Consider the following 102,039-nt stretch of genomic DNA (forward strand, 5'->3'; position numbering starts at 1 on the left):
GTGTTTTAAATCGCCACGAGTTGCGAATTACCTATTCGCACGTGTATCGAACAACGTTTTACAGTACATATGGCACTTTAAAGTTTCGACATACGCACGAAAAGTGCTATTTTACGCACTAGTGCGGAAAAGTAGCCCCATATGTACTGTAAAATAAATTTTGTTTCATAATTAACTCTTGTTATTTGGTCATTTCTGTAATCAAAAAGTGCTAATTGTCATTAACCCTTAATTAAATTAAAATGAAATAATATTATACTGTATGAAAATTGATTTATTATGATGACAAATTCCTAACAATATTTCATTATATAACCTAGAGCGAAAAATTAAAAGTTGATTTATATAATATTATAATAAAACGTGCATATATTATAGGTAGGTACTAGTTCGATGTCGTAATAGAGGTAAGCTATATTATAATTTACAATGTAATTTACCTAATAGTTAGGTATAGATACGTAAGTGTGACAATAAATAACTATTTTATCGCACGTGTGCACTAGAAACAATGTATATTATTATTTAACGATTTTTAAAGTAATAAATTATACACATGTTTTTATTATGTATACGTTCTACGTGTTCAATAAGCACAATTTTTGTTCAATTTACATGTGCCTGCTCTTCTTGAGCCGACTGGCATTTTCAGAGACGATGGCAAGAGGCCCGATGGGGTGTCCTTAGTTCCTTGGAGCTTGGGACGGATGTTAGTGTGGGATGCTACCTGCGTAGACACACTGGCACCGTCCCACCTCCAACGGACTAATGTAAAAGCGGGCGGGGCGGCGGAAAGCGCCGAAATTTTAAAACGTAACAAATATAAGAGCCTCGGAGAGTACCATTTTGTACCATTTGGAGTTGAAACTCTAGGTCCATGGGGTCTAGGGTTGCCAGATCGAAAGGCGCTATTATCTGGAAAAAATATAAAATTTTCGGGATTTTGGGACTTAAGTCGGGAAAAAAAACATTCAAATTAAAGTAATTGTATTAAAAACAACGATATTTTACATTATTGGCACCACGTCAGCTGCTCTGCCCAATCTCGCCACGCGCGCGCGCTGACGGGCTCCACGAGGGTCGCTCGCTCGCTCGACGACAGTTCGGAACTTGAAATTATTGTTTTATAAGGTGAAGCTGTTTTTCGGGACAATTTTCACTTTGTCGGGAATCGGGAACACATGCTAAAAATCGGGAGAATCCCGCCAAATCCCGACCATCTGGCAACCCTAATGGGGTCCCAGCGCGCATAAGTTGTTCGCAGAAATCGCGAAGCGTCTGGTTGACGTAACTGGTGACCGAAGAGCTGGCGGCTATCTCGCACAACGTATCAGCATTGCGATACAGCGAGGAAATGTCGCCAGCATCCTTGGTACAATGCCTCAAGGGCCTATTTTAGATTTAAGCTAGTTTTTAATTTCTTTTAGTAATACACTGTATATATCTTGTTTGTAAATAAATGATCATATGATAATATAAGCATTACATATATTATAATATTTACCCACGGCCATTCTGTGAAAATCCGCCGTGTAACTTTCTTTTAATGATAGGCAAACGAGCATACGAAATATACGAATCGCCTGATGGTAAGCGATTACCGTCGCTCATGGACAACCGCAACACCACGCGCAACACGCAAGAAAAACTCAATGACATTACATGAAAAACTGTTACATGTAATGTCATTGAGTTTTTCTTTATTGATTTAAATGCCATCTAGTGAGTTTCGCTCTAACTGGTATTAAGATAACTCGAGTACTAACAGTGATGTGCTTAGGGGTTTCAAGTAATGCGATGAAATAACCAGAGATGCGATTTATTTGAAATACTTCTATTTAAAATGCAAATACAAAATGCAAAATACCTATTTTGTATTTTGCATTTAAATGCCTTTTAGTAAAAAACATTTTGTATTTTATTTGAAATACTTTTCGAGATGTATTTTGCATTTTTAATATTCATTTCAAAATGCAAAATACTTTGTGATTAAGTTTAGCCAACATTACCAGTCAAACAAAATGAAATGAACGAATGACGCTTGTATTGCCGAATTTGACCGATAGAGGGGCCTGCTAGCGGGAGGCGCCAGCGCCAGGTATTGTTAAAAAGCGTAATAAATAAAAATTGATGTTTATTTCTTTCACATACACACTGCCTGTAAATCTTAATTTAGTGCATGGTGCATGCTAATTGCTATTAGCAAACTTAATTTCGTATGCCCTTGGGTACGACATAGTGGAACAATTTTTCTTTTTTACCATCATATGCAATATCATGTTGTGTACACCTATGATCGACGAATAAAGCATTTGTATTTTGTATTTGTATTTTTTTTTTTCACTTTTTAAAAATACCAGTCCAGTTGTTATTAATAAAAGAAAAGTGTAATAATAATAAAATAAGAACTAGATGCACAATCAATCGAAATAAATGGCCACACAAGTCACAAAATGGAGCCATGGCTCTCTTTTCGTTAGTCTAGTTTTTTACATTATTTTAAGTGAGTATTATTCTCTTTATTCATTTTTCGTCTTAAGTTAGGTTTTATTACAATATGGATATAAAATTAAAATATAAAAACACTTACAAAAACAATATAAAAATATTATAAAAAAACCTAACCTAGGGTGCCGCCAGCAGCGGGGCAAGGCCCAAGCTGCCGGTGGTCAGGGCCACAGAGAGAGGAACCGGCGGACTATCCGTGCCGTGTCCAAGATCACCGCCTTCTGCATCTGGCCCTTGATCCAACCACCTAGCGAGAGTCTCTCAAGATGTTGGTCGAGACTCTTCGCTATTAGACGAAGTATTATTATTATTAATAACAGAATTTATTGATACGCGTACTGATAAATATGACCAAAATGTCATGCATAAGGTGCCATGTTATTAGACGTTTTTGTTCGGCTCGGCATTGTGTCTCTATTTCTCACGACAAATACCTAAAATAAATAAAAATATCTGAGATTTGGTCAAAAGGTATTTTATTTTGAAAAAGTATTTTGAAAATACCTATTTTGCATTTCGCATTTGAAATACATAACGCAAAACTATTTGGTATTTTGCATTTGAAATAGTAAATCTGAAAAGTATTTTGCATTTTGTATTTAAATGCTTTTTTTAAACCATTTTGTACATCTCTGGAAATAACGCTAGATGGCGTTAACCTCAATTATACATATAGTGCATTTTGCACTAGTCATTGAGTTTTCACTTCTGCCGGCACTCCCTGAGTGCAACCCGTTGTTTTTTTTTAACGATCTTTATAATTTGTCACGAGAATTGTCCAAGGCATATTGTTTGTATAAGTGGTGGCACGACCAGTGTTACCAGCTCTATTGGGTTATTCCCACTAGTTACCACCAAGTTGTTACCAGTGGTAACTACTGGGAATTTTTTTCCCACCTTTTACCACTGGTAACTACTGGGAAAATTTATTCCCAGTAGTTACCACTAACTCGGTTTGGTGGTAACTACTGGGAATTTTTATTCCCAGTAGTTACCACCAAAATTTTGTTAGAGTTAAATATTAATAAAAACAGTATAAAATAGTATAGTATAAATCTAGAGTGATTTTAAATTACCGAATAAAATCACTTAAAAATAATCTAAATTGATTATTAAATTTATCCTTGCATATGTTATAGTTTTTGTACTAGTACTAGATATGAGCGCCGATAGGCATTTAGCCGGCGGCGGCGCGCCGGTCAAAATTAGTCGGCGGCGGCGGCGAATCGGCGGCGTGGCCTTGAAACACCTTCGATTAAAGAAAAAAGAATTCAAACCAAAATTTAACCGGTAAAACATGTTTTTGCTGTAACAAAGTTATGAAATAAATGCAGTTTTTTATTTTCAAGAATAATTTATTGAATAATGGTACGAAAAAAGTTTTATATCGTATAAACTGTGGATAAGCGGTATCGCGCATCACGCGGCATCAGAGGCGGTCTTAATCTTGGCGAGGCTCTGGCCGGAAGATCTTAGCGAGGCCCTTATCTTTTGTGCTAAGTTAAAAACTGCGGATTGACTGTATCAGGGAATCGTCTTCTCGACGGTCCAAAGAAAATCGAGCTCCGTCATTAACCAATATCGACCCAACAAAACCGATTTATGTCAAAAAGTGAGGCCCAAGGCCGAGCTCCATATAACACCGAAGACTTGAATTCGACGCCTACCAATGCGAGGCCAGAGGATGAGCTGCGGTAAGCATACAGCTAAGAATCGAACGCCAAGTATGAGTTTGGCTGACGGCCGAACGCCTGGAGCGCCGATTGCGGCGCGCTTCTGTGCAAGGCTTCGGCCTTGCACAGAAGCGCGCCGCAATCGGTGCTTGGCCTTCGGGCCAAGCTGCAAGAGAGCAGAGCGAGGGCGAAGGCCGATAAAGACAGAAGCCATAGTGTTAAAGATCTGGAGCTTTCCTGCGGGCGCATTCGTGCGACGCCAAAGGCCGAGCTGCAATGGAGCTAAGATCGGACAAGGACCAATGCTCAAGCGTTTTAAAAGAGGCCGAAAGTTGAGCTCCAAACAGGGCCAAAAACTTGCAGGTACAGATAGGTACAGAGAGGCTTACTTTCATGCGAGCGATGCAAGGCCAAAGATTGAGCTATGAGAGAGCCAACGGCCGGACATTTGGACGTGGAAACGCTTAATATCTCAAAATAAACCCCCCCCCCTTTTTATACCTTTTAAAGACGTTTAACCATGCTTGCAATGGTTAAATTCGCGGTAAATGGCGGATGGTTAGCTGGCAAAATTAGTTATGCATTGGACCGGCCATCCAAAGATGTGGGTTCGAGTCTCACGTTAGGCAGAGTTGATCACAGTTGATTTTTTCATTGTGATTGACATATGTAGGTAGTGTATATACAACCTATAAATTGTAATGTAGAACGTTCCACAATAACAATGGAAGGAAATCAGTACGTTTATTACGAGCATATTGACGTTAAAATTGATATTAAATAATTTCGTTTCCTCAATACTAGTAGCGCGTAGGCCTAAAATACCCTTTGAATGCCTATAAACTATTCGAAGTGGCGCCGTTAATTATCTAAACTCTATTGAATATATATTATCTGATTATTAAAGTAGTAGTAACTACCAAGGTCACGCCGATGCCACGCCGATAGCGCAGCGTCGGCGGCGGCGGCGCGAAAAGTTTGTCGGCGGCGGCGGCGCGCCGGCGCGGCGCTCATATCTAACTAGTACCGGTTAAACTGTTTCAATATTTTTTCGTCACCTTTAAGGCAGTTTGCTAAAACACTAATCGACTTAATAATGATTTATTAAATCACTCTATATTATTTTTTTATTTTTTTTACACTGTTTTTATTAGTCTTTAACTCTAACAAAATTTTGGTGGTAACTACTGGGAATAAAAATTCCCACTAGTTACCACCAAACCGAGTTAGTGGTAACTACTGGGAATTATTTTACCAGTGGTAAAAGGTGGGAAAAAAATTCCCAGTAGTTACCACTGGTAAGAACTTGGTGGTAACTAGTGGGAATAACCCGCTCTCTTTGCACAGCTGGTGGTTAGTGGTCAGACCGCCACCAATCCAATCACCTCCATATGCGGCACGTGTTGTCCTTGGAGGCTGTGATGATGGCGTTTCCGGCGTACGAGTGCCTTGGGAGTTGTCATTTTTTTTACAAAACCCTTTAATTATCTTTATAATTTGTCACGAGAAGTGTCCAAGGAATATTGTTTGTATATAAGGTATAAGTGATGGCACAACCAGCTCTCCTGGTACTGCTGGTGGTTAGTGGTCTGACTGCCACCAATCCAATCACCTCCATATGCGGCACGTGTTGTCCTTGGAGGCTGTGATGATGGCGTCTCCGGCGTACGAGTACGCGCAGGAGAAGATTTCGCCCTCGTGGCCGGACAAAACCTGGGAACAAGTGGAACATTTAGGCCTTGATATACGCCTGTGACCGATGCGGCGTCGAAAAGACATGCAGAAATTAACCAATTGGTTATAAACTGAAATAGATGTCTGACGAATCCTCCAGTGCTGAAGTGGTTAGAGTTGGTCAAAGACGCCTAGTCTTAGTAAGAGATTGGGACGGGTTCCACCGTGGCGGGGTGGCTAAGGGGTTCAAGGCGTTAGCCCGGATTGCTAAAGACGCCGGTTTGAATCCGGCCTTCACCACTGGAGGGCTTCGTCACTTTTTCTTTAATATATGACATCTATTTCAGTTTATAATTTATATATAATGGTGTGACTATTTAAAAAACACAAATCAAAATAATTAGCGTACCCTTCCAGTTTTAAAAATACATTAAGAATCTAGAAATTATTGGTTCAAACAAAAACAACTGTCATTAAGTCAGGAACTTATCTCTCGGAAAGCATCATTTTTTCAAAATGCAGCAAGCAAAATTTACACGAGTATTTTATGCATGAGCAATCGAAAAGTACAAAAGAATATTATTTATGTCACCTAGTGACATCACTAACTGAGTCACAACACAAAGTGATCCAAAACTAGACCACTTTTCGCATCCAACCACTTGTGCTAATGTTAGGTACTAATGTTCATCGCATTGTTATGTTGTGAGTATGACGTGCTTTGGGTTCAATTTAGATGGTATACCTACAATAGTACAGTCACCTGCACTATTATTATGTTACATAACAATGGCCGCAAAAATATCTGACACGATCTTATTTGTAGAGCCATAAGAGCGTGTCAGATATTTTTGGGGCCTTCGAAGAGTAACATATTACTGTACAGGCAAAGAGTTGATTGTACAAGTGTACCTGTCTGCAGTTCCCAGTCGATGAGTTCCAGATACGGGCGCTGCGGTCAGCTGATGCCGTCAGCAGGCAACCTCCGGCGGGACTGAAGCATACCTGGCATGCAACACACTATATTAAGGTCCATTTAAACGCATATAAGAAATTAGTGCACTCTTCTGATAGAATGCAAGGTCGGACAAACAAAGTTTTTGCCAACGGCTGCTTGAGATAGCTATCACGCCAAATACGAGTACAACTTCTATTTTAAACACAACCACCAAAGATCTCAGATAACTCTAACATTCTTAATTGTCCATCACGAAAAAATCACGACAAATCACGTTGAGGGAGGGGGAGGGGGGGGGGTATAAGGAGACCTCACGGGGTAGCCAAAAACCTCACCAAATATCACCAAGAGGGGGGAGGGCTTGTGCACAACCCCTACCTTAAACTACACTGACTTATACCTTACGGCTTGGCCACAAAAATTAGAACTCAGAACTTGAATAAGAGAAGACATACCTCTTGTAAGTGTACTATCCATATGGTGTACAGAAGAGTAAAGTATGAACTAGCTCTGACCTTGGACACCTCATCACGATGGCCCTTCATGATCGCCAGCTCCTTAAAGTCTCCCTTGACGTCGTAGATCCTCGCTGAACAATCGCTGGAGGAGGTGGCCATTCGCTGTCCCGCCCAGTCGAAGCAGATGTCCAACACCTGGCAAATAGGTGAAGAGTGGTCAAACAAGAGACTTTCTAACACTAAACTCTCGCGTTTTGTACACATATTTAATGACACAAACGGGTCTACGGGTCGGGTTTTTATATCGCCGTTGACATTTGCTGGGACGTCAGTGTTTCCGCAGTAAAGAGTCACTGCTTCACTGCGTAGAAACGGACTCCCCAAGATTGCAGATCCAGCAAGTTTGTCCCAGTTACCACATCACTGTGCGTATTTCTGATCCTCGTAAATGACATCACGAGTGCTTGCCCTGGCTCCGAATATATCATGTTCGCTGATGATACTTGTGTGATTGTACATGCGGATGATTTTGAAACATTAAAAACGAAACTTAATTATGTAATACACCATCTCGTCAAATGGTTTAATGCTAATGGCATGTTATTAAACTTGGATAAAACGAATATTGTCCACTTCCAGTTAAGAAACACGATTAAAACAAAATTAAATATTGTACTTAACAACACCGCAATCCCTCAGGTAGATACAGTTAAATATCTTGGTTTCGAAATAGATGCTGGGCTGACTTGGGGTACCCATATCCAGTCGACCTGCGACAGACTTGCCTCAGCCTGCTATGCACTGCCTAGGTTAGCACCCAGTCTAACTGCTGACAATCTCAAAACAGCGTATTACGGATATTTCCATTTGATCCTTACACATGGTGTAGAGCTCTGGGCCACAGCCGCTGAACGTGACAGGGTGTTTAGGATGCAGAAACGTGCTGTCCACATAATCGACGGTAAACCCCCTGACCACCCAGCAAAAATGTTATTTATTAAGCATAAAATATTAACTTTACCTTGTATATTTGTCTTGTCGGCTTGTATGTACGTCAGAGCAAATATAAATACGTATAAAACGAATGCATCTATACGTACTTGTGACCGGCCGCCCCGCAGGTCTCCCCTACTGGTTGCTCCGAGTTGCCGACTCGCTAAGTCGTGATGGCCGCTTAGTGTAATCGGACCAAAGCTGTACAATTCACTCTCGATTTTCAAAAATACTCTTAAATTATTACTTATTAAACACGCATGCTACTCAGTTGAACCAAAGATCATTGACCCAACACTGCGAAACGAAAATTATGATTGTTTGTTATTGTTTGTTTTATATTGAACTATAATTATTTTATTACTTGTATAATTTGTATTTTATTTTGACGTGTAAAATATACTTTTTATTTTTACCAATAAAAATCTGTATCTGTATCTGTATCTGTGCGTAGAAATGGTAGCAAGGCAGGAGCTTTGGCGAGCGTCCCAGAGTCTGGCGCTGCCATCCAGTGATGAAGATCCTACGAGAGAACTGTTCCAATTGAACTGCACGTTGGAGATCTCGCCCTCGTGCCCGGAGAGGACTGATACCCGACTGAACAATCTATACGAGCCCATTAGAAAACTGTTCCAGAACAGCAAGTTTGTCCCAGTTACCTCATCACTGTGAGTTGAGATGGTAGCAAGGCAGGAGCTTTGACGAGCGTCCCAGAGCCTCGCGCTACCGTCCAGTGATGAAGATCCTACGAGAGAACTGTCCCAATTGAACTGCACGTTGGAGATCTCGCCCTCGTGCCCGGAGAGGACTGATACCCGACTGAACAATCCATACGAGCCCATTAGAAAACTGTTCCAGAACAGCAAGTTTGTCCCAGTTACCTCATCACTGTGAGTTGAGATGGTAGCAAGGCAGGAGCTTTGACGAGCGTCCCAGAGCCTCGCGCTGCCGTCCAGTGATGAAGATCCTACGAGAGAACTGTCCCAATTGAACTGCACGTTGGAGATCTCGCCCTCGTGCCCGGAGAGGACTGATACCCGACTGAACAATCCATACGAGCCCATTAGAAAACTGTTCCAGAACAGCAAGTTTGTTCCAGTTACCTCATCACTGTGAGTTGAGATGGTAGCAAGGCAGGAGCTTTGACGAGCGTCCCAGAGCCTCGCGCTGCCGTCCAGTGATGAAGATCCTACGAGAGAACTGTCCCAATTGAACTGCACGTTGGAGATCTCGCCCTCGTGCCCGGAGAGGACTGATACCCGACTGAACAATCCATACGAGCCCATTAGAAAACTGTTCCAGAACAGCAAGTTTGTCCCAGTTACCTCATCACTGTGAGTTGAGATGGTAGCAAGGCAGGAGCTTTGACGAGCGTCCCAGAGCCTCGCGCTGCCGTCCAGTGATGAAGATCCTACGAGAGAACTGTCCCAATTGAACTGCACGTTGGAGATCTCGCCCTCGTGCCCGGAGAGGACTGATACCCGACTGAACAATCCATACGAGCCCATTACAAAACTGTTCCAGAACAGCAAGTTTGTCCCAGTTACCTCATCACTGTGAGTTGAGATGGTAGCAAGGCAGGAGCTTTGACGAGCGTCCCAGAGCCTCGCGCTGCCGTCCAGTGATGAAGATCCTACGAGAGAACTGTCCCAATTGAACTGCACGTTGGAGATCTCGCCCTCGTGCCCGGAGAGGACTGATGCCCGACTGAACAATCCATACGAGCCCATTAGAAAACTGTTCCAGAACAGCAAGTTTGTCCCAGTTACCTCATCACTGTGAGTTGAGATGGTAGCAAGGCAGAAGCTTTGACGAGCGTCCCAGAGCCTCGCGCTGCCGTCCAGTGATGAAGATCCTACGAGAGAACTGTCCCAATTGAACTGCACGTTGGAGATCTCGCCCTCGTGCCCGGAGAGGACTGATACCCGACTGAACAATCCATACGAGCCCATTAGAAAACTGTTCCAGAACAGCAAGTTTGTCCCAGTTACCTCATCACTGTGAGTTGAGATGGTAGCAAGGCAGGAGCTTTGACGAGCGTCCCAGAGCCTCGCGCTGCCGTCCAGTGATGAAGATCCTACGAGAGAACTGTCCCAATTGAACTGCACGTTGGAGATCTCGCCCTCGTGCCCGGAGAGGACTGATACCCGACTGAACAATCCATACGAGCCCATTAGAAAACTGTTCCAGAACAGCAAGTTTGTCCCAGTTACCTCGATATCATCACTGTGAGTTGAGATGGTAGCAAGGCAGGAGCTTTGACGAGCGTCCCAGAGCCTCGCGCTGCCGTCCAGTGATGAAGATCCTACGAGAGAACTGATCCAATTGAACTGCACGTTGGAGATCTCGCCCTCGTGCCCGGAGAGGACTGATACCCGACTGAACAATCCATACGAGCCCATTAGAAAACTGTTCCAGAACAGCAAGTTTGTCCCAGTTACCTCATCACTGTGAGTTGAGATGGTAGCAAGGCAGGAGCTTTGACGAGCGTCCCAGAGCCTCGCGCTACCGTCCAGTGATGAAGATCCTACGAGAGAACTGTCCCAATTGAACTGCACGTTGGAGATCTCGCCCTCGTGCCCGGAGAGGACTGATACCCGACTGAACAATCCATACGAGCCCATTAGAAAACTGTTCCAGAACAGCAAGTTTGTCCCAGTTACCTCATCACTGTGAGTTGAGATGGTAGCAAGGCAGGAGCTTTGACGAGCGTCCCAGAGCCTCGCGCTGCCGTCCAGTGATGAAGATCCTACGAGAGAACTGTCCCAATTGAACTGCACGTTGGAGATCTCGCCCTCGTGCCCGGAGAGGACTGATACTCGGCTGTCAAGAAGAAGGATAGGTATAGGATTACAGATGTGCAGTCGACGCAGATATATCGGAGCGGCCAAGGTGCTCACAAATATCTGAACACGCCTCTATTATCAAGGCGCTAGAATTTGTGGAAAGTTTCAGGTCACTCTAACGATTTTATCAACTAGACGTAAGGAGATAAAATCTAGCCACACTAAGTTTTCATGCCAAGTACGCTAGATTAAGTATGGTTCTTGTACCTATGCATTATCTACTCACTGCCAAGTTAGTGCAAATGCAAACTTAGCATGGTCGGAGTTTTGTACAGTCGCCATCAGATATATCAGAGCGGCCAAGGCGCTCACAAATATTTGAACACGCCTCTATTGTCAGGGCGTTAGTTAGTGTGTGTTCAGATTTTTTTGAGCATGTCTGCCGCTCCGATATATCTGATGGCGATTGTACGACTCAGTATCAACATTCAAAATTATAAAAAAAAAATTGAAGAAAATATGCAACAAATCTGCTAAAACCTTTTAAATCGACCAGCAAACTTCATAACCGGGAAACAAACTAAAACTGAGTATGAGCCATACTTACTCCTTCATCCTAGTATCCCATATGGAGATGGTACCATCAAAGGACCCTGTGATGAGTCGTCGACCCTCGTTGGGGTCAAACTGCAGCGCGATGACCTCTGCCGTGTGCCCAGTGTACGTGTGGAGTTCGTCCCCTGTACACAATACGATACAAATAACTCTTTATTGCACACCTCAAAAAGTAAACAATTCAAAAGGAAACCAGAAACACAATAAGAGGTAAACAACAGGCGCACATACACATTAAATGTATGTATGGCAAACATTGGTACAGGCAGCAGAAGGGGCTAAGCCAGGCTACGTGACCAAGTCACACGCTATTATATTCTAAACCCTTTAATTCGCAATGCAGCAGAAGCTGCTAAGCGGGCGAGCGAAAATTACCTTGACACGCTCTTATTCTCTTAACAATAAAGTCGCGTTAAGATCATTTTGAACACTTCGCCCGCTTAGCAACTTCTGCTGCTGACTGTAGGTTATACATAAAATTACTTTTGACCCTCTTTTTGCATCCTAACCATTAGGACAATCGAGCGTCAAGGAGGCTTGAACCCACTACCTCGGCTATTTTTTGCGCTTAAAAGGGTCAAAACGAAACGTGTCTTCAGATCGGTTGGGACACCTTAGCTATTTCTATCGCTGTAACCGATCGTAAACAAATATTAACAAAAAAGCGGCCAAGTGCGAGTCGGACTCGCCCATGAAGGGTTCCGTATTTAGGCGATTTAAGACGTATAAAAAAAAAACTACTTACTAGATCTCGTTCAAACCAATTTTCGGTGGAAGTTTACATGGTAATGTACATCATATATTTTTTTTAGTTTTATCATTCTCTTATTTTAGAAGTTACAGGGGGGGGGGGTTACACACATTTTACCACTTTGGAAGTGTCTCTCGCGCAAACTATTCAGTTTAGAAAAAAATGATATTAGAAACCTCAATATCATTTTTGAAGACCTATCCATAGATATCCCACACGTATAGGTTTGATGAAAAAAAAAATTTTGAGTTTCAGTTCGAAGTATGGGGAACCCCAAAAATTTATTGTTTTTTTTCTATTTTTGTATGAAAATCTTAATGCGGTTCACAGAATACATCTACTTACCAAGTTTCAACAGTATAGTCTTATAGTTTCGGAGAAAAGTAGCTGTGACATACGGACGGACAGACAGACGGACAGACGGACAGACGGACAGACGGACAGACAGACAGACAGACAGACAGACAGACATGACGAATTTATAGGTTCCGTTTTTTGCCATTTGGCTACGGAACCCTAAAAATGAGCAAACATATCTATTTAAACGCCTGACAATATTCAATAGCAAAGATTCTAATGACAATATTGCTAAATAAAAGCGAGCAGGCTTTTATTAAAATTAAAATTTTGCAACGCTCATCTCTTGCCGACGCGTGTCATAAGCGACGTATGCTTTATCATGTCATACGCAATAAATACAAACGTGATAGAGTCTGTGCGGTAAGAGAAGAGTCGTGGAATGTATGGGACCCAATACACTCCAAGACTTCTCTTTCCGAACCAGGCGCGGCTGGCCTTAAGGAGCGCTTGTGCGGTGCACTCCCATAAATAATCAAAATGTAAGTATACCACCTATTTAATATATTACTATTTAAGATCTATCGTAAAAAACTCAATACCAATTAAATAATAACCTTTATTCATTATAAGTTTATAGACAGCTCACCACTACCTACTCGGCGTAATTTCATAGAAATCAAAGGTAACGCGCGAAGCGGAGCGCTTTGGATTGCGCTCCTATGGAAAAAGATTTAGTACATTCGATCAATAGGAAATTCAATAAGAGCGAAAGAGAAGTTTCGACACAGGTCCGCAGGTGAAACACAACATTTTCTATGAGGGAACAGGCAAAATCGGTGCGGCGCTCCGAGCCCGGTTGACCTTGCGCGCGCATCCAGCGCGCCATGTTCATGTTGTTGTTGTCACTTGTTTCTAAACAGACCTTAGTAAATTTTAAAGGCGGGAATGCAATTTTGGCTTTTTTTTTCATTATAAATAATGAAACAAGAGTTTAAACAGCGAAAGCACATAATTTGTTTGTTGTGAGGTGTTTAAAAATTAATGAATTTAACGTGAGAATGTGAAAAAGTTTACAAAATCGACTCGAGTTCAATTATGGACGACCTTGAACTTTCGTAACAATGTTAGTCAAAAACAAAAACTTATATATTTACTATTCAGATCAATATGCAAAAACACCGTGGTTGTGTTGTGTGAATGTGATAAAAGTAACTAGCTTATTTTGTTTTTCGTGTTACTTAAAGGTCTTAAAGTATATGTTTTGTGTTTGGCTCGGGCGCGGACGACGTGCGGTGAGTTTGTTTGGAGCGAAATAAGTAAGTAGGTGTTAACAATTTAGTACATCTTTCCATAAAATTTAAATAAAAACATTACATCCATTTGTAAAATGAACTGCAGTTGGCGTCTATCGGTCATCAAGATATTCGTAATACCGAAAATCTATGAGAGAGTTCAATGACCGGGTGGACGGAAACCGACATCTAGGTACTTTGCGACGGTTAATTGAATGTGTAGGTTTAGTTTTTGTTTTTTATTGTGAGTGAACACCCATAATACATAGCTACCAACCGCCGCTGTTCCGAACAGACTACGCCTGCTAGACTTAAGTATATTTGGCCTTTTAGTTTAAGTAACAACAAGAGTTTTTTAAAGCAAATTTACCGGTTCTGACGTCGTAAAGCTTGGCAGTATGGTCCATGGAGCCAGTGGCCGCATGGTCCCCTTTAGGGCTGAACTGAGCGGCCACCACCTCACCGTTGTGGCCCCAGAGTGTTGCCAGACACTCCCCGGTGGAAGGCTCCCAGATCTTGGCGGATTTGTCGAAGGAACCGGTTATGACCCGGTCACTAAAGGGAGGAAAATGCTTAACATTACATGTACATTCACCACACGGGATAGTTACGCCATTTAGGGTCCTAGCTAAATTGGTTGTTCCACACTTACGCTATGGAATGTCCAATTTAGCTAGAACCCTAAATGGCGTCACAATCACGGAGCTTGACTGTATCTAAGGATACTGTTTAGATAAAATGTGTCAACCCATATTCATTTTACGATAAGATGTCAACTTTAAACGTACATTTTTTGGGGTGACATTCTATTGCAAAATGAATGCGGGTTGACAACTTGACACATTTTTGCAAAATTACACCGACAGCCGATTATAATAGTCTGGCACCATTTTAAACGTCAAAAGGTGTGAATTTTGTATGTATTGGACAAAGAGCATTTTTGACCAGCCGATTCAGCAACGACAAACGTGCCGAAAATCTTCCTTTATTTGCCTAATGGTGTGATAACTTTCCAAGCCGGAAAGTTGTATGAGACGGAGTAGACGACATTCGGATGTCCAGTCAACGTTGCCAGCTCGCTCCCTTTACGTCCTACTTCTTACAGGAACAGTCATGGAGTCATAGTAGCCATAGTAGGTATGCTTGATGGTGTAGGATAATACTTACCAAGCAGGAAAGTTGAATGAGACGGAGTATACGACGTTCTGGTGTCCAGTAAGCGTAGCCAGCTCGCTGCCTGACTCCACGTCCCACACCTTACACGTGCGGTCGTAGCTTCCTGACAGACATCTGGAAATCAAGGTGATGTGACAATTAGCTGACAGGTCAGAACAGTAGCTGAGTTAAGCTGATACTTAGGGGGGACATTCACTGCAAATGCACTACAGCGTTGGCTTGGTCCGCCTCTATTTCTTACGTGCCACTTGAACGATTAAATGCCTTATAATATAAACCATGTTGGCATTGACACGTACAATCTAAATGTGTATGCTAAAGTGCATTGCATACCGGTATAGCATAGGTACCTACTAAATAATCATGGGAATGAATTAAATAAACTTGATATCTTTAGAGAATTAAGTAGGTACTTATTTATCTACCTATACTTACTATTAACTTTAATTAAAGTCTATTTTTTTATTCGGTAGACTAAAATGATATTTCATAGTATGAACATAAAATGTCATTTCATACTATGAAATGTCATTTTAGTCTACCGAATAAAAAAATAGACTTTAAATTTACCTATCTAGTAAGGCAATTAATATCCTTCACAAAAATATTTAAGTATAGATAATGGATAATTGCATTTCATAAATTTCATAATCCATTTTGGCATATGTCAAAAAAATACGTCTTACGCAAGCCAAAGTTACGCTTCTATTTAGTGTAGAAAATACCTATCAACATACAATACATCAACTACATAAAACTGACACAAAAATAGACAAAGCTATAAAATTAAGCGGCCTTATCGCCAAAGAGCCTTCTTCTTTGATATTCTATGGGTATTAAATAAAGAAAACAGCGAAAAGGTATAGACATAGAGTAAGTAAATAAATTATTTTGAAAAAAATACCTAGGTAGTGAGTTAGAAAACACTAAGACCACATAGCAGCGGCATGCACCCATACAGCATACATATAAGGTCTCAGATGTAAAAATAGACTAGAAGGCTATCTCAAAACCAATAGGCACTAACTATCAACAGCCTCCTTTGTAGATACTTCGCATCGGCAAGTTGGTGAACTAGAAATCGTAAGACAGACGGACGGGAAACGAAATCTAGGTTGCGATGCGACATCCATCTTCGTATCGATAGTTTTCTAGATAGCATTGCTATAGATTTAATAATTGTTATTATTGAGTTTCTCATAATTAAGCAAATAATGATTCATGATTTATCATGATCTTGGCGTCTGATCTTTTCCCTTACACTAGATTGTCTTATGGTCTTTTCTGTTCAAGAACGATGGTATAAAAATGGCTATAATTTTGATACAGCCCAAAACTACGATGTCAGTCGGTCACGATTATTTAGTACCTACATCTTGGTTCTCTACATCATTGACACGATTTATCGTCACGATAAATGACACGCTAGGGACTTAAATATGCACATTATGGAGTTTATTCGAAATTAATTAATTTTTTGTTTAATTTCATGTGAAATAAGATGTAGCGATTGCATTCGCTTTTAGATAAATGTCGTGGACGAAAAGCGACTGCTGACTTGCTTACACTCATACATCATCATATAATTCTATTTTCGAGGTTTGTTCCTGGTTCGTCGTATTCCTGTTTCGTCGTATTCCTGTTTCGTCGGATTCCTGATTCGTCGTATTCTTGTTTCGTGGGAATTATATACATATAATTAAATATGTCGATGTCGTGCAGTAAACCAGTATTTACTACCTAAATATGAAGATTTAATGTAATCACCAGGGATCGTACTTTTTCTAGCATTTTTAGCACATTTCGACGAATCAGGAATCCGACGAAAGAGGAATACGACGAAACAGGAATACGACGAACTAGGAACAAACCATTTTCGAGACTACTTCTTACCGTTCTCCAGTCTTGTCAAAAGCCACGTTAGTCAGCGGAAGCACGTGGGTCATCAACGTCTTGTATATGTAGAACCTAGAATAAAAACAATTAATAAACAACTTTGTTAAACAATAAATAAAAATACTTAAAAAGCGCTTTTTCAATTTTTTACTTCTTTGTGGTCGTATCCGCCATCCGATAATAATTATTATGTAATCCCAAGACCCAAAATGCACTAATAGGTCATCATACACCATAGTGTAATACCGGAGAAACACCGTTTTGGTGGCTGAATAGACCGATGCGAGACAGACAATGGTCTACCACAGGCCTGACAAGAGAGATTTGCGGAAAACGGTACTGAGACGCCTTGTCGTACTAATAGGTATGCCTACAATATTTAAAGAGTTCCTTCGATAGGCCTGATGACAACGGGACAAAACAAGAATGTTCCAAATCGGTCCAACCGTGAAGTCAAAGGTATAAACCTCTTCCCCGCCGGTCCCTCGTGTTCTATCCTCTTCTTCAGCGTGGTCAGGCATTGTTCCAGCTGGTCCCTCACGTCTTCAGTGAGGAGAACCTCTCGGACGTACAGCTCGTTGGCTACTGTGGTGATGTCGCTTCTGGAAGTTAAATCATCATCATCACCGTCGCTGGTGCGCTCTCAGTAGGTGACTGACGTAGCCAATCTTTGTAGCAAATGTGCGGCCACACTCGCTGCAGGTCAGCAACCCTCCGACGTAATTATATGTGATTTGGAAGTTAAATATACCAGCAGAGTATATGGTTAAAGTATTAGGTATATTTACTCGTACTTGCTATTTAAATCCAGAAGGTCAATTTCTTTGTTCTTTACAGTGCCTTTTTGAGAATACTCTAAAATAAGTCCCGGCGGGTGATACCGCAAATGTATTTTTAACAACTTCATAATTGGTTATAACTAGTCTAAAGTAACATTTCAATATTTGATATACGATTAAAGTTTTCTCTAAAACACTGTCAGGATTTTGTCAATAACCGTTGTCATGGCAACCATTTTGTTTTTAAACGCCAAGATATTGCCGTATCGCAAAGAGGTCAGGTATAGGTCGGCTAAAGAATAATGTAGTGCGACAATAGGGCGTATTACTGCAATGGTTTTCCGCCAGAGTGCAGCACTAGTGACTTAAGTATACCATAGATTAACTTATACATACTGTACCTTAAACTGTTTTTTGACAAGTTTTCACAGAAAATCAAATATGACATTGATACATCAAGGCGGTTTGTTTACAAAGGGCCTACCGGGAAACGCGAAATCGAAACTCAGCTATCTGCTTCTTTATCGCTCGAATATGCAAGAGCGATAGAGAGGTTAGATAACAAAATGTCGACTCTCTCGTTTGCGGTAGACCCTTAGATTGTTTACTTGTTGTTGATGTGGCGCCCCCTACGCAGACTTTCGCGTAATATTCCCTATAAAATTAGTAGAAATAGGGTATATTACGCGAAAGTCTGCGTTTCGATTTCGCGTTCCCCAGTAGGCCCTTTGTAAGCAAACCGCCTTGATGTATCAATGTCATATTTGATTGTCTGTGAAAACTTGTCAAAAAACAGTTTAAGGTACAGTATGTATAAGTTACTCTATGGTATACTTAAGTCACTAGTGGTGCACTCTGGCGGCAAAACATTGCAGTAATACTCCCTATTAAATAAAATGGGCCAAAAAATTATCCAGACTAAATGTTGCCATGTGTAAGCATTTTACGTCAAAAATGTGACAGTTACGTAGAAAAGGGCACCCTCTAAATTCGGATAGAGTTAGTTCCCTATTCTGTTCAATATTGAGCAATTTCACCGTATGTCCTAAAAATATTCCTCTGAGTTACGGACATTTTCGTTTTGTTTTAAAAGTTACATTTTATCCAAATCAAACAAAATAAAATTCTAATGTTGTTATTTCCAATCTTGCACTTCGCTATTGAAGTTACTATCGGTACTAAAAAGAAATAAAATTAGTAAGTAAGTAAGTTATATTTATTAGCACAAGAAATTAACAAATTAGCATAAAAATTAACAAAATATAATATCAAACATTCATTAGGACGAACAGAAAAAAAATACATTGTGTTAAAAGGTCCCCACTCAGCTTAATAAGTAATATATTTTTCACCTCAGCAGCTCGAACAAGGGTACTTTGCTACTTAAAAACAGTGAGCAAAATCGCATTTTGCTCACCGAGTGAGACAAAATGAGCAAAATGCGATTTTGCTCACTCAGTGAGCAAAATGCGATTTTGCTCACTGTTTTTAAGTAGCAAAGTACCCTTGTTCGAGCTGCTGAGGTGAAAATTTAATTGCTGGTATATCTTAAGAAAACATGAGTGAATAGAGGTAAGTGATGAAGAAGGAATACATTTTTCGGGTTCTCTAATATGTTCTCACTGCTGAGGTGAAAAATGTTGTGTACTACACGAGATCAAAGTTATTTACATCTCGTGCGCTTTTGAGTCCCTTACTACGCTCAAGATTCTAAATTAGATTCACTCGCTACGCTCGTGAATCTATTATAGAATCTTTCGCTTGCACGGGACTCAAAATAAGCACTCGAAGAAATATCAAACTTTGATCTCTTGTTACAGTACAAATAACTATTTTGCGTGACCTCAACTCAGGTGCCAATACCTAAGTCTGTCTATTGTTTCTCGTGTTATGCTGTTATGTTAATTAAAAACCTCACAGCAAAGTGTTACATGTAGGTAATTGTTTTGAAGAAAACCCGTTATGACTGTTAACATGGTTTTAATTCTTTCATGTCATGCCACAATATGTGTAAGAATTTTGTTACATTCTACATTCAAGTAAAATACAGAGTTATCTTGTAAAATACATTCATTGTACTAGATGTGTAAAATCTAAGACAAATTCGTACTTCGATTTTGACAGCTAACGTAGATGGCGCTTTACGCGGACGGCGTACGGCTTTGTGCATTATTTATATGTAAAAGTATGGCCAATAGGAGTGACAACTATTTTTTAAATCTGTGTACAAACCCTTAATTCGATTTTAACGTACCTAATTAATACCTATAATAAATAGACTTACCTACAGACGATTTTAGTGGTGTTTAAAATTAGAAAGATATTAAAAACAGACGACGTGTACTTAATAAGATTAACTCAGTATAAAACCAATACTTTTAGTGCTTAAAGTTACTTTTATTTCTATAATTTTACAATTCTTCAAACTGCTGTTAATTTACTATCCCTAATTCTGAATATCCCTGCAGCAAATCGTGAAACTAAGTAAGTACAGAAAACCAGGCAACCCAGGTACTTAACCAAAAGTCCACAAAAGGCTCAGAGGTAGCTCATCCCGCGGGTACACAGACAGATGAAAGAGACCCATTACTGTGCTTTGTACCAGATCTGGGACGGGGCATAGACATATGTTAACTAGACCACAGACCAATCGCCACGGGTACAGATACCTGTGAAGTACAGTCGCTATCAGATATATCGGGGTGGTAAGTGTTATCAAACATTTGGACAACACTTCTATTATACAGACTGAAAAGAAGTTCCGAAGTTCAGATAAATCGTGAAACTAAGTACGTACCTATATTAATCCAGGCAACCAAAAGGCGGTGCTGGCTCATCCCGTGGGTACACAGGCATCTAGATGAAAGTCATCGCATGCACCAAAATTTTTACCGGAGAGTACCGAAGTACACCTTTATTTAAAACTAAGCATGCTTATGTCCTTCCGAAGTAATAGCGTTCCGCTTACTAAAGCTGTCCACTAGGACAGACCCACGACAGACCATTATTTAAATTATTTTAAATATATGCTCTATAACATTTGAAGAAGATAAGTAATAGTTACTTAAATAGGTAAGTAAACAGTTCTTGTTCATTTACAGATCTTGAATACGCGTCGTACTTACTATATGTTGCGTGATCTACTGAAACATGTCTGTGTCCTGTCGCCCATGTCGAACCAAGCTGTTATATCTCAGATACGAGAAACATACGACACTAAGAAAACATGGGAATTTGCGACGTTTTAAAAGTAAAGCGGTTAGCGCTACTTAATAATGGCAGGGCTAAAGACGTCTTACAATTAGCTAAGGTTTTTCAAGATCTGGGCTAATAAAAGAGCTACCAAGGCGCCTGGCCAAGATGCCAAACGAAAAGAAAAAATGTATCGGGAATTCGGGATGAAGGATGCTACGACACGTGACTATTTCCATACATCATATATATTATTCAAGTTTCGCTTAGCATTTTCTATCGGCGATTGTTATCTTGGCTAGCCCTCCAGGAAGTTTCTTTATTGGCAATGTAGTTATAGTAACATGATCTTCCCTTTCCTATGCCCAAGTCCTTTTAGCTGAGTTCTAGTGATTAGTTGAAATTTCTAGAAAACCCTGACAGTCGCCAAGTCCCCCCGCAATCCTGACAAAGGACCAAAAATCCTGACATGTCCTGACGTATGGAAACCCTAGCTATACCTACAATAATATATGTCCTCTAAATCTTGCCATTACACCAAACCGGTTTGGCTATACCATTCATTCGCTATCTAAACCTAGGGCTGCTAAATGCCTACGTACGTTGTTCTGTTACGTATATTTAACACTCAGTTAACTATTTGACCAAAAACTCGCTATTCAAGTTATCTTAGTTTTTATAAATTATATACACCCATCAAACAATTTCAACAACACCTCTTTCCCCACCCAAACAAAATGTTGTTTATACTTCCAGTCACACTTCAATACACTTAAACAAACCAAGACTCGTTTTATTGACATTTTGCTACTAGTTTCCATGGCTACCCACAGTATTACAACACAGTTGCAAAATACTTTTATTTTTCTGTCATCTCTTGATTTTTCTCTCACAATCTGGACTCCAGAATTCGCCAATCCCTATAAACTATTTCTTGATCTAAAGCTCATGGCATGTTCTTCCGGCCAAACAGGTATTGCAGAACCACATTCATATACTCTCATCAACGCCTTTCTTACAAAAGTTAGAGGTTCAATATCGCTTGTTTGTTGAATTTTCTTAACTTTGTGAAGGTAGCGATTGACTAACCTATTCAAACACTCAGTAAAGCCTTTGTTTGAAGGTTAAAAGGTTGTTTTTTGCGTGTATTTCTGTATTATGGTGTTGTAGGTCCTTGACCGCAGTAAACTATAGGTGCGCGCGCAGTGTACCGCGCGACAGGTGCGCGGGAGCACGCACATTCCGCTTTGTTACGTTTCGTTTTACGTCAATAGTTTCGTTGTGTCAGTTTTGTTACGGGATAGTGGGGTTGTTTGGTTACGAGTATGTGATCCTGTGACAAGATTTTGTGTGTGTCTAGTTGAAGTTAGATTATTCATTAAAATCTTGAGAATAGTATGTGCGTAACTTATTTGATGTGTGTTGTTTCTTGTTGGATTTAAGTGACATGGGATTTTGGTAACATTACTTAATTTAAGTAAGTACATTCGATTTTAATTCGTTTTTGCGGGTTTAATTAGGACTACTAGTGTCTATACCTATTTGTGTTTTGTACAATAAAGAGTTTATACATACATACATACATACTAGTAAATAGTAATAGTTAAACATCTCCGGCATAAATTTAAAATCTTATCATAGCAAATACACACAGTTTCACTATCAAGAACGTTGCGTGCGCGCAATTATGTCAGTTACGCTGCTAATTGTTACACATTCGTAATTAATATCATACTTAGCTATTTGATAAAATGCAGTTTGTTAGTACACGTAATAAACTTGACGGACATAAACGTGTTGCTGTATTAAGAAATAAGTAAATTAGCCGTGAGCTATTAAACAGTGAGCGATAAGACAAGGCTGCCATACGTCAGGATTTCCTCTGACAAGTCAGGATTTTGGATCCTTTATCAGAATTGCAGGGGACTTGGGGGGTGTCATGTTTTTTTAGAAATAGGGGGTATTACTACAATGTTCTGCAGTTCTGCCGTCAGAGTGCAGCACTAGCACGTATCGTGAACATAGAGTAACTTATACTGAGGGGCTACCGCGAAAACCGTTTTTCGCAAATTGCGGGGATCTTGCTCTTTTACTCCAATGAACGCGTAATTAGAGTGACAGAGAAAAATGCCCGCAATTTGCGAACTTCGATTTTCGCGGTTATAGCCCTGTGCCTTAAAGTGTGTTTTGACAAGTTTTCACAGATAATAAATGGCTTTGTTGCATTAAGGCGGTTTGTTTCCAGAGGTTCTACCGGGAAAAACGAAAATCGAAATTAAGCTACCTGCCTCTTTATCGCCCGTATAATATTATGCAAGAGTGATAGTGGGTTACATGAAGAAATTTAGATTTTCTTGTTTCGTGGTAGACCCTCAGATTGTAATGGATTGTGTTAGTGGCGCCCTCTACGCAGAATTTCGCGTAATAGTCCCTATAACTATAAGCTAGTAAAAAGTTTAGAGTTAAGGGGCTAGCGGCCCTCCGGGTCATTTTTGGAGAAATACCCACAAAGGATAGGTATATGTCAGGATTTTTAGGGTGTTGTCCGGACTTTTGTATTGCATTTGGATAGGTATTGCATTGTTTCATATGACAACTCTTAACCAAAATGATCGTTTCCCCACCGTTGACCGTTTGTGCCGCTCGCTTAATGCGCTACAAATAAGATAGAGTCAGATATTTTTGCGTACTTCGCTATGTTACATATTATTGCAGGTGTACATTGACCATTAACTAGTACAAATTGAACCGTAAACCGTAACGGACGGTTACAGTTTACGGTTCAATTTATAACGGATAATGGTCAAAAATGGTCAATTGCATTAACGTTTCGGCCACCCTGGTACAGTGGGCCAAGAAAGTGGTCTACCAGTTTTGACAAAAGTTTCTGCGAGATCTAACGATCGCTAAGGTTGACTTTTAAATTAAATTAAATCGACCTTATTGTCTCATGACGTTCAAACGAACCTCAACCGTAGGGTGGTAGACCACATTTTTGGCCGACTGTATATGTTTGTTGTATTGATTGGACATGCGCGGGAGTGGATCGATCACCGTTCCGGTGCGCGGGCGCCCATAATGACAGGTTCGGCAGCTCCCTGCTACTGTTGCGTCTGTTGCAATCGGAAACGGGTTCTTTGTAAGAATCGATCATTTGTCGATTCACACACTTCCCCTCAGTATTTAGAAGTATATATAGAAGTGATAAAATAAACGTCACTTTTAAACAGTGCAATTCAGACGAAGGACCAAAAATCCTGACATGTCAGGGGAAAGCCTTCACTTACCTATTCATTTGCGGCAACCCGAACCCGAACCTTTCGCGTGCCCATCGTTTAATATCATAATAATATGCTAGCGAATTTATTAATTTATCATTTATTACGAGTAAGTTACACTCATAATATATATACCTATATCTTGGTTAGTCAAAATAATTCTTAATTATGTATTAGTACTTAAACCTAGGAATATCTACATCTATACCTATAAACTACATGTTTTTATTACTAGCTCAGTACGGCACATGTAGCTAGCAGTAGACTGCAGCGTAGCAAATAGGGGCAGTCCATGTCCCCTATCATCTTCATGATGATGTTGGGGCTGGCGCGAATCCGGTGCACCAGGGATGCGGCCCTCTTCCTCTTGCGAATAGTGGCATAGAAGCAATTTAGCGATCTTCTTCCCGTCGTGCCGTCTCCTGCCGGAGGTTGGCTATCATTAGGGCTATTTTCACTTGACGCTGCAGCTCGAAACAGCGATCTGGTGCTCATCTTGAACCAGAACCTGAGGTTTATGAGCCACGAGGTATGTACGTCTTCTTCCACGTTTTCGTTTGCCTTGGATTTTCCTCTGTATTATCAGCTGGAGGAGGTGGTTTTTGTCATTTCGTAATACACGACCAAAGTACTGCAGTTGCAGAACTTAGCGATGTTTTATAAAAATATAGGCGGTGCTTATCTGTGTAACTAGTTAACTACGCATTACTAACACTCCTAAATAAATAATAATGACGATGAGTCACAGCCTTCCTACATATCTTGTACATTGGTCATGCAGTGATACATCAACATCATGTTCTCTTCGTTCTGGCACGATTGGCACGAAACAAAATACAACGCGTAAGATAATACCTATTCAAAACTTTCGCGCTTTGAACACACATTAACTCGCATATGGGGCTATTCATAAATTGCATTATTTTTGGATGATTTTAGGGGGGTAGGGGGGGTCAAAAATCGTCAAAAATAGATGACGTAATTTATGAACAGCCCCTATCGCGAATTTATTTTATTACCTTTATTTACCGACGTTTCGACACAGGCTTCACTGGTCATGGTCGCAGCTAACTGATGTCCCAGCAAAATGTCAAAACAGAGATTTGTGCAACTACCCGACGAAAAGTGTATGAAAATATTTAGGGTAGACACATCACATTTTCAAACATTTTCACATTAACAAATAATGTTATTTATTGTCAATAGTATTAGTCCCGTCTATAAATGTGAAATGCGTAAGATGGTTGCTTGTAGGTACAGTCTGTCAAGTCATTTCCGTCAGTAGAAAAAAGCGGCAAATTTATAAATAGTAGGCGCGAAGGGTAATCGTCCCATAGAAAATTTGCACCTTTTGCTACTGACAAATTTGTTTGACCGGCTATAGGGTCATTGCGCTAGTTTTCGTCCACTTGACGAAATTTGAGTAAAAACCTATATTGCTGCACGAAATTTGGACTTATTGCAATCCTTAATGTCTAAACAATATATCTATCTAATACATAAAAATTAAAATTCAAAATGATTTTTATTTTATTTTATTTTATTAGAAGACCAACAGCTTTAACAAACTATATAGACTTATAACTAGGATACAATCATGAAGCCAATAACAGGTCTCCCTAACAGATACAATTGAAAATATTACGGATTTGCTTAGGTACTAGGTTATAGTAGGTATTACACAATTGTGTGTGCGTCGATGATACATTTTATTTGCTAATCCGTCTAGTGGACGTAAACTAGAGCATGGACGGAAACTAGCACAATGACCCTACCTACCTTCTGATCCTTTTGTTTGCAGGCCCGAAGATGTCTGCCGCGGGGGTGGTAAACAAGGCCTTCGACGCTGGCGACGATGGCTTTCACACCATCGACCTGCGACCACGCCGAGAGGACGCACAGGCTACAATGGTAAGCGGATGATGTATATCTATATAAGCTGAACTGTAAGCTGTACTTATGTAAGTCCGATCACGTTGTAAAGTTAGAAATCCCTTAATTAATCGACTCTATTTTACATAAGAAAGTATCTTCTAATTTAAAAACACTTCCTTTAAAAGAACCTTATTTTCAAAACACGAATACCTGGCCACTCTCGATTTCCTTTTAAAAGCCATAAATATGGCGCGAATTTAATTTCGTTCGAAATTCAAATTAAAGTCACGTTTGGCACGTTCGAGGCAGCTATTATCATCGCTGCGCGCGTTCAAGCGTTCAATCACGAACTAATCTTAAGTGACCTCTCATCACGCATACTTACTATGGATCTCGAGACGTTACTTTTTATGTTTTATTGAGCCGACTACTCGCTTGTATGTTGTAGGCGTTGGGAACATAGCAGTAGTACATGCCGAATACAGATTAAAAACGAGAGTAGCTTGATATCAATTAGTTACTTTCCAAACCTCCTATCGCGTTCCATTATATCAATACAAAAAGTACCTTGTAGACTAAATAATAAAGTTTATATTCGAGTGATAGAAAAAATATATATGATGTTTGGATAAGGATAGTATTATTGCGTGTAGTTTCGTAAGGAGAAAGCATTGTGATGTCATTTAGTAAACAATGAAATTGTGTTTGAACAAAATGCATTAGTTACGGGTGGATTTTTAAAATGAGTTTTTAATGCTCTGCACGAGTAAGCTATGTACCTAGGTACCAATAAGTAAATTTAATTACATATAAAAAAGGTGAGATAAAAAATAGGTACATACTTACAATAATTATCGGAGAGAAAATACATAGGTAGAGCCCGCCTAAACTACCTTAAAACTCATTTGAACAGGAGAAAGTGAAGCCATGTCATTATAAATGTCTTATTTTATAGAAATTGTATGTAAATGATGTAATTTCCACACTTTGTCATGCAGAGTTCGCTTGGGGCAATACGGGTGCACAAATCATCTCAAAAATATAGCCCCATAGCTCTTACGCCTAATATACACTTGTAAGTTTTACTTACGTAAGCCTTATGTCACCGAATTAAGAACTATAGGTTATAGGACATATTTTTGAGTAAGTTGTCTACACCCATATTTTTACACTTGACTGTACTGTACCTATTAGGTACAAGTTTTTAGTTTACCAGCGACTATCAGCCATATTTGAACTTTAAGATACGTCAAATACTAGAGATTGAAACGATACTTGTTTGACTACGAGAACTTGTTTGACACTGACATATCCATTCCATATCGTTTCAATCTCTAGTATTTGACGTATCTTAAAGTTCGAATATGGCCATAAAGTGCGAAAGTGGCATACCTACTTGTTAATCGTCATGTTTTCACAGGAATTTTGGACGGTGGCACTGCCTTCTTCTTTCATTGTGCCGATTAAAGAAGTAAATCATTATAATTATTGATACCACATAACAGTATTGATAAGTACTTGTGCAGGTGACTGTACCCACGTACCTTATATTTTTACAATTTACCATTATCATGAAATCGTGTGAACTTCATGCCTATTTGTATGTGAAAGATAATTTCAGCGACTGAACCAACATTTTCGGTAGTATAGTGGTAAGTATCCCCGCCTGTCACGCGGGAGACCGGGGTTCGATTCCCCGCCGGAGAGATTATTTTTTGCGCTAATGACTTATGTAGAAACCTTATTCAAAGAATAGAGTGTATAGAGAGTTTAGACTTTAGAAACCTTATTCAAAGTTTCAAAGTATAGAGAGTTATCGATACAGGGGGCTAATGACGCAGGGATCGGAACCGGTTTTTTGCAAAAACTTCGAAATAACCACACACCCACACCACCCACACCACCCACATTTTTCGAATTATTTTATACTCTAAATGTAGGACTCAGATGTGTGTTGAGGTAACGACTTCGTATATTAGATTGCCCAATTAAAAATGAAATAATTAGCAGAGAACGAAAAAATACCGTTTTCGTTCCCATAAAAAAATACTGGTATCCGATCCCTGTAATGACGTATAAGTCGTATGTGTAATACCTAACCTAGCTCGTAGGTTATCGAAATGATAACGACATCATGATAGAGCAAAAGTCAAAGATTGATACTTTATCCCGTAATTATCACACGATAACCGTGCCCAACATACTTCCTACTCGATACAACCTAGCGGCGGTAGCACGGTTGCATTTTTATCGCTTGTCACCATGCCTGTCACGTGTTACGTTCTAACAAGCAAGTAAGTGCGAAAGTGACGGGCATATGTAGTGACAGGCGATAAAAATGGAACCATGCTGCGCCCGCAGGTTTTAAGAGCCAACAGAAGTGGTCATTTCTCCATACAAACGTACTCGACTGTTTCCTCCGTCGGTTTTGAAGCTAGAGCAATGATTTTTTTCAACACAGATTAATATTGTGAATATCTGTGTCGGACCGTTTTGCTTTTTTTGATATTTTAGTTTTTTAAGGCGCTAGAGCCCTTCAAAAATGGCCAAAATGGCCTAATTGACTATGCCGCAATGAGAGGCGTGCTATTCAAAACTGACATCAATTAGTCAAAAAATCAAAACGGTCCGACACAGATAATGTCATAATCATTTAGATTTCCAAATTTGGTTACGATTGGTTAAGTTTTGGAGCAGGAAACAGTCGAGTACGAAACCTCGATTTTTGATATTTTTACGCAGGATTTTTCGCCTTGTCCTTATCGCACTAGTTTTAGGAGCCGCTTCCGTTAGCGAGACGGGTATATTTACCTAAAATATTTTAATCTTAGCTCCTGTTGGCTCTTAATGTAAGAGCCACTTACATTATTTCGGTACATAGTTCCAAAACGAACTGTGTATGAGACAAAATGTATGTAGGTGACAGTAAATCAGTTTTGTCACTAAAAAAAAACTGATGGCCAACCGCGAAAAAAAAAAACAAGTTTCGTTGCCTTTCTACCACTCTTGGATATTCGAGTGATAGAGAAGCAGATAGCTAGGTATATTTCAATTTTCATTTTCACTGATACGGATCTGCACATCGCTTCGGTGTGTGAGCGTGACAGGGTTATAGTTATATAGCGATGTCTCTTTCGCACACCGAAGCAGCGGCAGCTCTGTCAATCTCTCTGTCAATCTTCAACAACTCTTATTAACCATGCAGGAAACTGAACCAAGACAGACCAATTTCCGTAAGTACAGTCGCCATTAGATATATCAGATGTATGTTCAGATATTTGTGAGCACCTTGGCCGCTCCGATATATCTGATAGCGACTGTACTCACATTGGTCAATCGTGAAAGCCGACGTTGCACAAGCGGCCTTATAGAACTTCCTATTGCACATCCAAATGCATCGTCGCCTCCACTGCACTGTTGCACTACTGGCATTATACCTAGAGAACAGAACATCAGTTTTGGTATCAAAAAGACTTTCCGGTCGGTGCTACATCTATTGTCAAGTAGCAGTACTGATAGTTCCGCTACTCGATGCTAGATGTAGACACTAAGATTAATAGTCTTTTTGGTACCAAAACTGATGTGTGGAGTGAGCACTCTTGTCTTACTATATTTCTCTATGCTACTGGCTACTATTTAGGCCCAAGATCACTTGTAAGTTTTACTTACGTAAACTTAGGGACACCGCTATACTACAGAATGAGAAATTAATATCGTTAGCTCATTCTAACAAATAGCTTTGTCCCTACTTACGTAAGTAAAACTTTCAAGTGTAACGCAGGCCTTATACTAGCTTTGTGAGCCATAGACCTCGCAAAGCCCATGACTTCGCCATTTTGAAAAAAAAAAAAACGAAAAAAGAATCAACAGAAATCCATATGATTATTGAACTTGTTCGCCAAATCACGAGATCGGTCGAGAAATGGGAATCCAATGTGAAGATATGTAAATAAGAATTTTCCTGGTTTTTCCTGATGCAAAGGATGGAAAATAGCAATCCAACGCGGCAACGCAGCGAGCGTGACGGGCACCTTTGAGTCGGGGGCAGGCCGGAACGGGTTTTAGTAGGTAGTTATTTTTTATGTATTTAGTTTGTATTTATATACATATAAGGTTTCAAAAACAGTACCTACCTAAAATAAATAAGAATTAATTAAATGAAAAAATATTATACAGGATGTAACAAAAATAGTTTAAGGGCATATTATTCGTTAGCGAGGTTTCATTAGGAAAAGGTAAAAGAAAAATAGTTTTGACTTTTTTTTATGAGGCAGGTCGTCCAAGTCCTAGTCCAAGTCGGTCAAAAGTTCCTTTTATTTGGCCAGGTTCTTAAAACATTTTAAAATTACGACAAATAGGATCTACAATCTACATCACGAAAAACACCGATTCTGACGAATTCAAAACCTCCTCCTCACCGACATAGAAAAAAGTAACACCCAAGTCCTGACTTGACACACTTGTTGCCAGGGACAGCTAGTATCAATGTCCTTCGGCATTGATTAAATGAATGAATGACTGATAGTTCAATCTCAACAGTTTTAATTACAATGAGTCTTGGATACTCGCATTTTGGTACGAACACCGCTTATTCCCCAGAAAATCAGCTAGCATCCATATCATACTTGCAACAGCTTGCAACCCTTCATACAGTTGATATGACGGGTTCACCGCTCGGGTTCATTTCAGTATCCCTCGAGGGTTCGGCGTGGCCGCTCGCTCCGGACGCTCAGCGAGCTGAAACTTTTACGCGAACGTTTGTGTGTTCGAAATTTGTGGATGATATCGGAGATTTGAAAATGGTAATTGTATTTTTGTAGAATTTCGTTGTTATTAAGATACTTTTACGTATTTATTATTATAGAAAATGGTATTTTTTTTTATAAAAACGCGCTGAAAATTTCTAATTTTATAAATGCTACCGGAGACAAAATAAAATAACTTTAAATTATTAATTTGAAATTGTTAATGTGATTTTTTAGGGTAAGTATATTTTTATAATTCAAACAAAAATAAAACACAAAAATGGTATAATTATGCTCCCTAAAAACGGTCAACATTCTGAAACTTCTAAGTATACGAAAACTGTAGTATTTTGTTTTCATAGTTATTTCTATCTTGGGTAGGATCGGAGATTTTAAAATGACATTTAATTATCATGAAGTGTAAAAGAGTATTGAAGATTAGAGAAATCAATTTCTTTGCTTTTTTGTGCATTTCAAAAATTATAATGTTAGTTTTAAATGAACGCTTTATATTTTATTTTTCAGTTTTTCTGGAAGTAGGTAAATTTTAAATTTATTTTAAGAGCTCACTTAGCGGTTGCAGTCACAAATGGTTGACTGGTAGAGGATTGCCTTAAGGCGTTAAGTCCGCCATTTGTACTACTTTTATGTAAATTTGTGCAATAAAGTTTAAATAAATAAATAAATTCCTATTTAATAAAAATGTTTGTTTGAAAGTTTTTCATATTATTCTAATAAGAAATTAAAACATTTTGAAATTTTTTATAATGTGTAATTTTAAGTGAAATTGTATATTGTGAGATAAATAAATCATATCATATCAAAAGACATAGAATATAAAACTAAAACTAACTACAATTAAAATAACTAAAACTAAAAATTAAAAATACCTATCAAAATTTGGTGCCCTCGGGAGGGTGCCCAATATGCAGGCAGCGTTCCCGCGCTGGATTGCGATTGCAATTCTCTGCGCGAGAAAGCTGCCCGCGCGGGGGTCGCCCGTTGCCTCCCTCAGCCGTTTCCCGAGCGCCTTGTGGAGCAACTGTGCACCTCTGCCCCACGAACCAAGCGTCTCGACGCCAAATGCGACAAATTCGTATGGAGCGCCGAGACAGCTGTATTTGGCTACCTTTTGACGCTCCCGAGTGTCCGCCGCCGCGCCAGCACGCCTGCTGGTCGATGGGACGTAGGACGCCGCTAGCGTGTCAGCACAAGTGGCGTCCCATACCAACGCACGACCCATCTTCAATTCAATTCAATTCAATACTTTATTTCCAAGAATATGGTACATACAAAGTTGGTTAGTAAAAGGTGTTAGGTCAGCATATTCTGCCGGCATGCATCGGCGTAGAAATATTTACATAACTATGTACATGTGGAGTCAAATTAAATATTAAAATTATAATTCAGTCAGTTTAACATTAACAAAAAATTAATTAAGAATTCATAATAAATATCAATTAAAAAATTCATCTATAGAGTAAAAACATTTTTCAAGTAACCACTGAAACATTTTTTTTTCAAATTTACATGTCGGTAGAGTTTTGAGGTCATCTGGCACTCTATTAAATATCTTTACAGCCATATTATAGACATTTGACTGGGACACTTTCAGCTTCTGCGCAGGTTGATATAGCTGTAGTGGCTTCCTGCTGGGCCTTTGCTTATTTACCACTTCATCGTGAAGTGGAAAAAGCTGGGGCTGTTTTTTGACAAATTTAGTAATTTCTAAAATGTACTGACAAGGCAATGGTAGAATTTTAAGTTCTTGAAATATTGGTGTACAGTGGGCGAGATATTCGCTTCCGCTTACAGCTCTGATGCAAGCTTTTTGGGTCACGAATGCTCTTTGGATATCAGTACTATTACCCCAAATAATAAGTCCGTAACGCAAAATTGAGGCGACATAACCATGATAGGCGGACATTGCAGCTTCTCTTGATGCTATAGATCTAAGCCGCCGCAATGCAAAAACAAATCTATCCAATCTGGAACATACATTTTCAACGTGTGCTCTCCAATTTAAATGTTCATCTAGAGTAATACCAAGAAACGTGGTTGAATCAACAAGTTCTACATTAGAATTGTTACAATTAACATTTAGGTTAGTATTAGTAGAGTTACGAGTTTTAAACTTAATAATTTTAGTCTTAGCCAAGTTTAATTTAAGACAATTATTTTCCAACCATCTAGTCGTATTATGCAGTTCGTTAATTGCTTCATTTTCTAGGTCACTATTATTGCTAGACTTTATGATTAGGGTAGCATCATCAGCAAACAAAATGCATGTATGTTTTAGTATGTTCGGCAGGTCATTAATATATGCTAAAAATAACAGAGGACCGAGTATGCTTCCCTGTGGGACGCCACAATTACTTGTTTTTGATAGAGACTTGTAGGTGATTTTCTTTTTCTGGACTATTTTAGTAATTTCTGTGTATTGTTTTCGCTCAGACAGATAGCTCTTGAGCCAGTCATTAGCCTTTCCCCTAATGCCATATTTTTCTAGTTTTGTTAATAAAATTTTGTGGCAGACGCTATCAAAGGCTTTGCTCATATCTAGGAAAACTGCTAAGATAGGTTGGTTGTCATTAAGTGATTGGGTAATATGTCTAACTAAAGCAAAGCAAGCATGAGATGTAGAAGTACCCTTTCTAAAACCAAACTGATTTGGATGGATAACATTAGCACTGTCGAAGAAATTATTAATTTTATTGTACAAAGCTTTTTCGAAGACTTTAGATAGGACCGGTATTAGTGCGATTGGGCGATAGTTATTTATTAAACTCGGGTCACCCTTTTTGAAGAGGGGTTTGATAATGGTTAATTTTAAGCGATCAGGAAAGCAGCCTTGCTCAAAAGATAAGTTAATCAAGTAGCTGAGAGGTGATGCTATTTGGTCTGCACATTGTTTTAATAACTTAGTTGGAATTTCATCATAACCGGTTGAGTTAGTGTCATTTAAAGATTTTATTATTTTTATTACGTCATACTGATCTAAGGGAGAAAGAAAAATGCTATTATTAACAGTTTTTATGCCTGGAATTTCATTATAAGTATTTGCATTTACATAGGAGTTATTGATGTAAAAGTCGTTAAATATCTCACACAATTTCAAAGGGTCATCTAATACTTTGTCATCAATTTTAATGTTTATAATTTCAGATTTGTTAATATTTAAGTTAAGATTATCTTTTATTACATTCCATGCTGCTTTACCCTTATTTTTGGAATTATTTATATAAGAAGCATTATTAAGTTGCTGGGCCTTGTGAATGCACTTTTTTAGTAACTTCGAATATGCTAAATATTTGTGTTTGTTATACTTTTTGTTTGTGTGCTCTTTATGGTATTTAAAGTATAAATTTCTTTTTTTGACACATGATTGCTTTAGCCCTTTCGTAATCCATTTATTTTTTATAGGTTTATTTCTTACTAGTTTATTTATAATTGGAAAGCATAAGTTGAAAAACAAGATGATTAAGTCATGAAACTCTTCAAATGCAATATTTAGATCCAATGCCTCAAAAACTTGGTTGAAAGAAAGGCATGAAATGTACTCATAAAATTTGTCTACATTTTCTTGACTATAGTCTCTCCTTTGTTCAGTATATTCTACAGACTGTCTGGGTTTCGAGTGTTCAGATATCTGAAAGGATATAGATTGTCCAGTATCGTGGTCAGACAGCCTAAGTTATGTATGTTACATGATACATTCAACATATCCAAGTTAGAGGCTATTAAATCAATACAAGACTTTTTTCGGGTTGGCGACTTTACATGAATGTTCAATCCAAATTTCGTTAAGAGAGATATTAGTTCTTTTGTTTGGTTACTATTTTTTAAAACATCGATATTCCAATCTCCGCAAAGTATCATTTTTTTATTCTTTTTACGTACAAGACTATTTAACAATTGTTTAAACTTATGAATAAACAGCCCTATGTTATGACTAGGTATTCTATATATGCATACTATTATTAAATTAAAATCAGTTAACTCGACACCACAACATTCAAAATAGTATGGAGTACATAGTTTAGCAGTGATTTTTAGTGGTATATATTCTAGACCGTGCTTTAGTAATATACACGAACCACCTCGTCGTTGGTGTTTTCTTGAAAAATATGATGCTAAATTGTAGTTGTAGTAGTCTTCCAGGGAATCAGTGACATCCCGTCAGGGCGCTTACCGTCGTTCCGCACTATTTGGGGCTCCAGAGCGGCGGGAACGCCGGCACTGACGAGCGCCCTTCTCAGGATGTCATTGAGGGCGGAATGGCGAGACAGGCGGCCGGCACCCGAAGAACAGGCGAGCCCGTGGTGACCGAGGCTATCAACTTCAGATCCACATGAAGCGCAGTTGTGGTCGGCACAGACAGCAACTCCTAGCCGGAGACCAGCGGCTATGCGAAGCGTCTCTGGGTCTATAAAGGTGCCGGTGTTAGGCGAGGGATACGCGTGTAGCCACTGACCTGACTCTGGCTGAGATGATGCCAGAATCCTCGCTCGGTCCCTGCCTGTCGCTGTGTCCAGAAGTGAGTTTAGCGTAGAGACTGAAGCTATGTTATCCCAGGCCCTTTGTATCTTCGGTCGAGACGGAAAATTTTGACTTGGTCCAGCTAGCCATGCATTCGAGGCCTCAACCAGGCACGCGATCTCGCAGTTTGTAGCCGGAGAGGCTTTGAGAATATTACCTGCGAGATCGGAGGTGCTATGAATTGAGGCCAAGAATGCCGGCAAAGCAACACTTGAAATTTTACGGGTACCCAAACCACCATACCTTATCGGTAAGGTGGCTTGAGTCCATGCCTGCTCGCTAAATCGGATGTTCAAAATTGATTCAATTTGGGATTTTAAAAGTAGGTCAAGAGGTCGGAGTAGATGGGGGTATTTCCAGATAGGGCAACAGCGGAGCAGGTAGGTAAATTTTGGAATGAGTAGACAAAATTTTAGAATAAACAGTGCAGAATGACTGCTAATTTTGAGAAGGCGGTCCGAATAGTCACTAAATTTTGAAATAGATTTACTCAGAAGGGGAGGGATGGCTTCATCGAAGACGGGTGCTCCGAGAAGATGTAGACTGTCTTTAGATATATTTTTTTATTATCAATCTAGAAATCTAATTCTGCACATATCGTTTCAGTAAGTTTTTCGCCCTTTATTACCGCAAATTTAGTGTTATTATGTTTTACTATAGGTATAGTTTCCGTAGCTTTCAAGTTCCATCAGATTAAACAGCATGCAATCAAACTTTGCTCGTTTCGTGAGGCCATTCGGGTCATTACCATTAAGTTCAGAAACCAACAGTAGAAAAAATACCAATTACCTATAGGTACTTACTTACCTAGTTACTTATACATATAGGTTTTTTTTGCAACGAGTTTTTTATCGGTCGATAAAAAATGTCTAAGTATGTATTTATTTTGTTTTCTTACAATTAAGAAGTTTAAAAACTGTACCCCTTTCCAACCACATCCTGTATAATACGTAATTTTATATGACCACTTTTGTAACATTAATTTTTAAAGGGCATGGCATTTAAATGTATTCTATAAGTCTATAATTAATTAAAAACTAAAAATCAATCAAGAGTAAATTATAACGTATCTTTCTAAGCATTGTTTGTATTACCTACCTACGGGTTCGTGTACAAAAAAGCAATGCCACTGGCAAAATATCAATGCGATTGCGATCTGCCATCGATATGACCTTGACAATTTGTCACGCGACAAATCCATTTGAGTCATGAACCTGCAATGTTGTTACGTTATGCCGTTTGCAAGAATTCGTATTCCTAATATTATATTTTATACTTATAAACTTATAATATTATCTTTTCCAAATTTCCCATTCATCTTAAACAACCAAATTATATTAAAATAATCATACAGGGTGCTTCCTGTAACAGGAGCAATAAATTAAACTAAAGGCTGTACTCCTCAAACTGACCAACATTTGTTCAGCAACTTTTAAAAATTATGAATTCTTTAGACTTCCTCTTTTTCATACAAAATAAATATTGCCTTCAATGTACGCTGACATCAGTGTGTTTGACGTTGCTTGTCACGCTTTAATCATAACAAAATTTGCAATACATTGCGTCTTAGAATAAACTTTAAAGTGTAATAAAAATCAAAACACGAGTTATTTTCAAAAGTTGCTGAACAAATGTTGGTCAGTTTGAGGAGTACAGCCTACAGTTTAATTTATTGCTCCTGTTACAGGAAGCACCCTGTATAATTAGAGTAGAACATTTCATTCTAGCAAAAATTAGCACTTCCTGCGTTGCAACGCAGTTTTCTGAGCCAAGAAATGGTTTTCGAAGGCTCCTATTAATTTTAAAATTTTTAGGTATCCAAAGACATTATAAAGTTGAAGCGATAAACCCCTATTTTATTTACGTCAAGTGGAAGTACATAAATAGGTACATTTTATTAAAAAAAATAGTTTTCATGATTTTGTTTCATACCACTTTTATGGTATTCGGCTAGGCATTGTCTCACATGTGCTATATACTTACAGATGATCCAATTTCTAGGTACTTAGGTTGATTGCGGAACTCTAAAAACGTTCGATCATCCATTGATGTTTCTTGGAAGTTTTCAGTGAGTATCAGATTATGACTGGGCTTGGGACTTTTGGGTGTTTACCGTAGTTCTATTAGAATCCATGGAGTCGTCATATGCTAAACTAATTGTAATTCGAAGTCGAAGTCAAAGTCAAAGTCTAAAAATAAAACGTTATATTACATGTCATGGTTTATGTTGTTACATCATTATTAACGCATTATAATGGAGTTCAGACCAGCTATCATCGTCGCATTTTTATCACCTGTCATGCCATGCGTCACTTTCGCACTTACCTACATATTTGTTAGAACGTGACTAGGGTTACCAGATCCAAATTTGGAATTCCCTGACAAAATTCCTGATTTTCGTTTTTTTTTCCTGACGCTCGTATCGGCGAGCGACGGGGGGGTCTAGCCATATGCGATATCTATTTCTTAAAAAGTAAATTTGAATGATGTACCTTCTTATGCACATATTGTTAATTCACTAAAATTCCTGACGTTTTCGTATTCCGGCCGCATTCCTGACACACGGCCAAAATTCCTGACGTTTCAGGAAAATTCCTGACGTCTGGTAACCCTAAACGTGACAGCCATGGTGACAAATGATAACGAGCCGGCCATCTTAGCCCTACTGGATTAAAAACTATTGTTAAAAACCTATAGTCGAAATTTATGACTTCAATACTTATTACCTTCATGTTTTCTGAAGGATACAAGCAGTTATTACTTTCCTGTAGGTAAGGAATTGGATATGTAGTAATCTAATAATGCGTGTAAGTACTTACATGCGTGTTCTTAACACATAATGAAATTTAAAACACAATTAATACAAAAATATATATCTCTACTACCTACTAGGTAATTTGTCAGTACGAGCGAGATGCATAGAAAAATTAGAAAGTAATTATAAATTAAGTTACGTTTACGCTCGTTTAAGTCAGTGCCAAACTGATAGTATCTGTACAGGTGTTTTTAAAGTAAATAAAAGATGTGGAAAGCAGTGGTAGCACATAATATAAGTAACACTAGGTACTAATAGGTAATTAAGAGCTGTGCAATTTAAAATGAAAGAGTTATTTTCCGAAAAAAGTGATTAGACATGTTCTTTCTTTCCATGTAGTGTAAGCACAACCTACTCTTCATATATATTAAACCTGAGACCCTGTCTAAAATTAACACCGGTCAATACTCCTACACCCAATAAAAGCTAGTTCCACTAAACTATTCTAGGCTTACAAATAATGGACAATCAATACAATATCATACAGTTGGAATGTAACCAATCTATAGGCAATCTATAGGTCAAATCATATCAGAAACGTCCAAGGAATCATTCCAAGTGGACAATTTATCGAATTCGCAAGAGTGTGGAATAATGTGTTATAATACCACCAGAAACATTAACATTTCTATGAAAATAGGCACTCCCACACTTTTCGCTATAGTCGGTGCAGTTAATAAATCACTACATAGTAAAAAACAAAGTCGCTGCCCGCTGTCTGTCTGTCTGTATGTATGCTTAGGTCTTTAAAACTACGCACCGGATTTTAGTGATCCAAGAGGAAGGTTTATGTATAATTTGTTAACCCGTGCGAAGCCGGGGCGGGTCGCTATTATAGTAATAAATACTAGTCATTAAAAGATAAGTAGGTATCTCTTAATTACTAGTATAGTAATTAACTACTGATTTAAACTTACACGAATTTTACACCATCAAAAGATACCTACTTATCTTTTAATTACTAGTATAGTAATTAACTACTGATTTAAACTGTCACGAATTTAACACATTATTAAATTGTACAACGGAACTTAATCGCGTATTTCAGTTTTAAGATTTACCTCCGACGTTTCGACGTTCCGTAATTAACTAATTGTAGTTAACTAATTATTACAAATTTAAGTAAATTATCCATTTTCTGTTGTACAGTCGCCATCAGATATATCGGAGAAGTCAAGGTGCTCACAAATATCTGAGCACGCCTCTATTGTCAAAAGGCGTTAGAGTGCTTGTTCAGATATTGTGAACACCTTGGCCGCTCCAATATATCTGATGGCGACTGTACAACGGATCTTGTTTTATTGTGCTGTTTTGCGACTTGCGAGACTGCGACTGTATTCTTATTCGAGCGACAGAGAGGCCAATAGTTGAACGACCGTACTGATTAGCGCTAGGCCCTCAGCTTTTGAGGTCACACCTCACCTCACCGCCAAAATTGCAAACCTCATCCGGCTTTCGCGAAAGTGAGAGGATTGCATAACGTTCCGGTGTGTGACGCAATGACCTTACTATGACATTAACTTTTAGGGACCGAATTACGCCAGTATTGCAATTTTTTAAACTAAATTACATTTAGTAAAATATTAGCGACCCACCCCGGCTTCGCACGGGTTAAAAAATTATACGTTAACCTTCCTTTTGAATCACTCTATCTATTAAAAAAAACCGCACCAAAATCCGTTATGTAGTTTTAAAGATTTATGCATACATAGGGACAGACAGCGGGAAGTGACTGTTTTATATACTATGTAGATAGAGTGATTCAAGAGGAAGGTGTATGTAAAGGGTGTCCCAAAAAGGACGCAAGATTTGAAATTGATGAAAAACACATTTTTTTTCGTTATAATATATTTGTATATAAAATCTTGAAATACATAAAATAGGGTTATTTGTGGAACGGGTCACTGTTTGGTGCGGATTTTGGACTAGAGGCATTATTGGACCATATTTTTTTCAAAACGAGGCCGGTCAAGCAGTTACTGTTAATGGAGCTCGATATCGCGACATGATAACAAGGTTTTTTCTAGCCGAATTAGAGGATATCGATGTGGAAGCAACGTGGTTTCAACAAAACGGGGCCACTTGCCACACAGCCAGAGAAACGATGCAATTACTGCATGAAACATTTCCTAGTCGTGTGATCTCTCGATTCGGTGATCAAAATTGGCCCCCTAGATCTTGCGATTTAACGCCTTTAGAATTCTTTTTATGAGGTTATTTAAAGTCTAAAGTCTATGCCAATAAGCCCACAACCACTCATGCTTTAAAAGAGGAAATTCGACGCTGCATTGGAGAAATTCAGCCGCATCTCTGCCAAATGGTCATAGAAAATTTTGACAAAAGTGTACGGATTTGCCTGACGTATTATTCCACAAATAACCCTATTTTATGTATTTCAAGATTTTATATACAAATATATTATAATGAAAAAAAAGTGTTTTTCATCAATTTCAAATCTTGCGTCCTTTTTGGGATACCCTTTATAATTTGTTAACCCGTGCGAAGCGCTAGTTAAGTATATATCATTGTTACATTGTAGCTGTCTAATTTTTGCGTGCTTTCATGTGCATATATTATTGTTGGTCAATACTCACCAGCAACGTTGGTTGTTTAAATATACAATGAAATATGAGATGTAATGGAAAAGTCTCACTTTATGTAAAATTTCTATAAAAAATTGTCCCGTTTTTATTGCTTAAAAATAAGGTTCAAATAATTCCAAAAAGCTAGTTGCCAAAGTAGCTTTTTGTCGTAATAAATCGCATTTACATCAGCAAATAAACATAGTCGCAATACAACAAGACAGCCGCGAGGGCCCGATTATGGAACTAGGTTGAACGACAAGAGCACACGTGGCTTCTGAATAAAAACATTGTTGAGGGGAAGTTTTGTATGTAAAAAAGAAAAAGCTAAACTCGGGATTTGTATTGCATCTTGTAACTAAAGTGCGTCTAAGCTAACTTTGCACCGACTTAAAAGAACAAAATGAGGGGGTTTCATTATAAAACGTCATATTTTCATAGAAATTTGACATGAATGATGATATTGCCATACTTTGTCATTGCAAATGCCAAGCAGAGTTAGCTTTGTCCGGCTCTATTTTATGATATGACTACAATTAGTGAATATTTGCCTAAATCGTGTACTTAGTGTAGGTAAGAGCATATACGTCATCGAGAACGTAATTTACTTTCTATACATCTCGCTCGTACTCGCATATTTGTGCGAACGAGATGTATAGAAAGTGAATTATGTTTATGTCAGTGCCAAACTGATGGTAGCCGTAAAGTTCTAAATAGGTAGGTAAGAGATTTCTAGAATTAGTAAATTACAAACAAATAAGGAGTTTGTTAGTTAGAAAAGTCAAGGACCACTTGTTTCTTGCCAAGGGTGGATATAATAATGCCATTTGTACAATCAGGTGTTCAAAATTACCTTGACACGCTCTTATTCTCTTAACAATAAAGTCGCATAAAGGCAGCTGACTGTACCTACCTATAATAGAACACTTGCCATTGATCACGGACATGGTATCTATTTGACTTAATGGAAAAACTCGAGTAGCCTACGCGGCCATAATTCTACCAATAATAGAAGTTTGTCATAAAGGGCTAGTTACACTTAATAGTACAATAAAGGGCCGGAACAATTACCACCGATATTTGACGTTGGAGAATGATTTACTGGCGTTATTCCAATTATAGCAAGCATGCGAGTCGAGGGCTTAGCAAACTATATAGTATGCCTACGATATACTATAACTACCTAACTAACTAAAATAACTGAAATAGATGGCATATACTAAAGAAATAAATCAATATATTTGATAAAAATAATTTTATTTGTTGCCAAAAACCGGCCAAGTGCGAGTCGGACTCGTGTTCCAAGGGTTCCGTCATTAAGTCCGACTACTAGAACTATTTTGTGTATCTTTTTTTTTAATTTTAGACCCAGTAGTGTCGGAGATAAAAGGGGATGGGGGGACGGGGGGGGGGGGGACGGTCGGATAGACAGACAGACGCACGAGTGATCCTATAAGAGTTCCTAAAAGTGGTAGTATACCTACATATAATTTACGCGACTGCCTAAAAGACAACAGGGTCAAAAACATTTTTAGTACGACTTTAAACTCTCGCGTTTTGTACACATATTTAATTACACAAACGGGTCTACCGCGATATAATTTCATTGTTTTTACCTTTAATTCCGACGTTTTAGCTGAGTTGCACCAGCTGTGGTCACGGAAAGACTCACGGAAGGTAAAAATAATGAAATTATATCGCGGTAGACCCGTTTGTGTAATTAAATATATTTTTAGTACGATTTTAGTAGTATTTAAAGCTTAATAATATTTCTTCTTTAAATTGTGTATTGAAAGTCTTCGAAAAATGTATCTGAATCGTCAACTTTTGTAATCGTTACAGGAAAGACGCGTTTTTCCAAACGTTTTTGAACCAATATTACAGTGGAGTACTTTTTGAGTTCTTAAAAAACAGTCAAAATCCAAAAATATTATTTCACACCACAACACAGTAGTCTAACCAAAACGTCCATTTTGAATGGTTATTAATGGAATAACAATGTTAAATGCGCGTATTATGCATGTGCATACGCCTGGCTCAAATATGGAAGCCTCTTCTGGGGCCATGTTACTCTGGTTTTCTTAGCACTCGCCTCGCCGGCTCGCGTAGCAATACCACGTCTGCGCGGACGGTGTGGGAGTTTCCTCCTTCGGGATGAATCAGTGGCAGATTTTTTAATAGCATTCAATCTTCGAGGAATGCGTAGGTACAATCGCCAGATATATCGGAGCGGACGAGGTGTTCAAAAATATCAGAATATTATTGAGCACACTGTAGCGCTGAGCGCTATCTCTTGTTGTATATTACTAGCTAATCAAAATTTTGAATTTATAGGTACTTCTTTTACATAATATGTATTTTACTGATGTCTGTTGTCACTTTCGTAAATAAAGTCAACGAACAACATCTGTTTTAGAATGGATAATTATAATGCGTATGATTTTAAGGGATCAGCAATAAGGTCGTTTGCGTCTGTACCCTGTACCGTGGCCGCACAAGAGGATGCCATGATTGAACCATGCATATGCATAAGCATAATAAGCGCAAGTTTTTACACATTTTTAATCGGGGACTAAATAGTACGCGATTAAGTCCCGTTTTCATTATTAAAAATACATAACAAGCGCATTTAACATTGTTATTTCATTCATACTCTAGCTAAGCCCTTATCAGCGTCTTACTAATTTGTCTATGGCAATAGATACAAGCATAACATCAATCAAGAGAATGTGTTTATGTTCCCCTACCACGAGTGTATAGATAGATCAATTGTAGCAATTAATTAGATAAAGACGTATGCTGCGCTTATCTTGTTTACTCAGGGGTCTCAGGGTAACTGATTTGGGGATTGTTCATACTGGATTGTAGCAAGATTGTAGCATGTATTATTGTAATACTAGCTACCGCCCGCGACTTTCCTCGCGTGTCGTTAAAATGTTCATCGCCGTTCAAAAAGAAAGAAAAATGTTATGGAGAGATCTGGGGCCCGTTTCTCAAAAGCTTGTAGATTGTAATACAAGCGGATGTCACTTTTTGACAGCTTTTGTTAGAAAGGGACTTCCACTTGTATTACAAGTTACAAGCTTTTGAGGAATGGGCGCCTGATATTTTAAGATAGAGTCCGACTAAGCTCCGATTTGTATCGAGCAAAGTGAGGGAGTGTCATTATGAACGTCATATTTTCATAGTTTAACATCGCATTAATGATAACTCCTCACTTTGTCATTATAAATATTGCATTTGAGAGTTATATTGGTCAGAGTCTATAATAATGTAGATTGGAAAGACGAAAAATGATGAAAAACGAATCCCTATTTATATAGATAGGTACAAGAAACGAAACTAAGTATAAAGTTTCTCCGTCTCACTCTGTCTGATTGTGTTGAAAGAATATGATATTAAGAATTACTAAGAGCAATAACAAGTAATATTTATAAACATAAAATATATGAAAGCCTTAAGGTAAAAATTATAAGCTACATATAACTACAACAACCTAACTAAAACTATAAAATAAAAATGTTATGGACGAGAGATCTGAAATTTTTAGATAGAGTCCCTGTAGTCTAACAATGACCTACCTACTTATTTTATGATCTAAGTAAATCCTACACGCATGAGTGCCTGACCATCAATACCATATACGACTAAGTAGGCACTTCCCAGTCCATACACACAAAACTTACTACTTGACAAAATCTGGTTCCGTATTGAGCATGTCACGTACATTCGTACAATAGTCATACAAAGGGCCATGGGTATGTTTTCATTGGTAGCGCTATTTAGTGGTTGGGCTAGCCAGTATAATGTGATCTTGAAATATTTAATTACTATTGGAAATGGTTTGCATCGGCCTCTCGTATACTTCGACCTAGAAAATGCTCCCGGGACTGAATTTGTATCCCAAGAATCGGGAATTCCCGGTTCCGGGACAGGTTTTGTATAAAAAAACTAGTACCTTGAACATACTTCGACCTTATACCCTTGAAATAACGTTTATGAAGTGCCAATTGACAGTGTGGACGATGTTATATAACAACCAAAGAGAATAGAGTGTATAGAGAGTTACTGTCATGGTAAATTATGTAGCCACAGTAAATTTACTGCCATCTTTCGACAGTAGGCCAAAGGTGGCGCCATCGCTCGCAAAGATTGCACCATACCTTTGGCCTAGTGTCAAGTAGATGGCGTAAATTTTTGACATTTAACAAATTGACACATACTTATCGGTGAAATAATGAGGATCAAAGTCAAATGGCGTTCTAACACTTCTAACAGTTTAAGGGTCGGTTGCACGAAACTGTTGGTCTTCGTTAAAGAGTTCGCTAAATTTTATTGTATATGGAAAGTTTCACAGTAAACCGCCGCGGTGCGCCGGGTGTTGTTAATCTTCTGTCGAATGATGGCAGTAATTTACTAATTTAAATAATTTACTTTCACAATCCGCCTCTATTTCAAATTCTCTTTGATAAAAGCCAAGTGTATTGCAGCCTCGCCAATGCTCGGCAAGCGTTTAGATTGTCTCCTGTTCAACATTTTCAATGGTGGTCATACAAAGCCGCTCAACAGCTGATATCCTGCGCTTTGTGCGCGTGCGCGTGCATTCAAATCTAAGTTGATCTTGCATTCTACATATGTATATGTATATACATTTCATTCTATCAAGACGACGCGGCCTTATAGGTAGTTAAAGTTTTGTGCTTAAAATACTTAGTTATTACTCCTAGGGCAGTTAGGGCCGCAAAAACTAACTGAAACATAATACATGCAGTATTGGCATACACATTAAAATCGTAATACATATATATATATATATATCATCATCGAAACGCTAAGCCCGTGCCATGAGTCACTGACAGTGTCAAAACTGACATATAAGCTATCGAGAACGTAATTTACTTTCTATACATCTCGTTCGCACTAATATGCGAGTACGAGCGAGATGTATAGAAAGTAAATTACATTATCGATGGCGTTTAGGTCAGTGCCAAACTGATAGTAGCCGTACTGGAAATTATAGTACTAACTGGGATATAAACGCGAAAATCAAAGTTCGCAAATCGCTCTAAATTCTAATTACACCTTCAGTAAAAGAGAAAGACACCGCAATTTGCGAATTTCGGTTTTCGCGGTAGGCCCTCTGCACTTGGTTTATAATAAATAAAATAAATATTACAGGACATTATTACACAGATTGACTAAGTCCCACAGACAGTAAGCTCAAGAAGGCTTGTATTGTGGGTACTCAGACAACGATATAAATATAATAATAGGTATACAAATACATAAATACAAAGAAAACACCCAAGACTCGGGAACCAATGTCTTCAATATTCCAGTCATAGTTTATAGTCATGAGATCACTATTACCCTTTAACCCTAAATATAGCCCTATTTAAGTATCCTTTCGCCCCGAGTTTGTAATGGTCGTGTTCATAAAAGGCGCAGTGATCTGCACATTCTGCGATGCACATGCACTTGCCCATTCACACGAGAACTGCCGTAAAACAATACCTGCTGCAGGTACTGTTAGGTTAAACCTGCACTATGCCATTAGGTATATTTGCCTAGTTCCTTAGAATAGAACCACTTTCAGAAGGCCGATAATAAAGTTGATAAACTACTCTGAACTTTTTACCGTCTTATTCATAACTTAGCAACCTCTCTAAGATTTCTCTTAGAGAGGTTGCTAAGTTAAGTCTCTTTCTAACAAGTCATTAGACTTAAGTAATTACTAATTACTTAGTTGCTTAATCTTTTCTTAACATATTAGTGGCCTTAGTTATCTGTAAGGATTCAGTAGAAACTTCTCAACGTTTTTGTATTTTAAAACGCTTCTCCTTAACGGTTCACCAATTTTAGATAAACAAATAACCTATTGCAATAGAGACTATTTTCATTTTCAGACGTCTCAGTAGCTGTGTGTTAATGTTCCTATATCAGCATCGTTTTAAATTTGAATTTTTTCGTTTTAAAGTTGTGTCAGAGACGCGATGAATAGGTATCGTTGGAGACAGATCATAAAAACAGGTGTGGAGCATCCACATCCACCGATGACCATGATCCTCAGTCATGAGGGAGCGACCACAGAGAGACCACCATATTCTTAATACCCGTGCGTGATTTTGTTTAAGTATTTCTAATATCGCATAGGTAGGCCTTTCAACTCCTGTTGTTGATTTTCAGAGTTGGTACAATCAACTTACCTTTCTAAGTTGTATATCTTGTCCACAGCGTGAATCAGAACCGGAACCCGAACGGCAGACAGGATCCGGGCCCGAACTGCGGTGCGGTTGGGGCGCGCTGCGACCGTGCTGGCTGCAGCGGTTCCGGACCGCGAAATGGGCGCTTTTCTGGCTCTGCTGGGCCGGCGCTGTTCAGGGTAAGTGCTTACAGCCCCATTACTAGTAGTTACATAAGAGCCCGAACGGTAGACAGGATCCCAGCTCGAACTGCGGTGCGGTTGGGGCGCGCTGCGACCGTGCTGGCTGCAGCGGTTCAGGACCGCGAAATGGGCGCTTTTCTGGCTCTGCTGGGCCGGCGTAGTTCTGTTCAGGGTAGGTTGCGCAAAAGTTACTACCAATGGAAGGGCGCTAAATATACCAGCTAAGCAAGTTGGAGAAATTTAGTCCTCCAGTCAGTACCACATACCACAATACTGTATTTAGGAGACCGACACCGATTTAACAATCCGATATGGTTTTGGACTGCTTTGTTACGATCTTGAAGATCGCTGATTTAAATTTCGGTTGGGGTTTTCTATATATGGTCATTTCACTGAGTGAAATGCGTTTAACACAATGTATGACATTATTCTAATTTTTCATAATCATAGTCATGTATAGTGCGATGAAAGCAATAAATGATCCTGTCACGCGGGCTTATTGAGTCACGACAAAAACTCCTATTATGTTTAACTTTGAACTTTATTTCATAAACCATAAGGTATCATTTACAAATATAACTCAAATAGGAGGACCTCGAACGATTTTCATATCGTGCCGTGATACTTCACGTACTACGTATTTGAGATAATTGTTTTTACTAAAGAAGTGACTCTAATGAGTAGACGTTAAAGTTCACTTTCCTAATGAAAGCTCAAGATAAATACGAGTTTTAGGAAGTAGACTAGATTTGCGTTTCACAGACATCACACGCACTGCATAAAATCGAATAAATTATAATCGAAATAACTTTTGGCAAATCCCATATATTGAAGGTTTTTGACGCACGCAATGTGTCACTGTGTCAAACGGAAATGCTTCTAAATGGGACAAATCTTTACTATAACGAAGAATATATTTTAGCCAAATGCGTGCACATCAAAATACAAAATAAAAATACAAATAGGTACAAAAATAAAATTCTAAGCCATTGTAGGATTAACTAGGCCAATTAGCTAGGCTATGTGTGTCTTTTGCATTTTATTATCGATTACTAACTTTTAGGTAGGTACCTAACTTAACCTAACATGACTAGGGCGAGATAACCTTCTGTAGGTACTTAAATGTAATCGGATATTAAGTAATAATAATTCATAATTTATTATTACCTATTTATTCTGTGCAACCTCTATAATTATTTATTTGTCTTTTTTAAGTGTCCAATTCTAGTAATTATTACGTTTGACTTTGACTAGTAACTTTACGTATTCCAAAAGAGTCAATTATTCTTTTATATTTTTGATGTTTATTTTAAACTACCTAAATGAATAATTTCACTCTGAAAAAAATAATACAATAAGTACTATGTTTATTAAGAAATATTCAAGTGCAACTTAATAACACTAATTTACATGCATATAATTTATTTAAACTGAATTACTCGACAGGTTTAGGTTAATTTCTCAAATAAAACAATACTCTCACCAAACTACGAAACAACGCGAACATTCGTAACCGTTGAACAAACGTAGTAATTAAATGACGTTAATTTGTTCCTAAAAACACCGTAAGGTCTGTACGGTAACTGGATTTGGTAGGGCTCGATGTTTGAGTTAGGAGCGGTGCAAGTGAAAAGCGGAAAGCGAGTTAAGGATGACTCACGCTAGAACAGCCCGGGCCCGGATCGAGGGACTGACACTTCATATCATAATGGATCAATTCTAAAATGGCATTTCATTAAATGATCAAATTCTATGATCTGGCCACGATAGATACAAGAATGTCCGTCTACCATAACAAAAAGTAATTATTGACGCCAAAACCGTTTCTTTTTTATAGTGACGTTGCGTTGCAAGACCCAAGTCCTCTTTTTTAAATCTGTACGTATTGCGTGGATGAACAGGTTTTTTTATAATATTTTGGGAGCTGGCTTCGGCTGTTTTGTGATAAAATTCGGCTGGTTTGATTAGTGGTAAATAAATTATTTTTAGTCAAATCTTAGAAAAAAATTATAATCTCAATTGTTTTTTTTTCTTTAATGATTGGTAATTCATCTATAATTTTGGAGAAATTGTAAAGGGTGACTGAAGCTGAAAGCTCTTGCAGCTTTTTCAGCTTAAGCTGTTTCACCTGCTCCTTATTTTCGTATCTAAGTAATTAATGTATAAGTTTGGCGTATAACATACAAATAATTGTCGTATCGACCTAATTTTACTAAAAGCGTTTTTTGTGGCCTTCGGGTGGATCACCATAATACTTGACGCCAAACGCCCATCACTTGCGCCGTAACATAAAATTAGTATTCCGCAGTTTGCGAAAAGCATAACACAACGAAGAAAGAGGTTTACCCAGTTGCGCCGCACTGGGCGAGAAATATGTAACACATAATACAAATGACGTAACCGTATATGCTAAACCACATGTATTGAAGCTATTTTGATCATGAAGATCCTGTCTTGTTAATAGACTTCAAAATTCCGAAGAAGGGAGTTACATTCTCAATTCGCCCCGAGATAGGTATTTCTATTTTTTTTGCTGCTGCGCTGCTGGCCCATCTGTTTTTTTAGGGTTCCGTACCTCAAAATAAATAAATTGAAATTAAATTGAATTGAAAAGGAAAAAATGGAACCCATATAGGATCACTCGTGCGTCTGTCTGTCTGTCTGTCCGACAGGGTTAGTGGGATGGTGCAGGTGTTATAATAGCAGATTAGCCTTGAATTACCTTCTTAGTTTTGCTAATATTGTAAAAGCTGCTATTTAAGTTAAGACCTCAAGATTTGTAATTTATAATTTTGCCCCAGTTTTAATATAGGTACCTTTAATAATCTCAGGCATTGTGCGCAATAACATCTATTTATTCCCTCAATACGGGGCAAAATGCCGCCTGCCCCGTATTATATCGCAGTGCATTAACACCGTAATTTCCCCCGGGGCAGGACGACACCGGCGCCAGATTAACCTGGGAACCACTGTGCCCTATACACAACTTACCCTATAACATAAGTTGGAAGCCACTGTAGCTTTCCTATGAAGATATCAGTGCCAAGGATGTCTTTAATTGGGAGCTATTAAATTCTATATGGATAGGTGGACGGAAAAAGACCTGCAGGGGCCCGTTTCTAACAAAAGCTGTCAAAAAGTGACATCCGCTGGAATTACAGGAAGTCGCAGTCCAATGCGTTGGTCTGACCAGATCCACACCGCTCTTGACTCCACAGTTCCCATGGCTCTCCACATCGCCAAAGACAGAAACAGATGGAGAAAAATCGTAAGAGAGAAGATGATGCAAAAGATCACGGCCCTCAACATTGAGGAATACGACGCAAGGAGGAGGATTAAATTATCTGTATATTCTTAAAGCTTTGGAATGGGAGGAGGCCATTGCCCAGCAGTGGGACACTCTAGGCTCATATATAAATATAAATAAATAAACAAGATTTTATTTAACTTGTAATGTTAAATAAAAGCTTAGGTAGGTATGTAATATCACTAGACTTATATCGTCTGGGATATGAACCGTGATTACCTTTTGTATCGATACACCAAACCGTGATGAGTGGCGAAAGAAAGGGAAGGTTTTTGCCCAGCACATGAAATAGGCTGTCAAAAACGGCCTTCCTAGACTATGTTGTGTGGCGAAAATGTCATTATGTAATATTACACTTTTCTCATCATAATTATTTCACCACACCATACTATATATTAATTATAGTCTCACTTAGAGATGGGTCGTGGGTATTTACCCAATTTACCCACCCAGGTAAATATCCATCTACCCGGTATTTACCCGTATCTACCCAAATGGACGGGTAGATTCATTTCTTAAACCGATATAAACCGAGTTAATGGTTTTAATTAATGTGTGTCATTTAAAATGAAAAGGTTTAGTGAAACCTGCAGTTGTAACTAAGGACTTTTAGTACACTTTTGATAAATATTAAAAAAAGACCGTCATAAGAGTATTTTTTTTAGATTTTAGTAAATTATTATACTGATACGTTGATAATACACATTCGAACTTCAGTCGGCGGGGGGTGTGGTTGGGGGAAGGGGGGTAAAAGTGAACTTTTTCATATTTCTTGGAATCTGTCATTAATATCGAAAAGTGTTGTATGTACAAACTAAAGTACACAGAATTTCCTACAAAAAAGGTTATATACATTATGAGCTTCCCAAGTTGTGACACTGCACATTTTTTTTTTCTTATCATTCATAAGTAGTCTTTATTTTCATCTTTCTAATGTATATTAAAAGCGTTATAAAACATTTCCGGAAGCCAGGGAATGATTTTACACGATATTCATAATTTGACTTATATGTTAAAATCGAACTTCACCTCATAGCAACCTTTTCGTAATTAGTTTGAACATAAATTTTATGTAACATTATTAAAAATTACTTGCCGCCGCGCGATAAGCCGTTCCTATACAATACAATAGGGACCGTGCGCGTTGGCGCCATCTGGTGGCCTGAATCGGAAACATAAACATGACATTGCCAAAGCTAGTGCTGCCAATGCTGCCATCTACCGTTCTCGTACGTTTTCTTGTGCATAGTAGGTTCTGCCATCTTGTGGGCTACATCGGAAGCATAAACTTCACATTTACGCCTCGCGCCAAAAAACTGACGGGTTCTGTGCTGCCCCCTATAGTTCATGCACGCTACCTATAAAACGACAAGCTTAATTTACAAGAAACTTGGCATGAATTTGCGTGTAATATATTTGTGTCTGTTACTTTTCGTTAAGACTAAAAATGTTATACAAAGAAAATAGAGCGATTAGAAGTTTTGTAACCTACCTATTTTAAAACTAGAATAGATCAAAACCAAATAAAAACTACGTCAAAATCCACATTCAAGTCAAGTGTAACTTTAATTTTCATTGGATAAGGTGCAGATTATGTGGACATATAGGTACTTAGGTTAACATATAAGTACGTATAGTACCTAGTCGTTGAGAACATGCGTATTAACTATTTCGCGTAAAATTTTTATATTTATTTATACTCATTGTACATTAAACCTTAATTTACATTACATAAGGTGTTTAATTGAACGACATTTGAAACGGATGTAGGATATTTTAGAACTAATAAATTCAAACGTGCGTGTATCTCAGCCGTGAACACTGAATATTCATTTTATCGCGCAATTGATTCGTTTCGTAATTTCTTTTTAATTACATGCATACCTTTCGCATGTTACAATTTTGCATATTTTTTACTAGCGACCCGCCCCGGCTTCGCACGGGTTAACAAATCATACATAAACCTTCCTCTTAAATCACTCTATCTATTAAAAAACCCGGCCAAGTGCGAGTCGGACTCGCGCACGGAGGGTTCCGCACCATCAACAAAAAATAGAGCAAAACAAGCAAAAAAACGGTGACCCATCCAAGTACTGACCCCGCCCGACGTTGCTTAACTTCGGTCGAAAATCACGTTTGTTGTATGGGAGCCCCACTTAAATCTTTATTTTATTCTGTTTTTAGTATTTGTTGTTATAGCGGCAACAGAAATACATCATCTGTGAAAATTTCAACTGTCTAGCTAAGTAGCTATCACGGTTCGTGAGATACAGCCTGGTGACAGACGGACGGACGGACAGCGGAGTCTTCGTAATAGGGTCCCGTTTTTACTCTTTGGGTACGGAACCCTAAAAACCGCATCAAAATCCGTTGCGTAGTTTTAAAGATCTAAGCATACATAGGGACAGACAGCGGGAAGCGACTTTGTTTTATACTATGTAGTGATTAACTCAGGTGGTGCTGCGGTCGTTTAGGTTATGACTATTACTTACATTATTAGAAGTAAAGAGGACGACCGCTTCTATGGTTATTAACATTTCATTAACAACAACTAGGTATAAACTCCGTTAATGAGTAGGGCTACCGCGTTTAATTTCGCCGCTAGGGGCGCTAGTGTAGACGTCTTTGAAAATGTCAAATTTATGCATAGAAGTTTTGGGGGTTTTAAGCTTTTTTTATCGCTTTTTTCACTAATTATTCATAATTGTGGTAAATCTTTGTCGATCTTGATAATTATAATCATGGTAAACAACATACAGGGTGCTTCCTATAACAGGAGCAATAAATTAAACTGTAGGCTGTACTCCTCAAACTGACCAACATTTCTTCAGCAACTTTTGAAAATAACTCATGTTTTGATTTTTATTACACTTTAAAGTTTATTCTAAGACGCAATGTATTGCACATTTTGTTATGTTTAAAGCGTGAAATGAAACAACGTCAAATACACTGATGTCAGCGTACATTGAAGTCAATATTTATTTTGTATGAAAAAGAGGAAGTCTAAAATATTCATAATTTTTAAAAGTTGCTAAACAAATCTTGGTTAGTTTGAGGAATACAGCCTTTAGTTTAATTTATTGCTCCTGTTACAGGAAGCAGCCTGTATATAGCTCAATAAATGTTAGTGGTTTAAAAAAAGTACCAACTAAAATATATGCAACTAAAATTTTGACGACCGGTCTGGCCTAGCGGGTAGTGACCCTGCCTGTGAAGCCGCGGTCCTGGGTTCGAATCCCAGTAAGGGCATTTATTTGTGTGATGAGCACAGATATTTGTTCCTGAGTCATGGTTGTTTTCTATGTATTTAAGTATTTGTATATTATATCTATCGTTGTCTGAGTACCCACAACACAAGCCTTCTTGAGCTTACCGTGGAGCTTAGTCAATTTGTGTAAAAATGTCCTATAATATTTATTTATTTATTTATTTATTTATATGCAAAATTAAACATGTTGAAAAAACGGACAACGGACGGAGGTTGGAAAGACGTTAAAATACCTTTGTGTACATTAGAACTTATTGATTTTATAAAAATAAGGATAGAAGAATTTTGAGATCTGTTTTTCTGGACCCTACATCTACAGTGGCGCCAACTGGTGAGCACAAAAACTGTAGCCCTCATTTAAAAAAAACTTCTGGTTTTCCTGCTTTACTTGTCTATTGCTATACAATATTACATCATATGCGGCACTTTCTAATTTCATCTCCAAATGAACAAAATATCTGTCGTTCGTGCACCTCCGTAAACCCATGATTTGTGGCGCCCTCTTTGCTGAGTTTTATTTCGGGTCTGTGTCTACTAGACGGCTTCTAACATCAACTAGTCGGAGAAAGAAAAAAAAGTTCGCGCATTAAATCTTTTTTTCTAGTTTAAATTTAGTTTTTTTGCACCTCCTAATTAGTCATATATCTTATATCAGTTTCATTACTCCACTACCTAAAGGTTGTCTGGAAGAGATCGCTCTTGTTTACCTCTGTCTGCACGTATTATTTGTTTTTCCATGTACATTTATTCTGTGGTTGTGCGATAAAGAGGATTTGTATTGTAAATCGTAGAGTTTCGGAAGCTTTTTAGGGTTCCGTACCTAAGGGCTAAAAAACGGGACCCTATTACTAAGACTTCGCTGTCCGTCCGTCTGTCACCAGGCTGTATCTCGTGAACCGCGATAGTTAGACAGTTGAAATTTTCACAAATGATGTATCTCTGTTGCAGCTATAACAACAAATACTAAAAATAAAATAAAATAAATATATAAGGGGGCTCCCATACAACAAACACGATTATTTTGCTCTATTTTTTGTTGACGGTGCGGAACCTTTCGTGCGCGAGTCCGACTCGCACTTGGCCGGTTTTTTAATCAATATTTAGGGTTTTCAGCTTCCCACGATACTTTTATCCCGGGTGCTGTACTTACCTAAAAAAATATTATAAGCTTAAGAAAGTAAATATTATTTAATGCACCAATAATTATGCATTTTTCATACTCGTACATGTAAAACTAAAAGAAATTTTTAATAATGATTATAAAACCAATATCGTGACATTTTCACAAGACGGTGCGGTCGGTTCTTACCCGGCTAATAAAGATGCCGCATAATCATACAGGATGATTTATACACTTTTATATTAAGGCTAAAAATGCAATGAAGGCATTTATTCGGTACTTTATAGCGATTTATAAGCGGCTTTCGTACAGTTTGCATATTTTTGCGGTAAATGAGTATACGGTATACGTTAGATGTTTCAATTATGTGGGTAATATTTCTGAGTAGGGTAGGTGCGTTAGTTTTCGTCCACTTGACGAAATTTGAATATAAACCTACATTGCTCCACAAATTTGGACTTATTGCAATCCTTAATGTCTAAACAATATATATATCTACATATAAATTATATTTCGCAAGTAGCAAATTAAATATCAAATGTGTTATATATTATTTGCTAATCTGTAAAGTGGACGAAAATTAATGCATGGACGGAAACTAATGCATGGACGGAAACTAGGGCAATGACCCTATATCTCTTCTATTGTAGCTGCAAATTGATCTCACAATTTCGTAGTGACTTTAACATAAATACAAAATGGCATTACCCGTAGATAAATGTATTATCTCATATCGTAACTGAGCAAATAAGATAACCACACCTTGGTTTTGCTTTAATGTGGGATTTAAACAGTAAACTAATAAAATTATACTGTACTTAAGATTTAGCTAAGTGGAACACGCTCAAACCTTGTGATATTTTACCTCATTAAAGCCTAGAGCCCGTACCATGAGTCACTGACAGTGTCAAAACTGACATTAAATTTACGCTATCGAGAACGTAATTTACTTTCTATACATCTCGTTTGCACTAATATGCGAGTACGAGCGAGATGTATAGAAAGTAAATTAAGTACGTTCTCGACGGTGTTTATGTCAGTGCCAAACTGATGGTAGCCCTACAGTTCGGACTACGTTAGTACCTAATTAGTCGAGTGGCGAGTATTTTAGTGTAAGTATAGTATAAGTCTGTTTATTTAGTTCCGATCACAATGCTATCCTAAAACTATTGTCACAGTGGGAATTGTTTTAGGATGTATGCTATATCTGTCATTTTGTAATTTTGCCTGTAAATATTATTGGCCTGTAGGTATCTGTTTTTTTTTTCCAATAAAGAAAATAAATAAATAAACTAAAATCGGTCATATGACCAAAAATCGTTCGCACTACAGACGAGCGAGTTACAAGTGAGTAGAAAATGAAAGGCTTGTTCGGACTACGTTAATTTAGATATGCGAGTACGAGCGAGATGTATAGAAAGTAAATTACGTTCTCGATGACGTTTATGTCAGTGCCAAATTGATGGTAGCCGTACAGAAAAGTTCGGAAAAACCGGCGTTTTTTCTGTGGCCATTACGATATTTTTTTATTAACTTTATAGCTACTAAAAGTCACACTCCCAATTTCCCACTCACCTAGAGGTAATAAAGAATTCACGTATTTAATTAATCCCTACCTCCGTCACGACACGGGAACTTTTTAATTAATTCTAACGTGACGTAATTACCACGTAGAAGTTTGATTACCTCGCGTAGATTACCTTCGACTAGATCCCGTATTAATTACGAGAAGTCGGAGAGTGTATGCGGTATTAAATATGATAGTGATATTCGGATGATGACTGCGGCAGCGTTACAGTTGCAACGTTACTGAGGCAGGATTGACGCTGGCCATGACTTCTTTAATGATATGTGAGGCAAATGAGCAGATGGATCGCATGTTGTTAAGCAATATTATTACAATCGCCCATAGACACCTGTAACCAGAACACCCTCCGGTGTAACTGTAGGTAGGGGATACTGTTGTTGTTATCCTAAGGCACCCCAGAGGTGCAAAGGGTATAGAACCAAAAAAAAAAATTCGGCTAGAAAAGCCACAAATCGAGGAAGACCCATATAATTTGAATAAAAATGAAAACTTTAATTTTTCACATGCTATTTTTGTATGCCAATCAATTCCATTCCTATCTAGTATCAATAGTTTCTTTGGGGTCAACTTACGGTAATGTCGAAAAAGCCACAAATTAATAAAAACGTTTTCCATACATTTATGGAGAAATGTGAAATTTAATTCCCATCATTCCTACAGTAATGTCTTCATACAGTATTATGGTCCTTAAATGTAACAGGACTGATTGACCAGATAGAAAAATGTGAATTAAATTTCACGTTTTGTCCATAGTAAATGTATGGAAAAAGTTTTCTTTAATTTGTGGCTTTTTAGTACATTACCGTAAGTTGACCCCAAAGAAACTATTGATACTGGATAGGAATGGAATCGATTGGCATAAAAAAATAGCATGTGAAACTTAAAAGTTTTCATTTTCATACAAATTGTATGGGAAAAGTTTTCCTCGATTTGTAGCTTTTCTAGCCGGAAATTTTTTTTTGGTTCCATACAAGCTTTTGATCCTCAATAGGAATGGCATCAAAAAAAAGTTTGTCAAAAATTACCTTTTTCTCGCACCCTGTATGTTTTTTCCAAAATCTGTAAAAGCCAATCTTCATTAATTTGAAATCGAGCGAAGGTCTTCTAAGACCGTTTTCTCGTAGCAGCACGGGATCTGGTAGCTGCCCTCACTGACCCAAAAAGAAAATCCACCCTGTATATTTATCTTGCATAACGAAATACAAAAACATGAAAACTACGAGTATCTATAAACTGAACAAATGAAAACTAAACTAACATTAAAATAAAACTACTATGATTAATTTTAATATAAAATAGCTATACTTAGTTATCACAATATTCTGTTTCCTTCTAATTTCCTTGGCATCACACCTCCTCTAAATGCTCCGTCTAGTAGTGCTGATCACTACTCCCAGGTAACAAGCCAATGCCACGGATAGCAGATCTTATTATCTGTGTTTGTCTTGGCTTTATGCAAATATAAGTTACTCTTGCGGAAAATTCTGTTGCTAAACAACGACAAAGTTTTATGCATTTTATTATTAATCTAGAGTCTAGAATTTACATACTCAGTATTATAATAATCATTATTATCAGTGCCTGTACGTAGTCTTGATGTAGTAACGGCACCAATCATTGACATTACATACTTTGTCATTGCAAATGCCATGCTAAGTGAGCTTGGTCCAATTCTATATTTTTAAATAGGTACTTACTTATTTGCGTTAGTAAATGATTGTCATCCACACTCTCTGCAAGGTTGCTTAGATTTGGTAACCAATATTTTTGACGGTGTTCGTCTGTATGCTACTGCTGTTACATAGGTTACATAGGTAGGCAGAAAACATAGATCGACACATGAATAAAAAAGGCGGGCTTATACTAGTACCTGCTCTAGCTTTGCTCCATGTTATAAAGGTGCTATTATGAACATATTAATTTTACCTGACCAATAATGGCCTCCAACTTCCCCCAACAAAGTAAAACCGCGTATAAAACTTAAGCCCTCGGAAATTAATTATTCCCGTAAGTCCACAACTTTAAAATATGGCCGAAGTTAGACACTAGCGCCACCTGTTGTCCGGTAGCGGAACTTTTACGAAACGCAGTAAAAAGTATCACTTTCAGGCGGTTTTTAGACGTTTTTAGTTTGAGCAGGTTTGTTCAGACTTAAGTGCTAGGCTTTTTATGAGTGAAAGGGTTATTAGTTTTAGTTTGTTTTAGGGTTCCGTTATTTATTTTTTAAACTTGGGTGTTATTTTTCTGGTCTCCTTGCGAAAAGCGTCATCTTTAGCAGGCGTGTCTCACTCCGCGCTTTCGTCGCTTTGCTACAGGTAGCTAAAAGTACATCCGTTCGGCCCCACTTTTGGGGAAAGCCATAAGCCGCGCGTGGCGCTGTCGCCACCTAGCGGCCATATCTGTGCTGATCGTAACAGACGCGTTTTGTTAGAGAGTGAGTCTTCTGTACTTAGTAGGTACTATTATTTATTCTGTGTCTTTAGGCACGCTGCGCTAAACGATGTTGACGCTTTCCGGTTCCATATCGAGCAGATACCGCCATATTGTGATTGTCTCTGAATGTCAATTTACTAGTGACTATTGTTTACATAGTTAGCAAGTTCCATAGAATTACATTTTATTTATATGTAAACAAACCGGTCGCAATATTGAAATAGTCTCTAAATGATGAATTTACTAGTGACTTTTGTATACATAGTTAGCAAGTTCCATAGAATGACACTTTACACACCTCGCCTAACATGTCTTGCATGGAGTATAAGTCTTACATACAAAATATCTAGTCTATCTAGAATTCTAGAGCTTGCAGCTTGTTCGCGAGTGGCCCATCTATCACGCACCAGGTGCAGCAAGTTGGCCCACTCACATTTAAGTTTGTAAGTATAATAATTTGCCTGCTTAAGTTCCGAGATGCTTGTCTTTATGATGGGAAAACCCATAGTATAATTAAATATTTTTTTTACTAAAAACACAAATGTAGGTACGCACAGTCAGCAGCAGAAGTTGCTAAGCGGACGTGGTGTTCAAAATGTCCTTGACGCGACTTTATTATTATGTAAATAAGAGCGTGTCAAGGTAATTTTGAACACCTCGCCCGCTTAGCAACTTCTGCTGCTGACTGTACTTGTACACATGACATTTAATTAAATTATCATACAAGATATTTAATATTAAGTTTTACACGTGATTCACGAAAACTAAATATCAGGAAAAAACCTATCCTATATTTTTATTTTAATCTAATCACGCCTAAATCATCGTTAACTTAAAGCTCCGACCCAACAAACAGTCGCCAAACTTCGTTAACATGCAAATGAGTTAATTATTTGTACAACGGACAAGACAATACACAGATCTTCGTAGCAGGAGCCTAAACAATGGGAGGCCTATTGAACAAACTGATATTGGAGTTTGGATGTTAAAGTACCTACTTACTGATGGAATAGTGTTTTGAGTTAAGACTTGGGTGAGCCTATAATCAGGCCTATAGAACTCTTCCGCACGACCTCGCATTTACGTGTCGCGTACCGTAGACGGTGCAAAGTTGCAAACATCGGTAGGCGACAGCCCGCGCCCCGTGTGACAACACGCGCTCGTTTTAATTTAAAGATGAAAAGAATTCGCCTCGTAAAACCATTGGCTTATTTATGTCTGATTTATCTTTGAAATGCAACGGGCAAGACATAGCAGAAGCAGGGGCCGAAGAATAGCATGTCTATTCAACAGCTAACTGATAACTTAGGTGAGCCGTGAGCCTATAGGCTTAAATCCTTAGGACTATACACGTTGGGTAAAAAATAACTGCATTCCCGTTGTCAGGGAGGTTTTGGGATTATACTGAGCAACTTTTACTATAGTACATATATACCGACCCCGAAACCGCTACGCCTGCGCTACGCTGGCCCATAGCCGTAGCGTATTCTTGCTACAAAATCCCACATCATGAGGAAAAGGGGTTAAAATCACTTCTTAATTACGATTTACGTCGTTTGTAGCCAAAGTAAAGCTTATAAAAGTTTTTAAATGAGTTTAGCATTAAACATAAATACAAAATCAACAGAATATTTCTTACAACGAGGCAATTGTAGCTCTACCAAACAGCAAAGTGCTTACACACGTTTGAATTTAGAAAATTAGCTCCATTAATCAAAGCTTTGCTAACGAGATTGCGTTTTAGATCTCGAGTATTGCTAACTCGATTGCCTGCTTATGTGCCTGTACTCAGCCGGTTGCCAATTCAAAAGGTCTCAGAGACTGCTAAAAGTATATTGCAATAAGTTTTTTTTTAAATTACGTTCTTGCTTTTATTAAGCTTTTATTGTTGTCTGTAATCTTCTTGAAACCATCAGGACTATTTAGAAATCTTGTAAAAAAAAACTCTAGCGTGACCATAACCTCTATTAGACGCCCAGAGACCTATATAAAGATTATAGAGGTCTCCCTCCTGTTCCATTCTAAATAATTTGAATATTTGTTTTGACTTTGCATTTTTATTGGCAAGTTTCGACGTCTGGGCGGCTAAAGTGTCATTCTATGGAACTTGCTAACTATGTAAACAAACAGCCATATTAAAATTGTCTCTGGATGTCAATTTAGTAGTGACTTTTGTTTACATAGTTAGCAAGTCCCATAGAATTACACTATAAAGCAGCGGTCGGCAACCTTTTAGCAGCCAAGTTAGGGCTACATAGTAGTTAACGAAGTTGACGCGGGCCGCACTTTGTTAATATTTATGACTTTATCAAGACATTGTCGTTTGTCAATATAACATACAAACAAAATAGCCAGGGAGGCTCGCGGGCCGCAAGTGAGAGGTTCACGGGCTGCATGCGGCCCGCGGGCCGCGGGTTGCCGACCGCTGCTTTAGAGGATATCAACGCACCGCCACTAGAAAGATGATATCTACTTACACACCGAAAAAATAATTATAACCGAACACATTGAGTAATTAAAAAAAAACTGATCTTCAGTTCAGGGATTAAAAATGTTCGCCCAAACAAAACATTCGCCGAAACCACCGAACATGCACAATCGGTTAAGCTACGAAACTCAGTAAATCTCATCCGTGTTATTTTCAAACCGATAAACATTGTCCATAACACACACTCCGTTCCTATAATGTTACAACTCCACTTCTTAAACCACTTTAATTTCAACCTTAAAACTGAGAGTGACGCTTGCTTTTTCTATAACGATACGTTGTTATATTTTTCCAATCATAAATTTTTAAAATTCACTAGTAACATCTACACATTGTTGATATTTAAACCTACAGTAGAAGGTTTATGGTTGCTTTTCGTTTGGCGTTTATACCATGAGGTCTTGCTACATTTTTCCAATCATAATTTCCAAAAGGTCATATCCACAATTCTGCTATTGTTGAAAATTGGACTTAGTTTAAAAAGACTGAATGTTTGTTTTTGTTTGTTGGTAGTAGGAGGCTGCAAGTGACACTTTAAAATGGAGTACCTAATCAGCTATCGGGGGGTGCAGTGGAGTGAAACACGGCTTATTTTGTTTCAACTCCATTTTCACAATTTTTAATAGAAATAAGCTGCTGAAAACTAGAAAAACTAACTTCTTTAAAATAATTACCTGGCAAATTATTTAGATTAAGATATTCAAATCAAAATTAATTCTAAACTATTAAGATATAATCCAGTCATGAAAATGTGTTTGAATTCCAGTGTGTAGGTACAGTTTATATTTTATTTACTTAGTACATATAATAAATAAGGGCTATCTATGTAAGTACATGACCTCTGTTTTTTAAATTAAACGTAATATTGTTTAAATAATGTACCTAATACTAACAACTAAGTTCGTCACCGTCATATAAAGTTTTTATATAAATCAAAATAAATGTATTATTCTATGACCAAAAGTATTATAAAACACAATAATATTAAAAAAAGCAAATGTATATGATCGTACCTAAATTCAATTCTGAGCAGGAAATACTTGATATCAATATGATATTAATAAATAAATAAATAAAATGCATTTATTTCAGACTTATAAGTGTCCATAGTTTGTTAGTAACAACAAAAAACTAAAAAATACTTAAACAACTATATTAGTACCTAAACCTAAGTGAAGCGAGGACCAGTGCCTGATTAGGCCACTGTCCCACCTCTCCGCTACTACGCTCAGGAGGCTGTGGCGGCTGTCACGGACTCTGCGGAGCGTCGCGGCGCAGCGCTTGCGCAGCGTCGCATAAAAACTGTCAACGTGAGCGTCCGCGAACATGCCAGACGCGCTGCAATGCCGCGGCAGCCGCAACAGCACCCTGAACGCGTCATTATATTGCACCCGCAATTTATTGATCGAGCGTTGCGTATATCTAGCCCACGAGCTGCAGGTATACAGCGATGTACAGTACGCACGGAATAGTGTAATTTTAACTTGCGCTGTACACCGACTGAACCTGCGAGCTATCATGTTAGCTCTGATCGCCAGAGCTCTTCGCTCCCTCTCGATATCCGAATCGTCGCGCAAGTCGTCGGTTACCAAGTGCCCAAGGTATTTAAACGAATTAACCCTCGTAAGCTGCTCGCCATTCAAGCGAATGGGTGGGACATGGGATGGGCACTTGGTTCCCGCCTTGAAAACCATATACTCGCTTTTCGACACATTATACTTTAAATTATGTTTTAAAGCATATGACTCACAAATATTGATGAGGGTTCGCAGTCCGCCAACCGATGGGCTCAACAGCACCATGTCATCTGCATAGCTTATGTTGTTGAATGCTACCCTGTTCACGTGGCATCCGACATGCGTGCTGCTGAGCTCACCGATAAGCTCGTTAACATACAGATTAAATAATTTTGGCGAACTTAGTCCGCCTTGCCTGACGCCACAATCCAATCCGTACTCATCAGACAAAAAGTTTCCCCATCGGACACTATTTCTCTGGCTGGCGTACCAGTATCTAAATATGCGTGTTAGCTCTCTAGGAAAATTTGTCTCGTCAAGCTTTTGCCAAAGTAAATCGTAATTTACAAGGTCAAAAGCCTTCGAGAGATCTAGAAAACACGCATAAATAGGTGTATTACGCCGAGTATAGTACTCAACAGTGTTCTTTAGACAAATGATCGCACTCTCCGTCGACAGGCCGGCTCGGAAGCCGAACTGTGCGTCGTGTAATTGCAAGCATTTGTCCAATTCCACGTTAAGTAGGCTGTCAAGTACTCTGGCTACGATTGTTGCCAGAGAAATAGGTCTGTAATTTGTCAAATCAGATATATCGCCCGTTTTGTTTTTAACAATAGGTACCACTATGGTTTTCGTCATATGCTTAGGTAAATATGAGTGTCCGATGCACAGGTTAAAGAACATTGCTAATAAAATATTAGTTACTCATATTAGTTTTCTAAACCCAATTCTGGACAGGAAATACTTGATATCAATTGATACGAGTAATGACGCCTCGAATTCAAAGAAAAGTGCGCCTCTCAATAGATCACAGAATTTTATCCAACTAGATACTTCACAGTTCACACCACTCTATAACAAATTATACGGTCTGATCATATCAAGTAGGTACCATCATGCCCACTTTTAAGAGGGGACTAAGGAAATTTATTGTATAGTTTCTTGTTGTATTTTTTTTGTATCGAATATTTTACACGTTTTAATCAAGGCTGCTATTCACACGTGCCTAAACTAGAATATATTTCGCAAGAGCAAACTCTTACGAAAACCTTAAAAGGATTAAGTTGTATTGATAGAAAATATGTAAACACGAAAACATGCATAATTTTCAATTATTCTCAGTTGTATATTAATCACTACCCTGCATACCTACCTTATTATGTGCATGCATTATAAAAATAGCTTCACACAGCCGAGAGAATGACTAGCAAAATTTTATGTACCTACATGAAAGTATTTTTGTCAAAGTTATTGCGATAAAAGGCAAAAACCCACGCGACGGCCATATCTTCCGTCTCAAGTTTCGCGCGGCGCGCCATATTTTTTGTTCCCTTCTTATTTCCTGGCCCCCTCTTAAGAACGTTGCTATTAGTACCCCAATATCCCCTAAAATGTAACAAATCGAATTACCCCATATTGCTACTTGCTTTTACACTTGGGTACCCACGCCTTCGTCGTACTTGTCAATCGTACCTATTCCATAATCTCTTATCTTATCAAACAGCTGTTCAAAATACAACCTTAAATCTATGACGTAAAGTCGGATTTAAACTAGCGTAATGGTGAGATATGACAGTGCTAAAATTACCGGTCGTTATATTCGATTAGGATAGTTTTCGAAAGCTCGTATATACTTCTACGGCACTGTTCCAATCTCAACCTTAATCTGGGGTAGTAAGGTTCATATTTCCTTGAATTTTATAGTTATATAACGATGTTTTGGGGTAGTTATCGATAATTGTATAAGCTGGGGTACTTACACTTGGTAGGTAGCAAATTAAACGATACTGCGAATTAACTTGGCAATTGAGCCGGCGGAATGATGCGGTAAGTGCCCCTAAAAGTGATACATGGGTACTGTTAGGTATCTCATTATTATTTCCTACATTTAAAGCGACTGGTCAATTCAACGGCATTTACTAAACAGAACTTTTAACTAGAGAAATATAAGTTAAGAAAGAGTGATGATAACTCCATACATCAGTTTTTTTACCAAAACGCGAGTTATTTCGTAGTCGACATCTAGCGTCAAGTAGCGGACTTTATCAGTTCTGCTAGTTGACAATAGATGTCGCGGCAAAGGAAAACTTTAATGCTCAACAATTTTCAGCTAATTTTATAACCGGATGCACCGGAAGTCTATTTTCAACTTCTTCTGCTTATCTACGAAATAACTCGCGTTTTTGTAAGAAGACTGATGTATGGAGTTACCGCTCTTTCTTTAGGTACTTATATTTCTCTATGCTATCATATTTACAGAAGTTTTTAAACGGGGATTATAAGAGAAATACTAGAGTCACATTTTTTTTGAATTTCAGTCTGTTTGGTTTTATATCACAAATAAGTGTCATTTTAGAAAATGATTGCCCTATGAAACTTTTACAACGTGTGTGAAAAGTCCTGAAAACTTGAAAATTAGTTTGTAAATATCGATGTGTCCGTAATATAGGTAGATGCGACAGAGCAACTTTTATTAACTTCCAGTGTACCTACTTAAATGTTTAAAAAACATCGCAGTGAAGGGCAGTGTAACTTATTTTCTTGTGAAAAACTTGTTACGTGAGCAGGTCCAGTGCACGCTGTATACAGGGTGGTTTGGAGTACGACTAGTACGAGCAGCAAGGTCTGAGTTAGGGTGTCCAAATTAATTTGAAAACCAATATTTTTCCAATTTTGTTTCCAATTCCTTATAATACATGGAATATATAAAAAAATGGTCTTGTTACCACAGTTTCTTTGATGATTTAATTAATTTAACCATCAGAAATATTTATTTAATAAGGTATTTATGCCTTAAAAGTTATTTTACGAAAAATTATTGATAAGAGCTTCCTTTTATTTATTTCTTTAAATACATACCTATTGCATTTAGTTGATGTTTAAATACCTAAAGTACTATGCTAGGCTCTAAATATAATTCACTACCTATACTTACTTATTATCAAGTTTTGTGTACGTTTTCGCGAGACATCTTCTTGTATAATTTCCGGGCTTAAAAAACTCAGAAAATTTAAAGTTTATATCAATGAATCGGATTTGGACAGTAGCTAGGCGACGCCTCGTTATTTCTTACTTAATTCCTGTTTGAGTTATTTGTTAGTAAACTTTTACGGGGCACCGATGTTCGTTTATATTTCGTTTTCTTTTGTTGTTCATACATTAAAAATTCGTAACACATCATCGTAAAAATTGAATAAAAAAATTGGGACAATTTGAACGAGTTTGATATTTTGTAACGGAAATAGGTACCTACCTATGTCGTTTGTTGCATAAATGACAACAACAAAACAACAAAACTTTGGCAAAATAGGTACATACAAACCTTTTAAAAGGAATTCCTATGAAAACAAATTTCTCACTGTTCTTATATGCCCCAAGGTGCCAGAATGGCCGCCCAGAAAACGAAAAAACACCGTTTTTAATATAAATAACGAGAAAAGTCCCGTTATCCCGTAGAATCCAAACTAATGGGGTATTAGTGGACAAATTTGCCCCTCGTGCAGTAAAGGATCTAATGTATCTGTTTCGTAGTGTTGTATTTTTTGTGTACTTTAGTACGACGGTGCCCCGGCTTCGCACGGGATAACAAATTATACATAAACCTTCCTCTTGAATCACTCTAGCTATTTAAAAAAACCGCATCAAAATCCATTGCGTAGTTTTAAAGATCTCAGCATACATACAGACAGACAGACAGACAGACAGCGGGAAGCGACTTTGTTTTATACTATGTAGTGATGAAGCTTGCTATGTCCTCTTATGGCAAACGAAGCCATCTTTAAAAAAGCGGCCAAGTGCGAGTCGGACTCGCCCATGAAGGGTTCCGTATTTAGGCGATTTATGACGTATAAAAAAAACTACTTACTAGATCTCGTTCAAACCAATTTTCGGTGGAAGTTTACATGGTAATGTACATCATATATTTTTTTTAGTTTTATCATTCTCTTATTTTAGAAGTTACAGGGGGGGGGACACACATTTTACCACTTTGGAAGTGTCTCTCGCGCAAACTATTCAGTTTAGAAAAAAATGATATTAGAAACCTCAATATCATTTTTGAAGACCTATCCATAGATACCCCACACGTATGGGTTTGATGAAAAAAAAATTTTTGAGTTTCAGTTCGAAGTATGGGGAACCCCAAAAATTTATTGTTTTTTTTCTATTTTTGTGTGAAAATCCTAATGCGGTTCACAGAATACATCTACTTACCAAGTTTCAACAGTATAGTTCTTATAGTTTCGGAGAAAAGTGGCTGTGACATACGGACGGACAGACAGACGGACAGACGGACAGACAGACAGACATGACGAATCTATAAGGGTTCCGTTTTTTGCCATTTGGCTACGGAACCCTAAAAAGCCGTCCACACCGCAGTTTTTAAAAATAATTTAAATTAGTATTTCTACTTTGAATCGCGAGGTCTTTCGATCCTTATAACAAGTAAAATAAAATACTTGATTCTGATTCTGATAAAATGTCTCCCAACTTCTTTCCATTTCGTTACTGTACCACTTTTCATAGGCTTTGTAAGACGGTGATGGAATGGGTGGTACGAAAATTGTATGGAAATATTGGGACACTTTTTTCCTATTACCTATGGTCGATTTTTTTTAATGGACCATCGATTGAATTGAGTCTTAAAATTAAGAATACGAAGAATATAAAAGTCAAGTCCTCCAAACCAGAAATGTTTACCTACCGGTTTAATAGTTATTGTTTAGGTCTTATATCAAAATCGCTTTGATTCTTCTAAATTCTCCTAATGGTATTGGGCAAAGGATAACGATTTTTTATGTATAAAATACTATAATTAACGCAATTAAATGCTCGTTAATAAAATATTTAAAAAAAGTAGTTTCCTTGCCCACTTTTATTTTACTTCAACAATGACTAGTCAAAATCTCAATTATTTCCTACTCCTTTTGTTTCCAAAAGAAAAACAGCACTTTAGCCGTTAGGTTGTCCCGTTCTCTCCCCGGAATTCCAAGTCAGGGTGACAGAGCGCGATAGATTAATCACTGGTTATTGCGTTTAGTAAATCACTGCTCTTATTAATTTTGGTGTCTTATGGGTGCCGGGACACACAGGGTGACACAGGGCCTTATTTAATAATAGGTATAGGTATATTCACGGGTAAAATCCTGGCTCGTATCAATGAGTTTTTCGGAACTTTTGTACGAAATATCATTTGATATTTACCACTAACTTTTCGGTGAAGGAAAAACATTGTGAGGAAACCTGCATACATTTGCGAAGAAATTCAAAGGTGTATGTGACGTCCCCAATCCGCATTGGGCTAGTGTGGGGACTATAGCCCAAGCCCTCTCGCGCGCGAGAGGAGGCCTGTGCCCAGCAGTGGGACGTATATATAGGCTGATTTTTTTTTAAATTTTCTGTGACATACAAACAGCAACACTCTTAACTGTCCATCGGTGGACCTTATGCCTTTTGTAATAAGGTTTACGAACTGTCAGTTAACAGTGTGGGCGATGGTACATAACAAGAGGAATTAAAAAAAAACATTTTTAAGATCAAATTAGTACAATAATAAAATATAAGTTATATATTTCAATAGAAATTGCTTTACTGGAAACCTTAAAAAAATCTGTTGTGATTTAAAGGCAATTCAAATTAAGTAGGTATATTTCATAAATAATTGTCTTAATCTTATATTTAGGCTAGTATTATAATATTCCTTTAAATAATACATTTTAGAGGACAAAAATCTAATAAAATGTACTTGAGAGCAGGGATGTTGCGGATGCAGATTTTTAGATATCCGCGGATGCGGATGCGGATGCGGATATTTGAAGGCTCACATCCGCGGATGCGGATGCGGATGCGGATGTCAAGATTAGGTACTTATAAAACGTCAAATATTTCTTTTTTAGAATTTTTTTATTAAAAAAAACGAAACGTTTAGTGTTTGAGCAAGAATATAGGTGCGTTATATTTAATAAACAGTAACTTCGCCGACTTTTTCTATATCTAGACGATTTCGTTATAGGTAATGACGAAATTACCTAGCACTTACGCCGCCGCTAAGACGTTCCTGTACCGACTTGTTCGACATCCGCATCCGCATAAGCTCCGCATCGATTTTATGCGGATGCGGATGCAGATGCGGATGTTAAAAATAATGCGGAAGTTCCGCGGTTGCGGATGCGGATGCGGATGTTCGCAACATCCCTGCTTGAGAGGCGTAAAACTTTTAAAGTTTCCACAATACACATTGTATTTATGGGGGCTAAACTTTTCCAAAGCTCTCAGCTACTCAAACAAGAATATACCTAACCCACCTGGCAGCAGATACAATTTATTAACACTACTGCCTCGCTTGGGCGCTATAAATCTCACATCCCGTGGGCACGGTGCAGTAGGGTGGTGTGAACATTTCCTTTTAAACGCCATAGAAACATTATTAATATCAAACACAGATATTGTGAACTTTTTCATACTTAAGGAGGTAGATAAATATGGCCTTATCATAAGGCCCTTATGTAAGTTATATATACCAATTTTCGGCCTATATGGGACCAATTCCCCGAAATTACAAAATAATATAGCCATTACTATGACGATTTTCTATTGAACACGCAATATGTAAGATTTCAAGACCCCTGTTAAAAAAAACAAGTAATCATGTCTTTTTACAAGAACACAAGTGAGCGGCGCGCCATACGCAACTTACTTAGAAACACGTTTTAAATGAATGGGCTGCTGACAGACTTAGTTAAAAAGACGATTTTTCATACTATTTGTAACATCTGTTAAAAAAAAAGTGTATAGAAAGTTCACAACTAATGATATTATAACAAAACTCAAGAAAGGTTATACTTTACAGGTTTTGCGCTCCAAGTGTATGGCTCAAATAGTATGGAAATAGTGCCTGCAATACGGCCACATCTCAAAAATCATACATTTCATACCTATTAAAAATTTAAAACCTAATTTAAATTTAAATTTTTAAATTTAATTTAGCGCAGGATCGGGAAAAATGGTGTGCTCTCGTTTCGGAGGCCAAGATCCTCTTTGGGTCGCTGAGCCGTAATATTTAGTTAGTTAGTTACCTAAATATAAAAAAAAACCTAAACCTGTTATTACCTAAATAAAAAAAAAACAAGAAAATTATCCTTAAAAAAATCTGAGTTGGCCATATTTCCATACAAAATATTGTCTAATATGCCCCCAGTGTGCCCCTCACGCCCGTGACTCAGCATGCGGTCGGGGCATAACTGGAATTTGTGATCCGCTGTGCCCCACTCACAAATTGATATTGTTCCCGATGAATAGTCTGCTGGGAATAAATAAACATGCGGTATCAGCGTCGGATATTGATGCTCTTTTATTTCTGTAAGGGGCGGTAGTCTTTTGCAATAATAAAATAAGCTTTGGCACAAAATTAATTTTTGGTACAAGCTTTTATCGCTGACTGTATTTTTCTAAAGGCCAGGCACATGCACGTACGGGCTGTAATATACAGATCCTTATAAGAGACGGCATACCACTTGCGTGACGTGTGCGTATGCGCCAATTTAGTGTAGCGCACGTGCATCCGGTGTGCACAGGCCTTAAATAGTGTTAAGTTTTATTACATACTTAGTCTATAAGATATTTGTAATATGGGCCTTATTACCTGATGATCCAAACTTTATATAAAAAAACCGGCCAAGTGCGAGTCGGATTCGCGCACGGAGGGTTCCGCACCATCAACAAAGAAAAGAGCAAAAAAATCGTGTTTGTTGTATGGGAGCCCCCCTTAAATATTTATTATATTTTATTTTTAGTATTTGTTGTTATAGCGGCAACAGAGATACATCATTTGTGACGTTCCACGGGAAAAGGTACCTTATGGCACCTGGCGCTTACGTCACATAGCACCGCAATCGTATTGGAGCGGCGTTAATAATAGCGTAGGCGCCAACCGCCATAAGGTACCTTTACCCGTGGGACGTCACATTTGTGAAAATTTCAAATCTAATCAATCATCATCATTCAATCATTTCAATTTCTAGCTATCGCGGTTCATGGGATACAGCCTGGTGACAGACGGACGGACGGATGGACGGACGGACGGATGGACGGACAGCGAAGTCTTAGTAATAGGGTCCCGTTTTTTTTATATCTGTAGAACAATTTATTCGAACTTTAAGATACCTACGTCAAATATGTGACGCGCTATGCGACGTAAGCGCCAACTGCCATAAGGTACCTTTTGCCGTGAAACGTCACATATTTCTTTAAGATAGGTCTAGATACGATACGGATCGGATATATCAGTGTCAAATGTGACGTTTTTGTTTGAAGAAACGTCAACTTTGACACTGATATATCACATCCATATCGTATCTTGCCCTAATATTTGACGTATCTAAAAGTTTGAATCGGGCCCATTGTCTTCGTTTCTTATATTTATTTTTTCAGCGAATGAGCTCGTAATTCTACAAGACCTCATTTCAAGCAATTTCATATTCATACCCGGTCACGTTTTTAGGGTTCCGTAGCCAAATGGCAAAAAACGGAACCCTTATAGATTCGTCATGTCTGTCTGTCTGTCCGTCTGTCCGTCTGTCCGTCTGTCCGTCTGTCCGTCTGTCTGTCCGTCCGTATGTCACAGCCACTTTTCTCCGAAACTATAAGAACTATACTGTTGAAACTTGGTAAGTAGATGTATTCTGTGAACCGCAGTAAGATTTTCACACAAAAATAGAAAAAAACAATAAATTTTTGGGGTTCCCCATACTTCGAACTGAAACTCAAAATTTTTTTTTTCATCAAACCCATACGTGTGGGGTATCTATGGATAGGTCTTCAAAAATGATATTGAGGTTTCTAATATCATTTTTTTCTAAACTGAATAGTTTGCGCGAGAGACACTTCCAAAGTGGTAAAATGTGTCCCCCCCCCCCCTGTAACTTCTAAAATAAGAGAATGATAAAACTAAAAAAAATATATGATGTACATTACCATGTAAACTTCCACCGAAAATTGGTTTGAACGAGATCTAGCAAGTAGTTTTTTTTTAATACGTCATAAATCGCCTAAATACGGAACCCTTCATGGGCGAGTCCGACTCGCACTTGGCCGCTTTTTTGTCCTATTATGCGTTGCCACGATCTTGTATACGGATGAAGATCCCTCCTGTATATTATCATATCGTCGATAAATAACGTTCAATGTATTCAAATTAGACTTATTTTTGGTACACTCTAATGTAATTTACATTTTCATATTCAATTAATTACTTTGGAGTTAGGGGTCCAATTGTTTTTGTTTGTGAAAAAATTGGATGGATTATAGTATGATTTTATACGTTTTGTTTTTGTCAAATATTACTTATTTTCAGTTTATATATGTGGGCGGCAATCCTTGATGTTTGTTATGCATGTTTTTAAATAATTTTAGTTAGATTTTTATCATTTTCAAATCGATAGATAAAATGTTTGATTTAAAGGAAGCGTAGGCAATTGACTGTTTATTAATTATAATTTTGATAAGATAATCTGAATGTATTTAATTAAAATAATCACAAGATTATTGTATAAAATTAATTAATTACTTATCACTGAATTAATTATTATTTTAAGACGATCTCGGAAATATTAATACATAATTGGGAATTGTATTGATAAACAAGTATAGCGCAGGTGGTGTGGCGTGATCTCAGGTAGTCCTACCTGGAGGGGTAGGGTTGGAAAGGTTATTTAAGTGGTGGCATGCCGTTGTTTTGATTCATTCTTATGCTAAGCGTAGACTGTGTAAGAGCTATCTGTACTCGTAAATAAAACTGAGTTATTAAGTGAAAAGTCTGTTTCCTCTTTACTATTTCTAACATAATGGATGGTGATGAGAAAGGGTTATCACCCGATAACCATGCAGACCAGGCGAATAGTGGAACTTCGCCGACAGCAGCGGTGGGATCCCAATCCCCTATACTAGGCGGGCGCCGCCGATCGGTTATTCAACCTGAGCCTACTTTTACCATGGATCAAGTGATGAGCCTGGTAACCACAGTCACCAAGCAAGCCGCAGCAAGCGCTGTTAATGCGGCGCTATCTGCCACCGCCGCTTATCCACAACAGCCGGCGCTACCCCGTGAAAGAGGAAATTTCTATCTACCTCCGTTCGACCCGGATGTACGATCTCATGATATTCGAGATTGGTGCGCTAATGTCGATGAAACCATTTCCGTTTTCGCTATATCACCTCAAGAAGCACGGATGAAAGCGATACTTCAGTTAAAAGGAAGAGCAAAAGTGTGGGCCGACACGTGGTCTCTACATTCAACTACTTGGGACCAGGTGAAGGAAGATCTAATCAAGACTTTCTCAAAGGAGTTCCGGTATGCTGATGATGTACAGAAGTGGCGCAACTACACGTCGGACCAAGCAACGAGCTACGCCGAATACGCCACTACAGCTTGGACATTATTCAAGCGCGTGCGGCCGGAAGCGAATGATGCCGATGCTGTGGATGCTGTTATCACAGGTATTTATCCTGAACATATTAGATCTGAATTGTTACGAAATACGCCTGACTCTTTGCCTAATCTAGTATCTGTTTTGAAGACATACCGTAAACGCAAATTCGATACACTAGAAAAAACAAACAATAATAACAATTCTAAGAAAGCTCGTTCAACTGAATTAGGTTTGAAACCAGACTATTCGTCTACTATTTGCTATAGGTGTAATAAACCTGGTCATCGCTTTCGTGATTGCAAGGCGCTTAATTCTTCCGGATCTGATATTTCCCCTACCGTTGGTAGCGAGTCTAAAGCACCTAATGATACTAAATCAGTTGAATGCAAATACTGTAAGAAAAAGGGCCATGTTGAAAAGAATTGCTTTCGTAAAATGTTAAATGAACGGTCGAATTCAGACAAGTCAATACACCTTTGCAGCAATCGTTCCGGCAGGGCCCGTAGTACTACTACAGTTAAAATAGGTGATGTTACTTATCCTTGCTTGTTTGATACTGGTTCTGATTGTTCACTGATGCGAAAACGCTTCTCTGGTTCGATTCCCGGGAAGAGAAAGGCTGTTAACGCCACTTTTTTCGGTGCAGGTGACCACCCATTTGATTCAAGACAGACCATTACTAATGCGGTAGAAATAGGTGGTACGTGTGTCGAGCTAGAGTTTTATGTTGTTGAAGATACTGATATACAACATGATATCATAATTGGATTTGACCTTTTGCAAATACCTGGTCTTGCTGTCATTCAAACAAGGGATGATATTTCTGTGAAACGCAATTTCATAATAAGCGAATGCACGCAAAAAGAATCATCATGTCTTGAGGCTGTTTTTGATACAGACGTAAAAGATGCTGATTTACTTAAAAAATTACATGATATTGTTGATAAATATAAAGACAGCTTTACGACTGGAAATCGCGTTTCCAAAGTAAATACTGGTGAATTGAAAATAAGACTTAAAAATCCTGACAAAATAGTACAGCGTAGGCCTTATAGATTATCACCTACTGAGCGCGAAAAGGTTAAGGAAATGATTGCAGATCTAGAAAGCAATGGAATAATCCGTGACAGTTCTTCACCTTTTAGCAGTCCAATTTTGTTAGTCAAGAAAAAGGATGGTTCCGATCGCCTTTGCGTAGATTTCCGAGAGCTCAATGCTAACACTTTAAGAGACCACTTTCCATTGCCTTTGATTGCTGATCAGATAGATAAGTTAGGAAAGGCGCGTTACTTTACTCGTCTTGACATGACCGCCGGGTTTCATCAGATTCCTATCGCTGAAGATTCGATCGAAAAGACATCATTTGTGACCCCTGATGGGCAATATGAGTATTTACGTATGCCTTTTGGCCTTTGCAATGCGCCCTCCGTCTATCAGCGCGCCATAAACAAGGCACTAGGCGATTATAAAGATAACATTGCCTTAGTCTATCTTGACGATATTCTTATTACGTCTGAAACGCCCGAGGAAGGTTTGCGAAACCTTGAACTTGTCCTAAATCGATTAACTGACTCCGGTTTTTCATTAAACGTTTCAAAATGTACTTTTTTGAAAACTTCGATCGAATATCTGGGGAACATTGTAGAAAACGGGACCGTTAAGCCCAGTCCTAGAAAGATTGAGGCTTTGTCCAGTTCTCCGGTACCCAGAAATGTAAAAGAATTGTGACAGTTTAACGGACTAGCTGGGTATTTTCGAAAATATGTACCGAATTTCTCAAAGATTATGATTCCCCTTTATGAACTTACCAAGAGTAACGTACCGTGGAACTGGACAGAGCGTCAAGAACAGGCTAGAAAAGAGATAGTCAGTCGCTTGACATCTTCTCCTTTGCTCACGATATTTGATCCAGATTTACCAACCGAACTCCATACGGATGCCAGTTCTCTCGGCTATGGCGGCGTCTTAATTCAAAAAAGAGATCAAGAAGCTCACGTCATTGGGTACTTTAGTATGAGAACGACCAGCGCAGAAAGTAAATATCATTCATATGAACTTGAAACGCTGGCCGTTGTAAAGGCAATAAAACATTTTCGTCATTTTTTATATGGGCGATCATTTAAAGTCATAACTGATTGCAATTCACTTAAAGCGTCTCGACACAAAAAGGAGTTAACGCCTAGAGTTCACCGCTGGTGGACCTTTTTACAAAACTATGAGTTTGAGATCGAATACCGTAAGGGTGAACGATTGGCTCACGCAGATTACTTCAGTAGGAATCCTGTAGATACCCGTGATTCTAACAAACCACCAAAACAATCAAAACCTTTGCGGTTTTCAGCTAATGTTACCACTCTTGATCATAACTGGCTGCTTATAGAACAAAAACGCGATCCTATACTTAAAAATATCGTAGAACAGCTGAATTCAGACTCTATACCGCAGGATATAGCCAATACATACGTTATATTACAAGACAAATTGCTCAGAAGAAAAGTTCAAATTGATAACAAAACACGAAAACTTATTATCGTCCCATGTAGTTATCGATGGAATCTTATTGCTCACTATCACTCAGCACTTCAACACTTTAGCTGGGAAAAGGTATTAGCCAAAATAAGAGAACAATACTGGTTCCCTAATATGTCTAAATTAGTTCGCAAATTTATAGAGAACTGCGTCAGTTGCCGAGTTCGAAAAGGCGTATCTGGTGCTAGGCAAATCTCTCTACACCCCATCGACAAAGTAGCTGTACCCTTTCATACCGTTCATGCGGACATAACCGGACGTATGAATGGGACCCGAAGTGAGGCCGAGTATGCATTTGTTTTTATAGACGCATTTACCAAATACGTTCATTTAGTTTATGCTGACGATCGTACAACGGATTCCGCTATAAAAAGCTTTCAGGAATTAATAACTATATTTGGTACCCCGGCACGTCTTATAACAGATCAAGATAAAAGTATGACGTCGCTAGAGTTTAAAGAATTCTGTAATAAATTCCGTATTGAACATCACGTTGTGGCTAAAGGCGCTAGTAGGGCAAATGGTCAGGCAGAGCGTATTATGAAAATAATAAAAGATAATATGTCAGTGGTGGAGCTTGATAAACCGTGGTATTCTGCTATGCAAGACCTACAGTTAGCAATTAATTGTACGATCTCTAAAAGTACCGGTAAGAGTCCATTAGAACTGTTGCTAGGTAAAAAATGTTCGCCACCCGCTATCAAGCTTCTCCAAGTTGACGATGACGAGCCTATAGAGGACCTTATTTCTATTAGAAATGTTTGTAAGCAAAGGGTGGACGAGCGATCTTTTCAAGACAAAGTGAGGTTTGATATAGGTAAAGCGCGGGTCAAACCTTACAAAGTGGGAGATTATGTTTTGATGCGTCGTCATGAAAGACATACTACCAAATTGGGTGCAAAATTTGAGGGCCCTATGGAAATATTAGAAATATTACCAAACGACCGTTATAAATTAAAACATGTTAATTTACGTGGAAGTACTGAAAAGATCGCTAGCCATGATTTCTTGAGACCTGCTCCTATGGGACAGACAGATCCATTTGGTAATGATGATGACGAGTCTGCCGTGTGGGCGGTGGATGAGACGAGTGTTCAAAATGAAGACTGCTCTCAGTCCGAGACTCGATAAACGTGGTTTTATTCAAGTATGATATTTATCCGATCTCTTTTGATAAACATATTTATGATTATGTGTATGCATTGTTCCACCTTATCCACGACACCTTCCTTATAACGCTGGCTGGCCACCACGCGTTTCCTTTTTCCCGGTCTTGGCGGCTAGATCTCTATGTTGAGTGATGCCGGTGTGGGCTAGATCCCAGGATGGGTGATGCCAGGATCAGCGCAGGGAGCGCGCTGGAGCAGAATGGCCGTGTGGGCGGCAATCCTTGATGTTTGTTATGCATGTTTTTAAATAATTTTAGTTAGATTTTTATCATTTTCAAATCGATAGATAAAATGTTTGATTTAAAGGAAGCGTAGGCAATTGACTGTTTATTAATTATAATTTTGATAAGATAATCTGAATGTATTTAATTAAAATAATCACAAGATTATTGTATAAAATTAATTAATTACTTATCACTGAATTAATTATTATTTTAAGACGATCTCGGAAATATTAATACATAATTGGGAATTGTATTGATAAACAAGTATAGCGCAGGTGGTGTGGCGTGATCTCAGGTAGTCCTACCTGGAGGGGTAGGGTTGGAAAGGTTATTTAAGTGGTGGCATGCCGTTGTTTTGATTCATTCTTATGCTAAGCGTAGACTGTGTAAGAGCTATCTGTACTCGTAAATAAAACTGAGTTATTAAGTGAAAAGTCTGTTTCCTCTTTACTATTTCTAACATAATGGATGGTGATGAGAAAGGGTTATCACCCGATAACCATGCAGACCAGGCGAATAGTGGAACTTCGCCGACATATACCTACATATTATTGCTTGTCATGATATTTACCTACTACATAATTTAATTACGTTAAAATTTACATAACAAACATATGTTTGTGAAAACTGGAATGTTACTCTGAAATTTAAATTGAATTCGGAAATCATTGGTAGAAAATGTACATTTCAAAACAAAATCATTCAATGTCATCTCTTTGTTACAAAATCACATGATCTGATGTTTGCTACGGTACATTAACTGTTATATTATAAAAACATTTAAAAAAATCATATAAGTATACCTAAACAAAATAATTTTGTAACTGAAGATCGAAATCTATGTAATCTTTGTAAAATAACAGAATTTATTATTGTTAAAACATTTTTAGGTAAGTACATATATTATAACTATACTTACATATTTATTTACGTGTGTACAATATTATCATTATAACGTGGTAGTTCACATTGTTACAAGCTTTTAGTTATTTATAATAAATAATAATTATATTATACTCTCTTTCAATTTTAATTATGCAATAAGGTATGGTTCCATAGATATTAAAATATTTTACAGAATTATCAAACTGATATTAGAAATGGAATGAAATTTCAGAACAAAATTTTTATTCACGAGACTTTTATGTGTTAAATTTTTTGCCGTAGGTACGATAATTTTATTTAGCTAATTTTTTCTCGAAATACCTGCCTGAAAACAGACGCATTCTCATAATTAACTCAAACCCATTTAAAACGGAGATAATTCTATCAACTAGGTATTATAAAACTGCGTTTTGCATTAAACATTTCCACCAGACTATCACATTACCCATTTCGTATGATTTTTTTCTGAAAATGACGGGTCTATTTCAGTAGCTTGGTGTGATATTCTGGTTTTAGAATTTGGTAAGGTTTTGATTTTGTTATGATATGATTTTGACACGACGCCCATTGAATTTTGTGCGCTACAAAGTGATAGTCAAGGCAGTATCAGAACTAAATCAAAACCTTCACAAATTGTAAAATCAGAATACCGAATCCTATTTAACAGTTTGTTTGATCTTTTCATGATACGACCTTGACACTCGTACATAATGCATCTAACGCGACTTAAAACGACAGGCCTCCCTAGTGCATTTTTTCATACTAAATTACTAATCAGCAAGGCTCGGAAAAACGCCCGTCATATAGAAAACAAATCATACTTTAGAATCCATTTACGAGTCGAAAATGTTCGTTACGGTCTACGGCCGTCATTGGGGCATATTTAATCGTTGACATTGGTATAGATAAGTCGGTGTTGTACGGAACAGAGTAATGTTTTCAAAATTACAGGAGCCTTTACTAATCAGGTCGTGTCAAAACAAACTCATGATTTTAACAAATTATTAAATCAGAATCGGTCCCCGCTCCTGTCTGTCATTTGAAACTTTAATAACTGCAGGAGCCGGGTTATTTTAAAACCCGTGTTCAGATGTCGGAAGTAATTGCAGGATTGATGGATAAAACAAGTGATTTTTCAACAGAATAAAATGTTAGCTTTTGAAAACACTATTTGTTTATTTGTTATTTCACAAGTTTCTTTTATAAGGAATTTTAAAATGTTAATATTACAGACAAACCTTAAGTTACTATGCTGGTAAAGTGTCATTCTATGGAACTTGCTAACTATGTAAACAGAGACAATTTCAATATGGCGGTTTGATTACATAGTTAGCAAGTTCCATACTCATTTTATCAAAGAAATTGACAGGTACAGCGGCGACAACAACGACGCTGCAACAGTAATGCAGCTACGGTTGACATTAGAACGTCATCTGTAAATTTAAAGTGACGTGACGAGTGACCTTAATGAAACCTATGCCTATGTATAATAAGAAAACCAAGAGAAATCTACCTACTTATAAGTTATAAGAAATCAATTCCCACTATCAAATGACTAATCACTAAAGAAATCCGATCTACCTAAACCAAACCGACTTAACTGCCATTTTGGTGTTGTTCTAATTTGAACCTTCTGTCGTTGCAGGTATGGTGGTGAATGGATTTGTGAACGTGGTGATCACAACCATTGAGAAGAGATTCGGGCTGAGGTCAATGCAGACGGGAGTTATAGCCGGAGGGTAAGGTTTATGAAAAATACCTAAAATTCTAACTCTTGGGTCAAACTCTTAAGTGTAAGGCCTGAGTGGACGCTCGAGTTGGGCGTGCAGCGGGGCGGGGCGTGCGGCGTGCATGTTAAACAAATGCAAACGAATAGGAGCGGCCTTAGTACACACTGCTCAAATCACTCGTGACCCCGACGCCACGCTGCACGCCCTGCCGAACGCTCCGTTTCGAGCGTCTACTCAGGCCTTACACTTAGGCACGAAATACAAACAATTTCTCGTGTGGCACATACAATGTTTTACCACAGAAGTAGGTAGGGTACCTACGTATATAGTTCGTTTTTTTTTAGCATTAGAAAGAACTTGCAAGAAGGTAAGCGATCTTGACATGTCATTTAATTTAAAAAACGCTTTTTAAAAATCAAAAACTTTTACTTATGAAAGCAGAAGAATATAAATGATTGTATTAGATTCATAATTGTTACATATTTGCCGTAACTTATTTTTAAAATGTGTTTTTCAATTAAAAGACACATCAAAATTGTCCTTATTTCTAACCTTAACTTATTTTTAACCTTATTTCTAATGCAAAAGAAAACGAACTATATGAAGGAAAAATACTATGTTAAAGAAAAATCTCCCTAATTATGAGCCCTACCACATATAGGTACAACATATACATATATTTTGTGGTGCGCGTGCCGCGACCGCTGCAGGGGACCATCGAGTGCGCTGACTTCTGGCCGAAGGGTGTCGTGTTTCGGAGGTTCCGGGGCAAACTGCCGAATCCGATACAGGAGCAGCCGATGCAACGGAGCCACGCCGTTTTATCGACTAAATAACTAGTGTTTAGTTTAAAGTTTATAAAATACATATGTATGTTAGTCTGTAAGGTATTTGTAATATGGGCCTTGTTACCTGAATTAAATTTCTAAATAAATAAATATACCATTTCCGGGCCATATCCATAATTCCACACCCGCACCCACACCAGTGGCCCTCCGCGCGTTTACGGGTATTAAATATTCATTTAAAAATTTGGAAAAAATAATGGTGTAAGTAAGGTGTATTTTAAACATGTCAATGCATGTACTACTGTTAGAATTTCTAGACATTATTCCGAATTCAATGAGGCATCACACGTATCTCTAGGAGCAGTATCTCTACTTTCCACCACCCTGAACTTGTCGACTAGGCTATCTACTTAACGAAATCTAAAAAAACCGGCCAAGTGCGAGTCGCACCCGCACGAAGGGTTCCGTACCATTACGTAATAAACGGCAAAAAAATCACGACTCCTTAAACGAGAAGATTACTCTGCCAAATGAAATTCGTACAATAATTCTAATTGAACGGTATGTAAACCTAAACTAGAGAATGTCGTCTAAAAGTTAGATGTTCGGCGAAACGTAGTCTGTGAATCGATAATCTGCGAAAAATTGCTCGTAGAATCATTAGGTACCCCCCCAATAGACTTGTGACGTCATCACGGTCTATTGAGATCGGGATGGTCGTTCAAGAGTCATGATTGTTCATGAGCGAGTTCGACACCTAATCAATATTCTGACTCGTACTTGAAGATTTTTGGGTTGCTGTGACCACAACCTTTTTTGAGGGCTGGATCCGCGCCTGCACACCACATAACCATAATATTAATATACATATACATACCCATAGTCACACCTATCCTCTTATTTATTTGGTTTTCTTGGTAAATAAGTGGCATTTCAATCTTCTTACCAACAGTACTTCTTCCCCCAGGTACGACATGGCCTCATTCATCTGCCTAGCCCCTGTGACCTACCTGGGCGGGCGGCAGGGCGCCTCGAAGCCCCGATGGCTGGGCTGGGGCGCCCTGATCATGGGCGCGGGCTCGCTCATGTTCGCGCTACCACATTTCCTGGTGCCGCCCTACAGGGCCGCTCACAGGGAGCAACTGGACGTCTGCCACGGGAATACTACCGTGGTAAGTTTCTGGAGGCACACACACACACACACACACACGAACAACGCCACACGCACTCCACATGCAGGCTCTCTCTGTCGCTCCCTCACACACACACACACACACACACACACACACACACATGCACACACACACACACACACACACACACACACACACACACACACACACCATGTAGATGTTTTGTTCCCATTCGCCCGTGCGGCTCGCATTTGAGCGTGAATTCTGTATGCATTGCACCACCAGATCCCAACCCAAAATACAAGTTAAACCCTACAGCGGCGGTAGCACGGTCGCATTTTTATCGCCCGTCACCATGCCTGTCACGATTGACAAGTATGTAAGTGCGAAAGTGACAGGCAATAAAAATGCAACCGTGCTGCGACCGCTGAACACAGTGTGTTTCGAAAAGAAGAATCATTTCTTAAATCTTCTTTTTTTTTGACAGTCATCCTACCTCTGCGAGGAAAGCGGTCCATCAGAAGGCGGGTCCTGGGCGGTGGCCATCTTCGTTGTCGCTCAACTGCTGCATGGTGCTGGTGCCACGCCACTCTTCACTCTGGGAGTTACTTACATTGATGAGAACGTTTCGAAGAAGATGTCGTCAGTGTATCTCGGTGAGTGAGGAATGTCATTAATGTGAATCCTGTATCTACTGTCTGTTGGTGACTTTAAATTGTATAGCCAGCTGTAAAGATGCTAGAATGTTAAATATCTGAAACGGTTTGTACACTTTGTATATTAGTGGATATAATCAAACTCGGTTATGTCTGTACAAAGTTCTAAACTTTGAAACTTATCGAGAATTTCTTTAACCGCCCCGCCTTTTGAGTTGTTTTTTAATCAGCAAACAAACAGATAACTTGGAGTGACAAATACTTACACTTAGGGCCACTTGCACCATTCACTAACCCGTTGTTAACCGGTTGAACATGGAGTTACCATGGTTACCAGTACAATTTGACACTGGGTATACGGTTTAACAGGGTTAGTGGGATGGTGCAAGTGGCGCTTACTGTGCCTTGTTATTATACATTTTAAATAATGTCTTCGTTACTTATCGTCGTTGTCGTCTAAACAGTTTAAAATATGTCTCACGAAAGTTTAATTTTGATTTTAAATAATACACAACAGTATTTGACCGTTTCCATCGCACGCATTTAACTCATATTAAAAGCTCAAGGCATTATCCTAAAGACGCCCCATAACCATAACATAACCATAACCGTCCATAACGCACGCACTGCGAGCAGTGAACACAGGAACGCACTCAGATCGCTGTTACAGGGGTGATGAGTGGTACTGAGTACGTTTGTGGCATGAGTAGACTTTAAATGGGTATTTATATTAATTTTGTGAAGGGTGCTAGGATGAAGTTACACATTTTTTAATGGAAAAATGTATTAGAAGCTCGTTTATTTTTAGCAGATTTATACTTATTTATAGTCCGGGCACGACTTATATTAGAGTTCAGGTAATTTTTCGTTACGTATTTATAATAAAGAAGATCTTAGGATGTTTATTATTAAGGGCAAGTTGCACCACGCACATTCAACGAACTGATCAATTTTAAATATGCTGGCGGCTACTGTTATCCCATAGAGAACTTTTTTGAAGTGAAAACTTCTTTAGCGGCGCTGTGCACTTTTTGAGGTGGGGAAAGAATGATAAACTCGAGACAGCGTAAGACGTAAGGCGTAACCCTCTCTTTCTACCGCGCGGCGAAAATGTATGCCTGAGCCTGCTGTTATCATATCAATATATCAATATAATCAGGTCAATTATTTAAAACTGGACTTTTATATTAAGCAATAAAGGTCAATGTTCTAATCTTGTACGGGCTGAAATACGAGGATCTCACAGTTACATTCTAACTTTATATCACTCCAATATAATTCAATAAAGCTACATCTTGATGAAATCGCTAATAAAAGTGAACTCTAGTACTGGTGAATAAAACTCAAAATATCATGACCAAATATATTTAGATGCGAGGTCTGCAAGGTAACTTTACAATTTCTATTCGAACTTTAAACAATTAACGCTACAAATTTAAGATCACACTAAAGTTTTTCAATAGAAAGGAGGATGGGTCAATTATACATAGTGCTGCAGACATTTTGGAATAGTCATTGAGTTTTTACTTCTGTCGGCACTCCCGGAGTGCAACCCGTTGTTATTTTTAATCATAAAGTTTTAACAAACTACCGTGATGTTCGTTATTCCGTCCTCTTTAGACCATAAGGAGGTCTTCAGATTTCACATTGGATGCGGATCCGCGCCACTCCGATGTGCGAGCGAGACATCGCTGTATTCGTGCACTATTTCGCTCACACACCATAGCTGCACCAATATGGAAACCTTGTTAGTCTGAGTCTATTAATACTGGCATAAATGCAGTGTTGGTCAATAGGAAGTGTGCAGTGATTGACGGCTGCGACTCTAATCGCCGTGCAAGCGGATATGATCCACTGCTTTGTTTTTAGGGTTGGCGAGCTCCAAATATTGTTGTAAAGTAGTATTGCAGTACCCAACAGCGGGAGCAGCATGGTTCCATTTTTATCGCCTGTCACTATGTCACTTTCGCACTTACATACTTGTTAGAAGGCGACAGGCAGGGTGACAGATGATAAAAAGGCGATCATCTTAGCTCTAATCTTCTTCTTATGGTGTCGTCTCCTGCCCGAGGTTGGCTATCATTAGGGCTGTTTTCATTTTGACGCCGCAGCTTGAAACAGCGATCTGGTGCTCATCTTGAACCAGCACCTGATGTTATTTGAGCCAAGAGGTCTTCTTCCAGCCCTATTGGAGTAAATAAATTGTATTTTTAAATAATCTTCGTGGCAGTGACAACCCTGAATGTTAACATGGCGATGTCACCATCCCTAATTGTAGTGGAATTAAGTCGGACCCTGAAGACCGCGCCGACACGTCTATTTCAGAATACGGCTATTTTGTTCGCTGTTTAATATATGTATGTCCTATGTGATCTATGCAATCGATAAGTAAAGCGGTGTCAAAATAGCCTCAATAATAAATTGTATCTTTAACACATTGTTAGATTATATTATACCTTGCCATGCTTATTTACTATTATGACATATCATAACATATTTTCCTACTTATGAAAAAAATCTTATTTGAAATGTTTTTTATTTCAGATGGGAATACACGGCCAATTCATACTCGTAGTTATTTCAAAAAATTCTGTCTGAGACAATTTAACCACAACAAATTAAGGTGCCTTAGTTAGGTTATGTGTGTAGGTTAAGTGTCTTATATAAGATCTTACAAGCTTCGTCAAAAAGAAACTTTACTCTTCACACACTAAGATTTCCAAATGCATTTCGCACATTCACCCTGTACCCTACGTCACACCTAAAAGGCGTTCCATTACTAGCGTGGCACCATTCATGGTGGAGGGCCCTTGAGTTCGAGTATCGAGACTGCGGGTTGGTTATGTACTACCAGATATACTAGCCATACTAGGCTATACTTTACTAGGGACGACTGGTCAGTATTAGTAATTCCTTCTTCACAGGCAGGGTCACTACGCACTAGGCCAGACCGACTGTCAGGTTATATGTATATTATGCTAGATATTAGGTGCCTACAAATAAATTAGGGCGTTTAGAAGTTATCAATCATATCGTATAGTCAACTTAGAAAGCAAGTCGTTGTGAAATCGTATGCCTAAAACTAAACTTTTCGGTAAAAAGTACATGCACAAGTCACCTACAATTTCTGTCCCTTATCTAAAATTGTTTGGTGTAGCGCCAAATTGTGTCTGGATTCAGACATCTAGCCAATAGATCCTAATCCAATACATACTTTATTTTTCCTGTTTCAGATTTTTCTCTGACATTTTAAACCAACCTGAAATTGAGAACCACTAATAGGTACCTACCTATGTATATGTTTCCACAAGTCGAGTATACAAACGTGGTCCCCATTTTCTTTTCTAAATATTTACATCATGAAAAATAATATATATTTACATCATGATTCGATATACAGTCGCCATCAGATATATCGGAGCGGTCAAGGCGCTCCCAAATATCTGAACACGCCTCTATTGTCAAGGCGTTAGAGTGCAAGTTCAAATATTGTGAACACCTTGGCCGCTCCGATATATCTGATGGCGACTGTATGTTAACAGCGATGCCCTTTCGTTTGACTTTTGATTATTATAAGAAATATCTGGGAGACCCCCGGAAACAAAACCTGGCTAGATCGATTTCACAGATTCACTGTGAAATTTCAAAGTAAAATCAATATCAAATAGAGATCTAATTTTGTAAGTTCTATTTAATCTAATGCTGTTCCATACAATGTTATTGTTTGCCCTGCAAACAGATGGACGCCGTTTGTTCTACATTATTATTCATATCCATACATTATTCATTGCGATTCATACCATTTGTCATTTTAGTGGGAATTCTAATCATTAGACGGAAATGTGCGGTTTATTTAGTATGATATCATTGTTTAATTCAATAGTTTAGTACATAATGAGTACCTACATAATATTTAAGTTGGTCTACGAGCGCTATGGCCTCTACGCCGTAGTAATTACGTCGTAAAATATTTTCTGCTCTTGGAAAAGCGTCGTGGTCATCCCGCCATTTCTTTTTTGGTCTGCCTCTGCCACGGCTTTGATTATTTGTGAAATTGATTTGTTCATTTTCCGTTTTTAATGTTTAATGGCAGGTTAGGGTATTATACTGTATTGAAAATAAATTATTTTACACCATGCATGAAATGAAGCACCAGATAATTATTAGAAAAACACAGATAGGAGTTATTTTTCAACACAACTTCTATTTATTTAATAAATGGGATAGAAATATAAAAAGTAGGTGAGTTGACCGTGATAGTTCTAAAAAAAGTCAAAACAACTTAAATAGTCTATAGCAAAAATGCGTGAAATAAAAGCCATATTAATACTACTCTTTGATAAAAGCTCAGTAAAGCTTTCGCGACACGACAATCTTAAACCCCCGGCTTTTAGCTGTAAAAACACACTGCGTTCCGTTTCACGCCATTTGAGACGTTCGTCGTCGGCGGTTAGGATGGAGTGATTGTTTTCAAATATACAGGGGCCTTACCATGATGTCCTTATTGCGATTTTGTTTAGGACCTAAACTGAATCGCTAAAGGACGGAGCTAAATATGTATATATATAAGTCGCATAGCTCTGTCCTTTTATTTAGCGATTCAGTTTAGGTCTTGAACAGAATCGCAATAAGACATCATGGTAAGGCCCCTGATCATTGAATTCCGGATTCGAGTTTGCTATAGGTATAATAATATGTTACCTTAAAACACCGTTTTTAGTGAAAACGCGTTTTCCTTAGTTACAACTAAATTTTAGTGAAAAATAGTTTTTAAGTACTAAGATTTTTCAGTCAAAACTAGTTTTCGCAAATTGCTAGGTTTAGGCTAGGCTACACGCAGCTAATCTATTTTCAAGTTAACATTATACTTAAAATAAAAATAAACCATAATGTAGGTAATAATAGATTTAAGCAATATTGCAAGAGTCCTGGATATAGTACATTATTGTCGAGGTTCGGAAGTAGCTACTTGCTGGCTGAGGATTCGTTTTAAACGGACGACCTTGGGAGTCCGTTTAATTGAATCCGAAGCCAGCAAGTAGCCTTCCAGCCGAGTCATATATAGTGCTTTTCTCAAAAATGGTGCAAGAAATAGAAATATTTTACAGAACTTACAGAAGCAACGTTCTAATTTTCACAGAAAAATACAACCATTAAAAAAATTTGTTGCCGCCTTAAAAAAAAAAAAGAAGTGTATTTTTCTGCTGAAAATACGCCAACCTATTTGAGACACCTAAATAGTCGCGGTACCAACATTTAGCCTGTAACAGACGATCGCACCGCACCGCGACCTTGGAGCGTCGCACCCATAAGTGAGAGCGAGAAACAGATATCTTTCTCCCTCTCACTTATGGGTGAAACAGATATCTCTTTCTCGCTCTCACTTATGGGTGAAACAGATATCTCTTTCTCGCTCTCACTTATGGGTGCGACGCTCCAAGGTCGCGGTGCGGTGCGATAGTCTGTTATAGGCTTTATAATAAGTGCTGATCATCTGTTTGGCTGTTTAAGGGACCTATGCCTTCATTTGATATGGCCATTTAAAGTTTTAAAAAGTTTGGAACTCGTTAAATAATGGAATTTGTATGCGACATTGCAGTCCCGAAATCGAGACTGCAATGTTTTTAACTTTTTAATTTTTTGAATGACCATAAACTACGCACTTCGCGACCTATTTTTTAACCGGCAACGTCGACTTTGCCGTTCATTTTTGAGAAAAATTTATTTTCTTTCTTTCTTTTCTGTCTATATGGTCATAGTCAACACGCTCCTCTTCGTTTCGCTCGTCGTCGCACCTGTGTTTATTGCCGGTGGCAGCAGATTAAACGCGTTTTCCCATAAAACGGAGTTTCACGGGGACATGAATATATTATTTGGAAGTACGCAGCCTATTTATTTAGTGTAACGTGTCAATTAGTACGTAGGTAATGATTTCACTTGCTAGGATAAATATATAATACACTTTTTAAGTACCTACGTAAACTAATTGAATTATTGTAATTTCCTGTTTATTCCAGGTGTGTACTACACAATGGCTGTGGTGGGCCCAGCACTGGGCTACGTGGTGGGCGGGCAGATGCTCAAAATCTATACGGATTTCGTTACTGTGGATTCCGAAGCGTAAGTGACAGTCATTCCATATATGTATAGGTAACTCGTAACAGCCTTTGGATAACTTCAATTCTTCTTCCTCGCGTTGTCCCGGCATTTTGCCACGGCTCATGGGAGCCTGGGGTCCGCTTGGCAACTAATCCCAGTAATTGGCGTGGGCACTAATTTTACGAAAGTGACTGCCATCTGACCTTTCAACCCAGAGGGTAAACTAGGCCCGTATTGGGATTAGTCCGGTTTCCTCACGATGTTTTCCTTCACCGAAAAGCGACTGGTAAATATCAAATGATATTTCGTACATAAGTTCCGAAAAACTCATTGGTACGAGCCGGGGTTCGAACCCGCGACCTCCGGATTGCAAGTCGCACGCTCTTACCGCTAGGCCACCAGCGCTTCTCCTAACCTTCTTTCTAACCTTTTTTCTTTTTCTTCTTTCTTTGGCGCTTTTTTCTTCTTCTTTGGATAACTTCAATTAATGTAACAAAATACTTCCTCTCCTGTCTTTTCTTATTAAGTTTTCCGGACTTTCTTATTAAGTTATTACTTATTATACTGCAAAACTACGTTATACGAGGTAGCCCAAAAAGTCCAAAAATACGTAGGTAGGTAACTTTTTTGAGTGCGGCATATTATTGATAATTTTAACAAACTTTCGCGTTTGTGTATCAAAGGCATACTTCTGGTATATTCTGAAGATAATACATTTTGGTTTAGTTAAATGATTGTTGTTTTAATTTTTAATTACATTTTACAAAAAATAAAAATAAAAGAAATACTTAAAAAAATATGTCCTTAAAACTCTTTGTCTACCAATTTTTGGGCTTGCCCACGTACGTAATACGTAATTTATGGCAAGAAATTTATTTAATGTGCAATTGTGCACTGACTGCGTACTTAAAAAAAAAACAATGCACGATCCTTTTATAATTATAACACGATTACAAAGACAACAAGCAAAGACACGATTTATTGGTTTAGAAAATTAAATTTCCCCAAGGATATTACATTACGTTCACGTAAAAGCCTTCTATACTCCTACAGTCTTACTACACCGCTTTAAGTTAAACGGTCTCTAAAATAGGGTAGTGTATGGTTTAAAAAAATCTCGTTACCACAGACAAGCGTTATACTTTTAATATCTCATCTGACACGGGCACAGGCGGGCTTCATTCAGCCAAGTAGCTCTCGCTTTCATCCTATTGTGTTGCCAGCCAAATTAATTTCAGTTTTCAGCTCAGGTTTCGCGGAAATATGATTTTCCGCCATTTGCAGTTTTGTGGTATCGTTTTAATATGCGTGGATGAGGCCGTATAAGTGTTTGTTCGGTCTTTTGTGGAGTTATAACGATTTTTAGCTCTGGGCTATCGGAAGCGGGTTTTATTCTTTATTTAAACCAACACAAGTATAAGTTTACAGCTAGGTACCTATGTCAAGACACTTAATCTTAAATTAAACATATGTACTTACCTATATTACTAAGACTAAGTTAGGTACATAGGTAGAGTCTGTGCGGAAAGAGAAGAGTCGTGGAATGTATGGGTCCCAAAATACATTCCACGACTCTTCTCTTTCCGAACAGACTCTAGAGATTAAAAAAATCCTGATACTAAGTTACATAGGTAGAGTTTAAAAAAATCCTGATAGGTACTATTTGTAAGGACGGTCACTTGTCTGCGTTTTGGACTGTAGCTATAAAGTTATTTAGTAATTTGTGCGTATGATTGTTACTTGTTAGTGCTGTTTGGAACCCAGTGTTCTTTTAAAGGGACGATTTTATTATGGCGGCAAATGAGCGTAACGTCTTCAAGGTCGTATCAAAATAAGATCAAAACCATAACAAGTTCTTAAATCAGAATTGGGCTCCCGCTATTTCTTTAGTTAAGATTTTCTCTTATTATTTTGTGCAATCCACGTCAAATGGTCACCTTAGTAAACGCGTCAAACCCTAAGCCATCATCACATTTGACTAGTTCCATTTTGTCGTTGACGAATGTCACAACAAAACAAAAAGAACAATTATTAATAATAGAACAAAGCTGAAGTGTGCGTTTCCCGTTTAGCATTTGAAGGGGTTCTATTATTTCAATTCATTTTTTAGACGCCCTTTATTTTGCTGAGAGCTCTTGAGTTAGAAATACATTGAATTGTTCCTATAGACCACTGCTTGGCAGATAGGTAGATATATGATTTATGAAAATAGTCAAAACTAAGTGAGACAGGGGGACTAGCCAAGATAATGATCGTTGATAAAAAACGCCATATGTATGTATGATTTATGCAAATAGCAGAAACCAAGTGGGGGCTAATCAAGATGACGATCGTTGATTAAAGACGCAAATCGAAACTTAAATAATGTACGTATGGAAATTTTAATGAGACTTTTCGTAACATTTCTCATCACGAGACATTTTTAGGGTTCCTCGTATACAAAATTAAAAATAAAGTGTTAGGTAAGTACATTTCACGATTGACTGCAGCTTGTATTAAAACTATATATGTGCGCTTCACATTTAGACAGTTTACTCGTAATAAACCTTTTTTCCTAAACTAACCAAATTCCTCAAGCACTCATTGCTCAATTACTCAACGCACACTGAGCGTGTAGTCGCTCAACTTGAGTATTTCCGCGTGGATGCGGTTTGCTCAGCAATCGAGATGCAGACGCTCAGATGTTTGACGTGCACTCGGCGTTGATTATTGGATAGCTAAATGAGTCGAATGCATGAATGGCATAGGGTAGGTGCGTTAGTTTTCGTCCAGCTCTAGTTGTCGTCCACTTGACGAAATTTGAAAGTAAAGTTACATTGCTGCACAGGAACTTATTGCAATCCTTAATGTCTAACTAAACAATATTTCTATCTACACAAAAATGATATTTTGCAAGTAGCAAATTAAATATCAAATATATTATCTGCTAATCTGTCAAGTCAAGACGAAAACTAGCGCAATGACCGTATACCTAGCTACTAATCAATATCATGTTATAGAATTAGAATAGGTAATAAAGCCTAGAAATCTAGTTTCACGAGGACCTGTGAAGAAGTTAAATCAAAATAAAAGTAACTCTTTATCTTTCGCTATTAAAAAATAAAATTCAATAAGTCCACAAGACCGCTCTTTGTATTGTATTGTATCTCAATTTTATTCATTCAATAATTGATGAAAATTTTTAATTTCCAGTCTCGGCATAACTCCAGTAAGCTCCGTGTGGATCGGCGCGTGGTGGATAGGGTTCCTGTTATCAGCACTTCTCTGCCTCATAGTGGCAGTTCCACTGCTGGCTTTTCCCTACGAGCTCCCAGGTAAATTAAATGTGATAGGCATGGTATAATAATATACTCCGCCTGGTACTCTCTTCCGAGATTCGCGAATGACCTAACTGCTGTTTACAGGTTCTCAAACTTTAAAATGTGGGAGAATTTTAACCAACGGTGAAAATTATTTCAACGGCATTCATTTTAAGTTATTCATGTAGAAACATAGTAAAATAAAACAAATCTATACTGCACTTTTCACTCCTACTCTTACAGTTCCGAATAGAGCAGCCAACCATTTTCGTAACAAAACATTAATTACCAAGCTTACGACGTGAAAAGTTTGGAAAACACTGCGACTGCTGACACTGAGCGAGAAGGAAATAACAATTAACACGCGTTCGACAAGGATGACGGTCAGGGACAAAATGGCGGATTGTCAAATGTGACAGCGCTATCCTGTGTTGCCAGTAGTGTAAATAGAATTACCTGAACGTCTGAAATTTCTTTCGTGAATCGGAAGATATTGCTAACGAATAATTAAAAATGACGTGTTATTGTAAAATTTAAGATAAAATACATATAAATGAAAATTATAAAGAAATATTTTAACTTATTAACCATAGATATAATGTACCCATGTAACATGTTATGTTGAAATAAAGTGGCAATGTTATTGTGACGTAGGCAAGTGACACTCTGGGAAGAGAAGACCATGTTTTATTAGACCATGTGTGATAGGTAACTGTGAAACAAAAAAAAAGTTATTATGACTGTAACGAAAGGACTGACCGATTTCCGATTTACCAGGCACCAGACAACGTGAGCAACAACAGCTTTAAATAGGTGTCTACAAGCCTTGTCCTCATACAAGACTTGATAATCTACAAAATCAAAGCAGCAAGGCCAAATTCGTGATCACCATATGAGTCGAAAGATATCCACTAAGCATCATCCCTAGACTCCACACCACCAGTCATGTACTGTCTATTTGTCTAACAGTTCCATGCGATATTTGCTAAGTCATCGGTATACCTTGTAGGCTACCTTCTCTGGATACGTCCTCCAGTTACAGTACACGGAAACAGCAGCGGCGAAGGTAAATATATTAATTATTATTATTAGGGTTCCAAAATCCACTTAACATCAGTAGCTCTAAAATGTTCGCTTGACAGTTCCATATAACACACAATTACCTACCTTCTAGGTGCCGAAGAAATACGCAACTCCAAAGTCTCCGAAGCTCACGACTCAGCCTCCAAATCCGCCGCGTTCAGCTCCCTCCGCGAGCTGCCTCGAGCGGCCACAGCCCTACTCCGGAACCCCACGTTTCTGTTCCTGAACCTGGCCGGCGCTAGCGAGGGCATGCTAATATCCGGCTTCGCCGCGTTCCTGCCCAAGCTGATCGAGAACCAGTTCGCGGTTAGCGCGTCTGAGGCTGCTCTGTTGTTAGGTAAGGTCTTTATCTATTGGGAGACGTGCGTAGAGCAATGATATTATATAACCATAGATAGGTTATAGGTACTCATACTTGAGGAGCACAAAAAATACTTCCATATCTATTTCTGTGCCTACGAAGAAATCGGTTATTTTTGATTAATTTTCTCATTCCATCCATCTTTGTCACACTCGTTGTTAAACATAAGGTCGTCTCTTTCTCTTTCGGTGTGCGGGAGCTCGTTAGCACGTGCACATTTCTCGCTTGTCCAGCCGCGACTAAAGGCAACTTGTCCAATTTGTCACAAGTTAAGCGCTTCAATTTTGGAACGCCTATAACCTATCTTGAGTTATAAATCATTGGCGTAGAGCCGAAACCAATATGTAGAGTCAAAAGGGTTTGACACTTTAATAAGACAAGGTATATCTTGGCAGAACCATGCCCTAAATACGTCTCTGGATATGTAATTTCTCACAGAATAATCCTTTTCGCAGGTGTCATCACAGTCCCTGCGGGTGGAGGTGGGACGTTCCTCGGAGGCTGGCTGGTGAAACGCTGGAACCTCGCTTGTGCCGGCATCATCAAGTTATGCGTGGCTGCAACGTTGGTCGCTGCTGCCTTCACGTTTAGCTTCGTGCTGACGTGTGACGACTATCCCTTTGCTGGCGTGACTGTGGGATATAACTCCCCCAGTGTGGCTGGGTAAGCTGTATTAAATATTTTAGTGGCTTCTTTTTACGTGGCCATTGCTGCTTACATCCATCTAATTAGTATTAGTCAACTCGGTTGCTAAAAGAACAACTTATAAATTTCACAAGATATATGCTAAAAATTAATCTTTTAGTTGTTAGTATAGGTACCTATCTAAATATGTACTTTAAAAAAATAACTGAATTCATCAACATTTTCATGTGACCATCCAAATACTTATCACGGCGCTTTACCATTATTTATTTTAAAATTTTACACAACAACAAGGCCCATATTACATATACCTTTTAAACTAACATACATATAATTTTATAAACTTATACACACACAACATTATTTAGCTATTATAAAAATACTTCTCCAGGATACCACCATCGGATCCTGACCTGATACAAGCCAACAGTGAAGTCAAAGAAAATTTCCCATATTTCTTCTTCCGTCGAATATTCGCTAAATATAAGAAAAAATCCGAACATACGAAATTTTTATGTCGAATAATAATTTCTCAGCTCGGACCGACTGGCGGCGGCTTGCAACACCAACTGCGGGTGCTCCGGGTCGGCGTTCGCGCCCGTCTGCGGCGCCGACGGCCTCGTCTACTACTCGCCCTGCCACGCAGGCTGCAGCACGGGCGTGCTGGCTGGGGCAGCACAGTTGTACAGCGACTGTGCTTGCATCGGCAACGGGACTTCCTTGTACAGTGTTCCAGGTAATCAAAAAGGAGTCCTAATCCTCGTAATTTACGCCAATAGGTAACTTAGCGTTGACGGTTGACTCCTAGTGGATGAGAAACTAATTGAAATATGTCAGTTGTCAGGCAATGACTGAAAATGAGCCTACACCTACACCTTCTTCACCTGTGGAGATAGGAAGGTCACACAAAATAAAACACCCGTTGAAATTATTAGTGTCATTCCAATAGGATTCTCCGAACTTTTTGAACCGGAGCCACGGCCTTTGGCAGAACCGGTCCGTAAACCGTAGCTAGGAAGCTCTTGCTTAAAGGCAAAATACTTAGCACCCGTTGTCATTGTTGTAGAAGAATTTGTGGACACTTTTATCTCATAAACATTTATTCCACAGATTCGAACGTGTCAGTCCCGTACGAAGCCATCAACAGCATCTGCAGCTCGTCCTGCCCTTATCTGTGGCTGTTCGTGTTCCTCTCCTTCTGTGTCATGCTTTTCACTTTCATAGCTACCATGCCTGCTCTTTCTGCCACACTGAGGTAAGTATCTACACTATCTACATTATATTTTATATTCATAACTTACCTACCTAACATTTTGAACTTACCTTTTCGATCGCAGAGGACGCTTATAAGTACAGGCCATAACGCGCACACGGTGAGCCATGCCCTCCTCAACGCAAACGTAAACATATCAAGATTTACAAATTCTGTAATGCATCATGTTGCATATGTTTATGCAAAGTAACGTAGGTAGGTACCTATGTTACTTTACACGTATGTATCGTAACTCGAATGTATTTGTATACGCCAACAGATTAGAAAAAGAAAACAGTTTTAATATCGTGTCACGAGGCTTATTCTGAATTTACTCGTATGGAGTTGATCCGTTTATCAACGAAAACTATCTGCCAATTCCTCACAAGCTAAAGCCTGACCAGGAATAGGTACATATACCTATGATCATGCGCCATGTTGCCGAATTTCACTAATTTTTTCATACTATAGGTAGGTACTAAACTGTCACCCTGTAAGTACCTACCTACATGAGAATAACAGCGCCCTCTCGACAATGATCATATATTACTGGTCAGGCTTTACAAGCGTGTTATTTATCAGATTGTCTTCTGTCACTAAATTAGTGCTCTTAAATGTAAAGTACAATATACAAGGAAACGCTAATAGTTTTTTCACCTCAGCAGCTCGAACAAGGGTACTTTGCTACTTAAAAACAGTGAGCAAAATCGCATTTTGCTCACTGAGTGAGACGAAATGAGCAAAATGCGATTTTGCTCACTCAGTGAGCAAAATACGATTTTGCTCACTGTTTTTAAGTAGCAAAGTACCCTTGTTCGAGCTGCTGAGGTGAAAACTTAATTGTTGGTATATCTTAAGAAAACATGAGTGAATAGGTAAGTGATGAAGAAGGAATACATTTTTCGGGTTCTCTAATATGTTCTCACTGCTGAGGTGAAAAGTTTTGTGAACTACACGAGATCAAAGTTATTTACATCTCGTGCGCTTTTGAGTCCCTTACTACGCTCAAGATTCTAAATTAGATTCACTCGCTACGCTCGTGAATCTATTATAGAATCTTTCGCTTGCACGGGACTCAAAATAAGCACTCGAAGAAATATCAAACTTTGATCTCTTGTTGTACAAATAACTATTTCCACATTTGCAGATGCGTACGCGAAGACCAGCGTTCATTCGCCCTCGGCATCCAATGGATCAAGGTCCGTCTGCTCGGCACCATCCCGGCTCCACTACTCTTTGGATTCCTCATTGACCTGTCATGTTCATTGTGGGCGAGAACCTGCGACCGCTCTGGGGCTTGTTTGCTTTATGATAACTACAATATGAGCAGGTTAGTTACAACACAAGCTTTCTTGAGCTTACCGTGGGGCTTAGTCAATTTGTGTAATAATGTCCTATAATATTTATTTATTTATTTATTTATTTAGAAATGTCTAGTGTCCTTTTGGAACCACATACATATAGTACATTATACCCCTCACCCCTCTGACACCCCCTTCTATCGACTAGTGCAATCACTACATAGTATAAAACAGGGGTCTCTAAACTTTTTTACCTGAGGGCCATATTGCGCCTCAGAATTTACGCGCGGGCCACCGTCGGCGCCGAGGGCCGGATTTGGCCCGCGGGCCGGGGTTTGGAGAGCCCTGGTATAAAACAAACTCGCTTCCCGCTGTCTGTCCCTATGATCTTTAAAATTACGCAACGAATTTTGATGCGGGTTTTTTTAATAGATAGAGTTATTCCAGAGGAAGGTTTTTGGTATTTGCTTGGGTTAGCTGCTTGACGCTAACTAGACCGTCTAAATCGTTTGATTAAATGAAATGGATTAAAACGAGGAATTCATCCGATTAAAAGCGGTCATCGTAGCCCATACACATTTTAATTAAGAGAACCTTTGAAGCCCTAAATATTCGCTTCATGAAAAGCAATTACAACCAATTTAAAAATAAAACTCTCTCATTAATAACCAAACCAAAGGTTACAACTTACAACTCGCACTCAGGCGTATTTCCACTACAATTGGAATACCCAGTTTAAATGCGGCGCCATTATTAAATAAGATTATAATAAGGATTACCTATTGTTTAAAGGCTATTGTTTTGTACTAATTGTTTTGTTTAGGTGCATGATTCGATTAGTTAAATGAGCGCTTCATTCGCCAACAAACTGTTTACAGTTTGGCGACATCATAAATTTTGTTTGTGAGCATGTACCTTTTGTGTAAATAAAAAAAAAAAAAATAACACTTCTGTATTTTCCAGGTACATGCTAGCCCTAGCCCTCCTAGGCAAGCTCTGTTCTCTTCTCTTCTTCTTCCTAGCCTGGTGGTTCTACAGACCGCCGGGCGGCAAGACCGGCAACGCCGTCGTACCTTCTGTAGACCTTGTGGTCTGCGCCGAGAAGACCAACGGAGTTGCCAACGGTAATGTTGCCAACGGGGATAAAGTGGGCAACGGGTATTGTAACGCGGCGTTAGAGTGTAGTGAGCATTTGTAAGACTATTGGTTGGTAAAGGACTTTTTAGGGTTCCGTAGCTAAATGGCAAAAAACGAAACCCTTATAGATTCGTCATGTCTGTCTGTCTGTCTGTCTGTCTGTCCGTCTGTCCGTCTGTCTGTCCGTCCGTATGTCACAGCCACTTTTCTCCGAAACTATAAGAACTATACTGTTGAAACTTGGTAAGTAGATGTATTCTGTGAACCGCATTAAGATTTTCACACAAAAATAGAAAAAAAAAACAATAAATTTTTGGGGTTCCCCATACTTCGAACTGAAACTCAAAAATTTTTTTTTCATCAAACCCATACGTGTGGGGTATCTATGGATAGGTCTTCAAAAATGATATTGAGGTTTCTAATATCATTTTTTTCTAAACTGAATAGTTTGCGCGAGAGACACTTCCAAAGTGGTAAAATGTGTGTCCCCCCCCTGTAACTTCTAAAATAAGAGAATGATAAAACTAAAAAAAATATATGATGTACATTACCATGTAAACTTCCACCGAAAATTGGTTTGAACGAGATCTAGTAAGTAGTTTTTTTTTTATACGTCTTAAATCGCCTAAATACGGAACCCTTCATGGGCGAGTCCGACTCGCACTTGGCCGCTTTTTTTAAGTAGACTGGCTTGGTAATGGAAGTTTAGATATTCTGATTTTGGCACTCTTTGATACGGATAGCCTTTGTGCTATTTTATACTGAATTTACATGCTCGTACTGAATTTTAATAGGTAATGAAGGAATCCTTATCATCCTCGAAACCCAGAAAATACCAGGCCGCGTATCCAACATGCCAATCGCTTACGTTCCGTAGCGATCGAAACGCAACTGCCACTGTCGCACTAAAATGGAAGAGTGATATAGAAAGCGTTTCGTTGTCGTAGCGATAGCGATTGTCACCTTGGCTAGGCCGGCAGTAAACCGTGCTGGGATCTATATAAATAAATCTATCTATTTATTAATTCTATAATTGAGCGTTTTTTGAATATTCAATATAGGTACATATGAATGTTATCCTCAAGGTGTTGCTAGGTTAAGATTTGCCGTGCCAAGGCAACATTTATTACCTAAAAACACCTAATACTTAGGTATCCAGTATTTTATATTTAGGTAACCAGGTGAACGGTAATTTTCCCCCGTTTCTTAAATCCTTTTTTTTAAGTAGCTTTGCTCGGAAGTCGGTATAATTAGTCAATTTTATCAATACGTACGTATCAATACGTTTATTTTATTTTTTTTTATTATAATTTTTTTTATTTTTTTTTTTATTTTTTTTTTACGTATATTGTTAAAGTTTTTGATAACTTGGTAAAAATGGTATCAATAATACATACATACATACATACCTACATATAATCACGCCTATTTCCCGGAGGGGTAAGCAGAGACCGCGGATTTCCACTTGCTACGATCCTGACATACCTCTTTCGCTTCCGGTATCAATAAAAATTACCATAAGGTCCATACTTAAATACCAGTCGCAAATTGCATAAATTGCATACCCTTTATAAACTTGATAAAAATGTGGGTAATATAAAATGATAAGATTAACGCGAGTCTCTATTGTTTCCCAAATAGTTTTAAGCCATAATGTATTGTTTGCCCGCATTTTCGTTAGTGTCCGACCGAAGATTCGGTTTCGGTTTCGGCCAGTTTCGGCCATAAAATCATGTTTCGGCCAAAAAACGGCCGAACCTTTCGGCCGGGCCGAAACATACAAAATACATAGTACTTCGTACTATGAAACTAAATCTGTGACATAGACCAAAAGTTGGGGAGCAAGTAGGACAACAATATTTATGTATACCTAGACATTAATTGGTTTATTAGAAAACGCAATTCCTCTAATGATGGCGCCACTGCCATGATGCTTAAGAGCCCGTTAACGATTTTAGAGCCAAAATGTAAAATTGATAGATTTAGTCGTTGAAATTGTACACCTTTTGTTACATAATATCTAAATAACAAAGTATTGGTTTCTATTAGCACGTCTTCTCATCTTGCCTTTTAATAATGAGGTCCCGAGCGTGTGTCACCGGCAATATATGACGAAAAGGGGCAGTTTTTAAAAATTCATCAATTTTTTTTACAAAATGATGTATAAGAACAGTTTCAGGAAATGTAGGTTGTTTAAGTATCAAAATTACGTTGAAATTAAGTTGATTTTCACGAAAAACTTTCACTGGTTTTAAAGTAATTTCTGGTGAAAATTGATTTCGCCTAAGTTTCATTAACTCTTGTTCAATATCATATAACAAAAATGTAGTCTATTAAAGGTGGAGTACAGGATATGTGTAATACAAAATTACCATTTTTAGTAGTCCAAACTTTACGAAATTTATCAGTCATCATTTATCAGTATCAAGATTGACAAAATCCGTGCTTTACGCGCCATCAGAAAAAAAAACATTACTAATTTAGTGAGACTGTTTTAAGAAAAATGTGCAAGATAAGAAGACGTGCTAATAGATACCAGTACTTGTTATTTCTATTACGGAACAAACGGTGTACAATTTCATCGACAAAATCTATCAATTTTACATTTTTGCGACTAAAATCGATACCGGCCTCTTAATATGAGTATAAAAGTTTTATAATAAGGCAAGGTTTAATCACCTTTTTTTCACCGATTTTAATAAATCTGCAAAAGTTTTGGTTTCGGTTTCGGCCAAAACTAGAGCCAAAGCCGAACCTTCGGTTTCGGCAAAAAAACATGTTTCGGTCGGACACTAATTTTCGTATATCACTTCGGTCTTGCAAATCAGTTAAATCAGAATCGGTCTCAGAGACCGTTTCACGTAGATACCTACCTAAAATTCGGAAAAGTTATAGCAATTACCACCACTAATATTGTAAATAAGTCAAAACCGATTATTTCCATTTTTTTCTTACAGTTTACAATCAATGAATTTTTGTAGTCTGTTGTAGTTGTAAAGTATCTGTGATGTGTAGTTTTAACGATATTTATGTAACCGTTCATATTACTTTAGGGTTTTTAACGTTGTATTATATTTAATTATTAATTAAGCATGTGTAATGTGTAATTTTATAAAAATATTAATAAACGCCTCACGTGTATTCTAAGAGTTAATAGATAATTGAAATTGGCTAACTATGGTCGCCAACAACGACTATACACGCGCACGGAAACGCCATGACGTGTATGCACGTCAAGAATTAACGGAGAAATTATGTAATAATGCAAATATATTATGTTTCTGTATTTTTTAATTGTTCTAGTCCTTATCTACTGCTAAGTTCTGATTTTAAATATATTTTTTAATGGAATATATCCTAATCCTGAATAAAATTATGAATTTCGGCGGTTTGCGTGTGGCGTAAAAGTAAGTTTTTGGGAACCGGGGCCTGGCAATTAAAAGGGCTCATGTAAAACACAAAATAAACCAAATTTTGCTGCGTTAAGCAAAAAACATAAACTTTCCTTTACTTATCTCAATAATAAGGTTTTGCTTAGCGCGGGAAAAGGAATATGGTAAATACCTTAAGGTAAATACGAGACTAGAAAAGTACAATGTGTAACGGCACAATTTTAATATATTTAATAGAGTTTTTATATATTTATTTGGCTATTTATTTATTAAGGTTTGTTGTTATTTTACAATATAATTGTGGTACGACTTGTGAGCATATGACATTGCATATAGGTAGCAATTTAGAACGTGATAGGTGTGACGCATACACCACGTATACGCACACACGTATGCTGTCTACACACCTACGTATTCGCGTGCAAAGAGTGTTCAACACAACTATAAAAGTTTATTTTAATGGCCCCGGACGCTAGGCGATCGCGATTATTGAAGCGAAATTGAACTTTACGTAGTCCCGAGTAAGTCCCTATTGCATTGGCGAGTCTGACGGCTGTAGCCGTCGTTGGCGCCCTTGGCAAGACTTTCCGATGACGTCCACAGCCGTCTGTGGCGGTTAAAGGGTTAAACATGTCATGTGCTCATATAGAACGTACCGGGTTGTTGTACAATAGTTATGGGGATTGTATATTTTGGTTGAAGGCTGATTGTTAGTGTCGCGT

The 102,039-nt window shown here is 38.2% G+C and overlaps 3 protein-coding genes and 1 non-coding gene across 4 annotated transcripts; 3 read left to right on the forward strand and 1 right to left on the reverse strand.

Moving 5' to 3' along the window:
- Positions 1-5,758: 5,758 nt before the first annotated feature.
- Positions 5,759-18,106, reverse strand: LOC134647468 (uncharacterized WD repeat-containing protein alr3466-like). Its single transcript, XM_063501819.1, has 10 exons — positions 17,875-18,106; positions 17,527-17,682; positions 17,078-17,152; positions 15,176-15,298; positions 14,379-14,563; positions 11,658-11,790; positions 8,924-11,087; positions 7,329-7,466; positions 6,768-6,860; positions 5,759-5,894 (listed from the first exon to the last, which is right to left on the reverse strand). Exons 1-10 carry the CDS (start codon positions 17,985-17,987, stop codon positions 5,790-5,792), a joined length of 3,285 nt encoding a protein of 1,094 aa, XP_063357889.1. The 5' UTR covers positions 17,988-18,106; the 3' UTR covers positions 5,759-5,789.
- A 4,361-nt stretch (positions 18,107-22,467) lies between these two features.
- LOC134647384 (solute carrier organic anion transporter family member 4A1-like) lies at positions 22,468-98,686 on the forward strand. Its single transcript, XM_063501730.1, has 15 exons — positions 22,468-22,528; positions 26,131-26,240; positions 47,120-47,267; positions 80,087-80,180; positions 81,927-82,131; positions 82,580-82,748; positions 88,766-88,868; positions 92,040-92,161; positions 93,321-93,566; positions 94,046-94,253; positions 94,772-94,971; positions 95,346-95,490; positions 96,635-96,817; positions 97,752-98,015; positions 98,608-98,686. The coding sequence occupies exons 2-14, from the start codon at positions 26,139-26,141 to the stop codon at positions 97,984-97,986; spliced, it is 2,160 nt and encodes a 719-aa protein (XP_063357800.1). The 5' UTR covers positions 22,468-22,528; positions 26,131-26,138; the 3' UTR covers positions 97,987-98,015; positions 98,608-98,686.
- On the forward strand, positions 27,840-27,911 carry Trnad-guc (transfer RNA aspartic acid (anticodon GUC)). The gene has a single exon. It is a non-coding gene; the product is annotated as a tRNA-Asp (tRNA).
- Positions 72,815-77,294, forward strand: LOC134647469 (uncharacterized). The gene is made up of 2 exons (XM_063501821.1): positions 72,815-73,701; positions 76,732-77,294. Exons 1-2 carry the CDS (start codon positions 73,050-73,052, stop codon positions 77,292-77,294), a joined length of 1,215 nt encoding a protein of 404 aa, XP_063357891.1. The 5' UTR covers positions 72,815-73,049.
- Positions 98,687-102,039: the final 3,353 nt, after the last annotated feature.

This window comes from Cydia amplana, chromosome 4, assembly GCF_948474715.1.
Source record: "Cydia amplana chromosome 4, ilCydAmpl1.1, whole genome shotgun sequence".
Classification (NCBI taxonomy): domain Eukaryota; kingdom Metazoa; phylum Arthropoda; class Insecta; order Lepidoptera; family Tortricidae; genus Cydia; species Cydia amplana.

Excerpts from the sequence above, each read along its gene's own strand:
- LOC134647468 (XM_063501819.1), bottom strand. The coding sequence starts at position 17,987 with ATGAAGTTGTTAAAAATACATTTGCGGTATCACCCGCCGGGACTTATT. Across the intron at positions 7,467-8,923 it reads TCTCAACTCACAGTGATGAG|GTGTTGGACATCTGCTTCGA; the intron begins GTAACTGGGACA and ends CCTATTTGCCAG. Across the intron at positions 5,895-6,767 it reads CGACTGGGAACTGCAGACAG|GTTTTGTCCGGCCACGAGGG; the intron begins GTACACTTGTAC and ends ACTTGTTCCCAG.
- LOC134647384 (XM_063501730.1), top strand. The coding sequence starts at position 26,139 with ATGTCTGCCGCGGGGGTGGTAAACAAGGCCTTCGACGCTGGCGACGAT. Across the intron at positions 47,268-80,086 it reads CTGGGCCGGCGCTGTTCAGG|GTATGGTGGTGAATGGATTT; the intron begins GTAAGTGCTTAC and ends CTGTCGTTGCAG. Across the intron at positions 80,181-81,926 it reads ACGGGAGTTATAGCCGGAGG|GTACGACATGGCCTCATTCA; the intron begins GTAAGGTTTATG and ends TTCTTCCCCCAG.
- LOC134647469 (XM_063501821.1), top strand. The coding sequence starts at position 73,050 with ATGGATGGTGATGAGAAAGGGTTATCACCCGATAACCATGCAGACCAG. Across the intron at positions 73,702-76,731 it reads TGTGGATGCTGTTATCACAG|TGGTGGAGCTTGATAAACCG; the intron begins GTATTTATCCTG and ends ATAATATGTCAG.